We start from the raw sequence: 121071 nt of genomic DNA on the forward strand, positions 1-121071 counted from the left end.
TCTTATTGTGGCACTTAAAGGGAAACTCTCTTCTGAAGCCCAGAGACTTAACTATTGGGTCAAACCTATGAGAAAGCTCAGTCAGTGCTGCAATTTGTAGTATTTGATGGTCACATGTCAAAATAGTGCTACCTGATATATTTTTGAATTGAATTAAATGAGATGTTTAGGATTTATAAGGATGACTACATTTGCTGATGGTGCAGATTTGATAGCTTCCAATACAAATGTTATTGTTTCAGTTGTCACATTTGTCAATGTCAATACTCTTGCACATTTAAACGTCTCTCCTTTGAGTACATTTTGAAACTAAGAATCGTATTTGTTATATCTTATTATCTAATCATTAATATAATTGACTGTTCTAAATCATTTTACATGTATCATTTCTCCTGTGTTTGTTCGAGGTTCCATGTTGTTTGCTCCCTTTGAATCGTTATTTGCTATTTCTTGTCGTCTGAAGTTATAAAAGTCATGGAAATCGTCGTGCTTGTTTTATATCTTTTAAGGCAGAACAAACAACTACCAAGAAACTAGAAATAACTACAAAGATTAACCAAACAAATGAAGTTCATATATTCCAACAGCCTCTATAGCGGTCAAACCAGTTAGGCCTCATTGATAGACCATGTTAGCTACCAATTTGTTGCATTTTGCATTAATAGATCATTACAAACAGTACACGTCTTCTTAAATAGACCTAAAATCAACTTTAGACAGAAAGATGTTAAGAATCTCCAGTACTAAGAATCTAAAACAGTAAAAATTAACTCTGAGATGTTTTTGAAATCCGACCTTCAAAATCATACTGTCATGCCATGTGTAAGGTAGGGCAGTCGGTGGATGAACAGAATGTGTGTCCATTCATCGTTGAGGAAGATATCAGGAAGTCCTACTGACAAACATTGTTGTGCATTTTAAAGAACAAAGTATTTTCATGTGAGAGAACAAGCATTTCAATGAAAACTAGGGCTGCGCAAAATGATCAAAATGTCATATCCTCTTGTAGAAGTCATTTCATATCCAGTTAATCATATGTATTGTAATTGGTCATCCGTCTCCGTGATTCTTTAGGTTTTGTTTGAGCTCTGAGTTAAATTACTCTCATCCATAGACACCTATGAAGGTATTTTCTGCTGCAAAACACTTGTGCAATGGAATTTGTGGTTGTAGAAAATCGTCTTATCTTAAATATTCTCCATACAGTGTGACATGAACCTCTTGGTAAAATAAATTTAAACTATTTAAGTCTGAATTTTGTTTGGAAATATCCTGGGTTGTATAATGTTCACATGTTCGTTTGTGATGAAATACTGCGGCTAAGAGTTACACGACGAAATTAACAATGTATTTTGTTTCATTTATTACATGCATATGTTAATGTATATAAACATATATGTAAATATATATTATATATATATATAATATGTATATATATATATATATATAAATACTAAGACAAGAAGGTGATAAGACAGGAGCCATTAAAAAAATTAAAGATCAGATGCTGCAAGAATGACGCAATTAAAAGTCCACCAAAATGAAACGTCCTGTTTTTATTTACAGAAATAAATTATCGCAAAACGTCCTCATCAGTAGGTGGTTATATCACCATAGCAACCAGATGCTAAGATTTGAAATAGATGATTATTTTGATTGACAGGGACACTCTCTCAATACCTCCTTTGATGCTTTGATGAACAGCATCAAAGTTGGTATTTTGATAGGAGACCTCTGATTGGCTGTTGATTGCTTTAAATACTGTTAAATTTTAAGACAGCTGCTATTGCACTCTGACCTTGACTGAGGTAAGTCATGTCTCACCCTCTCTCTGTATTTACCCAGCATGCTAACCAATACAATTCAGGCTCATTATTCAAGTTTGAAATTAAACCACTGTATAATATGAAGCTTCTGCTGTTACATGTTGATAATGTGTGGTTTTCTGTTGCTTTTATGACAAATGTGAAAATATTGTTGCTGGCTTCTTTTGTGTTTTCTGCTGCTTATCTTAATGAGTGATATGTGTTAACGTGATGCTAAGTAGCGTTAGGTCACCGAGGCCAGGCAGAGCGAGGCATTGTGGACAAAACACCTGTAGCACCAGGAAATGTTCCCATTTCACATCTTATTCTACCAAACGATGTGTTTTGTAACATTGGGAAGATTAACCTTGGTGTTTAACTTTAGTATTTAAGATAAAGTAAAAAAACAACAGCTTCCATCACTGCCAATCAAATTCAGATTCAAATTCAAATCAAAGGGGCTTGGTGCCATGGTGATTGATGAGGGAAGTTTTATTTCCCCAAAAAATTTACTGGTGATTTTTTGGTTAATGTGTAGTTTGAATGTGTTGAAGGACAAGTTGACGGAAGCTTAAGTTACTGCTAGGAGCACATTACATGAGGTGTGTAGCTGCTTTAAGGAAAAAAACAATCCCTCTCTATTGGGTCTAATGTTATTTCAGAGAAAACTTTTCTGGAAGGTGCATCAACTTGCATAACTTGCTCACACGGTCCCATTTTTTTACTCTCACAAATTTCAAATATATCTGTGTGTCCGGCAAAGTCTTGGAATTCTCCTGATGTCTTTATTTCACAGATAGGACTTATAGTTTCTGAATTATAGTTGTTTGAGTGGTGCACTCAGAGTTTAGATTTCTCTCTTCCCAGTGAGGAGAGAGCAGTTGCATTCAGTTGAGTTTCCATGGCAACCAGATACACACGTAGCAGGAGGGGAGTCTCTCTCTCTCTCACTCTCTCTCTCTCTCTCTCTCTCTCTCTCTCTCTCTCTCTCTCTCTCACTCTCTCTCTCTCTCTCTCTCTCTCTCAATCTCAATCTCTCGCTTAAACCAGCCAGTCTGTCTCTCTCTCTATCATTCTCTCTGCGTGTGTCTCTCTATCTGTGTCAATTGTTTTATATTGAATGTTTGATTGATCAAATTCACCTAAATCTTACACACTATTTCATCCTGTCACCTGCAGACATAAAGCCTTTTGACTTCAAGTTCCAGACAAGAGCAGAAACTTCTTCGGAAAACAGTGCATCAACTCATCCAACAGCTTCTTCAAAAGATACATCTACTCTCTGTGGTGAACCATGGAGAAACCAGATATTCTGAAGATCCTCAATGACGAACTCCTCACAGCCTACAGGAGGATTAATGCTCTTAAGGAGGAGGTGTGGCAGCTGCAAGACCAGCTTCAAGACAGAGATGAGTTCATAAAGATGGCGGTGGAGAAGGAGAAGGAGAAGGAGAAAGAGAAGGAGAAAGAGAAGGAGAAAGAGAAGGAGAAAGAGAAGGAGAAGAGGAAGGAGATTGAGACCGAGACCGAGAAGGAGAATGAGATCCAGGCCCTGACGGAGAAGGTGGAGCAGCTGGAAAACCAGCTGAAAGAGAAAGATGTTGTCATAGCGAAGGAGGTGAAGAAACGGCGCGCTCGCCTCAGGGCCTATCTGGACTGCCTTGCTGAGCTAACTGACTGTCAGGCCAAGGTTAAGCTGATGGAAGCAAGGCTGCACCAGGAGACACCCCAGCCTGATACAGGATGTAGCAGTGAGGTGGAGGTGGAGAAGGAGAAGGAGAAGGAGAAGGAGAAGGAGAAAGAGAAGGAGAAGGAGAAAGAGAAGGAGAAGGAGAAGGAGAAGGAGAAGGAGAAAGAGAAGGAGAAGGAGAAAGAGAAGGAGAAAGAGAAAGAGAAGGAGAAAGAGAAGGAGAAGTACAAGGACAAGGAGAAGGACAAGGAGAAGGAGAAACTTGTGACGATCTACAATGTCGAAATCCTCCGAGCCAACAGGAACATTTTGATTCTCAGCTACATGATGGCGCCACGAACGGCTGCCACGGTGTGTTGGTGCGCACTTCTGTGTTTGTTTTTAGTATTTAATTCTGTTAATTGCGACCCAACTCGGATTACTTTCACGATGGACGAGCTTCTTAACATCAGGGACACAACACCATCTGATTTATGTCCCAACTTTCTCGCATCTTCCGTGGATTTAGTTGATTTACTGGTCAAAGGTGCGGTGCTCCTCGGCCACGCAGCGAGACTGAGGCGGAGACGGAGAGGAAAGCGCGCTGGGGCTCTGGTGCGCTTCAGGGAGAGAGGATTTCGCTCATCACTCCCGTGCATTCTCCTCTCTAATGTCCGCTCGCTGTGCAATAAGATGGACGAACTGCGCCTTCTCATCCGGACAAATAGAGACTTCTCCCTCTCTTCTGTATTCTGTTTTACTGAATCGTGGCTGACCGAAGCCACACCGGACTCCGCCGCACAGCTGACCGGCTTTCAGCTGTTACGCGCGGACCGCGACCCGATCCTCTCACGCAAGGCAAAAGGCGGAGGGATTTGTTTTTATATAAACCAGGGCTGGTGCAGCGACGTGAAAGTCATTTTACAGTCCTGTTCTCCGGACCTGGAAACTTTTTTCATCACCTGCAGACCGTTCTACTCTCCCCGGGAATTCACCTCTTTCATCCTGGCTGGAGTCTACATCCCCCCGCAAGCTGACGTGCGCGAGGCTCAACGACAACTCGCTGAGCAGATACTGGGAGTGGAGAGAAGGAGAGAGAACACATATTCCCCCGTTATTGTCCTTGGGGACTTTAATAAGGGGAACTTATCTCAGGAGCTCCCAAAATATAAACAGTTAATTAAATGCCCGACCAGGGGGGAGAACACCCTGGATCACTGCTACAGCACCATCAGCAAGGCTTATCATGCAGTCTCCCGCGCTGCCCTGGGTCTGTCCGACCACGCTCTCATTCACCTGATCCCGGCTTACAGACAGAAACTCAAGATTTCTAAACCTGCTGTGCTGAGATCAAAGAACTGGAGCAGCAGAGAAGCTGTGGAGGAGCTGCGTGACTGCCTTGGAAACACAGACTGGGACATTTTTAGAACTGCCACTTACAGCCTGGACGAATATACAGATGCTGTGACGTCCTACATCAGCTTCTGTGAAGACCGATGTATTCCAACACGCACCAGGGTGTGTTATAACAACGACAAGCCCTGGTTCACAGCAAAACTCAAACAGCTTCGTTTGGAGAAAGAGGTGGCCTTCAAGAGTGGGGACATGGATAGGTTCAGACTAATTAAATACTCGTTTGGCAAGGAGATTAAGGAGGCCAAACGACTGTATTCAAAGAAGCTGGAACAACAGTTTGCAGCCAACGACTCCTCGTCAGTCTGGAAAGGCCTTCGGGTGATCACCGGCTGCAAGACCAAATCCCCCCACTCTGTGGAAGACTTGAGACTTGCCAACGATCTGAATGACTTTTATTGTAGATTCGATAGACCCTCTCAAACCCCCCCCGCATCTATCACACCTCTTCTCCCCAGCCTGGACAAAGACACTAGCCCCCCCCACAAAATGGCCCCAGACTGCCCCATCACCTCCATCCCCCCCTTCACACCTCTCTCAATTCAGGAGAGAGATGTAAATAAGCTCCTGAAGAAACTGAACCCCCGCAAGGCAGCTGGACCAGACGCTGTCTCCCCCTCTACACTGAGGCACTGTGCGGATCAGCTTTCTCCATTGTTCACGGACATTTTCAACACCTCACTGGCTGAATGTGTTGTACCCGCCTGCCTGAAAACATCCACCATCATCCCCGTTCCCAAGAAGCAGAGGATCACAGGCCTTAATGACTACAGACCAGTCGCCCTGACCTCTGTAGTAATGAAGACCTTCGAGCGACTCGTGCTGACCCACCTCAAAACTATAACCAACCACCTCCTCGACCCGCTGCAGTTTGCCTACAGAGCCAACAGGTCCGTAGACGATGCAGTCAACATGGGACTCCACTTCATCCTCCAGCACCTCGACTCCCCCAGCACCTACGCCAGGATCTTGTTTGTGGACTTCAGCTCCGCATTCAACACCATCTCTCCAGCTCTTCTCCGGGACAAGCTGACCCAGCTGAGCGTGCCTGACCCCACCTGCAGGTGGATCACCAACTTCCTGACCGACAGGAAGCAGCGCGTGAGGCTGGGGAAGCTTGTCTCTGACACCCGGACCATCAGCACTGGAGCCCCTCAAGGTTGTGTGCTCTCTCCTCTCCTCTTCTCCCTCTACACCAACAACTGCACCTCCAGCCATCCCTCTGTCAAACTCCTGAAGTTTGCCGACGACACCACCCTTATTGGATTAATTTCCAATGGGGACGAGGCCGCCTACAGAGAGGAAGTTAACAGCCTGGCTTCCTGGTGCAGCCAGAACCACCTGGAGCTGAACGCTTCAAAAACTGTAGAGATGGTGGCAGACTTCAGGAGGAGCCCAGCCCAAACCGCCCCCCTCACCATGTGCGACTCCCCAGTTAAAACAGTGGAGTCATTCAGATTCCTGGGGACGATCATAGCACAGGACCTGAGGTGGACGGAGAACATCACCTCCATCACCAAGAAGGCCCAGCAGAGGATGTTCTTCCTGCGGCAACTGAGGAAATTCAGCATGCCGCGGAAAGTGATGGTTGAGTTCTACACAGCCATCATTGAGTCCATCCTCACCTCATCCATCACCGTTTGGTTCGCTGCCTCCACTGCCAAGGACAAGGGCAGACTGCAGCGGATCATTCGGTCAGCTGAGAAGGTCATCGGCTGTGACCTGCCGGCTCTCCTAGACCTGTTCCACTCCAGGACCAGAAAGAGAGCAGGCAAGATCATCGCTGATCCTTCCCATCCCGGTCACCACCTGTTCCAGAGACTTCCATCTGGGAAAAGGTTCCGGGCCGTCAGGACTAAAACCTCGCGTCACCTGAACAGCTTTTTCCCCATGGCAGTGGGGCTCACAAACAAGCCCCCCCCATCACACTGACTCTGCTGACCCCCCCCCCCCCCACCCTCGCACATAATTTATAACACTACATTATTGGCACTACCACCAATCTTTGCACCTTAAAACCGCACAAAACACATTTACTGTATATATTATTTTTTCGTTATTGTTGTTTTTTATATTGATGTTTATATTGCTCTATATTGTTGTTTTTATATTGTTGTTTGTAAAGTGCACCAACCACACCAAGGCAATTTCCTGTATGTGAAAATATACAAGGCAATAAAAAGAATTCTGATTCTGAATTCTGATTCTGATTCTGATTAAGGAGGAGGTGTGGCGGCTGGAAAACCATCTTAAAGACAGAGATGATATCATAAAGATGGCGGTGGAGAAGGAGACGGAGAAGGAGAAGGAGAAGGAGAGGGAGATTAAGATTGAGACTGAGACCGAGAGGGAGATGGAGACGGAGAAGGAGAATGAGATCCAGGCCCTGACGGAGAAGGTGGAGCAGCTGGAAAACCAGCTGAAAGACAAAGATGTTGTCATAACGAAGGAGGTAGAGAAAGGGCATGCTCGCCTCAGGGCCTATGTTGACTGCTTGGCCGAGCTCACTGACTGTCAGGCCAAGGCTAAAATTCTGGAAGCAAGTCTGCACAAGTGAGCAGTGAGGTGGAGGTCAACATGGAGAAGGAGAACGAGAAGGTGCTTGCTTCAGGGCCGAAAGGAAACGAAACTGCAGCAGGAGAAAACTCCAACTATGGGACTGAGCTACAGAAAGGAGGAGGCCGAGATGAGCTGGAGGAGAGAGAAGAGGTGGAGAAGCCCCCGCCCTCACCCTTTTTCTACTCCTCAAAACAAACCCCTCCCCTGTCCCCCTTTGTACATATTTGAAATGATCTAATGATGTGTTGTAAATATGTTAAACTTTTTGAATAAAAATAACTAGTATAGTAACATCTACCTCTGTCTTATATATACACACAGGATTCATTGATCAATTAACACAGTGTTGGAGTGAAACAAATCAGTGTGATTCATTTAGTTTGCTACTATTCATATGAACACAGCAGAGCATAGACAAACAATGTTTCTTAACTTTTTTACATTTGGTCAAATCTATATATTAATTATGACAACAATACAATAATAATACTATCATCTCATCTGAGGGCCCACCCATCACACTGACCACGCCCATCTGACACGCACACACACTCACGCACACACACACATGCACACACACACACACATACACGTACACACACACGCATACACACACACACACGCACGCACACACACACACACACAAGTCATTATCATAATATATTTACTGTATATATACACATTTTTTTCAATTTATTCATGTTTGAGGTCAATATCAGATCAGAAGACATGTTCATGGCCCTGAAGTCAATTTAAAATGACATGTAGCATGTTAGAGTTATAAATAACTTGTCCATGTGTAAAACAATAGTTTAATTAAAAAAAAAAAAATCACAATAATTATTTTGGGGGGCTGAAGCACATTTTAGGGGGGCTTCAGCCCCCCTAAAACAGGCCTAACGACGCCCCTGGGTGGGGCTAATGACACTCAGCCTCACAGGGAGCCCCGCTGTCATTAATCCTGTGCCCCCTCACAACTGCTCATTATGGGATGCGTCCAGGGGTGGACTGGCCATCTGGCATACCGGGCATCATCCCGGTGGAACGTTGACCCAATGTGGGCCGGTCTGGTCCGCTCTGGTTTTTTTTGTTTTGTTTTTTTTCTCTTCTTCCTCTCTAAATTCCCTCCAATTGGGCCGGCCAATTGGCTACAGAGGGCTAGCAGTGTGTTGCCAGCATCGACACATATGATTGGCCTATTGTTTGTCATTGTCAATCAATCATGGGCTGACAGGCTCAGAGAGCCCTGACAGTGCTGTCAATCACAACACAAACCAGGGTGGGGCGGGACCTCATGGCATTGGCGGGGGGAGTCGCGGGACGGGCTGCTGCTGAGACAGAAACTTAAAATGGATAATAAGAGTAAAAAACGCCCGGGTGGCGCTGAGAAGCATCGGGAAAAAAAGCCTAAGTCTCTGGAGGTGGAGGCTGCTAAATGTGCCAAACTGACGGACCTGTTTGGTGCCGGGTTCACCAGCCCAGCAGCAGCAGGTGCGCCGGGAGACGAGCGAGGAGGACTCGACAATGATGAGCGAGTGGAGGCAGACATGGTAAGTAACGTTGGCCTGGGGCTGGCTAGGCTACATTTTTTAGACATGTCCAAAACAAAGTAGAAAACGTTTTTGATTTTGTTTTAATTTGCCGAATTGTGATATTATGGGTTATTATTGTTCAGATGATTTAGCTAAGCTAGCTAAGAGCTGCTAACGTCGTTTACTGTTGCCATAGCTGAGCTGTAAATAGAGATGCAGAATCAAGCTGTATTGAAAACAGAATACAAGTAAACCTATAGGGAATAGTTAGTTTAATTTGAAATATTTGCCATTGAATTTATTGTAATCTTTCAATTCATTTATTGTTTACTGAGGTGATAACTATTTAAAAGGTATAATTTGTGTGTAAATGTTCCACTGATAAGGTGAGAAATATTTAATATTATTGTTATTATCACACAAGTTTTATTGTGCTTATGTGTTGATCCTTAATGATGTGATCATGTACACTAAATGATCAATTATTCTCCATTACAGGTTGTTGTGATATATTTGAGGAGTCGTTCTCCCTCTGTTTTATATGTGGACATTTGGGACCACTGTTAGAATTTGGTAAGTTTATCATGTATTTTTTAATGTATAAATTCATACTTCATAATTATAATAATTTTCAAAAGGTTTTAAAAGAAACACACATCCAAAAGTTCTCAACTCTAGGTGCAGGACAGAGGAAAACATTTTCTTTATTTTTCAGACATTATAATGTATCCATGTCCTTCTCAGGTTGACCACTTGACATGTGAGAGCCTGAGGAGTTGTTCCCCCTCTGTCCATGTTCGAGGACTTGCTCTCTGTCTGTCTCCACTCTCTGCCTTCACTGTACCAAAGTTTGTCTGTTGAGTCTCCTCTAGTCTGGTGAGTTTATCATTTTTTATGTTTTATGAAATCATACTTAATTTGTGATGATTAGAGACATTATAATGTATCCATGTCCTTCTCAGGTTGACCACTTGACATGTGAGAGCCTGAGGAGTTGTTTTCCAGACAAAGGTAGAGCTGGCAGGGGCGTCACCCTGGGCCGGCCCTTTTGGGCTGGGCTTCAGCTGCAGATCTAAAGGCTGCTTCCAGGGGCATGGGGCCCTCAGCCTTTGTTTTTCTTTGCTTCTGCACCTTACAACATACATCACACCTTATTTTCACACATCCAAACACTGTTAACACCACTGACGCGTAACATATTTTACACATCCCACTACGTAGTTAGAGCTATCTTGATTTGGAGTTAAATAAATTTACTTTTGGCTTGAGAGGTTTGTGTGTGGCCTCCCTTCTTGTTGCCATCTTTGAGCTAGGTGGTAACAGTAGTATGCATGAGAGAAGACGCCGCGAGATTTGTGGACTTCTATGTGGTGTCCGCTGATAATGTAGTGGGCTGGTCTGGACAGACAATGCCAGGGCTGAATTTTTGTCCCAGTCCACCCCTGCTGCTGACACTGTGTTAGGACCCAAGAACAGACACAGGACAGACAATGGTTTATAACTGTCAAACTTTTAAAACGTTTGCCTGAACTTCTGTTGTTTTATTTGTGAAGACTCCTCATATAGTCAAGACATTGAAAGAGGGGGCTAGGTTTTGGCCTTAGGCTGAAAACGTACCTGGTCTTGCTCTCGTTCTTGCTGCAGCATAATCCTTACTGAGGAGAAAAGGCATGTGAGGAAGGAGACGTCAATTAACAGTGTTAATGCCAAATTTAAGAGTTCAGTGTTTTGCCGGCATGAAGAAGGGAAAACACAGGGATTGAACCCGCAACATTCTTGTTGGTGGACGTGCACTCTACCGACAAGGACACACCGCCTGCTGACTCCTGTGAGGAACTAAGCACTGTAAGAAGATGGTCAAATTATTGTGTGTCTGTGTCATTCTATGCTTATTTTGATACACACTTCAGAGAAAATATTTTGTACTTTACTACATATATCAGGTGCACAATTCAGAAAGCACCGCAAAGTAGAGGAGGAGAAGAAAGAACAATATAGAGGTAAGAATCACCCCGATTGTGGACGTCATGAATGTTTATTTTCGTCGACATGACATGATATGCTATCAGTACAGCTGATTTAATACTCTTTTATATTTTTTATTATATTTTCCTAATGTTTTTTTATAGCTTACAATTTTGTCTGCCTGTGTGTGCATCTGTATACAGTCCAGAAGTTATTGGGGATGCATGACAGTTTGCGTGTGTATGTTGGGGGGCGCCAATTTGAAATCTCGCCTAGGGCGCCAACCTTGCCAGGGCCGGCCCTGCGATCACCCGTTTAAAAGTATTTTTAATCTAGTGATTCTTCGTGTTTCGTGTGGAGAGGTGGTAGACTAGTGGCAGAAACTTGGACTATGGGCAGAAAAGGTCTCTGGTTCGACTCCACGGTGAAACAACAAAAAGACGAACCTGGATTGATCTGTCCAAAAATCCAAGAGGATTCTCCCTACCCTGTCTAGTGCCCCTGAGCAAGGCACCTTACTCCCCCAACATCTGCTCCCCGGGCGCCGTACATGGTTGCTCACTGCTCTGTGTGTCCTGCACCAGATGGGTCAAAAGCAGAAGTTAAATTTCCCTACCTGCAAGAGTGTGTCCATGTGTTTGGGTCAAATAAATGTATCTTAATCTTAATCTTCTTTTAAAGAAAGTCAGCAAAATTACCACAAAAGGAGCATAAGCAAACAAAAGTATCATTCAGACATCCTGACACACTCACAACAAGCACAAAGATTCCAGAAGTATCATTTAGACATCTAAAAAGAGACAAAACAAATACAGTGTGAGTCAAAACAACCACACATACATTTCAAACAACTACAAAGTGACAAAAACAACCACAAATAAATGTCTTAGAACTACAAAGGGACAAAAACAACCACAAATACATTTTAAACCACTATATTGTGACTGAAAACTACCACAAATACATTTTAAACAATTACAGAGTGACAAAAAAACACCACAGGTACATTTAGCTAAGAGACTAAAAATAACCACAAAGAGCAATTTGACGATATAAATACATATGAGAGCAATAAATAATAAATATACAATTTCAGATTTTGTCTGATTACACACTGACAATAAACACTTTTTGACGACAGAGGAACAAACATCCGAAACAAGTGTCGCAGTCGGACCTATTTTTGGAACGTACCCAGCGGACATGCGCAGTTGACCCATCAACGAGAAGCTGTTTATAAACCAGAGCGTGTATTTGTGCCAGAGCCTGTAGGTTCGTGCGTGTTTTAATACTTTTTATGAAGCGTCCATCTCAACATGTATCCAGTTCCACAGCTGAGCTTTCTAATCACCTCCGCTGTTTTCTGCCATTGTAGCCGCTAGCTTCCTCCGCGCAGCAGCGGGACCATGTTTACCTCCCAGACTTCGTCCTTCCAGGAGTCCATCGATGTGGAGGAGAGAGATGACTTCGACAGCGAGGACATCTCTGGGTACAGCCAGAAAACTCAGCTCAACTGCTACTACACCATCTACCTGTATCAAGGCACGAGGTGAGAGGGGTGGAGGGGGGGGGGGGGGGGGGGGGGTGTTCCCTGGTGTTCCCTGGTGTTCCCTGGTGTTTGTGTTTACCAGATAACAGCTGTTCCACAAGCGAGTGTTCCAGATGTTGTTTGGACCGTTGCTGTCACAGTGTTATTGGATTATTTCATGTTTTTCACAGTGGCTGCAGGATTCAGAATCGTAAGACCATTATAATTTTGTTTACAACAACCAGGAGAATATCTCCGGTGTGCATTGAGTGTTATGCTGATTCTTTCCTTTAAGCTCTCTTAAGTTGTTATAGTGACCTTTTCCTGAACCTGCAGACAGCGACGCTTTCACGGGTGAATCCAGATTTGTCCATTAAACCAAGCAGCAGGTTGATGAGTAAACTGTCGATTGTCTTAGATCTGAGGCTTCTGGTGAAAATGTGGCTTGGAACCAGAGACGAGCAGACTCCACAACCAGTCAGGAGGACTTTAGGTAACGCAGGATCCGTCCGCCGGCCTTCTCCTTCCTCTCAGTGGTCGTTTCTCTTTGGCTTTCACTGTTGTGCATTGGTGCATCCATGGGCTGCTACTGGAAATCTGTTCAACATGGAACCAACTCTGTTCTCATTTGTGCTTTCATTCTGATTGGTCATTGCTGTGCTGCTGAGTGACATTGCCTTTGGGTCTCTTCCTAATCTCAATCAAATGAAAAACCTCTGAACGTGTGGTAGAAAAAACAGTTTGCACAGCCATGTGACTCAGTTGTGTGTTGTGGTGGATGTGGCTTATGATCATCGGCTTTCTTCATCTCCTCTCCATTGACTTGAGTGGCCTCCAGATTTCTCATGGCCTCCACTGGCGGCTTGTATCCACACTGACTCTCTGCCTTGCCCACAGCCTGACGCTGATCGACAGCAGCCTGCCATCGGAGGCGGAGCCCGAGCTGCGGACCTACATCTCAAGGAGGCTGAGTAAAGGAGCACTGCTCGGAGGCATGGGAAACATCGCCACTGTGGAACTCAGGCAATCATTTGACATATTCCCATAAAAAGCATTGCATCAGTAGCAAAAACATACATTTTCTTTCCAGTCAGTAAGGTGTTTAACACAAATGTGTTGATAATTTACTTTTTCCAGTCTCCCAGAGGAGTCGGTCGGCTGCTACTGCTGCCTCCTCGAGCAGGAACATTCTCCTGAGCAGCCTGATGCGGATGGTAATGGATATGTTATCTGTTTCATGGGTGGTTCTGAAAAAGGACTGAACCTATATCCTTTACGTTGGGATGTCAACCCAAGTTAAAAGCATATTCCAAGCTCTGCAGGCATTAATTATAAACATGATCCTTGCTCTTACAAAAAGGCCCTTCCTGATTGTTACAGTCCGTCAACAAATGTTTTCTTTGTAAAGCCAGAACATGTTTCAGTTCCTTGACCCAACATACATTTAGATTAGAGCTTGATAAATATGTCCAAGGCCTTCACAGCAGCCTGCAAGCACCAGAGGTATGAGAATATATTAAAACTCTGATAAGTTGTATATTTGTCAGTACATCCATGATTCAAGATTTCATCTGCTCTGCTGTTGGTGTTTCAGCTGCAAAACTTGGAGACGGAGGTGCGTCCCTATCTGAGCCGGTGGTACGAGGAGTCTGTTATGCACATTTACAGAGTGGTGCAGCTGGTCCAGAGCAACATCAGCTTCCTGTTGCACGCTGTGAGTCATTTTTCGCCACTGGACTCTCCAAAAAACGAAAATATCGAGACAGCTTGTTAGAAATACTGTTTTTAATGCAAATATAGATTTTCTGTAGAACACTAATTAGAAACCCTACATTTTCTGTAAACAGGCTCTGAGTCACACACATGTGGAGGTTGTCAATTCGGACGAGAGGACGAAGGGTGACGTTTCCAGGTGAGACAGTCCCTGAAACAACATCACAATGTCTTTAACATCCAGACCTGCAGTACCTGCACCTGTCTGTACCTGTCTGTAGTGTATTTCTATGTTGCCCTTTGTGATATATATCCAATCTGTTGTATTCTGCACTAGGTTCATCAAAGCAGCCAGTTTACAGGGTCTGTCCCAACAAGACACCACAGCAGCTTCTCTGTGTAAGGCGATCTCAGAGGAGCCACAGTGTGACCTGGTCATAGACTGCTCTGCCAGCCCACCCACACTCTTAAACACTGGTAGGTCAGGCTCATGTTACAGAAGCATATTGAATTCACTTGGGGAAAATAATCTGTTCTGAAAATTTTGAAAAAAAGACCCTCTTGTTTCTCAGAATAAACGAAAATCCTTTTACGTTACAGTTCCCAGGTCCTGAGGTGCCTTTGCAAAGCCAACACACATAAATGTCGTCTATATTACTAAAGACACAAGTATCTCCCAATGTTGCAAAGCAAAATAAAACGGGATCAAACTACACAGGTTGGAAATGTTTGCTTCAGTGCTCACAAAGAATCTCGTAAATTCAGAAAACCAAGAGTGGATGTTTTTTTCTCTCAAGTGAATACAATACAGATCCGTACAATAGGAGCCACTTGATTAAGACAATATACTTTGTTTGTCTTAAGAGTCCAATAACAATGTTTTGTCTCCCTTTAGTCAGTAATCGTTTCTGTGATGACTGGAATCAGGCCTTTCTGAACGCTGCAGAGCGTTGTAATCCCTTCTTGCTCAGACAGATTCTGGAGAACTTCAAGCTTAAGGTGGGAAAATACACACACATACAGAATAAAGCAGTGGTTTAAAAAAAAATTAAGGACTGAAATCATCAGCTACTTTCATAGAAGAAGAATCTGCTGATTATTTGTTGTATTTTTGATAAAATGGGATAAAATGCTATGGTTATATATTAGAATTTGATTGAACTAACATTTTTTACTCATCTGTCTCTGTCTTTTCTTTCTCTCTATCAACCACCACTCCGTCTCCACAGGCCATCCAGGATATGAACAGCCTGAAGCGCTTGGTGCGACAGGCAGAGATGAGTCACTACGCCCTGTTCCGCTGCTGCCAGTTCCTGCAGGGCTGCGGGAATGGGGATGTGCTGCTGCAGAACGCCAGGGTGGAGCACAGCGACATGCCCGAGGCCTGCAGCATCATCGCCGTCCTGGAGGAGTTTCTCAGGGAACAGTCCCAAGCCCAGGCCTGATTCCAATATGACTCTTAACTCCAAGGACTTTTCCAGTTGGTGGTAAAGCAGATGGCTCTAACAGCCACAAAGTAGATAACTAATTTTCATTCTGAACACTAAATCCAATTTTGATTGCCAGATTGCCAGATAACATTTGGAAAAGTTTTATTCGCAGAACAAACTTAAATATTAGAAATAAAACATCAGTTTCGTCTTCTTGCAGTACGGCTGCTTTTCAAATGGAACAGTGGAGGTCAGATCTGCAATATCTACTGTTAAACACTGACAGCCTTCACTCAGTTGTTGTTGTTATTGTTTATTGACTCAGTAACATCACATGCAATCAAGGTACATTCATAGTTGAACTCAAACGCAAAGTCCTCAGTGAAGGTGAATTTAAATTTAAGACTAAAGTGGCACTCAGTAGGGCACATACTTAGTTGTTATGGTAGAAATCAGAAAGAAACAAATAAATTTACTAATAACCTGAATTTATTCCCTGAGAAATTAACAAAAAAATAAATAAATGTTCAGTGTTGCCATGTTAAAGAAACTAAAGAAAAAAAACAATCCTGGATCGGCCACTGGATTCATATCAGCACGAACCAGGTCCCATCCCTCACAGAGGTTGAGTTTTTTGTGTAATCCTGCCGGCAAAGTAACCAACACACAAACACACTAGCAGACATGGGTGAACACAGAACCACATTGCCTGACATTTATAATAAGATCAACTTTTAGATCACAATCTATTTATTGTTAAGTGTTTGTGTGACAGAATCATGAACCAAATATCATTACTAGTGTTTTTCGCTAACTGACAATGTTCACACTAAGGAATTGATCCAAACTAAAGCTTCTGCTCATGGGGGCAGATTTATCTGTTATTCCATGTGCAAACATTCTTTATATTTTATTTTATTGTATTGATTCTCTTTTGTGAAGAAACAGATTAAGGAAGCACAAATCACTTTTATGCATTGCTTTTTCCATAGGCCTTGTTTTGGCTTGTTTCCTTTCAACCCAGTACTTGCACTACTGTTTTATTTCTGTCTAATGGATACTGCTACTATATGTATATTAGACATCTGTGTAATTCCTCTCTGGAAATGAAGTGTTGTAGATTTCGTGTAATCTTTGAACAGAACTTGTAAATTAGAATAAATTATTTCCTTCACCAACTCATGAGTTTGTGAGAAGACATCAGGAAGTTTATTATTACTCTCAGAAAAAAATTATACGAATTACGATAAATTAAATGGGATGAATAAATGTCCTCACGATAATATCTGCATGCCTAGACTTTATTCTCCTTATTGTGAACCTGCAACATGAAATGCTATATATGTTTATCCCATTTAAACCATGAAGGGTTAAACTCAACCCATTCCCAAAGTGAGAAGAACAGCAATATTAATGTCGGTGGTGTTAACTTTAAACTGTGAAGCAAGTGACATGTACATTTTCCTGTTATGAACGATGGTGCTGCTGACCCTCAGTGAGTATATGTAGACGTTTCTGTACAGTGTGTTCTCTGTAGTTATAAATGACATGTACTTCTCTGCTTCTATAGTTAGAGATGAAATAAAAACCACAGTGCAACCTCTCTGTTGTGTTGTGCACGTTGTCTCATCTGGAAAAAGGTGACAAACAGTATCTATACCTGTGAGAGTTGTATAAACTGTTCAGCTTGAACCTGAAACTCAAACGATTAAGATATTAACAGTCTCCTGTGCAAAGAATTGCTCCGAAACTGGTCGTCTGGAAACCGCACATCATATCCTCCAGTAGACTCCCTCCTCCTGCTCGCTCTCTGCAACCAGAGAGAAACCGATGAGGAAATGTGTGCAGAAGTTGCACATGTGGTCTCACAAGCCTTTCGAGTCACAACCACCAGTATAATAATAATATAATACAAAAAATCTATCAGATATCAGAAGGGTTGCTTTGGCAAAGTCAAGAATGTTCTAAAAACAATTGGTTAAACAGTAAAGAATGGCAAGTAGCCTGGTAGATATATGAGAACAGGTTGTGTGCAAAACCCATCTTAGAAAAGCACAGTGGGTTAAGAATGATAAATAAATGTCACAGCAATGATCCTCAGGGTGTAGGCCTGTGTTTACGGTCGAGTGAGGACTTCACTGCAAGATGGAAACGTTTGGTAAAGCTCGAGGAGAGAAGGGCTGCAGTCTGGAGAAAAGCGAGGAAAAGAGAAACAACAAGCAGGAAGAGATCGAGATCGAAGCCGACAACATGACGGTTGTGTTATGATTTGAATGTAGAGACACACACAGGAGCTCTCTGTGCGCTCACAAACACCAAAACCCATGGGACAAAAGTTTAATAAATCAACAGGACAATGATCTTTAACATGATGCACAATGTTGATTATCTGTGTGTTACTTTGAGCCTGAAGGGATTGTTTTGTCAAACCATGAGTTTAAAATCCTACTGTGACTGAGAAAAGTGTCAAATCAGCACCTTTGGGTGCAGCAAACATTTTGAATTGTTGCTTTAAAAGTAGAATGAAATGTTTCTAGAATATCTAAATAGTTGGTTGACTTCTACTTCATGCACCGACCAGGTGAGGCCTCACCACTGCACGAATCTACAACAACAACAAATCCCTGGATCATCATATAATATTTCAAACTTTAGCCATAACTGAAGTCATTGTACTTTATTAGTAGAGTATTGATTCCTAGGACGATGTGTATGTGTTCTCCGAGTGTTACTCTAGTTACCTGTTGCTTGATCAGGCCTCACCCGCAGTACAGAGCTGGGTACGTCGTAGATGCTCTCTGCTGGGTCTGAAATAGATTGACAAGATCATTATGTTGGTGTAACTCAGTCTGGTTAGAGTTCTTTGCATAAGTGTTAAAATAATCTCACCTTGGTATCCAGCAGGTCTATAAGACAGAGGCGTGTCATACACGACCTCGCTCATCTGTGTTGAAAAGCCGATCTCACATTTCTCTGAGGAGACATTATATATATGATGGTGTCAGTTTAACCACAGTTCTGCTGCATGTTGTGTTATTTAGATGCTGATGAACTATTTATAAGATCATACTGATTCTTAGTGGTAAAACATCATAGTCTCCCTCTGGTCTCTCCTGTACACTGCTCAACCCGCTGGACCTCTGAGGGACGTTGAGACCGCCACCTGGAAACAAATGAGTTCAGGACAGGATCCACTCGGCTCTAGACTGGTGACGCTGTAAAATCAATTGAAAGTTTACCAGTAAGTTGCTGGTATTTGCTGACTGACGGCAGGTTCTCGTACACGGCCTCCTCACTGTTCGGCTCCTGAGGCAGGCGGACGGCGAGGGCCACACTCCTGGTTTCACGGGGGCTTTGGGTGGAAGGAGTCGGGGCTGAGAGGGGCCGAACAGGCTGGGACCTCATCGTGCTGCTCAGTCCGTCTCGCTGCTCACGCCCTTCAAAGCTGAGGAGGAGAGAGAGTGCAAAGGTCACAGCCTGTCAGACTGTCGTGTGTGCAGCTGTGCTGACAGTTTTCTGTTACTATCAAAATTCAGGAAAATAGTTAAAGTCCAGTGGAAACATGTAAACATGTTATTTCAGGTGAACATATGTGTTCGCAAGTCTTCCTCCTACTTACTGTCTGGGTGAGACATCTGAGATCCGACAGCCGGAGAGATGCATGGACTGCCACAGCTGTTCTACCCACTGCTGTCTGAGTTCTGCCGTCTCTGCTGCCTTCACACACACACAGAAAGACACAGAAAGACCCACACACACAGACAGACACAAAAAGACACACGCACACAGAGAAAGACACAGACACAAACATCCACACAGACAGACAAACACACACACAGAAAAACAGACAGACACAAAAAGACACACACACACACAGAGACACAGACACAAACAATCACACACACAGACACACACACACAAGGGTATGAAGGCAGTCAGACACACACACACATGGACGGACAGGGACACAAACAGACACACACAGTGGTATGGGGGCAAAGTTGGACAGAACGTGAGTAGAGCAGGGACCCTGGAATCAGACCTGCCACACGGTTTACATGAAGTGAGGAAACATGACCTCAGTGGAGACTCACCAACATTTTCTTTTTTCCATTTTTCATGATGATCTCGAACATGAAGCGGCTGCTGTCCGCTCTCTGCACCTCTCGCACCGACTGCACCTGCACCGAGAGGCAGACAGATCCGGTGGATACTCCGGTAGAAATACTCTTACAAGTATTAACATCAAAATATACTGAGAGTACTAATCATATACATATATTGATGAATTATACATATCGATGTGTAAACCGCGCTTTAATTTTGCATATGCTAAAATAGGTATTAAATGCAACAACTCTATATGCTGTTGGGCAAAGCTGTACATAATAATACATCAATTAAGGAAGTCAAGGTAAATGATAAATTAATTAATGATACATTTGCCTATAAATATAACATGAAACGGTGACATGGAATTACTCAAGTTATCTGCATTTACCTCTCACATACATTGTGGTAATTGCACTTGAGTATTTCTATGTATATCCATTTCATGTCACGTACTGCACCATATATAAATACCGAATGCAGTAACAGAGTAAAATATTAAAAATACTTTCGCTACAAAGTATTTCCAATGACCTGTATATAATGGAGGACTTACTGTGTAAATGTAGTAATAGCTTCGCAAGTGTGACTGAAAGAATAGAAATGACATTTTCATCGTTTAGATCTTAAAAAGAACAATAAGCAATTATTTAGATCACATTGAGCATCATGTAATGGGTTTGTGAGGAGAGTGCAGTTCTTCAACATCAACATTATATCACAGTATGTTTGTCAACTTACAGCACTGCCATTCTTCTTGGTGTAGAAGAACAAGGTTGTATTTTGAAGCCTGAACCAGTACGTGGCCCATCGTAATTTCTAAGGAAACGTTTCAAAATATTCTTCAAATTGAGGTTTCATATAAGCACATCAAATACCATAAAATGCAACAACTTACGATAGAGTCCTTTCTTTTCTGCAGGAAGCCTTCGAACAGTAACCTGGTCCCATCTAGAGACATGATAGCGCTCACTCGACAATAATTTCACACGGCAGCTACCGCCTGTATTATTTCCATCTACCTGTTTGTGGTGCGACTTCCTCCTCAGGTTCTCTGAAAACTGAATCGTTCACAACCTCCTCACTTACCCACTTCTTCATTCTGCTTCTGTAAAGTCCCAGTTCATGGAGGTAATCCATACACATCTACTTTTGAAACCACTGATTCCACCACTGCTCTTCAAGGACACACGAACACATCAGAGGGTGTAAATGTCATTTATTACAGATATTTAAAACCACTTTATTTTGTTGTTAAATTAGCAGTCGATTCATCCAGAACCCGCGTACGGCTGTACCAGATACAATTCTCCATTTTAAATGTTCGGAGAAGAGATTGACGAGAAACACTTCCTTGGTTTTAAGGTGGAGGAGGTGAGCTGAATGGCTGTTAATAGCATAACCCCTGCTCTATGGTGCCTCTAGATTCATAAAAATATAATATGAGGGACAAAGCTCTATTTGAAAACCAGAAAAAAAAAACAGAAGTGGAAAGTCATAAATGATAAACCACGAGGACAGCTTTGATAATACTAAATACAAAAATACATAGAAAATGTAAGTCCCTCCATCTCATGCACTTAACCGACGAGAAAACAAAGAAACAGGTTAATAAATTAACACGCGAAATAAACAAGTGCATGACATTTTCCAGTGTTAGATGTAGCACTGTTCGTACTAACACCGTGTTGCTTCTGGCTTGTGATGCCGACTACGGGGCTGCTCCTAAAATTGTTTAAGGAATACATACATGATATACTGCATATACACAACTAAAAACAGATTCACGTCCCTTTGTGGTGTTTCTCTGTATGGCTGCTTCTCTTTGCTCTCCAACCATCTAACTCATAATACTGACCTGAGGGGGAAACACTATCTGAATCAGCCGAAAAACATCCAGGAGCTGGTAAAGGATCTGATCCGAACTCGTCCAACAGATCACAGACTGTCAGCATTAACAGAGTGATTCACAACTGATATTTCAAATGAGGCTGTCCACCTTTTCCCCAACATTAAACACAAAAAAAATAACCCGAACTCATTATTTTTTAAATTGCATATAAAATGTACCGAGGATTTTTGATCTTGTTCGGGGATGACGGGGAGGATGTTGAGGCGATGAGCCTGGTCGTTTGGTTAGTCGAGTCTTTGAGTCTTTCAGGTAGAAGGGGATGAGCAAAGTCAACAGAGGGACCCGGGGGGGACGTAGTTGTGTCATGCTGTCTGATCACCGCTGTTTGAGCAGAGCTCTGTACATGGCGAAGCCCAGCACGGCAAACACGGTGGCACCGACGCTCGCTCTCAGCCAGAAGGTGGAGTTCTTCAGATCTGCCTGAGCCATGTGTCTGTGAGGAGGAGGAACGAAACAGGAAGCAGGTGAGGAGACAGCATAAAACACAATAGTTACAGTATTTCATCCATTTGTACAAACCACAGTGGGACTACAAAGACAAAACAAAGTCATGTGCCCTCTCCTGTTAAAACTTCCTCAATCGGGAGGATAAATGACCATTATCAGTGCCCTGTGACACCAGCTTGAAAGAGGAACACATTTCTCTTGACTTTTGTTTTGGTTTTGTTTTGGGGAACAAAACTATATCATGAAGCAGTAGGGGGGGAATAATTGAGAAGCAGCTGCGGGGCAGGGAAAAAATAAAAAATAGTACAGAGCCCCGGAGGTGTCATCGACCAAAGAGGAAGGACACAAGAGTGAATAAATAAATATTGTGCGATTGATTAAATATTAGATATTTGGCAGAGGTAGGAAAACACAAAGCAATATTCAATTCAGTCAGTGCAGAGTTTGAAGACGACGGCAACGAGAAGACAATTATCAAGTTTTTTCAAATAGTGATTAGTCAATATTGAAGGAATCTAACAAATAAGTACTTGCATTTTCACACATCTGAGTTCAAGATTAGAGGAAACCAATATTGAATCAGAGAGATGGATGGTGAGATATAAAGTGAAGGGCTGAAACCATAACAGCGTGAATTAAAGTCAAAATCAAGAGCGCAAGTGATTGAATTCATGACTTTTAATCATTTAAGTTAACTTTGACATTTTAATTTAAAATTAAAACCTCCTTGATGACACACAACTCCAGCTGCTCGGGAAGGAACCACAAACAGTGGAGAACTACAGAGACTAATCAAGGTGAGTTAAGGCCCAAAGCAAAGGAGGAATCAGCAAAGCACAAACAGAGAAATCTAAACTTTGGCGCATGGCTTCAGCTGGGACCTCAGCCTGCAAAATAAAACCTTGCAGCAGCTGGTCAGGACCCAGCACTGACTGGTCAACGGTTAAACCTACAACACACACATAGACACACATGTGCAGGTCATTTGTGTTCCCTTGAGTAGCCTTTAACCAATAAGACTCCAGTAACTATCTCTTCTGCAACCATTCAGAACAGACATATCAACATTGATCAAAGCTGTTAAAATGACAAACATTATCAGACCTGTAATGTCGTGTATCTGTCAAAAATGTGTTTTGATCAGATAACAATGGGACATTAAAGTGCAGATGGACAGAATGTTATCGGACCAGTAAAACCACCTCGAGCCGGTCTTCAGATCTCAATGGGGACACATTAATATACACGGTTTAAATCATATCTAGATACAATCTGAATTCGAGGTTTATTTTGCCATTAGGTGTTAATATAGTCATCCTTCTCTGTGGACGTGGGTTCTGCCTTTACCTGTCTGAGGGAACTAGCTGCACAGCAGAGCCCTCCATAAAGACGGACCCCTCCACGCTGGAGACAGCTGCAACCTGCTGTGTCAGGCTGAAATCCTCCTCTGACAGCAGGCAGCCCCCCCCCCCCCCCCCCCACACACACACAAACAAACACAACCTCAATGTCATCAGATCACCAGCTCTAACCAGCACGAAAAGTGGGAACGTCCTTCAGCCTCAAACCCTTAAAAGCACAAGTGCAACCATACCTCGTCAAATGTCACTGCACACTTCAACCAATGAAAGCTTCACCCACACACACACATCACATCACATATCCAAACTGTACACACCACAGGGCAGCCAGACTAGAAAAGCTATAGATCTTTTTGTTGCTGGGTCAAATTTTGCTCCCTCGAGTACAAGTTTCTTTGAAAATAAAATACATCTCTGACTCTAATCAGGTCCCACTTTTTCCCCCCTACATTATCCTTTGCATATTTTACAGAAACTGGCAGCTCTGGCTAATTGATTATTAATCCACAAATCATAGACTGTAAAGATGGACGACCTGACGACTCCAAAGCATTTCAATCACGTCCTGGTGACTGGCTGCTTTATCGATCACATGGAGGAGGATGGGACATGGCTCAAGTTTAAGTTCTTATCACATTGATGAATGTTCAAGTGCTGAGATTTCCCCTAAATTTGGTTTCAATTACTCACATTGAACAGGGCGTAAACTTGTGGTTGACTTTGAGAGACTTGCACTTCTTGCTTGGTTAATTTCTCATCTTTTTTTTTAAAACACACTGGCTTGGGATTATTGGTACTATTGCTCCATGTTTGTTTTGCCCACAAAGCAAAATGACTTGGATTACAATGTCAACTGAATTCATTTTTAAATCAAATTTTAAGTCGTTTTAAATCAAATGAAACACCCTGTTTTCAGAGAACACATAGGGAATTCACTGGGGTGTGTGGGCCCCTTGCACTGCCTAGTCTGGCCTGTTTGGTGTCATGCTATTAATAGCACCAGAGATTAGGAAAGGCATGAGCACGGAGATCACGTGCTGGCAAACGTTCAGGCAATTTTGGATAAAATCATTAAACATATGACACCTGACTGCGCAATCCAACAGTTAACACAGCCACTCAAACCCTGCGCTCACGGCCAACAAAGCTCCCGTCTTATTCACAACACCAAGCTCTCTTTACCGTGGAAATGGACTAAAGAAAATCCCATGTGCCAAGAGGTGGCATTATTTTTACTGAAGAAATGCCATTGGTTGCGGAGAGAAAGGTGGGGAACAGAGGAGCCATGCAACATAAACAACAGGCAGACTAGCAGCGGGTGACCACATGCAGGAGGAAGAGAAAGAAGGGCAGCCAGAGACATGCGTGTGAACACCTACAGGGTGAAAGGAAAACAAATATGAAAACAGAATGAAATGACATGACAATCAATTTAAAACAGGAAACATTGTAAATTTTATGAGATCTTAACCCACAGGAGAACAGGTGAACAAGAGATATGATTTTGGTGCTGATACAAGTTAAGTAAGACAAATAACAAAATGTGGAGTCTCCTGTAGGTGAAGACTTCAGTGTTAGGAAAGGAAATGAAGACTGAAAACATCATAGACAAATCAATCCAGCACTTTTTCATCACTGAAGAAAGTTGGTGTAATAGAGAAATGGACAAGAAAAATCTAAAAATAAAATCACAGGACAAACATGCAGACATCTATGATGTTTTCTGTCTGAACGAAACACAAACGCTAGAAATTGGTTGTATTTCTCTCATTTTCTATGCAAATACAATGCTCGTTAGTCAAGATTTACTGTTTGCATATCCACTGCAGGACAGGGGAGGGGGAAGTCAGAAATAAAAGGTTCATGTCCATTTGTAACATGCAGTAGTCAACTTTCACCACTAGAATCACTGTTTCATCGGGTCAAACACATCTACTTTCTTCTAGTCCTTTGTGATCGGACCTAATAATTGGTCAAAATGACTAAATTTTTGATAGTAGATCAATATGAAGATGGAATATTATAGTAATGGTAACATTATAAAATTCTATAAAACAAGAAATGAAGAATTAAATATACTCTGACCTCTCCCGGACATTCGTCTCAAGGAGACAAACATTTTTCAAATTCTCTTTTTCTTGATCTAAGTGGACATTTTGAGTCAGTATTATTAGTATTGTGTTTTAACAAGCAAGTAACGTCATGCATATTTTAACATGGCCTCTGACACACTGTTACCTCCCTGGCAAGCAGCCTGTGTGTTAGCCGGCACAGCATGGACACACTTTTCTGTGAGAGACTGTGCAGCGAGCAGGTGGGTTCGCTGGAGCTGGAGCAGAGACCAAGACACTCAGCATGACTGATGAGTGGAAGTGAATTATATTTCAGCTCACTATTAGCTGCAGCATTTGACTGTTAGGAAGTCTTCTGGTCTGCCTCTAACCTCTCAGACTAAGGAACTAGATTTATCAGCAAAATTACTCAGTCTAAAACACTCAAGACTCACACCCTCTATTTTTAAGAGTTTCTCCTAATTTAGCTGTTTAAGAACAAGTTAAAACCTTTTTAACGAATATTTCACCTAGTTAAAAAAAAAAGAGACAGAGTCCAGATTTGTGGTTAAACAGGTGAAACAGTGACGTCTGAGACAGGTTGTTGAGGTTTTGATGAGACCAAAGCAACCAATGATTATTATTTCTCAACAAGCATCCAACTTGTTGAGGTGCAGCTGATGTGGGAACGCAACAGAAAGCAAAAGGAGAATTTCCCCCCAAAACAAGGAAGATTCAACATCATACTTTGGCACAAGAGATCACTGCGCAACATTAAGTATTTTCCCTGCAGTGGATATGTTGTGTAAATCTGAGCACTGACGAGCAGAGAAGGAAAGAGCGCAGAGGAGCTGTCTCCGTCACCACTGTTAGAGAGCCTGGGTGAAGGAAGGAGCCCCTCTGTGACCCGCCCCGGAGGTCCAACTCGAGGGGGGGGACAGAGAGGAGGAACGACACTATGTTAAAACACTAAAGCTAATTCTATGTATGAACCTGTTGAAAACGACCCTGCGGAGTTGAGCCTTTATATTGCGCAGCAGCTCCAACTTGAGGAGTTTCTGACACAGGCAATAGGTGCACCTGTTGCAGGGACACATGCAGCGGTGACAGGCGTGACTGTGGAAAAAACACACAAAAATGCGTGTATTCACCACCATACAAAAAACATTACGAACCACATAACAGACAGAGAGGAGGAAGAGGAAGAGGGGTAGGAAGAGGAGGAGGCCAGAGCCAGGTGAATAAAAACATCAACCTTGTTTAACCACAAGGTCCAAAGGAGGACCTTACTCTGAGCTGAAACCTTAACTGCTGCTATTTACCTGCATCTTAACCAAAGTATAGACAAGAAAACATCTATGTATATATAAATTGAGTAGCTGAGTGCAATGGGTAGATGATTCCAAAAAAATATGACAGGGCAAAATATCACTCCCTGGTACTTCCAAGAGATAGGAAAATGGTTCCGATACCATTTTCCCCTTTCCGATATTAATACATGGACTTTACCGTTTACCGATCAGAAATGTAAGTCTTGCATTCAGTCCCGGTTTTACTTGTGGGACTTTCCAGCACGAAAAAAGTCGCTCTAAGAACAATACCTGGCTGCAGCAGAACAGCGAAACAGTTTTGTGATATCAAATTGGTGCAAAGATTCACATACTCGCAGATGCCCGACCGACATTATTCTGCAATACCGGAGGCATTTCCGATGCAGGAATTGGTATGGGAACATCTCTAGGTAAAAGTAGGAAAAGGCACGTGTATACAGATGCAGGAGTCTCCGAGGTGTGAAAACAAGAACAGGGTCTAATACTCACGGATACATGGCCATGGTGGTGAGTCTGGTGTAGATGTCTTTGTTGGGTGCGTCGGTCGTGTTGCACGTGAACGGCTGGGGGGGGTGAAGCTTGTGCTTACGGCAGAACTCGTGCGGTGAAAGGCTGTAGTGCTGCCGTATTTCATGTAGATCTGACTTGGCCGCGATCAGCACACATGGCGTCTTGCTGTCAATGAAGTATTGCTGCCAAACACAAGCAATCAATGTTACAAGTTTATAAACATCAATAAACATTCAGGTGTCTAATGAAACAAATGACATCTACACACCTTGTACACTTTGGCACAGTATTCAAAAGAGTCTGGACTGTTGATGTCATACACCAGGCAGACCACGTCACAGGCTAAGTCCTCCTCTGACAGGAAGTCAAAATCTGGCATCACCTCATGGAGCTTTTAGTGCGGAGACAAGAGAGCGAGCAGAAAGAGAGGGAGCGTACAGATGGACAGATTAACATTTTGCAGAGGACTAATGCTGATTTGCAGTAAAGTGAATTAGACAAAGATTATGTAACAATAGTCCAAAGAGAAGACGACCACATGATTAACTGAGTGAACGGTGCTTACCAGCAGGTACTTCTCCTGGCCATACACATAGGTTGTGCTGATGGCATAGAGGGACTTGTGGTCTTCTCTAATCCGCCTCTGATGCTGCAGATGAAAATAAACCATCACAGCTTTTTATATGTTTGTGAGCTAGTCTACTTCAACAGTGGTTTGATTCATCTTTGTCAACTTTGAAGCTTTTGAGAGTGGAAAAAGCCCGGAAACAAACATCTCAAAATATCACAACTAAATCTACACGCAATTAAAAAACTGATTTAGCTAAATCATTGCTGACCTGCAGATTTTTGCCAAGGAAAGCTTGGAGGAAGCCGCTCTTCCCACTACCCCGCGCCCCCAGAATGTTGCAGCGGAAGACGCTGCGCTGGGTCTGTTTCTTCTGGAGATCAATCCGCTTGTTGCGCGTCACTGAAAGAACGGGGAAGGGAAGGAAATACAATGAACAATGGAAAAATGCAGTATTCATGTTTTCATTTCTAACTTAGCAAAATAAAAGACAAGATAAAAACTTTTAAAACCGGTACTCATCAGTGGACTTTAATAATTTGGTACTTTATTTTTCAAAAAATCAACACAAAAGTATGTAAATTTCTCACCTGTCATAGCAGCGGCTTGGGACTCCTGTTCATAGATGATGGAGTAGCCCAGGTAACCTAAGTACTCTAAACTACGCTGTACATCTAGATATGTTGTTAACCTGCCACAGAAAACACAGAAGACACGATGACACCAGGAGCATTGGTTTCAGATTTACATGTGTTAGACGATCAGCATATACACGAATGATGCATGTCCTATAGTCATTGACACAAACAGGAGCACGTGTTTATTAATAGACATGTTCCACACTCACGTCCACTGCGAGAGGTATCCTTGGTACGTGATCCATCCCTGGTCGTTAGTGCAAACAGTGTTGTTGACATCTGGACCCCATGGCATGTAGGGAAACACTTTGAACAAGTCCTTCACCTCCTCTGGCGACAGCGCGCAATCTCTATCCTGGAAAATTCAAAGTGCACATAAATCAACAGACATTTGAACAACTGACCCAAGTCTGGATGCAAAAAAACAAGGTCGACAAGTGACACAAAACATCAAAGTGGTTATCCCTGAGGATGTTTTATTGTACTATAAAAAAGAATAGTACAGACATTTTCAAAGAAACACTATTTCTACCTTAATAAAATGAAAAGGCTGCAGATGTATGTTCAAGAACAGGCAAGCTTTAGAAATCTGGCCACTCACTTTGTCGTGCTTGTCAAACACACTCTGGAGGAAGAGGTAAGCGTTGTGATTAAGCTCCGTGGTGCAGTCTGGAGGGATCTTTATCCTGGAAAACATGATCAGACACAAACGTTAATTTGTCAGAGAGCTCTGAGGAGCCGACTGAGATTTCTGATGTGGCTGCTCTGACAGAGGAAGAAACAATACGCTTCAACCACTTCAGATGGTAAAGATAACCGGGCTTGTATAATGACAGCATTAAGTTTAGCTATGCTGCGTTTTCCTCAGTGTAGAAATCAAAGCATTATTGTACTTTAGCAGTTTTATGATGAGAAGACTAAGAACTTTAATTTCATTAACATGATCATCAACCAGGAAATTAAACAACATTAAAAGCTCCATTTTCCTGCATCTACTCTTTGCCGTCTCTACTCGACCTAAATCAGAAATGACCTTCAAACGTGGACTCACATGGGGTACAGGTATTCCTGCGTGAGTTCCAGGTCATCGTCATAACCAAACCTTCTCAACACGGTCCAGGTGGTCTCGTGTCGACCTCGCTGTATGAAGAGCGTGTGCAGGAACAGGAAGCCTGCGACAGCGAGCCAGTAAGAGAGGGTCAGCATTTAAAGGTCGATGAATATGTGAAAGAACAAGATGGGACTGAAAAGATGAGATGAAAGGGAACAGTGGACGGGACATGCAGAGAGATAAGTAGTGAAGAGAAAGAGAAAGAGAGGAGAAGGAATAAGAAAACCTTTGAATCTGACCTTTGAGAGTGAGTCCATTGTCCTTGACTCCGTCTCCCATGTTCCTCCTGACCACGTTCTTTACATCCTCTAAGGCTTGTGGTGCCAGCGGCATATTAAAACACGTTTTCTATATAAAAACAGAAATAAAAAGAAATGTCAAGCATCGTTTCAATTCGAAAGCTCATTCATTTGATCTATGTCTAAATCTGCAACCCCAAACCAGTCGAGCCATTTCTCCTCTTTATTGTAATAATTATTATATCATATTGCACAACTTAATGAAAACTTCTATTAAAGTGGAAAACATTACCTGGAAGAAGTTGAGCTCATTGTCATTGAGGATTCCGTCGTTGTCAAGGTCAGACACTTTAAAGATTCTAGTTAAAGACTTAATGCAAGAGGTCTTCAGCTGTAACACACAAAGAATGCATTCATTTAGGTGGTTACATGTATTTCTGTAATACACACAGATTTAAATTATGGCACCTAACTTTAAAAGATACTATACTATTCGATACCTCTAATTTTGCATACTGATCTGATACCAAAATAAATGCTGTATACATCACTCACTGGAACATGCATAACATGAGACTTTCTTCAGTTTACAACTTTTTTGCCTGGTGATAATTGTTAACAAAGAAACCCAATTGCAGGCGCTTCAGATCTGTATGATCTAGTTATCTTAAAGTTTGATGATTTCATACAACTGGTGCATTTCTGGATGCTGAGCTGTTGGAAAAATCGAAATTAAGTTATTTCTTCAACATAAAACTTTGACATCACAGTGGGGAAATGAATGATGGCTGAATTTAGCCTCTTCAGTGTCTGGGTCCTGGTTTAGAACGTCCACCAAAAACTTTACATGCAGGCTAACCGTCCTGACTTATTGGAACACTTGACAAGAACTGAGCTATTGTTACTGTCATTCGTAACAAATGGACTTTTCCTCCTATGTCAAGTTTAAGGGCTGTATCTGCCTCTACTGTATGGACCTCACCTCCTTCTCCTCTGGGCAGTACAGGGGTCCTGTCGGGTGGAGAACGGCCTTCTGGGCATAATAAAACAGCTCAGAGATGTTTTTCAAGTTTTTGGCAGAGCACTGAGGAAACAAAGCACAAGGGTGTAAATAACACGACTGAGAGCAGCCTTCAATGATCAACAGGGTTTTTTACAATTTTTATTTCAATTACACTTGAATTCAACAATGGTGTAACTGGGTGTTTTCATACGAATCCCACTCTCACGAGCTGTGTGACTGTCTCAAACTGTGTCCACTGCGTATGTGCCTTCCCTCACATCCTCCTCCGACCTTCTTTTAACTCTGGAACTAATCCAGCCCTGGAGGGCATAACTGAGGCATATCATGAAAAGCGACAATGGGCCAGCGTCTTCCACGACAGCCACGTCTCTCAACAAACTCACAGTCTATCGGTCACAGGCCTCGGAGCAGGGGGTGCGGAATCATAAACCTTTTAACGACTCAGTCAGAGAGTGAATTGAGTCAGGAGCTGCACTGCAGTCTGAGAGCAGCTGGGGGCTAATCTGTCCTGCACACAGCCAGGCTCAAAATGACAGCGTCTGCTAGTATTGAATTTTCCATCAGTTTTTCATATTTCATTTGCCACTTCATTGCTCTCGAGTGCCTCATCACTTTGACAGCTCCAAACCAGTGGATCCGACATATATTAATGCATTTGTGTGTTTGTGTGTGTGTCGAATCTGTTTGGGATTGATCTCCTACCTCTACACAGGTCTCGATATCCTGGTATTGATTCATGATTGGCAGGATGGTCTCCATGCTGCTGTGTTCCACCAGGTCCGACTTGTTGCCCACGAGGATTAATGGTACCCTGTCATTTAGTAAAACCAGTTATTATTACATTAACTGTTAACCCTAACGATTAGTTCAACTAATCTGCAACTAGGATTACAGGATTTACTGGATTTCTCTGTTTTATTGAATCTGACCAGATTTATAAAAAATGTTGGATGTTGATCGGACAAAGAAACATAGGATGCCGTCAACAAAGACTCTGGGATAATGTGAAGATGATGACAACCACGTCAATGCAGCCGTACTACATTATATTTGCATTAAATCTTCCAAGATGATTCGTAAACACACTTCATCGGCATGGAGCATATCAAATTAACTTCCATCCATTCGTGTGATTTACAATGATTATCAGAGGCTACAGAGGACTCATGAGTCTACATTTACATCAGCTAGTATGCCACAGACAAAACAAAAGTAAGAAGGACACACTTTAATAAGCTAAACTAACCAAATAAACAATCAAAGCCCATTCATAACATGGTTGCTATGAAGTTAGCGTAATATAGGACAGACTTCCAACAACAAGTAAAAGTTAGTTCAGCAGCTGCACATTCTACAATTTAAAAATGGTAAAATTGCAGTTGCAAAACCAACACATGCATGTGATATGCAGGGAATACAGACAGACAGACAGGACTGACATGAACACACCTGCTATCTTTATCCGTTCGGTCATTTATGAGGGGGATCCAGTGGCTTGTCACCTGGAGGATGGAAACACAACATCAAACACTGTAGAGGACACTCATTATCAACACCAGTTGATTTTCACAGATTAAGATGACCGTCACATGAGGCGTCATGTTTCATGAATGGACATACTGCAGTTAAGTACTTAATTAACTGCGATGAAGGCACAGCTAGAAACCTTGCTCACCTTCTCAATGGACTTCTTGTTGTTGACGGAGTAAACTATGCAAATAACATTTGCCTATAAAGACAAAGAGCAAAGTCAGTGGGATGCACATAAGACCTGTTTGGGATTGAGACATTAGGAGAACGAATGAGCGGAAGAATTAAATCAAACCAACCTTGGATATTTCTTGATACAGCTGCTCGTCTGACTGTTCTGCTTCTAAATTATTTCAAAAATAAACATTTGTATAGAATATTACATAGCTGCTACTTGATTAATTATTCATATTTAGGTTTGTTCTGTAATTAATAAATTGGGAGATTTTTTTGCCAGTGCTTATAAGGACAAAAATGCCATCATCTGTCGTGAGATGAGTTGCACTCTGTTTTTTTACTAATGGATGGACAGAGTTTGCGTATCCTGATTTACCTGAGTAGTCCACAATGTGTGTGGGCACCCTCTCTGGGGTGACGTCAGCTGGGATGGTGATCTCTTCAGCTCGGCGGGGAACCTGGAAGACAAAGGACAAGTATCCCAAATGAATATTACATGCATCTGTATATATTCCGATGGTGTGTATACACTTCATGGCTATAATGACCATTTCTATCAGTGTGTTGATGATCTGATGACACTTACCTCATCAGGAAACTCTTCACTGACCAGAGACATAATCAGTGATGTCTTCCCCACTTTGGCTGTACACAGGGGAAGGATACAGGAAAAATCATTTTATAGAAATCTGGTAACACACTCATCTTTTAAAGACCATGTGTCATTAACATGTGACATGCCTTTTTTTAAAGCAGCGTTCTGGGTAATGTGTTAAGTGACAGGGAGCAGAAAGCAGTGAAGAGGGTAAAGGGCAGTAGACAAGTGTCTCCACTTCATGCAAATGTAGGAATTTACAGATTTTCCTTGTTGGATATATTTGCAAATTGAATATCGTTGTATTTTTAACTATTGATAAAATAAAACCAGTTCACTCTCTGTGAATTTTTCCTTTATTTCTAACGGATCACTCTTAACAGGAGAGCTATGCCACCTACTCTAACTTCACACCAATGAAGTGGGCCTGAAGCATTGTGGCTGCTCAGTGCCAACTCACCTAAAGAGGCAATGAAGGCCGCACTGCATAGACATGGCTGAAATATATATAGTCTTGACCACACATGCAGTTGGAAGAGAACAAACACCCAAGGTGAAACAGTTTAAAGAGAATGGGATCTTTTGCATTCTTTTGATTTAACTCTGCTCTCACTGCAGCATTCAAAGGCTGAGATACAAACCATTATTCTGCTCAACATTCATTTCATCTCAATGCCAACAGGGGATTTAATAGATCAACGGGAAGTTTATCAGGAAACTATTTACAATAATCTTTTAGGGTAATTTTCAATAAAAGATGCAAAACTTTCTCTTGTCACAGGTTCTCAAGCAGGAGGCTTTGCTGCAGTCCTTTATCTTACAGGATATTGCAAGATATGTTTGGGTTTATCAATGCTATTCAAATTAAATAAGTAATATGGAGACATCACCTTGGGCTAGGGCTGGGCAATATTTTTCATCAAAATCAATACAACAAAAGGTTAAATAAATATGGATATAATATTTCTACATTGTGCAAGCAGAGTGAGGATAAGACATAAGCTTTCTACCTCGGATTTGCAGAATTTGGTTTGTGTAACGTTTTAAACCACAACCTTCGCTCAGGTACAATTATCGGTTTAAACTTTTAAGAAATAACCAAGTGACATTATCACGATAAGTACCGATATCCACTGACATGAAATATTTTTATTTTTATATTGATATCATTTTTGGACAAATCGTCCTTCCTTGGACTTTGGAAATAGTTGAATAGAAAGTAAACAACAGACTAATTAATGATGACAACTATTTTCTGTGTACCTGATCAACATTACAGTTACATATAATACAATTAAGCCTGGTTTCTAAAAGTATTTTGTAATCTGATCTGTTTTATTCCCACGTGTTTGATTATACGATGTGTTTTAGGTGCATCAACATATTCAGCTTTACAGATTGTGAACCAACGACCCCCTGGGGTGGATGTGGAGCTATGGCAGCCCCCCGTCCTCAGACTTTGTGGAGGTCTGAGTGCTAACACATGGAAACACCGATGACATTCAGCCATCATCCACCGAAGGACACCAGACACAGACAGAAGCCCGTCCCGGTGTTGAGCAAATCACAGCCTCTGCATGATTGTCAGCCACATGCAACTACAATCCCCTGGTAGCAGTAGCATTAGCTCCCTCACTAGCATGCTAGCTAACACTGCGTCCCAGCGCCTCGGGGTTACGGACACCTGCCACTTACGTTCCCCTACGAGCAGAATCCTCACGTCCTTCCTCATGGTGGAGCTTCTCTTCCTCTCGGGTAACAAACACACGCGTTTTTTATCGTCTCATGTAGTGTCCCCCGTTGACCCGTCGGGCCTGCGCACTCGCGTCCCCGCCGCTGTCAAACTCCCGGCGCCTTTGTAGGACAAACCGGACGCACAGGGTTCGGCGGCGTCTCGGTTCTTTCCACGGGCTTCTGCTTTCACCGCTGGCGGCTCATCGGCCCAGCGGAGGCAAGGGTTCAAAAGTCGTGCGCGTCGCTTCACGTTAAACTCGCTGCTTTTGGCGCTTTCGTAGCTTTTCGCAGTGGAAGTTACATACGCGATCCTGACCTCCAGTACCCGGCAAGTACAGCAAGCCGCGCAGGACAAACCTCAGCCGACGTTTAGCAACGCGTTACGCTGCTCCCTGGCGCCCAGAGGTGGAACTGCAACTAAAATATTTGACAGACGGACAGACATTTGATTGATCCTGAGGGAAATTTCGGATTATAAAGCATTCAGAATATAAAGATTCATACATGTGACTTTAGATCGTATAATGTGGGTCGATGACAAATACACATTCTTTTTTCTACAGACTGTTTTCCAATTCAATTAAATTTTTATAGCGCCAACCGATATCTGTTGTCTCAAGACACTTTCCATAGTAAGGTCGAGACCTTTTAGATTATAGAGAAATCCAAGAGTTCTCACAATGAGGTGGCACTCCCTCATTAACTGGAAGGAACCTGTAGAACCAGTCTCAATGTGGGCGGCAATCATCCTCAACCGGTCTGGGTGAGCAGAGAGATTATTTTGATTAAATGTTCAAATGCTGGTTGTGCGCATTTGGAAAACATCAACAAAACAACAACATGTTACAAATGAGAAAACTCCGGATACAGAAAACTGGAGACCAAATTCCATCAAACAGGCTCTTAACATACATGAAGTCTATGAATCAAACCAGACGCATTATTTTATTTTAAAAAATGCCTTTTATTTTGTCTGGGAATAATAACGTCATGACACAGGTTCACCATCAACAATATATGCTTTATTCCTCAGGAAATTTGAAGTATAAAAACAAAACAAGAATAATCATATGAAATAGCATAATATCATGCAGGGATGGTAACATATATTCTGTTACTATAATCTAGTGACAGTTGAGGAAGAGCATTTTCTCCCACATGCTTGGCCCTGACATTCTTTCAAAGATAGGAGTGTATATTTGGTCTTGAGTGGATTTTACATATCGATACAGTGCTTTCTGAAGTCCGTCAGTCCATTACCATCTGGTCCAGTGTCAGTTGAAGTGAGTAAATGGAGGTTAATCCAGACTGTGGCACAGTCGGCCATGGTTCATGATGTTTTACTCTAAGACAGAGATGAGAGTCCGTGCTGCAGTGGCTCAGTCCCTGCAGTCGTCTCGCTGTCGTCCTGTGGACACGGGTCTCTTCAGATCATTGTTTATATTGGAGGTTGGCTTCAACTGGAACGAGACAGCAGAGCATTGGATTGAGGACACACATACGGTGCAGTGGTTGTGTGGTTGAGCATGATGACTTTATTAAGGGCAAGGAAATGCTGTATATGTGCTTGTGTATGTAGCCTCTCTTACTGGCATAGTCCTGCGGCGCCATGGGCCTGGACAGGACCTGTCTGAGAGCATCCAGCCACTCTCTCTGCTCCCTCTCCTGCTCGCACATGAAGACAAACTTTCGCTCGGGGGTCTCCAGCATCATGCCACACTGCCACTTGTTTCCCCGAGCATTCTTCGGGATGCACGCCCTCACAGAGTAACCGTTGCTCTCGGTGCCGACGAAAATGACCCCCAACTCCTCTGCGTCCTGCATTGACAGCGATGAGAACATGAACGTCAGTCCCGGTGCTAGAGAGCCATCGTTACAGTTGGATTGAGAAGAGGGTTTGTCCTCACCAGCGGGCCTTTGAAGTAGAACAATTTCCTGTTTTGAGAGTCCAAAATAAACCACCTCTTTTTGAACAGCTCCTTCTGCTGTTGAAGAAAAGCATGAATTGTGAAAACCTGATATCAATAAATGATAATACTTAAACATTTTCCAACTAAGCTGCAATTCTCAACTCGAGACAAATGTGATTGTGTGTGTCTGTCTTAACTTGTCTTTCTAAAGTTGTGAAGTTATTTTAGGGTTAAGACTTGATGTTGGATCTAGCATTAGAGTAAAGTTTACGTTATGGACAGGATTAGGCGTTTTGTTGTAATGGTTAAAGTTAGGGTACGTAAGGGACGTGAATAGGAGTGTGTGTGTATATGTGTGTAGGAGGAATAAGAACACACATTCAAATGCACGACTTAGACACACTGTCATAAACAAGAAACCTACTAGTGGCCCCGTCTTTTCCATGTATCCCTCTTTGAGGTAGTTTCTTGTTATCTTTGGTATCAGCTGTGAAAGAGATGTAAAGAAAAAACACTTATGTAAGGCTTCAAAACATAAAAGCAAAAACAGGCAGGTTTCTATTCTAACTGCTGTTGACTAGTAAAAACAAAAAAATGAATACAATCGCTATGAATTAATTATTTTCAAGTATTTAAAGAGCATGCACTTCCAGAATCGGCTGAAACACAACTGATTCTTACTTCTTCATCGCTCCCAGTCGGATATGCTGTTTTCAGATATGCATAGCGAGCAGCGCGAATGGCGTTGTACCATGTGACTATTTCCTAAAAGAAATAAAGAACAGAGTGTTTATCCAGAGCCCTATTGCCACAGTGTGACGTATGCTATAAAACCTATGCAATAACAAAATCATGCAGTCCCACCTCAGGTCTCTCGTGGTAGACATAGAGGTTCCTGGTGTGATCGGCGTCTTGGTAGGTGAGCTGCAGCCCGTGAGGATGACCAATCTTCTCCGGCTGAAAAGTGGCGTTCAGGTCCTTGATGGAGATCACAGCTTTGGGGCCTTTGGACTCCTGGATCACAAATATACAGACATCAGTTTGTTAGTGGCATGTATCCAACTGTTGGATCGCCTTTAAATTAGGTGAGTTTTTTCAATTTTGGTCTAAGTGGAGCATAAAAAAATTCAACAGTGATTAACTAGCAGTGTAATTTGTGTATTTTTAAAAGAACTAGAATAATGACCCTGAGGTTGAATGCCTCCGCCAACCAATAATATGAGGTGACTGTGACCTTTGACCAGTGAAATCTGATCAGTTAAAAGTGAAAGTGAAAACTCTTTTGTGAGGTCTACATAACTTGACCCTCTACCTTCAACCACACAAATCGAATCAGTTTATCTGTGACTCTAAGTGAGCATTTGCAAAAATGATTTGAAAGGATTCTCTTGAAGTGGTCTTGAGATATTGTGTTCACAGGGTCAAGGACACATTGACCTTGACCATCAACATCGAATCTTTTATCCTTGAGTTTAACCTAATGTTTGTACCAAATGGGATGAAATTCCCACAAGGCCTTCTTGAGATATTGTGTTCATGAGACATTGGACAAACAGATAACATAATCCCTCCGTCCACTGGCTGTCGTTGGTTTGGAGAAGCAATGAAGTTAAAACATCGGAGGGAAGCGCTTTAAGTTACAGAGGAAACTGATCAAATCAGATCAACTTGACATCACATCTGAAGAATATCACTATCACTAGAAATCTTAACGTAATAACAGTTTAAATCGTGTCAAAAAGAGAACTACTGTTGGTTGTGTCACATGGTGCAGGTCAACTGTGCCCGAGCTGCAGGGAACTCACATTTTCCTTGTTGTAGTAAGTCAGTGTGAATTGACTCTCTGACAGCACGAACTTCCTCTTCAAAAACTGTGTGTTCTCTTTTCCTTTCTTCCACAGCCACCCTTCATAGAAACCTGGGATCAGTCCAGCACAACTGAGTCACAGGGGTTTCAGTGCAAACATATCTCACTCCAAAATTCATATATTCAGACATTTGGCAAAGCATGATAACCCCTCACACTTCATTATGCAAAGAACAGGCTTTCCCTCCACAGTTGTGCATATGAGGAACCACATCGTTCTTATTTTTTTTAACCAAACCGCCTGATAGAGATTAACGATCCGCAGTTAACACGTGTCAAAAAATAGAACGTATGAACACATCACCTGTTGTGTATGGAATTGGTGGATACTTCATTTCCCCTTTGAATTCCAATCTCTCGTATTTGGCCAGGATCCACTGCTCTCTCAGGACCCTGCGGTTTCAAGAGCAAACATGAAACTATTCCAAGATGAGGAACTAACACATTGAGATTTGATGTTGAAATTCAGGCATATTCTAATTTTAAAGTCAGAAGTCAGGTCTACTTCTTTGTGGGATTGCCCCGTCAGCAGACTGTGGCTGGTCATGAACGTCACACAACCAAACAAATAATCACGGAGACATTACACAATCACAAAGCCAGTTTTCTGAGGAATTGGAACTTCCTGGAAAATGACTTACACAGAGTCCTTCTCCTTGGGCCGATAGTAGTACGGTGGAACAGCTTTCTCATACAGGGCCTGGGCGCTGGCATTGCCCTTGGATTTCATGAACTTCCCAGGTCCCGAGAAGACACACTCATACACATTACACATCTCCAGTTGATCCTCTCACCTGAAGCATTGCTGTGTTGTCATAGCAGTAATAACAGGGAGGAAAAAGCAGCCGGTATACCTCCACCAGCTCATCATCCCAGAAGTCCAGCCTGATGGATTTCACGTGGCTGGACAGGCTGCGGTGGACGCCAGAGCAGTTCAGACACACAAACACACCCAGCTTGTAGGGCGCCCAGTCTGGATCTGAGGTGTGCCGAAGACAAGGGATCTAAATTCAACCATCACGTATATACTGCACTATAGTAATTACGTGCAGTTTTGATGTCCATTGTACTTTACTTAATACTTACTACAGTACTTTGTTTGTTAGAGTCCAACACTTTTGGGTTTGGGATTCCGTACATAAATGCAGAGTGTGGGTTTGGCCTCATAAAACTTGTTATACACAGAAATTTGTTTTTATAGTTTACCAACTTTAATTAGTCAAACAGCTTGTTTATTTTTTCAAATTCAAGTTTTAGTTTCATAAAAAATATTGATTGTGGGCCTAAGAAGAAAATCTATGAACAAGATGAATATAATAAACCAGTGTTTGTGGAGCCATTAAGACTCAACAGCTCTGAACGAAGGAGCTCAGACAGTTTAACAGCCACAAGAATATGAGTAACAAGCCAGTGGGGAAAGGTTTGAAGTAGAAATCAGAGCCTCTTTAACATTCTAATGCCACTAGTTCTTCATACACATCTTTTTAGCCTGATTGTTGACATGTATGATCTAAAAGGGAAATCAGGAATTAGAAAATGAAGAATGAACCGTCACTGTGCATTCACAAAGCATGAGCAAATAATTCAGTGACTAGATGAAGCACAAATGTAAACCATAAAGCAATATATATAACATTTTACTATTTTTTATTCCATTTTATTGTTGCCCTTCTTTTACCTTCACTTCTTGAGTCTGATATATACACAATTTAACTTCAGGTCCATTATTATTCACAGAAGAGAAATTTAATCAGAAAGATAATCACTGAAGGAACCAGAGATAAAATAAAATGTGTGATCACATTGACATAATGGAATCTTTCTTCGCCACATGAATGAGCAGCACACTGTTAGATGACAGATCTCTTACCTGATGCGCCGCAGTCTGCACACAGGCTGTTGTCCGGCAGCTTCACGAGCTCCAGTAAGATCTTTTTGTTTCGCTCTCTGTTTGCCATGTTGCTACAAAGCCAGGGTTTCTTCTCTCACAGTGATAAATCCCTCTCTCTAAACTGAGCATGGTGGTCACATAGCTTCACACAAAAGGGAAAAAAGTAGTCGCGACCAAAAGTGGAACTTGCCACAGAGACGTTCAGTTTGTTACAACACAGGGCAACCCTACCTTCTCCTTCCTCCTTTGGAGCGAGTCCAGCCGCACTGACAGAAACAGATTGTTGAGCTTTATTCACCGAGGTTTTCCTTGTTTTCTTAAATCAACCGGTTCATGCGCTGAATGCTCTTTGAACTTCATCCATAAGATGACACAAAAGGAACCTGTAAAACCGGTCCTGCCACTGCGCACATTTCAGAAGTGATAACTACACATGATGCAAACCAGGCACGCAAATTCATTCACCACCACCGGGAGAGGATAGACACGAGTCAAGGGAAATGAATAATGAGGCCTGTCATTTTCTGTTGTGATAATCCTTTATTTGATCACAACTAAAACCCATTGTGTTTGTGTACAGAGTTAAAACTGAAAAAATAAGAAATAATGGACTGTGATGTGTGAAAGTGTGAAATAAGGCAGAATCTTGTGTAAAAAAAGCTGCTTTTTATGAATGTGAATAAAAACAAAATCCTAAGTGCATCAACAGTACTTTGTGTGGAGACTATTTATACACAGCCTTTACAAAACCAGAGGAAATGTCTATTTTACATGTTAATCTGTTAGAAATATTAACACTTGCTCCCCAAAAGCAATTTCTACTTGATAAAAAACACTTTGCAAAGTGCAAAGCAAATTCATAAATGAGGCTACAAATTACTACTGTACATAAAACCATCACACACAATCCAGCACCCCTTAATATTACAAAAGATTTCTTCAAAATCACCATAAGAATCAGTCAACACTTTAGCTGTGCACTTGACTTCAGTGATTCAGTCATTTCCATCTTAGAGGAAACTGTGTGGAAACGCCACCAGACAGTGTTTAGTGTACACACATGTCTGACCACCTCATTTCTCTGAAGTAGGGAGCATGAAACAAAAGGCAACACGGATTAAAGTTGCCCAAGTGTCCGTCCCTGTGCTCCTGATGCCACCACACTTTCTGTAAACACATTCTGTGTTAGAGTCTGAGAGCAACATCCTGTGGACCATAAAAGAGAGTGTCTATGATCTCAAGGGCTTCTCTGTGGTTCAGGGGAAGTCTTCGGCGAGGTGCTGTAGTGTGGTTTTGTCAAGACCAAGGTGGATTGCATCAAGGTAGTGCAGAAACCTGGAGGGAAGAAAAAGGAAAAACACAGCTCAGAGCTTTGGGTCTGTGGATGCATACCCATGTACTTGCAGCCTGTCGGTTATTCGCTTGGGATCCAAAGAAAACCCACATCTAAATCGTATTCGTCTGTTTAAGGAGGTTGTAGCCGACGGGACCGAACCAAATATCATTTCAAAAGTTTTATCCGAACCCAGCCAGACCGAGCTCAGGTCGGGTATCCACACTCGTAGCCTGATACTTTTCTCGCTCACTTTTGTGAATAGGATATCAATTTTGGAGACACAAATGATCCATCGAGCTATTCATTTAATATTCATATTCTGTGGACTGTTTCACCAATTCTCACCTCCGTTTAACTTTGCCCTTCTCCTTCAGCCTCTCCGATCTGCAGATGGTGCGTAAAACTGGCAAATAGTCCAGAGCAGCCGCTGGTCTGTTTCCCAGAGCACCAGCAACTCCTTTCAGCGTCAGACCCTCCATTACTTCTCTCCTCACCTGGACCAGCCTGGAACACATCCATACATGTTGACTTTCTTTGAACTGGCTTAGGATTCACATCAATTCTGTTAATGTTTACATTTTATTGAAGTTTAAATGAGGCTTAACATGAAAGAGATTGTAGTAAGACTCACTGTGGTTTGCAGGGACCCTCCTGAGAGAAGCTGTAACCTTCACGATGCGAGGCCACAGGGAGAGTGAGTTCTCCTGCAGCCTGATGTCCAAGCTCTCCTTCCAGCTGTTGGGCTTTGTACCAGGCCTCTGCAGCTGAACACCGACACCTGTGGAAGCTAAGCGCCTCCACGGCAGACTGGATCTCCAAGACGCGCTCTCCCGTCTCCCAGCTCCCTCTGTCAGTCTCGACCCTCGACTCATCCGTCATCCCGTCTTTAACCACTGCACAGACTGGTGTCATTCTACTGTGATTGTCTCCTCCTTCTGGATGCACATGCAAGGAGGAGTCCAAGTAGGACATGTTGTCTAAAAAGTCTGCTATTGATGCTAGACACTGTGAGACTGGGAGACTTTTCATGCGCTCTTCAGGAGTCAGCTGCTTCCTTCTAACCTTTTCTGAAACTAACCTCTCTTTAACTTCCTCCTTCGCCTGAGGATCCCCCTGCGGCTTGGACAATGACAGAAAACTTTCTTCTGAGTCCGAGTCCGAGTTCAGTCCATCTTGGCCAGGCAAACAGTGCCTCCTCTTGTTCTTCTTCATTCTGTTGGAAACTTTAATTGGACTGCCATCATCCGAGCAATTACCGGACTCTGCCACGTGCAGTAACCCGGCATGAGAAAGCAGCGTGTCGGACGGCAGGCAGGTGGATGACAGCTGCTTTTTGGGATCAACAGAAGGGTGGTCTTGTGATTCAGAAACTGATTTCTCTGGCTTGCGGATTGGTGCAGTCAACTGTGTGAGTGGTAGAGGTAAGAGTTTCTCCATATTGGAATAAAGCAGATCAACTCCTCGTCGCCTGCAGTCTATCAGCAGCTCCCAGCAGACCGGCTCCTCCAGACTCTGGCTCTGTTGAAAGCAGATACTCGATCAATATCTTACATCAAGTACAAAATGAATCAACATGAATTTAAACTATATTAAAGAAACCTAGAAGAAGTCATTGCCCTTGCTATGTGCTGTGAAGAGCTCACCTTGAGCAGCTCCCAGATGTCTATCTCAGGTTCAATATTCAGGAGTCCCAGTCTGCTCTCAGTGCAGCCAGTGTCACAGGGAGGGAGAGCGGCCGGGACAGACGTCTCTGTTGCCTCTCCGTCCGTCTCCGGCTTCAGTCCAGCTTTGAAAGTGAGCGAGGGAGAAATAAAAAATCCCATGAAATTAAATAGTTAGTGCTGCACTTTGTTTTAAAATACAACCGGAGCTATGGAAAGTTATAATTAATTATACAGTATAACAGCTAACATATTCCATCAAAGTAAATGCAATGTCACCCCACTTATTATAAGTCTCGACTTAAGAGCTACTCCAATGTTTATAAAAGTAAAAGCTCAGAGATAAAGCTTGGAGCTTGAACCTAACGCCTCTTGTGAAGGATGAATAACATTTTTAACTGCACGTGAATCATTGCATTTTCTAGCACTATGAAATAAAGTCATTAATAACTGCCTCCAGTTATCAACATTTAGATATATATTTGAAGTAGTATTTACAAAGCAGCACCAGGATAAAGGGTATATTATCATCAACATTTTTCCAGATCATCTGCTCACCTTTGTTGTCAGTGTGTGTCTGTGGGCTGGTTATGTGGCGACCCCCTGCACTGCGAGTCCAGAACTGCAGCTGTAGTAAACTCTGCCGGATGTCACAGCCGTTGAGCCTGAGCAGGGAGCTGATGTCTGACAGGTCTGTTCTCATGTCTTCAGCCAGGCACAGCAGCTGCAGGTAGCTGCTCACATTTAACTGGACCAGAGGGAGAGGGGGAAGTTTTTACCATCACAAATTCAAGCGACACCATAGAACCGCACGGTGAAACTAAGAGTGGAACTAAAATTTAATTTACTCACCACTGACGGCGTTTTAAAGTGGATCTCTTCAAAGTAGCCATCGAACATGGCGCTGAAAGCAGGATCTAGGGAAAATATAAAACTTGATTAAAACTCAAAAAACGGACAACACAAGGTAAATCATTGTGTTTGTCCGTGCTCCTACTCCTCACCACTGGTAGTGAGGATGACAGGTCTCTTGGTGGTGGTCATGAATGTCTTGATGGCAGCTAGAAACCCAGAGTCTTCATCGAAAATAACATCCACCTCTTCAAACAGGATGAGCGAGGTGGCCGTCTTCTTGCTCTGTTCTTCACTGTTGTCTTTAGGGGTCGTAGCTGCTGGGGACTTCACTGTGAGGTCTTTATGCTTATTGGCAACCTCATTACTTATTTTCCCAACTTTCTTGGAAGCAGCTACATGAAAAATGGGGTAAATAGACAAACAATGGTAAATTACTTACTATTATAGTGCTTACATTTCCACGAAAGGCATCATCATGATAAAACAAAACATTTGAGACAATGAGAGTGCATGTACCCGTTTGTTCATTCTTCTTAATGTTTAGTTGCTCCTTGTCGGTGGGTCGACCCTTTTTGAAGAAGTTGGCCAAAGAGGTGGGAGCCAGAGCACCTTTTTTGGCACCTCTTGGCGACTGGGGAGGTTTCCTGGGAGAGGAAACCACCCTGCGAGGAGAGTTAGTCTTTCCTGAAGGATGAAGAAGGAAAAACAAGTTTTGAACAGTTCAGCTTGTGCAATTCCAACAACTAAAGTCTGCATTAACAGTATCAGAATTGTTAATGGCAACAGTGCTACTTCTGTCAGCTGTGTATTTACTAGGAGAGGATCCAGGCCTGACAGCGCTGCTGCTTGTGCCGTAGCTGTTGAAGTAGGTGGGTTTGTGGGCGTTGACCCCCTGGCTGTCAACCTGGTGTGACTGAGTGGCTTCCCTCAGCTGGGACAGAATAAGTCGGCCGCTCCGCTGAGACGAAGCGTTCACCTCAAATACCTTGAGAAACCAGAGTAAAGTTATTAGTTTAGTGACGATCCACAAAACAAATGGGTTGCTCAAAACACTTTTGAGGTGTTTGTACCTTGAAGCCCAGCTCCTGGGCACATGCATAGACGGCAGCAGTCTTTCCTATTCCGGTGGGTCCTGTGATCAGCATTGAATTACACATGTCCTCTGCATCCTGCGAGTCCTCCTCTCCACAGTCCCAGTCTGAGTCTGCACACAAAAGTCCATGATGCAGTCAAAATAAATGTACACCAAGCTCAAAGTTATCAAGAGAAAATAAGATTTTCCTTTTTTAAATCTCGTACCCTTGCTTCCTTCCTCTTGTTTCTTGTCTTTCTGCTTTTTTCTCTCATCTCGGTCTGCACGGAGTTTCCATTCCTTCAGCCAACTGTACAAATGAAAAAAGGAAACATGAAGCATTAGTTTACATATTCCTCAGGCAAGCAAATGTATCGGTGGGACCTTGCTATCACGATTTCTACTGAGAAAACTTTGGCTCCAAATGCTAAATATGGCACCCTATGAGTCCAGAAAATTGTAACTTCATTTCTGAATAGTAGGAGTAAGTAGAGACGTGCTGTCTATCTTTATATCTCATTTAAGGTTTAGTCAGTTTAAAAATAATACAGCAGCCATTGTTTTTATGCAGTTAAAGCAACTTATAGTTCCTCACCTGTGCAGCCTCCTCACTGAGGCCGTGTTGCCTATGATGTCACTGGAGTGCTGGGGCTGATATTTTTCTGTCCACAACACTTCCTCCTTCACCACATCTGTAAAACAAACTACACTGAGTTTCGGAGATTCCAACATCGAACATGACAAAACAGCCAGTGGAGTTTTCAGAAGCCAGTTGAATGAATATAACGAACAAACACCTTAACAATGAAGTTGCAAATAACCTCCCGTAAGAAAGTCATTGCATCAGTTTAGTAAATCTAACTACACTATCATTAAGTTCAGTAATAACACATTTGTAACAAATTGAAACTGGAGAAACATTAAAAAACATCATGGTCCACTGGTGTCGGTCTGGGAATTTAAATAGTTTCACTCTTGGATGTAAACTTGCTCTGTCGTGAGATATTTGTTGGACATATCCAGGAGCTTTCTGACACCTGGCTGCCATTTAACGCTCTTCTCATTCCCTGATTGATTAGATATCTTCTCGGTTACTTTACTGTCATTATGTCAGTTTCTTAACTGAATCAGGAACTGTCTTTTTGCTGCCTCACCGTTTTCCACAGTGTCGCCGTCGAGCAAAATCACAGAGTCGTCCTCGGACAAGATGGGAGCAGCTGTGTTAGAGAGCCTGGCTTTCTCTTTTGCCTCCTTCTCCTGCTTGGACCTCTGCACCCGTCTCGAGCGGCCTCCTCTTTTGGTGGGCTCTGGCTCAGACGTGGAAACGCTCTCTTCTGAATGGCCCCGCTGCTTCTTAGCAACCTTCACTCTGCTCTCCCCTTCGTCATCCATCCTCTTCCTCTTGCTTCCTACTGTTGGTGCCGTTTCTAGTAGGTAAAAAACACTGGTCACCTAACTTAATTTAAATGCAGCTCCAATAATAATGCTTTGAGGAAAGTTTGAATATTATTTAACTTCCTTGTAGCTAAAAATGAGAATGTTCATGCAACTGCAGCTTGGGTTAACTGCAACATATCTGCGTTCAGATGATCTAGTGGTCATTCCACTGACCTGAGGCAGAGCTAAGCTGCTGGTGGTCAGTGCGTCTCTTCAGGAAGCGACTGATGAACATCTGAATAGGGAAGGCAGGGTTACAGGTCCTGACTTCCTCGATGAGAAGCCGGCGAACACTTTCAGAGATCTCAGGTCTCCAGCCCGAACCCTGAAGAGTTAAAAAAAATATGTATTTGATACATCTGCTTTAAAATATCAACTGCTGCTCTGCTAGAAATATTTTCTAACAGCATCTGTTTGTCAACATTGGGGAAATGATTAATATACGAGCAATGCAAATCCACAAAATTCACAGAAATGACATAACCTACTGGAGGGAAAGGAGCATTAATTGTGTTTGCAAGTAGAATCTGACCTTGTAAATGCTCCATAGCAGACAGGCCGCTGCCATTAACTGTATGATTTGTTCTAAAGCATTAACCCTGCTAAAAAGGTGAGTAAATCCCCCACAGACCACGATCACAGTCATGTCAACATACCCTTTCACACAAGTCTCTACGAGCTGGTTCAGTCGTCAAATTCAAGGAGCCACTAACAGATGGAAAGGAGGACGTTGGGCTCCGAAGCGGTTTCAGTTGAGACAGTAACGGAGATTCAGGCCACGGTAGATTCCAAAGAGGGCAATCTGTAAATACAAAACTAAAAGTTTAACCTTGATATGTTGTGTCACCTGCCCCTAACAGACACTCAGAGCTAAGAAACACACTTAAATAAACATAAACATGAAGATGAGTGTTGTTCACACTTGTGTTTACTCGAGTAACAAGTAATAAAAAGGAACCACCTACCCTTTGGTGGTTGCGTCATGTGTATGACTGGCTGGAAGGAGGCGCAGGAGACAGAGTATGCCTCTTTTGTGGCAGCGGTCTTGGCTATCTGCTTCCTGAAGGTCTCTGGGAGACCACTCTTCAAAAAGTCTCTTCGAGCCTTGAATTGCTCATCGTCCTGGGAGTTGTCAGAGCCCTCTCGGCTGCCCTCATCAAAGATTGAAATCACTCCTGACACCTTCCTAGAACTCTTCTCTTGGCCCAGTGAGGCCCCTTTACAGGCTATGAGAGGAAATACAGCACCATTAAATGATATGGTACAGATTACAGAATATGAAACAATAGCTTGTTTGGGGTGGGAGATCTACCTGGGACAGCCTTGGTCTCTTTGCCAGCTGGTGAGGGTTTGCCAAGAACATCATTTAGACTTCGCAAACGTTTCCGGGCTTTACTCTTTTCTAGTGCCACCCGAGTGGCAGTCTTGTCCTCCTCCAGGCAGATGATAGAATCCTGACAAAACAAATCACAATCCTTTCAGAAAACCAATCAGTGGATTCAAAAAGTATTAACACCTAATGTTATCGAGACAAGTGAGGAAAGGGTAGTGCTCGTCAGGAAGATGACAGGGCCAGAAAAGTCTCCTGTGCTTATTAACAAAAGGAGTCAGACCCTAGCACTGCCTGCTTGAGCAGATATTCACACCACTAACACAAAGTAATTTCAAAACTATATCACTAAAAACTGATAATGAAATTTCCATTATTTTACTATACCTCATTTTCAGAGTAGCTCTTCTTAGAGGACGCCTCATTTCGTGACGAACGCCTGGCAGCACTTTTCTTACTCTGCTGTATCACTTTGGCTTTCTCCACCAACTTCTTTGCTTGCTTCCTTTTTTTTGATGTCTGAAAAAGATACAAAATTATGAAAATTATTATAAATATATTTTTACCTTCCTAAGTGCATTACATTGAGAATTTGTCTAATTCATAAGACAACCATTATACTCACTTTAGTGGCTACAGACGTGTTAATGCCACTTCCACTTTCAGCCTTTGACCCAGAAACATTTCTAAGGATCCTAGTAAATTTAATCCTTGTGAAAAAAGAAACATTTATTCAACAAAAAAATCATAACCAACATTAAAATATATATTTCCATTTGCCAGATAATTAGGTACACATAGCCATGGCCACAGCAGTCTTATAATGAATAAACCCACTTTCCTGTTCTAGGCTTTGGTTTATGTGCGGCTGTTGAATTATGCTGTGTAACACTGCACATTCCCTGATTTTACTAAATACTAGTTTTTTATAATTTCAATGGGTGGTCATGCTTCAATATTTGTCACACATTTAATGTTTATTTTCTTTTATGGCTGTGATTTTATCGTAATTTATTTCTATGTTTTTGTTTGCAAATCACTTTGTAACTTTGTTTTGAGAGGTTCTATATGAATAAATATTTTTGTTTATACTGAAGACGTTAGGTTAAATAAAACAATCAGCTCTTTGTTCAACACAGAGCAATTCAATCCCACCACAAACTGCAGCCTCCAATTGATCATACTGTTGAATTAACAAACACTCAAACAGTTTTCTTGCAATCTAAACATTATAACCTTCCTAACTGCCATAATGATTTCAAAAGCTTGCACTGTTCAAATCACAACTATGAGCATGTGTTACCTGATTGGACTTTCTTTTGTGTCAGGCTCAAACACCATCTCTGCTACAAAGACTCCGTGCTTGGACTTCCGTGTCTTTGGGTTGGACATCTGCACAGGGCAGTCGGGGGAAGCAGCAGAACCAGCAGCATCCTTTGACTTGGAATGTTTTCTGGTTTTTCTTACAGGAGTGGATTTGGTTTCTTGCTTGACTAAAGTCTCTCTTCTGGACCTCCTCACAGGTGGGATGGCGGGCTCCTCTTCTTTATCATCATTGATCATGACTACCGGTTCTTCCACTGGAGGAGGAGGAGCATTGGCCACAGTAAGGGAGGTGGTGACAGCATCATTTTCGTCCTTAGCCTTCTTCCTGCCTTTTCTTGCTGGTTTCTTTTTAGGTACACTGTTTTCCTGAGAGTCAGCCGGGACTTGCTCAACAGTGAGAGGGATGACGCTGTCTTCCTCAGCATCTTTCTCTGCTGCAGCATCTGAATCCTTCTCTCCAGGTTGCTTTTGCTTGCCCTGACACTTCACTGGTTTGGTTTTGGACCCGTCCAGGCTGGGCTGTTTGAAGGCAGCCATGAACTGCTTCCTCTCCACCACGGTGCACTTCGGCGTGGATTCACTCTCAAGCACAGCCAGCTCTAGGTCCTCCTCTTGAAGAACCACATTGGATTTCCTTTTGACACTCGACATGGTAGATGGAAGTTGGTGTTCAGCTTCTGTCGGAGGAGATGATGATACTGCTTCTCCAGGGCTCACTGGCCCCTTTCTCTTGCTAAAGATAGAAGCTAACTTTCCAACAGACTTGACTGCTTCCTGTTTGGGTGAGACTGCATGCACCTGAGCCTGGATGGTTACAGTTCGGGGTGAGATTTGGATTAATGTCTCCTCAGGCCCTACAGTTTTCAACTGATCGTTTTTCATTTCCTCTGCATATGATGTGATTTCACTTTCCTTGTCTTTGCCCTCTCCATCTTTGTCCCGACTCTGACTTCGCACAAAATCCTCATAGGATACTGTGACCGTGCTGTGTCTTGACTGTAAGGCCTGATCTTCATTAATCTCCATGTTAACCTCACACAGAGAGGTCTCTGCCTCGTTATCCTCTGGTTCTGGTTGCTTTGCCTCCTGTTGATGCTTCTTCTTGGAATTCCGTGCACCAGTTTTAGCCTGTTTTGCCTTATCTCTCGCAGGTACAGGTGGAGATGAGGGCATGCTCTTCAGCTCTGGTTTAAGTTTGTTACCACACTGGAAACCATTGTCATGATCATTTTTTTCAGTCTGTTCAACAGTGACACTCCTCTCTGATGTCCCAGCACTGTCAGAAGTCTCGGCACTAAGCTGGGCCAACAGAGCTGCTGTATCACTACCAAGCATCCCACAGCTACTGGTCACCTCCGCTGCTGAGTCTTTGCACTGCTCTGGTTCATCTGTAATCACGCAGTCCGACTCCCCTGTCGAGCTAACACTTTCAGCCTCCACAAGTCTTCTAGCAGCCTTGATGGCCTTTCTACCCCGTTTCTGAGATGGCGGTTTCACTGCTGCCTCTGAGCCGGTGTGTTTCTCGGTAGACTGAGATGTATGACAGTTCTCTTTAGACTGTTCCGACGGGCTGTTCTTTTCTTTGGAGGACGGAGGTCTCCTGCTAAAGTAGTCCATGATGTTGTTTGACCGAGGAGGAGAGAAGGGTTTCTCCGCAGGCTTGGCCACAGGAGAGAAATAGTTTGTGATTGTCTTAACAACCGGACTGCCACCATCTTTGCGGGATTTCTTGCAAGGCTGTAATACAGGTGACGGAGTGAATCAAACATGAGCATACAAGTGAATGAAGAGAAATGATATGCAACACAACAGCTTTACAATAATCATCATAAAGATACCTGCGTGTCAAAATCCTCAATGACAGATGCCATAGCCACAACACCAGCCATAATTTGAAGAGATCTAAAGCAGAAGAAACATTGTTATGCACATAGCACATAGCAGCAGGTCACAGCATAGCCATCATTCTCCTCTCTGCCACCACCTCCTCTGGGTCAAGGGGGACTCCTAAGCTGGCCTTCCTAATCAGTCTGTCCAGTCTCTACCTGTCAGTAATCAGTCTGTCACGTCCCTTACTTCCCTGTTTGTTATAATCAACACAGGCTAAAAAGTGCCATGAAACGAGGCATGATGTGATAACGAAGGCAATACCCTTACAAGTGCTAGTTAGCAGCAAAACAACCTAAACATAACAGAAGACTTTACAAAATCCTGTAAGAAATTCTTGTGCCAGCTTGCTCCAAGATTACAGCAGCACGACGTACAATAAAATAGAAAACATTGATAACTATAGAATACTAACTCTAAAAGCGTATTGTAAATGCAGAGTAATGCCGAACCAGTGCTTAATAGAAATTATATTAAAATAAGCAAGTTACACGAGACAGATAAACTGATACTACACAAAAATGGAAATAAGTATTTATGATAAATAGGTGTAATATGGAATATTGCACATATTGAGATAGAACGATGTAATTAAAAACTTAAGTATTGCACATGAATAGTATTTTTGCTAACGATTGGTACTGTAGCACATAAAAGAAAAGAATAATATCGCACTTCTGGTGTATATAGTGTTTTCGAAGTGTTTCTTTTATAGGAACCCTTTACTCATCAGTCACTGTATCTGACACTGTAAACATGATCCAGAATCAGCTTTACTTGCCCTGTGTGTGTGTTCCCACACTAGGAATCTGACTCCGGTGTTAACTACACTTTAGACAAATAGACATACAGTAACACAAAAACACACTACAGAGTAACTACTACGTACAAACAAGGAGAGGACAACGGTGCAGAGCAGACACGTATATTGATGTGCTTACAGTCCTGTGAGGTAAACCGTGTATTATGAACAGGCTCACAGGCAGCATATCTAAAAAGTGTGGTATCACTCGGGGGCAGCGGGACACATTGTCCCGACACTCACAGACAGGGACAGGAAAACACTCACCGACGATCCAGAGAAGCGTGTCTCCTAGTCTCAGCCCCTCACGGAGGACACGTTCATTGTGAGGCTCCACGCAAACTTCAGAACAAACAACAACAACGAGCTAGCTACAGTCCGCCGGACGCTCCTTTCACCGCAGCTCCCGACCCTGACCCGCACATGTCGGGTGCCGGCGGTGCGTGGACGCTGACGTTGGAAGGTCGTTTTACCCGAGACGGTTCCGAGTGAGAGTCCACAAGACGTGTTTCTGGACGGGCGCTTTCAAAATCGCGCCAGAACCCGCCGTGGACGAAGAGCGCCAAAATACGCGTGAACTTTGGCATCGGCCGATTCCGCCAATCACGGAGGAGCGGCGCGCCCGTCATCCGCTGACGTAGTTCCGCCCTCAACAAAGATGGCGACCGGAGTCGTGGTTCGAGGGGGGAGGATAAAGTGACAGCGACCTCTACTCGAGTCTCCAGCTCGTCTCCGTCCATTTCTCGACTTTCCCTCCCGCTCCTTCGTAGCTCTGGTCCCGTGTCTCTTTTTACATTCACTCCCTGGCCTGTTCGACATGTCGGAGTACAGCACGGTCCCGCCGCCCGGCTCCGGGGCTCCTCTCGGCGGACAGGCGGCTCTCGGGAACGGATCTGCGGCCATCCAGAAAGATGCGTTCGCGGACGCGGTGCAGCGGGCCCGGCAGGTGAGGGGTGAGATGGGCTGTGTGGACGGAGGGTTAGCTAACCTGTTAGCTTCAGGGCTAACCCAGCTTCATGTTTTCACACATAGGTTCACTGTGTAACAACAGCACAACAACGCCAGTGTCACTGCTCGATCTCCCTCAGCTATAAACACGGTGGCGGGTGTCCACCTGCTGTGTTAAGTGGGCTGCACATACGAAAATCAAAATAAGATCGTTGTTAATTAAGTTTATTAGCTTTCTCTAAACTAATGAATAAACGTTAGCACGAGTATAAACTACCTGCAATGTGGTTATCTGTAAATGATCTGGTTCGCCTCCATAAGGTCAGACAACACAACAAAAAGCAAGATTTATTGGAGGCTCCATCATGACCTCCATGTTTTTGTATGTTTACTTCCTGTTATTGTGATATTGCAATAATTGCTGATATCGTTTTATTGCCCTGCTCTAAGAGGCTGATAAAATATAGTAGAGTAATTGAATATTTTTACTTCTCCAACTACAATGTCCTGAGTGAAAACGGAACAAATTGCAGTAATATACTGTGGTGTACATTAGTGCTAGATAAAGGCTGTATAGTGTGATTTAATCTGCTTTCCTGTCTAGAGTTACCTTACAGCATTATATGAGTGTTGACTCACACATCAGAGTAGTTTAGTGACCAAGGGGAACCAGTGTTAGAGCTGGTTCAGAGTTTAAGAACCAGTTTGCCTTTACCAGAGAGCCACGTAATTCCATCACTTTATGCGTCGCTATGTCCATTTCTCTTGAACACAGGCTTTGTCTGTGAGGCTCCATCTTCAGCTGATGAACACACAACAAGGAGACTCTTTCCTCCATGGACAACTACTGCCTCTCTTTGGCATCCATAGTTAACAATTTATTATGGGCATGATTATCCCTGTTCCAAGCGAAGTGTAGTTGCCACGGTCGAACCAGATTTTCTGTCCAAGATCCAGCTCTTTTGCCCCGAACAGGCCCTTGAACTTCCTTGGTGGAAAAGGTATATCAGTGTCTCTGGTGATAATGGTGACTTTTCAACCTGTGCTTCAGATTGCAGCTAAGATTGGGGGAGATGCCGGTCCTCCCGTGAACATCAACGCTGCATCAGATGGCTTTGCATTCACTGCACCGAAACGACAGCTGGAGGATGCAGGTAGCAGTGACCACACTGCCACATCACCTCTTTGTTTCTTGGTTGATGATGTCTTTAGATGCATACGATGTCTTTAAAGCAAATATGTTTTCTCTTCTCTCACTTGACAGATGAACCAGAGAGTAAGAAACTGGCTGCACAAAGTGACTTGGATTCAGCAAACGCACTATGTGAGTTCATCCCAGGAAGGGGTGCTAAGTTTACTGACTCACAGTTGACAATATTTAATATAGACTTCAACTGTCCTTGTCTGTACACATTCGTAACACATAACATCTCTATTTTTCTCTCTGTTACCATCATCTCTCAGCTATTGGTGCACAGCTTGCGGCTCTTGCGCAACAAAGGTAAGAGCTAATAGCTTTAAGTAGATTGGGAAATATTGAGCGGCTTTTGTCATGAATGGGGGGGAAATAAAATTGTGGCAAATAAAATAATAAAAGTCATATCTTTCCTTTTTCCCCCTCTTGTTCTCTCTTTGTCGCTGTGCTCGCTGATGAAGGCCTGCTTCCAGCACAGAGGAGTACAATGTCCCAGACAGCATGGTGGGACTCGGTGAGTGCGGTTTAACTCTTGTCTTTACCCATATTGATGCCACACTGTCCCTATGATGTAAGACACAGCTCGATGCCACTGTTTCGAGAGTGTGACCCGCCCGTCTTCTCTTCCTCCACAGTTATTGGCCGTGGAGGTGAACAGATCAATAAAATACAACAGGAGTCAGGTTGCAAGGTTCAGATAGCTCCAGGTAGTTGCTGCACTTTTGTGGAGTCCAAACAGTTATCCATTGTTTTACAATTTAAAATGTAGTTTTCCTATTGGTTTCACTTATGTCCTGTTTCTGTGTGTGTCCAGACAGTGGAGGCCTTCCAGTGAGGAGTGTCTCTCTCACTGGTTCCCAGGACTCGATACAGTAAGTTTTACATTTTTTGCAAATAGGCTCAATACCAATAAATTTGGTACCATCAGAAAGGGTCACTAATAATGAGGCTGGCCCCGTTAACCTGTGTATGCAAATCACTAAATTAGTCCAACTTGGAGACAGGATACAAACATGCGGTACTGTCTGGCCGATGGTACCGCAGCATCCGGGCCCGCACCACCAGGCTCAGAGACAGTTTCATCCCCCAGGCCATAAGACTTTTAAACTCCTCTCCGTGACATATTTGCATATTTGCACTATTGTTGTTTTATTTTCTCCTCAGCTGTTTAAATATATATTTAGATACATATACTTTATTTTCTATTTTAAATTTTGATATTCTATTTTATTCTATTTTACACTATTTCTATTTTATTTTATAGGTTGTAATTACTTGAGCATTGCTAGAAGAGAGCCTGAGACTCAAGCATTTCACTGCCAGCGACTGCTTAATGTTATTGTTGTGCATTTGACAATAAAAAAATCTTGAATCTTAAATATCTTGAATATCATATTATTAGTTTTGTTGAAGCTCTGAAGCCCCATTCTACCCTGCCATTATTAACTGGTTTATCTATTGACAGCTTTATGACATTTGTTGTACAAATGGATGTCGAGTAACCGCTCAACTCTTCTCTGGCCAGGAAAGCCAGGATGCTGCTGGATGAGATATTGTCACGAGGGAGGGGCGAACCCCCTGCTTCTTATCACGAGTCCACCAATGGGCAGAATGGCAGCGTTCATGAAATGATGATCCCAGCTGGCAAGGCCGGCCTTGTCATTGGCAAGGGAGGAGAGACCATCAAACAGCTACAGGTACGTTGCATGGCTCTTGCCTTAGCATGTTTGGAAACTGTGAGTATCTCAGGATATATGTTCCCACTTTTGCAGTGTAGCTGTATCAGTACAGGCCTTTAAAAACCACGTTGGTCTGTGTGATACTCTAGGAGCGTGCAGGAGTAAAGATGATCCTGATCCAGGATGCCTCTCAGGGACCTAATGTTGACAAACCCCTGCGTATTATTGGAGATCCATACAAAGTCCAGGTGAAACAATTAAAGAATCTTCAAAAGTTTAAATTAAATGGAATTAATCATGGAGTTTAATTATCATATTTATCCCTTTCAGCAAGCCCAGGAAATGGTGGAGGAGATTCTGAGGGAGAGAGACCACGCCGGCTTCAGTGAACGAAATGACTTCAGCTCCCGAATGGGAGGTGGCATGGATGTGAGTGTGAGTGTGTGTGTGTGTGTGGAAATGGGATCAGTTGCTTTTTAACTAAATCTAAGCTTGTACTGTTAATATTTATGTTTTAAACTCAGGTCCCGGTGCCGCGACACTCCGTCGGTGTTGTCATTGGACGCAATGGAGAGATGATCAAGAAAATCCAGAATGATGCTGGAGTTCGGATACAGTTCAAACAAGGTTGGACCCTGTCGTGATAATGGATGATATATGTTTTGTTTTTTTTAAATACACATTTTAGTGATCAATTTTTAAAGAGATTTCAAGAGCATCTGAATAAATTGTTTAATTTTGTGAGTTCAGCACAACAGACTCTCACATTAATATTTTTAAATTAATGTAAAAAATAAAGCTAATGCAGACTGAAATCTTCCTCTCAGATGATGGGACTGGTCCAGAGAAGATGGCACACATCAGTGGGCCTCCTGACTGCTGCGAACATGCCGCCCAGATCATCAACGAGCTGCTGCAGAGCATCCGGGTCAGGGAGGAGGGACAGGGGGTATGGATCAAATTCTCTCACACATGCACAAACTGTCTCATTCTAAAAGAGCTGTAGTCATGAGGCTCTCTCCTCCATCTACAGGGTCCTCCAGGCATGCCTACAGGCAACAGGGGCAGAGGAGGCGGACAAGGCGACTGGGGTCCCCCAGGAGGGGAAATGACCTTCTCTATTCCTGCCCACAAGTGTGGGCTTGTGATTGGCCGGGGAGGTGAGAATGTCAAGTCTATCAACCAGCAGACAGGGGCATTTGTGGAAATCTCACGACAGCCGCCACCCAACGGAGACCCCAACTTCAAGCTGTTTATCATCAGGGGCTCACCGCAGCAGATCGACCACGCCAAGCAGCTCATTGAGGAAAAGATTGAAGTAAATATGTTATCCTTTTGTTTGTACTTTTGAAATGAGATGCCATTATTTTCATAGACTTGTATCTTCACATGATGTGTGACTTTGATGTGTCCCCCAGGGTCCTTTGTGTCCTGTGGGCCCAGGGCCAGGTGGACCAGGTCCTGCTGGTCAACTGGGTCCCTACAACCCCAACCCCTACAACCCTGGACCGCCTGGGGCCCCTGGACCACCACAGTAAGTGTCGTTCAACTTATGTGTAACATGGGTTAGACATAAGTCAGAGCAGCAGATCCTTTAGAGCATCTTTGATAATAATAAAACCTTTCTCCTCAGTGGTGGTCCTCCAGGTCCTCACCAGTACAATCATCAGGGCTGGAGCAACACCTACCAGCAGTGGCAGCCCCAGGCACCCCAAGACCCCAGTGAGTCTCCTTTGAATTCACCGCTTCTCCTGAGTTTCCTGAGATTAACATTTATTTTTACCCATCTTAGCAACTTATCAACCTCACCACAGTATTTTCATCCCAGGTCATTTTCTGACCCCTCCTAGTCCTTTCTGATGAGTAATCTTTTTGCGAAATCTGAGAAAGGTACACAAGAGCACTGATGTGTTGAGATGCAGTTTCTGCACTTAAAGCAGTTCTGGCTAACCATGTCTCTGTTTTCCCCCTGGTATCCAAGCCCGGTCTCCAGGCCAGTAGCAGGGGCTCACCCTCACCCTATGAGGACCTCACCCCCTCCACCCTGCGTCTTTTCTAGGCAAGGCAGCAGCTAATGACCCTAACGCAGCCTGGGCGGCATACTACGCTCAGTACTACCAGCAGCCGTCGGGGGCTGTGCCGACCCAGTACCCTGCAAACCCAACTGGAGGAGACCCCACATCAGGCGACCAGACCCAGCCCGCACAGACGCCGGGGGGGCAGCCAGACTACACCAAGGCCTGGGAAGAGTACTACAAGAAGTTGGGTGAGACAGAGAAGATCGTCTGTAACTTTCTCTGCTGTTAAAAAGCTAATTAAATTAGTTTTTTACCTTTTTAATTTATAGCATTTTAATGAGCACTTAAATATCATCATGTTCATCAAGTGAATGAACTAAATCAAACTTGAATTGATGTGTAATCAATTCCTCCTTTGTGTGTCACCTCCAGCCCAGACAGGAGGCTCTGTCCCTGGCTCTGCGGCCACAGCTCCTGGAGCAGCGGGGGCAGCGGCATCCACAACGGGAGGTCAGCCGGACTACAGCGCAGCCTGGGCCGAGTACTACAGGCAGCAGTCTGCGTACTATGGACCGACAGGACAGGCTCCTGGGCAGCCAGCCCCTCCCCAGCAAGGATAGGTTGGTACTGAGGCTGTCGCAAGGTGTTCATCCTCTTTCTTTAGAGTCATCTGAGATAAAAAATTTAATTCATACAATTTGCAACATGTAGTAAGAAGCTGACCTGTCCATGGTCTCAACCATTTGTATTTTAGACGCAGTGAGAGTTCACAGCAGAAAGTCTCAACCAAGAAGACAGGACAAAGAAGACAACCCCGAACTTTGAGCCAGGATCTACGCTGTTAAGTTTTAGTTTTGTTTTAATTTTTCATTTGTTCCAAGTGAAAGTCCAATTCCTCCCCAGCACCAAACACCCCTTGCTTTTTAATAAAAATGTGAGCCGAGCAGACGTTGTAGTGTTTTGCTCCCAAGGGAAGGGATAAGACTGATGATCCCCTCATGTCAGGTACACACAGCTTTTTAAAACCTCTACATACATTTACATTTAACATTATAAACAACGGAAGCCTTGAAATGCCAGATCTTCATTCTCATATATCTTTTATTATCTTCTTATGAAAACTAAGTCATTATTAAACCCTAACCTACATATCTGAGTCATATATTTACTAAAATGCTGAACTCCAATCACCTTGTGTATTTGGTAAGGTAGAAATCCACGGAATTCCTTTTTAAAGCTCATTTGTTTGCTCATTGTTGTGATTTTTGTTTTTCCGTTTCCTCTAGTGAGGCTTGCTTGCCACAAAAACACTTTGTACGAGCGAAACAGGTTTACTGAGATTCTATCATTTTGATTTGTGCATGTGGGATGACTAATAATGATAAAAAAAACACCAGAGATAGATGATAAATGAGCAGGAACACCCTTCACCTGCAGGGGAGCTTCAGTCTGCCCTCTACTGGTGACATGCAAGACCTTAACTGTGTGCTGATGTGGAAGTATGTTCCAAGATGTAAAGCCATGAGTTGTTTGATGGATGAAGAGTAGAAATCAGGATTTAAGAGTAGTTTTTTTTATCTCTTGTAGGTTGAAGGAATGAACAGCCTTACTACAGGTTATGCATCTTTGTTTTGCCTCAGATGAAAGTATGTTAGGATCATTTAAACTATTTTTGCTTGCCTCTGTTCATTTTGTAGTTTTAATCACCTTTATGTTCATCTTCAAATACCCATTTAGGGTTAGACACAAACAAACGCCGGCTTACTGTGGATGGAGGGCCAAGATGATGAGGAAAAATATGATTTAAAGTTTGATCAGCTTTGTGTTTTATATTACTGCTCGAGATTGTCAGGCCTTTTAAAGCCAACATATACATCTGGTGGGTTTTCACCTTGAAGCAACTGCAAATGTGTATTTTCCATGCAGTGCCCTGTAATGTTTTCACGTGGAGGTTTTGTCGCCCCCTGTAGGTCTACAACAGGAATATTTTGCATATGGCGACATTCAAACCGTCCACTCAGCTGTTTCACCTCAAGGCTGCACGTTTTGCTTTTTACTGTTTGAAGAATGCCAACGAGAACCTGATGATCGTTTCGCACACAGCTGTCGTTTGTGTGCAAAATAATTCAATCTAGTCTTCCAGTGTGTCCCATTTCAAGATATATTACACATGTACACATATTCAGCAATATTAAAAAAAAGCTGTTGGACGTGACTACTGATTTATCAGGTATGATTCTTGTATTTTCAGCGCCATCCTGTGGCAACAGTGTTGATATTGTTAATAAATGACCACCAGCAGCAATACTAATTAAAAAGGGGCATATGTCAATTACTTAAATGTGTGAACGTTTGTTGTCGCGTTGCTTGCACATGTCTGCAGATTCTATAAAACTAATGCAAAGATGATGAAAGCCCATTTATTCACAAACAAAGAAGATACCGTTATAAAGATCATCCATCTTTTTAAAAAGGGTAACTGAACTACTCAATAGAATTTTAAAAAATGTGGATACTTTAAAGGTAATATTGTGTATTTTTTACTTTATTATATCAACTTTGATCTGAGTTTCCCATATTAAGTATTTCACAACAGAGCAAGATTGTGGCGGCTGCGAGTAAGAAACCATCCTGTTCTCATCCTTCACCATAACACTGATGTAGGATGTAGTTCACTACTCTCATGAACTAGTTAAAAGTTCCGTTCATACAAGTAAACATGAATAGTTCACGTTCATAGTTCACCATTTAAATTCTGAACTAGTTCATATTTCAGTTCATTTCATAGTTTTAAGGTGGACAGTGAGAATGAAAGACTTAACTTGTTAAAGAAAACCTTATCCATCACTACCCCTTGCCTTTACTGTCGGAATGTTTATCAGACAGTGTGTAAAAATCCCTCAGATAATAATAAGGTGCATCGGATCTCGGATGTAGTTGCTGAATCTGCGTCTCTGCTTTCTCTTGCCATCTGTATATGAGACCGAGAGCTGTTGTGTTGCAGGTATGGCCTGCCCCTTTAAGGAAAGTTTGTAGTGTGTGACGTAGTGCACCAGGGTATTGTGGGAAAATATGCTAAAACTGTGTTTATAAGGAGAAGTGACGGAGCACCTAGAGGTGATGCGAGTGTTGCTCCTGCTGTATATCCGAGAAATAAAGTGGCCGCATTCCAAGTAAAGAAACATCTCCTCCTCCTTCTTCACGGAGCGGTCCGGACGGCTGGTTACCGGCCAGACAGCGAGCCAAGATAACCAGTGACAGGGGCGGCTCCTGGTACAGGCGACATAGGAGACTGATTTATCATGACGTGACACATGCAATGTAAAACGATGCATTAACGTCACACCATCATCCTCTAACCCCGGGGACGCACCGGAGGTAGAAGCGCTGTGAAAAGCGCTCCGCCTCCTTTCCTCGCCCAAGTTAAATACTTTGGCTGTTCCACCGGAGAACCAGGAAGTGCCGCAGCCACACACACAAAAGCACATAATCTCCTGTGGGGGGGCGGCTACAGGCTTGCGTAGGTTAGTCACCTGTGAAGACCAGCATCATTTACCCCTCAGCCAGCGCGGAGAAATGATGATGAAATGTAATACAAAAAAAAAAAAAAATACTGCTTGCAGATCCTGCGCAGAAGCCCACTGCGCACATTCTGCGCAGAAGCCCATTGCGCACATCCTGCGCAGAAGCCCACTGCGCACATTCTGCGCAGAAGCCCACTGCGCACATCCTGCGCAGAAGCCCACTGCGCACATCCTGCGCAGAAGCCCATTGCGCACATTCTGCGCAGAAGCCACTTGCGCACATTCTGCGCAGAAGGCCACTGCGCACATCCTGCGCAGAAGCCCAATGCGCAGGAATTGCGCGCGCAGCTTTTTAAAATTTTTTTTTAATTAAATTAAATTTTTTACTGTTTTTATATTTTATTAATTTAAATTAACATAGTGTAAGATATTTTGCAATTAATAAGAGAAGTCCTGCCAATTTTAAGTGTAACATATTGCCAGCTTGAAAATGGGAAAGAGTGGGATTCGAGCCCGGGTCCCTCTTGTTAGAGGCCAAACGCTTTAACGACTAGGCCACTTCAGCTGATGGTTTCCACCCAGAACTAAGCACATTAAGACGATTACATTAAGACACATTACTATTACATTTTTGGCTTTTAGATACTGGATGAAACCTATTGTTAGAGAATAACCCAGTGGGGGGGGGGAAATATTTTTTGAGAGAAGATTCCAGATTCACTATACGGCTAAACAGAGCCGTATAGTGGACTTTAATAAAGTTACACATAAAGAGAGAAGTTTCCTGTCGTCTATACGCGAGGACGCTACAATATGAACGTGTTCACCGTTCAAATTCATTATGTGTCATTGAGTTGCGTTCAGTTCATCATTCTCATAAAAGTGAACGTGTTCATTGAACACGTTCTTTTGCGTTAGTTCATGCACAACACTGGTGGAGATACACAACAGTGAGATAAATTAAATCGACACCAGGGGCCCGCGAGTGCAATTAAAAAATTCTTTAATTTATATCTTTAAAATTAAAAACATCTGAATTGCATTCTACCACCTCCAAAGGCACAGTCATACTTAGAGCAGACCAAATTCATAAAACACTGCCACTGAACATTTTTTTTTCCTCAAGTTTGTTTTTTACATTAGAAACAATAAACTATAAAAAGAAATGACTAAACATTTGTCCTACCGGGTAAACAATGGCCATTCTATATGCTTTGGGACATTAAAAGACTGGAGTGATATGTACTGTCCTGCTGTGGTAGCATCAGACTCCATGTGAGGATGATGTGCTGGTTTGAGGCTGGTGTTGCCCGTCAAAGATGTGCACTGCAGCAATTTCAAGACATATGCGTTTTAAATCAGGAAGAAGGAAATGTTTACAACAACTAATCTTGATGAACAGCCAAAAGAAAGCCATTGGCAGAAGGGCGGAATCGCAGAGAGAGACGAGGGAGATGAGCCTCAGTGGACTGTGCAGGGAGAGCAGACAGAGATTTCCCCTCTCTCAAAATTCTCTGAACCACACTGAGCAGAGCACTGTACACTGTAAAAACACACAAACACCTAAGACGTAAAGGATTATTGAAAATAAGATGGACTCTCTCGGAGCTTTAAAGACAACAATTGAAAGTGTGCAAAGAGGCAGGGTTTGTGGAAAAGTCAAAATAAGGTCTGAGATAGGACTGATAACTGAACGTACAAACACAAATCAAGAAAGCACACAGGCTGATTACAATGTGTGACAACACAGCACCATACACGGCACGAGAGGTTCACTTAGTGACAACAAAATTCAAAATAGTGGATAAATATACAGCAGAATATAAGTATATCACCGTTCTTACTCAGGCACAGTCCTCCTTAAAACATAGAGAGAAAATTCATAAATGACATGATCTGGGATCAAAGTAAAAGTTTGGCACACACAAGTGGAAAAATGCATCAAAATAAGGCAAGAAAATGATATTTCAAAGAACAATGAGGCCACAGAGGAGCTTAGTAGATGAGCAGGAATGAAACTCTTTAAATATATGACACATACAGTACCTCTCTCGTGGAACTAGCGGTTCGATAAAAAGAGAAAGGTTTTTTTTGCAGCAACTAATGAAAGCCCCTATTCTACAGCCGTAGTTTTATCTTTACAAGTGTGTGCAGCAGCCGCGACAGGCACTCCAAGAACACCACTATGTTTTCTTTACAGGCAAATCAAATCAAACAGAGAATCTACACGTCTCCCAAATCAACAACATTTGGAAAGCCTTGGGAAATATCTACAGAGGAAACCAGTCAACACGTGCATGACTCACAATCACACAACCAGACAGACAGACACACACACACACACAAAAACAATGTTGTCATCCTCCAGAAAACACATTAGAGCGGTGTGACCCCTCACACTCACAAACACATACGAACACACACACACACACACACACACACACACACACACACACACACACACACACACACACACACACACACACACACACACACACACACACACACACACACACACACACACACACACACACACACACACACACACACACACACACAATCCCAACCACCTGTCTTTTACAAATGTGTTTTTCCTTTGAATGAATTAGTAACTAAATTCAGCAACCTCTGACTGTCAAAGGTCCTGACCCACAACCTCTAGAATTTACTTTTACACACACACACACACACACACACACACATCACCGTATTTTCAAGATCACTTTGATACGGCAGTGGCGGTTTCAGGAGGATCCAGGGTGAGCAGGTGTTTCTCGTCAAGGCTACAGGTTGTAATACAATGAGGAACGAAAATGACATGCCTGGATTTCAGTTCATATTTTCAGAAGATCGTATGACTCAGGGTGAAAACGCCTTGTGTTTTTCTTTGCGTTGAGAGACTGGTTTTTGAAACCGCATCCTGTTGCAGAAACAATGATTTTGTATTGCATCAATGGTGCCAACAGGTAGTCGTGCCATTCAGGCAGCAGCGGATACTGAATGAGCGTGGTTTGATTGTGCGTGTGTGTGTGTACGTGTTTGTGTGTGTAAACAGGTGGGACAGTTACAGTATGCAGCGAGGGGTGTGCACACACATTTACAAGATCTATATACATGTGTCAAGTGTATAAATTAGTGTTCTTTGTACATTTAAGTGTCTGTATGATTAATATAATCAGCCCACATCTAGCAGTGTGACTGTGGTTAGTCGTCAGCTGATCCGGTGGTGAAGAGGACTCTCTGGTCAGTTCTGGCCAGCTTAGCAGGCGGCTCCAGAGACTCATCTCCAAGTACGACCCCATCTGGGGGAAGACAAAGCTCCTGACCATCATCGTCACTCTCCTCCTCCTCCTCCTCTTCCTCTTCTGGCATAGACAAGGGTAAAGCAGCTGGTCAGAGACAAGACTTTGAACGTGATCATAATCGGAGATATTGTGAAGAGTGTAAGTACCTTTGTCAGGATCCAGCTGGTTTAGACCTCGGCCTAAACTGGCAAACTAATAGCAAGAGGGGAATTTGTTAGAATGGCTTACATTGTTTATTTCAGTTATGTGTGTCTTTGTGTGTGAGTGTGTGTGTGTGTGTGTGATGGTACCTCTCCCATGACAGCGATTGGGGTTTCTCCTTTAGCCTGGGCCACTCTGTGCTCAATCAGGTAGTACATGTACTCATCGTAGAGCAGGCGGATCAAGTGAAAGGAACCGAAACTGGCTGCACTCCGCAGGGTTAAGTCCCTGATCACCATGGAACTGGAGAGCAGGGACGGTGGGAATGAAGGAACTGTTACAATTACATTCAGTACCTATATCACATCTTCTCTAACCAGAAACAGGAACTACTCAGTGTTTCACAATGACAAAGTTCAGAAGGTAAAGAATGAGTCATCTCCGCCGAATTCAATGTTCCTTGTTCCTTGTTACTTAATTACTCAAATTCCTTATTTTAGATTAACATGTGAAGATAAACTGATGCAAAAGATAATCTTGGCTACTTTATTAGCAGGGCTGCAACTTACAACTGTTCCCAATATCTATTAAGCGGCCGTTCTGTTTCTTTGAGAAACTGGGACCAGAGACAGTTTAGCAATCAATCTTTCAGTAAATTAATCGGTTAAATACCTAACCGCTCACAGAAAGAAAGACAAACCCCTCATAAAATTCTTGGCCCCCAAAGTTTCAATTCCAAAATCAACTTTTTTCATCGCACCTGTAAAAGGACCACTTGAGCAGGAAGAGCTTAGCGGCCTTCGGGAAGGTAGAGCTGTGCTGGTAGGGCTTTAGGACCTGGGAAACTACGCCATCCAGCCACGCAGCCCACTGCTCCAGTGAGTTCTGCTGCTGAAGGGTCAGCTTGAAATCCTGCTCCAGCCGCTGCACAACGCGGTCCTCACACCGGCACACCCACGAAGCCTGCTCCTGCAAAGGGCAGACAGGACAGGTCAGCATGTCAGTAAGAGGCTGTCACATCTGGCCTTAGTTGCATCAGTTAAGGTTGCAGGGTCTGCTGGATGAATTCAAGTTTACACAGTCTACACTTAAACAGAAGAGGGAGGGCAGCTATAAAGAGTTCTCTGCTACCAGCTGAGGCTCATGAAGGAAGGAGATAGAGCGTTTCTGAGAAATGACACAGAGCTTGTTTCACATTTCCTTGAGCGGGAAGTTGCACAAAAGACAGAATGTCTGTCACAGAAACCTCAATAAGACTACAGGCTACAGCAGAAGATCCCTCAACCACGAATACTGAAATTCATATGAGGTGACATGCATGCTGCCAGCACTCAGAGACTAAACCGACCTGGACGTTTGCAAAATCAACGCGGTTGAGGTCCGAGAGCATCTGGTTGATCTGAGCTGTGTTCTGGAGGACAGCACGGGCCGCCTGGGCGAGGTGGTTCAGACTGGTGTAGCGACGCAGTGTCTGAGCAAACGCATTGGCTGAAGTTACCTGAGGAAGCATGTCATGCAAATAATGAAAGATGGGTCAGATATCAAAACATTTACACGCTTCATTTCAATAACCTGGAAACATACAATTAAGTCTGCGAACAACCATATGTACCAGCTTTGGGGTTATTTCAGTACTTAGGTCTTCATGAGCAGTTCCATGTTATTGATTAAGTGTTACAAGCCTTTATTCAAACAACTTTTTCAGGATCAATCATCCTGGTGAAGAAGTAAATTTTAGCATTTAAACTGTGAGACTTGTTATGAAAAGGCTAAAGTTGCTACACACAGAGATTTTTATGCTCAGAGATATTCTCAAAGAGAAATTGGTTGCACTTATGTCACATATGTATTCTTTTGTAGCGCTCGACAAGTACCTTGATTCGGACCATCTCCTCTGGGATGTTCATCATGGCATTGGTCAGCCAGCTCTCCAGGCTCTTGGCAAAATTACGGATGGCTTGAGTTAAGGCACCTGGGAGAAGGAGGAAGAATAGAAAAAAAAGTTTAATCATGTTCACTTCAGATTGCCTGAGAATGGGCCTGGGTCAATGATTATCAAACACAAGGTTCACATGGAGTGAGAATTTGCAGGATCAACAGATTTCCTGGTCATGTACTGTATCATATAAAATATATTTAATGTAGTTGAATTTCTATGAAATTATGAGATGAGTTGGGGCATGACCCGAGGAAGAACCCATTCAAATGTCCAGTGGACCGGGACAAACAAGCACATCCAGGAATGTTTTCCTTACTTTAACATGGCAACATCAGACGCTAGCCTTGTCTTTGGTATGTGTTCTCTCCATGTGCCATTAATAGATTGTACATGTGAAACGTTGACCTCTGTTCTCTCATTACCTCCGCCAAGGCGGTTGTGCTTGATCTAAATCATACGAATTTAAAAGTGGTTTCAGAATGGGACAGTTGGGCCTTTGGATGTATGCAGTGACATTTTAGTTCTTAATAGTTCCAGTAGTTGACACCTGGGCTTAAGAAGCCCCGTTACCTGGGTAGTTCTATTGGCATGTGCTGTGGGTATGAAGAGATATAGTATGCTTTCATGCTAACCGGAAGCCAAGTTGAATTTTTTTATTATTTATTATTTATTAGCTGATATTTCTTTGTGGTCACCTTCACAGCAGGAAAGTCAAGGTGAATTTTGCAAATTCATACTAATTGTAGGGCCTTACTGGGGATGGGCCTGAGGACATCAGGGATGAGGATCTCTACCAGGCTCTGGTACAGGCTGTTGTCACAGTCACGGCTCCAGCGCAGCACTGGGTCATACTTGCACAGAATAACCAGGCAGGACTTAGGGAGACGCTTCTCTGACTCATCATGACTGCAAGACACGCACACAGTTTGTATGAAAATAGCACTGCTACTGCCACAAGGACAGAAACTGAATTCTGAATGTTTGGCTTAAATATTTAACCACTCACACAGCCAACGTGGGATCTCCATCCTGGCTCTGGCTGAATCTCCAGAAGGTCTTCCACAGTGTCTCCACCAGGGTAAACTGCAGGTTGACCATCACATCCAGTATGGCCTGAAATAACAAACACAAATATCTCATACATCAATGACTGATAATGAATGACCGAGCACACAATGTCAGGACTATGCTTAACTGCTGAACTTCATGTTTGATGTTGGCTGAGAACTTTGACTCTCTACGACTGACTCGATGGCCACTGGATAGAAAAGTCACTCATTAATACTCACTAACCAGTGTCCTTTCAGCTGCTTACCTCACAGTGCTCTCTGTACAGCAGCTGAAAGCTCTTGATGTGCTCCAGTTCGATACCCTCCGGCAGAGACTTCCCCTGAAGGTCGATATCTGCGAACTCTGGTAGAGATCTAGACGCATCTGAAACACAGGAAACGAGTAAACTGGATGTGAGAAATCATATCACGTGCACAGAGCAATTAGCATTATCTGTTTATAACATGCTATTTACATGTTCAATCACATTCATTAAGCCATTACTGTCATAGCTTCAGATATTTGTTCACTGAACACACCTAAGAACTGCTGGTACTGTTGAACCTGGGTGCTGATGTCCACGTGCCCTGACCCCTGTTGCTGCTGCTGCTGCTGCTGGCCTGCTCCTGACGCAGTGCCGTTTGTCATTCCTTCCACTTTGTGCACAGGCTTCAACCTGGTGGGGACAAGGAGTTATCTACATGAGACAGACTAGATACATATTCAGCAAAAAAGAGAGATAAGTATTAAAGTGAAAAGAAGTAACAATTCTGTTTTATCATATTAACAATAAAAGTTGCTTGGAACTCCAACAGGATTTTTAAAAGAACATAAAACAGTGTGAGAGACGGGCAGAAAACATGAGTCAACGCTGTGGCCATATAAAGGAAATGGAAAGAGAGGAAGAAAACAACAACTGAGAAATGGAACCAGGAGTGGAAACTTTGTGTGTACCTCTGTTTCTGTGAGAAGGGCTGCTGCCTCATGGCCAGATGTTGCTGGTCTTCCATCAGACGGAGAAGAGAGGAACCTGCCTTGATCCTCAGGCCATAGTAGTGGTATTTTGAATTACCCCTGTCAGGAACAGAAAAAAACATGTTTTCACTTGACATTGAACATATTACGACACATTAGGCCTACAGAGACAAAAGCAAAAGGATGTGAGAGGAGCAAGTTTATGTTGTCGAAATAAAGTGACAGTAACTCGATTCAAAGCCACATTAGTAGTGACTAATATATACATGCATATCTTTAATTTCATAAAATACAATAACCAACCAGACCATGTGATTTAATTTGACAGATATATATATATATAACCAAACGTTTCTAAAACGTCAGTCTTTCTCACTCTCTTCGTCTTTATCAACTCACTCACCCACATTTCTTCCTACACTAGTTCTACACAAACACCTCTGCAGATATTCCTGGAAAAAACTCCATTGCTCTCAAGCAGGAAAAAACGTTTCGTGCATGCACTTTTTGAGATCAATATGGATTACTTGTGTGTGTGAAATAAATTGTAAGCCGCGTAGCTCTTCTCTACTAATGTGCTTCGCTTTTCTGTCACTTTTCTGTCTGTTTTCTTCCCTGCTCTCTCTGTGATGTCACAGTTACATTTAAAACTTCAATAATATAAAAAAGATTCAGCAGAAACCAACATAATGGAAAAATACATTTAAATTATTCACATTAGTAAGATGTCAATAAAACCCTTCAGTGTCAACTGGGGAACTTGTGTATTAAAGGGAAATAAGTGGGCGTGTGCATATGGTCTATTATGTCTTCTATAGCGGTGTCTGATAACCCATCTTACCGAGTGCCCAGGCGTCGTGTGCGTAGCCCCATGAAAACAGATCTAATGAGTTTCCCAAAAGAGGCAGCATTAACAGGCTCTAGTTTCTGCTCCTGACAGTGCAGCAGATAGTGGCAGTAGAGGGTGGACCGGGGCAGACTCACTCCTTCAGCTGTCTCATAGTTGTCCAGCAACCACTGTACCTGGCCAACAGGCAGAGAAAAAGAAAAAAAAATAGCTGGTGCAGTTAGCAAAGAAAATAGATGCAAATGGAAATGTGCACACATAAACATACATGCAAAGTTGCAACTGCATTACACTGAGTTTTCAGCTATATATATACTGTACATGCGTACACAGTTTCCAAATCGATAAATTATACAAACACGGAAGACTTCATTCACATTTTCAGTTTGTTGATCATTCGGGGAGGAAAAACACGAATACATTTCTTTGCGTGCCGTGGCATTCAACTTTGGTATGCAATGGATAAATGAACTGTAATACTGATGGGATGTTTGCTAGACATAAGTTGTTTACCATTATCAAATGGGAGTTCTGTATGATGAATTTGACATGAACAATATAATGTTGGGGCATTTCAGGCAAATCAATAATGCCCCTCTTCACATGCAAGCTAATGATATGAAAAGGATGAAGTCATGGTTTTGTTTTCTATGAGGAAATCACAGTTAAAAATTCTGTATGCTACAACAAGTGTTATTGTGATCAACAATAGTATATTATCATATCACCCAGGTGCTCACATTTTCTGGTTCTAAAATGAATGTCGGTATTTTTAATTGTGCTTTCCACTTGACCAAACTCTACTGTGATGCGATTTCAGTGTGTGCCACTAGAAGGTTGTGAAGATGAGAACAAAACGAGAGGGAATTCCTGCGCTTGGCGCCTCTGCATACCTTCTTGTCTGCCGACGGCACGCTACTCTCCTCGCCTTCTGTAATACTCACAGTGGCTGGGGAGGCGCGGGCGGTGTGTGAGTAGTTCTGACTGTTGCCAGCTGCCCCTCCGCTGCTGCTGCCCAGCATGTAGCCCCCCTGGATCACATAGCTGCCTGCTGTGCCACCATTGGTGCCTGCCCCATCCCCTGCCCCATTGGTGGTGCCACCTGTGGTCACCAATGTGGCTCCTCCCCCTGCCGCAATAGTGGGCTGTGCCACAAACATGGACACGCCCCCTGTTGTGCCAGCCGTCACAGAGACGGTAAGAGGAGTTCCAGGGGTGGAGGCCTGAGAGCCTGAAGTTGGCTGAGCTTCATAATACTGTGCAGCTGTGGTCTGGGTGTACAGGGGTGTGTCAGTGTAAGGGAAGGTGCTGGAGCGACTAGATAAAGACAGATAAAGATGTGTTAGAAAATACAAAAAATGATATCTGGACATTTGTTTGAAAATGACTGATGCAGTTTGGTTCTGACATTGTGCTGGTGGTGTAGGTGGTGTCTCCTCCTTCCACATACTGCACTTGATTGGTGTAAACATGTTGAACTGGCACTGGTGTGAGCTGCTGGACCTAAGGAGAAGGCAGACGCGGACACACACAAACAAACACAAGCGCACGCATCAAATAAATCTCTCCTTGGATACTCAGCCCATATTTCCTGTATCGCCACAGGGGGATCCTACCAGGTTTTACATACTTTGCCCTTTATGTTTTTAACTTGTCTAACTTTCCAAACAGACTATTGATACCCTCAACTCAATAGCAGGAGTCCCTTGTGTCCCTTACCTACTTTGAAAATTGTTGCAATGTCTTGCATTACCGGTGACTGGTAATACTGAAGGAGATCCAAGGGGAGGTAGAGGAGCTTTTCACTGATTTCCAAGTCCAGGCACTCTGGATGATCTTTCTACCTGACTTAAGCTGTTACTGCTCTGGTAGGGAGGAGCTGGAAGCCGACAAAGGCAGGTTTGACCACGAATGTGATTAGTTGACTAATAGTAAGCCAAATGTGCAGATTCTATACAGGTCACATGTGATGCTGTTTTGTAGTATAAGCGGTGATAACCAGGGTGTAAGATAATGATGGTCTTGCAAATGATGGTCAGACATCATATTAGACCACCACTCTTGAACTGTGTTGGAGGGTTAAAGCTTACCTCCTGGCTGATATGAACAGGCTGTAGACTGGTGACACTGAGCTGGGTCCCGGGCTCAGTCTTGGTTATCTGGGAGGTGGCCTGCACCACAGACGTCTGCTGAGATAAGGACACAATCTAGTTTTAAGAGTCATGGAAACATTTCCTGGTGTGCTTGTCTGGGTGTGTGCGAGTGTATTTCACCTGTTGAGCCGTCTGCACCTGTTGAACAACCTGTGTGGGAACACCTGTCTGCACCACAGCTGGAGGAGGACTAGAGTCCGACAAGCTGTCACTTGAGTGAAGGGAGCCCTCTGAAGGACATAGAGCAAATGTAAGGACCCGACAAGCAGAACACATGATTCGTTTTTGCTTCCATCAATGGATGACAGCAAATAGAAAAATGATATAACTTTTTCAGGCATGATAAAGGTTTACCTGTGACTGTTACAACGATGTACTGAGGAGTGCTTTGAGCATTTCCAGTCTCTGAAGGGGAGCCCTGAATTTCTGCCGTCACATACTGAGTCTGAACTGACTGGGCCTGTGCTGTGGGCTGAGCTTGACCACCAGCTGCAGGCTTCTGAATGATGATGGAAGTGGCTTGCTCAGTGGGAGCAGTTTGGCCCGTGGGTGTGACAACAGTGGGAGTAGCCACAGCAGTCTGAATCTCAGCCAGAAACTGCGGGGCAGTTGCAGGGGTGGAGCTGGCATCGGGCTGCCCAGGTGTGACGGTGACACCAGTCCCCTGGGATTGGGCTGCCGACTGGATCTCGCCTACGTAGCCTGCGGTGGCCATTACAAGAGCTGGGAATCACCCTAGGACAAAGAAACATGTGACAACTTTATACAAATATCAGAGATGCTTATTATACAACAGTTTGTTCCTGGTCACCTATGCAAAGGAGGTCATGTTTTCATTATTGTTTGTTAGCAGGATTACACAAAAACTACTCGACAGTTCATCATGACACTTAATGGAAGGATGGAGGATAGGTCTGGGAAGAGGCCTTTCAATTTTGGTCCAATCTAAATTAGGGGGCAGAACCAGAAAAAAAACTTCCAATGCGAATTTTCACATATTTAGGGGGTTGGTATCGATAAGTGTGTACATTTACATTTACAGTGGTGCCGATCCAAATTAAATTGTAGAACTTTTGGATTGATAGGAGGTTTCATATGGGGATTGTAGATCTGGTCAGAGGTATGCTCTTTACTGAGTGACAGACTAGTTATTCTTGGCTAGGACAGCTAAATATGTCTTGATCTTACAAACTGCTGTAAAATCATTCTGACAGAAACAGACTATGCATAAAATATTCGATTTTAGACAATTTCTATCTCATCACAGCTCGAACTAAATTTGACTTTAAGGAAAGGAGTAACTACTAGTACAGAGTTATTCGATAATATTTTGAAGTAAGGAGTCGAAAGTTATAAAATTGCATGAATAAAAAAAGGACATGAGGCGAGTGATGCATGTCATCTTAAAGTTTAAGTGGGAAAAAATAAGTAAACATCAGATGCAACATTGTGTGTTCAACAGTTCATCCCTGTGAGACTTGGTGGTTTGTTGCCTTGATGCTGATCAATAAGGTTAGAGGAGAGTTTTTTCTGAAAGCAACGCTGACCTGTAGGCGGTGCACCTAACCTGCGCGCGGGGGGTGGCACTGAGGGGAACACGCATTTCAGTGTCTCCTTACTTGAAATGTGATCACACAAAACCTGTGGCCTCTCACACATACACACACAGCAGGAAATAACACAATCCAAATGAGGGGAAAAAAACTCACCCCACTGCATTAACTCTGCAGTGTTTTACACAGTTGTGCTTCCTGTCAGACACACAATAATGTGAGATAACACATGCTTATAACGTATTGCACAAATGCACAATCCCTCCCCTGCTGTTTTCCATTCTTATTTATATTTCTTACATTTGTACTTGCACAAATTCAACCACAGAAATAAAACTCCTTGTATACCTGCGTGACAATAAAAATCAAATTCACATTGATTTTCACATTTTGTGCACGGACTGATTGAAATGGTTTCTTTTGACCCACACGAGGGATTCTACGAGAGTGAACCCTGTTGTACGGAAATGAAGTTGCTTCACACGACAAAGCTGTGACAAGCTGAATGAAAAGCACCTGCAGAACCCCCCCCCCCCCATCAGTCCCCCGCAGCCCCCTCGGTGCTCGTGTCCGCCCCTGGCCCCACACAGCCGTCTCCACTTCCCCCATTATCACAGATTGCTCCATTTCTCTCCTTTAACCCTGACCTGTCTGAGCAGTGACTCTCTGAACTGGACGGACCCACACTGGCCTCCCTCCCAGTGCGGTCGACGCTGGGCACCGACTGGTTTGATGCTGAATTAACCACTGGCGGGTGGGGGGGGGTAAAGAGAAACATGTTTTGAACCGACATCGACTCCACGTTAAAGACACGAGCGTCCGCTATCAACCATCATATTTGCACGCGCGTGTGTCTGTCGTGACATCACGGGGCGCGCGCTAGCTAGCTAGCTATCCGGCGAAGCTAGCTGGTCTCTACAACAACCCGCCATTTTGTACCTTTTTGCATTTGACATCGCCATAACAACGGCCTGCTCGAGTGTGCGTCTGCGGCCGCGTCGTCATGACACACAGACACACAATCCGCTGTCACACCCGAACGAGGAGCGAGCACACAAACGACCTCGTTCACAGGGGAAAAACGGACACACCGCCGAATGGTGTTCGATACCCACGCCTAGCTCGCAAGGCTAACCCCGGCTAGCCCTGTGGAGACAGATGCCTGTTATGGCCACTGGAACAAGAGGGGGGGGGGGGGGATTCAGCTGAATCATTAAACCGATATGAAAAAATGAAAAATCATCCCTGCGTGTTAAAGAGCGTCACCTCCGGTTCCACGTGTGTGTTTCCCGCCACCGGTGAAATGTCTTCTTTTATTGTTTTAGGCGATTCGGTTGTTGTTGTTGTTGATTCTCGTTGCTGGGTTCTCGTCGCCAGGGCTACCGTGGCTATGGCGCTTCTCGTCCTCACCAGGGCAACTGTTGCTACCCACCCGCTCCCTCCCCCCCTCCCCGGTCCCCCGTCCCGCGCGCTGATTGGCTGGAAGGCTGGGACAAATTGTCTTAAAGCCACAATGACAGAATTTAATTTTCTTTTTTTCCCCATTACAAAACACCCCACGCCCATTTGGAGAAAATTTCCCGACTGTCCTGTAAACAAGATGTTTACAATTCATTGACCCAACTTAACAATTTAAAGGTTCAGCGTGTGTAGAATCTAGTGACATCTAGTGGTGAGGTTGCAGGTTGCAGCTGAACACAGTACACCTCTCTTGACCCTCCCCTTCCAATCATGACAGAGAACCCGTGGAAGCTTAAGTTGTCGCGAAAAAGTCAAAAGGTGTTTAGTTTGTCCAGTCTGGGATACTATAAAAATACTTGGCAGTCTCCCCGGAAAGTATCCTCTCTCGATGTAAACATACATATTTGCACAATTTTTTTCTTTAGGTGCATATATATATATATATTGCGTTTGTAATATTTTGAGCATTGCTAGAGAGGCTGTGACTCAAATATTTCATTGTCAGCGACTGCTAAATTTAAATTCCAGACTGTCCTGGAAACAAGATGTCAACAAATTCATCGACCAATCTAAACGATTTAAAGGTTCAGCATGTAGAATTTAGTGACATCTAGTGGTGAGGTTGCAGGTTGCAGCTGAACACAGTACACCTCTCTTGACCCTCCCCTTACAATCATGACAGAGAACCCGTGGAAGCTTTAGTTGATCGTGAAAAAGTCAAAGGTGTTTAGTTTGTCCAGTCTTGGCTACTGTAAATATACATGGCAGTCTCCCCGGAAAGTATCCTCTCTCGATGTAAACATACATATTTGCACAATTTTTGTGCAAATACATTTGTTTTCTTTAGGTGTGTATATATATATATATATATATATATTTTGCTTGTGTAATATTTTGAGCATTGCTAGAAGAGAGGCTGTGACCCAAATATTTCATTGCCAGCGACTACTACATGTTATTGTTTGTGCACATGACAAAAAACTCTTAAATCTTGAATCTATCGTATTTAAATATTAAGGGCCCATTCCAGGGTAAAGACAACAACAATTCGCGCAATTTAGATGAAACACACGCTACTTGTGGCACAGGATCAACAATCGGCAAACTGTAAGTCATTTCTTAGCCATTACTTAACAGAATGGGTATAGAGATGCTTCATCTTAACTGTCCTTTTATTTATTTATTATTTTTCACCAATCAGTCTGTCATGTATGATCTGTGATGTTGTCAAGGAATGTTTGTGTTTCTCTTCAATAAAAACAAAGTTTAAAAAAAAAAGAGATGCTTCATTTCTGAAAGCTATTATTTGAAGTTATTATTACTATTAGTAGTAGTTATCATTTCTTAATTTACCACAGAGAATATAATTAAATTTTTTTGCCGTTTTGTGGTCATTGTACATAATAAGATAGTCCCTAGCATTTTGATATTGCGCTTATGACCGCCACAGGTCACTCCTTTGACACTGTGTTAATGAGTGTCAGGGTGAAACACCTTCCTCAAATGCCATTTTGTTTGCATGTCATCATCACATTAATTACAAATTCATCATCCCCATTGTAATCTTCCAAATGGGCGACCTTTGGCTATGGCGATACTCAGATAAAAATGTGTTTTATTTCAGTCTGACTCATAATAATACTTCTATGTTATCTGACTTTGAAAATGTCACTGGTCCTGTCTCAGTTCACCTTTGGGAAAAGCAATTTTCAAGAGAAAATGAAAATTATATATCCGGAAGTTATACCTGGTCATGTGTAGCATAAAATGGCTAAGCTGATATAAATAATTATGATATCATTCACCATGCCTTGAATATATCCCCGTAGTGCTGTCTATGAGTGTTAAATCTTATCAAGGGAATTCATGGAAACATGCGTAATTAGGCCGAAAAGGATTATTCCATGTATTCAGATAATGTCAGTTCACTATTATTATTTTTATCATTTTTGTTTTTGAAATAAATTCAAATTTGTAACACTCTTCCTTTAGGACTCTGTTTTTTGATGATACCTTATCTATTTATTGTGCCAGTATTCATTCACAATAAATTGCATGGCGGCTAAAGACCATGAAAGATGGTTTTCATAGTGCCTACACATAGCACTACATTATAGCATTTATATATATGTAAATGTGTAAAATATACAGAGACAGAGAATTGTAATTGGTCAGTGTGCCATATGTTTCATGCATATCACAACATGACCCAACGTTTTACATATTAAATGTAAGTTTGATCTGATGACGTCATTATATTGTTATGGGAAACCAAAGTGCTTCACATGCTGAAACACTATAAGATCATAGGGGCCTCTGATATATTTGTTAATTATGCCACCTTTGGTCTGCTTTTTGTCTCCATAAAGGTCACTGACTGTATCTGTTTTTCGAATCTGTTCTCCTCACGTAGAAGGCCTGCAAGTGCGTACGTAGTATGTATATCTCCCTTTCACGGCTCCAAACCCCTTTATAAACCACGCCTGGGTCACCTAGAAAGGCACAGCTCTTGCAAACCAGGAGGCAGAAAGCCAAGTACTGCTCAAAGCAAATAATCGACCGTCATTTTAACCACATCTCGCCATCTTGAATTTCCTTTTGACGCTATGTGGAAAGCTGTGGTACTCGCTGTGTGTCTGATGGTGGCTGGGGTTCAGCCCAAGGAGGACCAAGCATACGGGGTGAAGCTCTGTGGCCGTGAGTTCATCCGGGCGGTCATCTTCACTTGTGGGGGCTCACGATGGAAACGATCACTCAGGAGCGCAGGTGAGACCCGGAGGTGCCACATCTTCACCACCTTGATATGTCTTTTATTTGTAGCTGATTGTTCTAGATGCTGATTTTATAAATGCTAATATTTAAAACATATTTTACATTCATTATTTTTATTTTACTTGTATTACATGCACTATGATGTTATACGTTTTACTGTCCTTTTGTTGTACCATAACACCTGTAAAGCACTTTGGTAAATCAAGTTGATTTAAATGTGCTATATAAATATAAATGACATTGACCTTGACTTTACTATGTTGATGGAAACATTTGAATTGATTATGTGAGATTCACCATGCTCTCAATTTCCAATAACATGATAATTTATGACAATTTTAGATCGGTATGAATTAATTGCATGTCCACAATGAAGTAGTAATTGTGTGAAATTGGCAGAAAGACATCTGCCGATGATAACTTCAATAGAGGGTGAAGGAAATTTTAAACTGAGAAGGACAGAGAATATTTGATATTAAATTATGAAAAAAATGTAGACTATGCTGAAATCAGAGAGCTATATTTGTCATCTGCAAGGTTAAGAGATGTGACTTGTGACCTGTGTACTGGTAAAACACGCTCTAAATATTATTTTAACCTCTGTTAAAAGATGACTCAGAGGACCCGTTTAGCTCCCGTCAGGATGAGGACTTCGAAGGCTTGAGTCCCAACTCGCTGGAGAGTCTTCTCCAAAGGACCAGAGATCTTAGAGTCCCACCTAGAGACAGCCAGGACGGAGTGTTCAGCAGGCCGACACGCTCTTTCATCACTGAGGAGATCCTGGAGGCCCTGCGCAAGGCTGACCGCAAGGGCCGCGATGTGGTGGTGGGTCTGTCCAATGCCTGCTGCAAGTGGGGCTGCAGCAAGAGTGAGATCAGCTCCCTTTGCTGAGAGTTGAACCCCCCCCCCCCCCCCCCCCCCCGTCTGAGTGAAATCCCGGCACATTGCATAAATTAATATACAAACAGATACACAAATACACACACTCAACCTTTATTCAATGCATGTAAATCCTATAGCAGTTAAACCATTATATGAGCTGTAAGAAATGTTGAAATGTTTGTGTCTGAACGGAAAGGGCTGTCATGTGTTAAAAATGCATTCCAGGCTGTGTGATAAGCAGCCCAATTTATTTATTCTTAAATCAATTCAACTGAATTATCGATTTTGTATTTTTGCATTACTTTTCAATTGTGCACCTTAGAACTCAAGGGAATGAAACTCTTTGTTTGAATCAACAGCTAAATAGATTGTCACTAATGTCTAAAAATGTCTTGTTTGTAATTATAAGCCGAATGTTAGTATCTTGCCTTTATTTTTTGAGCGACCCATAATAAAAAAAAATGAATGTTATTAAAATGTCGTCATTCCTACATTACCATAGCGTAAGGCTCACTTTGCCTAAAATGTCCTGTGCTTTCATATTTTACATTTGATAGAGCACAGAGCGAGATTTTCTGTGGCAGAGGTTATTAGATCCGAAGTTAAAGTTTCTAAATAAAAATCCAACTTGAAATTACAATAAAAGAACAGAAGTATTTTCAACAAAATTTACTTAAAATACCCACAGTATAGGTTCTTTATGTGCATATAAAACAACATGTTATAACTACAACATATATACTTTATATTAAAATAAACAATGTTAAATATGATTGCATCAATGTGTAAGCAACACTTTCCAGTTAGAGCTTGTTTTATCTACTTAATATACAGATAGGCTTTGTCAGTGCCAGCCCCATCGCCAATATATGTATTGTAGGAAAACAAAACAAAACAAAAAAAGTTTTCACTCCTTCATTTAGGATTGATAAATGCTTGTGTGTGTGTGTGTGTGTGTGTGTGTGTGTGTGGCGTCAGGCATTTAGTTAAGATTACGGTGAGGGGGCCCTGGGCCCATGAGTGTCCTGACTGAGACACAGGTACAAGATTGAGTGTGTGTGTTTTGTGTCTTCTTGTCCCATTGCCTAAATGTCCACTGTTATCCTCCTGCCTGGAGCCACGTTCACGGACATTAAGGCTTAAAACAAAGTGTAAACATGACACCATTTCCAGTTGAATTTGAATGTCGTACACTTGGATGACACCACAGGAGGAGTATTGAGTCTTTTATGTGTTTCTTTGCTGTAGTTTTTTTAAGAATCTGTTCCCACAGTTCCTTCAGTTGATTTGGATTTGGCTGAATGTCCAAACGTGTTTTGTGGACTCAAACACCACATAGGCATAGTAGACAGTAGATAATGATTAGTGGTTGAACTATCTCCTTTAGCTTTAAAAGGATAGTTCGCTTTTTAACACCTTAAAATTTGTGTGTGTGTGTGAGTGTGTGTGTGTGTTGACATTAACATTGACATTTAATAATTTGACTAAAACATGTGAATTGATTGTGTGAGATTCACCGTGCTCTCAATTTCCAATATCATGATAATTTATGATTACCATAGATCGGTATGAATTAACTGTTTGTCCACAATGAAGTAATAATTGTGTGAAATTGTCCAGAAAGACATCTGCCAATGACAATTTCAATAGAGGGTGAAGGAAATTTTTTATTTATTTTTTGGTTGAACTATCCACTTTAGCTTTAAAGTGATAGTTCACTTTTTGACAACTTAAAGTTTAAGGTGTAAGGGGGTTAGACACAGTCTACGTCACAGTCTACATACAGTCTATATATACACTGCACATATATATAAATTTAGTCTAAGAATGGCTGCGCAAACTTGTGTGTGTGTGTGTGTGTGTGTGTGAGTGTGTGTGTGCGCGCGTGGATTTTTGCCGTCACTGGTACTTCCAGAAATGGGCGGGCCTTCCCGGCTCACGGACCGAGCAATTAGACCTCACTTCAAAACAAACTTCACGGATTCCATCGTCCTGAGTGGGATTCCGACAGAATGAACCAGCGGCAGCTCACTGCGTCTCATAACGAGGTAAACGATCCACAGCAGCTCCTCGTCGTCTGAGAAGGAACAATAACCAGGAACCGACGGTGGAAGCTTCCGCTGTCACACAGACCGTGTGGACTGTTACCGTAGATATGCCGCATCACAATTAAAGTTGTAGTTATGCCGTCAGTGTTTAAACGTCACTCAGCCTGTGTGTGTATAACAAACCGAAGCTGTGTATAATATCCACAAACGCAGCTGCTACAGTCCAAAGCGTCTGTGTTGGCAAATACATCAACTGCATGCATGCGTGTGTGTTCGGTGTGTTTCCACAGACACCACAGGCCTGGATCCAGATGTGATGGCCACACTCAGGGAGAGGTGGATTCTGTCAGTCTTGCTGGTCCATTTACAGACTGGTTTAGCAGCAACAGGTAGACTTTACCGAGGCTTCACACATGAACATGAACGTGTGTTTGTGTGTGTGTGTGTGTGTGTGTGTGTGTGTGTGCGCGTGTGCCGAGAGAAATATTGCCATTTATACTGTATTTCCTCTCAAATGTATCATACTTCTTACTTTTGTTTATCTTCAGTTTGTCTTTCTTTTAAAGTCTATTTAAAGCAGATATACGAGTTATGAGAAAAGTCCATTATATATAATATAATGCTTATGCATAGTGTAAACATCTTGAGGAGGTATGACCCTCAGATCGTTGATCTACCTCAGATGTGTCACATGTTTTGCTCTTCAACAAGTGGTTGTTATTCTCTGCCTTCAAAGTAGAGTTTCAAACTGCAGCCTTAACTTAAAAGCGACAACATACTTATACAACCTAAAGGAGAACGAAAACGACATCCATAAGATATATAGAAAAGATCAAATCTATGGTATACATGCACTTCCAAATGACTTCCCAGTAAAATATACTGTAGATGCTCTATGCCGTTCTATGTTTACATGATGGTTGTGTTTCAAAGCATTGTGGTGAGTGTTTAATGCGCAGGACGTGTGCTGCCTACGCTGAGGCCATTACACCAAGCATAATGTATTTTGATAAAGGTTGCCACTACATGCAGGTCAAACTCACGTTATGTTATCTCATTTGTAGTTATCGCTATATGATTTTAAACCACATTGTTCGACACTGAAGAGGAAGTGGTGACAAAAAAGGGGTACAGTTAGTGTTTATTTCCTGTTCATGCCACAGGCCACGTGCCTTCCTGCAACGTGTTGCATGCATGCATTGAGCTCCGCTAAAAGTCTACAGGCTTATGAGAAATGAGTCAAGGTGAGGATCCTGGACTAATGAGAAAACAATGTTGGTATGTGGGCTTCAAGGGATGTGGTGACTTGTAGCTGTTCCTTTTAGCTTTTTTATTTCCCTTTTTTAGTGACTGTCTTTGCCATCTTATAAATTCATCTCACAAAAAATGTACATAAAAATTGTTCTCAAAATTGGCCCAAAAGGTTTATATATTTTTTTAGGTGTACAGGGATTTGACATGTTCCTATATTTTAGGGCCATTTAGTTTCACCAGTTCTTCATCTTAGACTTTTCATTAAATATGTTGTATGGCTCTTGTATGTCAGTATCTTTGCTTGCTGTGACAAATGTTAATTTTAGATTTGAACATTTCAGAATGCCACTGGCCAAACGGTCACTGCTTTTTGTCCAACTATGTGAACCAGTGGATCTGAGTGTGTGGTTTTATACCATAGACAACTAAAACCTCTCTTTAATAAAGAGAGAAATAGTAGTTATACCCACCTAAAACTAACACTTATCGTGCTCAGTCTTTGATGAAACAGCTTTTCTTACAAGTTCCTCTCTCCATTTAGGCCCTCCTGCTCCTCCCTCTGATCCTGTTTGCTATATGCCATGTGATGAGAAAGGCTGCAGTTCAAATATCCACTGTACTTGTGATCCAGGACCGGACCCTCAGATAACCACCAACTACAGCCTGCACTGGGGCACAACAAACAGCGAGTAAACAGACTAATAAATATTCATTATAGGTTTGATGACAGTAATGTGAATTTCAGTATTGTGTCTTTTTTTTGGATGACTCTATTTGTCCTGTTTTGTTGTCCAGACAGGGGCATGTGACCTGTCCGACCAGCTCAATAAGCGTTATCCATCGTCAACACTTCAGCCGTGGAGAACTTCATGTATGGCTGGAGGCTAAGAACAAGCATGGTTCTGCCAAATCTAGGGAGAATGTCTTCAACACAAGAGATATCAGTGAGTCTGTCTTTTGCTTCTTCTAATACTTTTAGGATCATTATTATTCATGAATACAGACAACACATCCAAAGTTGATGCCTCTCTGATGAGCAGGAAAAATAATTAAACTTACTTACAATTTAGTTTCAAAATGTGATTCATAATTCTGATAACATTGTTTTTACATATGTTTTTCTGTCTCAAGTCAAGCCACCCTCTCCTAATATCACCCTGGGACATCAGGAGCCATTAGAGATTAAGTGGCGCTCCTACTGTGGTGAGCTGCTTCTCTCCATGGGATCCTGTGAAATCCGAAATCGGGCTTTGGGAAACCTAGTTTGGCCTGAGGTGTCTTTTCTTAAAATTTTGATTTGCATCTAATTTTCTTCTCTTACTTTGATTAATGTCATCACAATTAAAAGCATGCTCAATATATTTTCCCCTTTCACACAGCATGAGACTGGATACCATGACTCCTATACACTTGAAAGCCCCCTGCCTGACACACTCTATGAATTTCAAGTTCGTTGTGACTGTAGCGAAGGGTTAATGAGTGACTGGAGTACAAGCCACAGGATAAGGAGTGCGGAGAAAGGTGAGTCCTTGTGTGCCTCCGGGTTGACAAAATGTGTGTATGTGCTGAATAATTCCACATTTTGAGAAATGGGTTCATTCGTTTTCTTGTTAAATGCCAGATGAGAAGATTGTTACAAGCTTCATATCTGTTCAATAACTAGAGGGTGTTTACCTCTGAGTGCATTCCTCTGCCAAGGTGGACTAATTCTGGATCCAACACTCTATTTGGATCTGCTGCAAATGCTTTCTTCACATATCTCTGTGGCTATGAGATATAAGTTGAAAGTACCTTAATTAATCCTAATTAACTTAGCTACACAATGGTAGCTGTTGCTAGTTCCTACAGCTCTATTTGTTACCATACAGTAACTGAATTATAAACACCCTAAAATACATATTTTTGTTCACAGAATCTGGATCATTATCTGGATCCGCATTAAAGTCTATATGTTTTAGCTCGTCTCTCTTAGAAAGTATTTCTTGAAAAGCATTTTATCTTGCAATGTTAAAAAGTTAAAAGATTAATAAAAAATCTGATGGTAATTCATGGTAACTTTTTTTTCTCAAACAAAATGTCTTACCTCATTCAGCCCCTGTTGGCAAGCTTGATATATGGATGGACTGTGGGCTGTTGCCTGCAAGCAAAGACTGTTCTCTAACCTGGAAGGTAGGTAAACAAATGATCCACAATCACTTTTCACTGACTAGAGTAATTGACTGGAATCTCACTTTGTGCACACTCACCAATTGCTATCTTGTCCTTGTCTTTATCCCATCCAGACGCTTCCTTTATCTCAGGCATGCGGTGCTATTGTGGGATATGAAGTTAAATTGCTTTACAATAATTCCACATGGAAACTGCTGAATTTGTCCCCAGCTGAGACAAGAGGCCCGCTGTTGTGCAATGAGACGCAGTGCCGCCTTACCTCCTCTCTAAAGGACGTATCATCAGTCAGTGCATCAGCCCTCAACTCTCGTGGTGCTACTGCTCCCTCTCATCTAGCTATGCCAAATCCAGGTATCAGCTGCCCAGATTTAATGATGTCATCAAAGTATGGACAATTTTGAATCAGGGGCTGTATTCACATCCCTTTTCGTCTGAACGTCTCTTCCATCTGGCTCACTAATATAAATATTGGGCATTTCAAACATAACAATCGTACTTCTACAATTGTTGGTCTAATTCATTTAGTGTTTTAGATCCAAAAGCACCTGGGATCTCTGAGACAGTTCAGAAGACGTTTATGTCATTAACACCCGGTCCCAGTCAGTCAGATCCTGCAGGAAATGAGCTTCATAATGTCGGCTGTTTGGACAAATAGGACAGTAATTCACTTTTTAGAGCATTTTGATGGGGAGTGGGTTGATAAGAATCAAACAAATATTTAATAATCAGAAAAAAAATCTTTAAAAAACCAGACATACAGTATTATTACATATACATTAAATAATTACTAAATTCAATAAATAAACCTATTGAATATGTCTAGAATTTCAGTATAAAGATTTTCATTTAATTTGTTAATATAATCTGAATATCTGTACATATAGTGTTGAATTATTCTTTAATTGAATTTATTTAGTACTAGTATTTAATTATAATTAATAATAATACAATCTAATTTGTCTCTTGCTTAGGTAAAGATGGAGATGTAAGAACTATAAACCTCAAGATGAATGAAGAGAACCTCACTGTGGCCTGGGATCTGCCCTCGAAGCCCCTCTCCAAACTGAAGGAATATGTAGTGCAATGCAAACAAGTGGAGTCACGTCTAGGCCAAGGATTTGATTGGGTCAAAGTGACCAATAACCAGACAACAGTGTTTTTTAAAGGTGTGTTTGAGTTGACTATTTTCATATTGATAAGAGCCAGAATTGGCAACAAAAAACTAAACGTTTAGCTTGTTAGACTTTGTGGTTTTACATGAAGATTAAACCCTTGTTTGCTAATCTTAAAGTGAATGTTTTACTCTGTTGTGTGTCTCCACCTACAGGTCACTTTATAAAGCACACTCCCTTCCAGGTGTCACTGTTCAAAATATCCCACAACATGACAGTCCGCTACCTTTCATCAGTCATCGGATATTCTCTTGAAGGAAGTGCGTATTTGGGCATTTTTCTTGGGCTGTCTTTCCTCTTGCTAAATCTGAACGCTCACCTCTCCTCATTAAGTGGAAGATAATCTTGTGGTCTTTGTGTCCCTTTCTCAATCACTTTTCAGTTCCCTCCAGCGTGCCCTCGTTTCAAGCATTTTCTATTGGTTCCACTTGGGTGACCCTGTTTTGGACGGCTGTTCCCTTATCCAAGCAGAATGGGGTGATCCAATACTACCTAATAGGATTAGGTCAAGAAAACGGTACGGACTGTAACAGTATACAGAATATTATAATAATTGAAATGCTATTATGTAATATTTTCTTTAATAATTTGTTTGAACCTTTTATCATAAAGGAATTGTAGGGAACTGTTAGATATTTTGAAGATATATTTGTTTGATTATTCTAGCCACATTAGTGGGTCTATGGATGGCAATGTTGGACTTTCAGTAAATCCACCATTCAGGTGATGGCTAATAGATGGAGCTAAATTTGATTCTCAGAGATTTTATATTAAGATGCGCAACATGACAAGTTTCCCAAAAGTTAACCAAAAGCGTCTCGATCGCCACTTTGTGGTTGGCTACAATATAGGTCATAAATCCCGCCTCCTCCATGTCAGTGGATGGAATGTGGACCAAAATTTTAAGTCAAAATACATATATGTATTATGTAAAATAAATATTTCCCAAATATAGTTCCTGTCATTTTAGGTAGAAAATACAACACTGATAAATGTCAATGTAAGATTGTTTTTAATTAGTTGCTGGCTGCTATAAAAACCGGGTGAAATGACATGATTGACAACAGAGCCTGACTCACGATTGCTCGAGTGTGTGTCTAGGCGGAACCTCTCTATTGCAGCCCCATCCCCTGAACACTGTAGCGCAGACCCTGGCATTTGCAAGATATCAAAGTTCATATCTGTGATATTTAAATAAACACATATGTTATTGCATGAAAGAGAAAAAAATTGAGTAATTTGCAAAGTGAAGAAATAGCATTGTATGTTTTTTTTGTGTCTCAGCCAGCTCTTCTCTAAATAATTGACCTTGCTCCAATCTCTTTGTCTCTCCTAGTGTCCAATGTGACTGCACACCCACAGAGTCCAGATGGGACTTATACGCTGAACCTTCTGAATCCAGGTCAGGAGTATGAGGTGTGGATAAGAGCTGTGACTAAGGCCGGGCCTGGAGCAAAAGCCACCACAACGTTCAAAACTAAACAGAGTGAAAATCATGGTACAGCATCACATAGTTTTACTCACGTTGACACATGCATTGGTTAATTTATCTCATCCAATTTCTCTCTCTCATTTCAGATCTTTTAAAACTAGTCCTGCTTCCACTATTGTTTATCAGTTTAATATGTGCTGCGTTTGTCTGGTGAGTATTTCTTTGTTAGTAGATATATTTTGAGTATCACAAAATCCTCTACTGCTAGTCATTGACAAATCTATAGTTACAGTGGAGATATTTAACCAACCATATAACTTTAGTGTTGCTATAACTAATCATGTTTATGAAATATTGATGTGAAGAAGTTGGGATTGTGAAGAGCCTTTGTCTTATGCCTCTTTCTTTTTTTTTTTACTTTTTTGTCTTAGCTTTTGCTTGGTAGCAGAAAACAAAATGTGTCCCCAGGTGAATTTATTGTTCAATGGGAAAGTGCCAGATCCCCGCAACAGCAACATCTTCAGAGGGATGAAGCACCAGGTGAGAAACTGATTTCAATTATAGGATTTCTTCTGAGCCTGGTTTAATCTCATAACAGGGTTTGCACTGAATGTCGAGCCTACATAATGCCATTATTTTTGTTTTCTACTGGTTACTGCTTAACCTGCTTACAATGACATGCTCTCGGATGTGAGGAAGTCCTTTTTCCTACTATGTAATTGCAAGAAGATTCTCTGTTTCCCACAGAAATAGTGGCAGAATCTTATTGTATAGAATATATAACAGGGTTTCTGCAGGGTCTTAAAAAGTTTTTTAAAAAGTTAAAATATTACACACTATGTCTTAAATACATTGAGGTAGGTCTTAATGTCTCTGCTTAGGACGCTGTATTAAAACAAATTAGACCAAATAGGAACTCATAACTGATACAAACACCTTGGTCAGAGTTTATCGCAGCAGACTCAGCTTGGCTGTAGGAAAGACTATGAATCCTTCCTGTCTCTACCTGTGTTTCCCGCGATATTGTTTTGAAGGTAAACCTCTTCTAAGCTTCTTCATATCTGCCGTGCTTGACATAGATCTTCCGTTTTATTTATTTTGTTTTTAAAAAGTCCTGCATTTAATTGGGTAAAACCCGGAGAAACCTTGTGCTAAACTATGTTTCATTATATGTAAATAGATTAATGTGGGAAACATTGTAAGTGCAAGAGTAGTTTTGGTCCATTTTGAAACTTGCAGGCTGCCACAGTCTAGGTAATTAATTGGAAACACTGGTGTGTGTGATCTTCCTATAGATGATTGACCCATTTAGCTCGATCTGCATACCCATCCCCGAGCCGCATCCAGATATCTCTGTTTTGGAGGTTGTTAAAATCCAGCCTGATGCTTTCACGTCCAAGCCGAAGGAAACCTCAGACCAAGAAGAGCCGAGGGAGAATGCTGTCACAGAGGAGTGTGGCAGGATGGACGGCAGTCATGGACGAGAGGAGTACAGCAAGATGGTTGACTCTGATGAGGAGAGGGACAGAGAGGAGGACAAGGAGGATTGTTGGAGCTCATCAGAGGAAGACCAGTTTACAACAGGTTATGAAAAGCACTTCATGCCCACTGCCTTGGAAATACTGGACGTTTGAAGATGCCTCCATATTGCTCAGTGGACATTTACCTCAGATGTGTGTTCAATGTTTTTTTATAATGTGCAAAATGTAGATTTTTAGATGATGACCTCTGTGCAGGTTTCTGTAGCCTTCCTCTGCAGGACCCTGGAGGCTGGACTCTTTTATATGTTTATTGTTTTATATTTTTGTTTCGCCATTTGGTCATCATGTTGGTTTTTCCTATTTCAGTTACAACTTTTGTCGTTCCCCATTTTGTCTTTGTATTGAGCCTGACTGTGAGAATACAAAGCCATTGTGTTTTTTAAGAGACAGAAATATGACACATTTTTCTATAAACTGACAATGAAATCTAGGTATTAATTCTGGCTGGAACCCTAATATACTTGACATCAAGATCACCCACCCGCCAACCTGAAGTGGCCTCATAGAGGCACACTGACTGAAGATCCTGCCCAGTATTAAATGATCATCTGAACATCTCATCTCTGCAGATTCATCTATAAAATGTTAAAATAAAATTCCTGGAATGGCGCTCAGTCGATCGCATTGCACTGCCAAGGCCCAAACAAGCCTCTGTCTGTTCAGGAAAAACTAAGTGGGGTGATCATGTGTATCGATATGTACAAACGCACAGACCTCAAAACCAATTGAACGATCCATCAGGAGGATTGTCTTATTTTATTTTATCTTTTAAGTTAGTTACTGATCAATTTCATGGATATTTCTTTGGCCCATTCAACATCATAAAGAAAAAAAAAACACTTAAACTCCTCATTCGAGGTCACAACATGTTTAAAAAAAAAACATTTAAGTTTTATTTTTAATCTTGCGAAATTATCATAAAACTTCCAGATTATAATATAAAATAAATAATGACTGAGGAAATATATATATATACAACTGTAACTTAGCGTAGTTGATCGTTTACGGCTCAGCATCAAAGGATTCATGGTCCATGTATGTCCAAGATAGAGAACACCGTTTTCTAATGGCGAGTGATCAAACTTTGACGCCACCATTGAGCCATTTTGCGACGCCCATTGAAAATTCCTCCAAAATACATACATTTTCACCACTTTCTAACTATCTGCAAATTTTTGTTAAGGATTTGAGCATGTTAACGCAAATTCATTTGCCTGAATAACAGGGGCGTCGTTAGGCCTGTTTTAGGGGGGCTGAAGCCCCCCTAAAATGTGCTTCAGCCCCTCAAAAATAATTATTGATATTTTTTTTTTTTTTTTAATTAAACTATTGTTTTACACATGGACAAGTTATTGATAACTCTAACATGCTACATGTCATTTTAAATTGACTTCAGTGCCATGAACATGTTTTCTGATCTGATATTGACCTCAACCATGAATAAATTGAAATAAATGTGTATATATACAGTAAATATATAAATGATAATGACTTGTGTGTGTGTTTGTGTGCGTGCGTGTGTGTGTATGCGTGTGTGTGTGTACGTGTGTACGTGTGTGTGTGTGTGTGCATGTGTGTGTGTGCGTGAGTGTGTGTGCGTGTCAGATTGGCGTGGTCAGTGTGATGGGTGGGCCCTCAGATGAGATGATAGTATTATTATTGTATTGTTGTCATAATTAATATATAGATTTGACCAAATGTAAAAAAGTTAAGAAACATTGTTTGTCTATGCTCTGCTGTGTTCGTATGAATAGTAGCAAACTAAATGAATCACACTGATTTGTTTCACTCCAACACTGTGTTAATTGATCAATGAATCCTGTATGTATATTCAGAAAGACAGAGGTAGATGTTACTGTACTAGTTATTTTTATTCAAAAAGTTTAACATATTTACAACACATCATTAGATCATTTCAAATATGTACAAAGGGGGACAGGGGAGGGGTTTGTTTTGAGGAGTAGAAAAAGGGTGAGGGCGGGGGCTTCTCCACCTCTTCTCTCTCCTCCAGCTCATCTCGGCCTCCTCCTTTCTGTAGCTCAGTCCCATAGTTGGAGTTTTCTCCTGCTGCAGTTTCGTCTCCTTTCGGCCCTGAAGCAAGCACCTTCTCGTTCTCCTTCTCCATGTTGACCTCCACCTCACTGCTCACTTGTGCAGACTTGCTTCCAGAATTTTAGCCTTGGCCTGACAGTCAGTGAGCTCCGCCAAGCAGTCAACATAGGCCCTGAGGCGAGCATGCCCTTTCTTCACCTCCTTCGTTATGACAACATCTTTGTCTTTCACCTGGTTTTCCAGCTGCTCCACCTTCTCCGTCAGGGCCTGGATCTCATTCTCCTTCTCCGTCTCCATCTCCCTCTCGGTCTCAGTCTCAATCTTAATCTCCTTCTCCTTCTCCGTCTCCTTCTCCTCCTCCTTCTCCGTCTCCACCGCCATCTTTATGATATCATCTCTGTCTTTAAGATGGTTTTCCAGCCGCCACACCTCCTCCTTAAGAATCAAAATGTTCCTGTTGGCTCGGAGGATTTCTACATTGTAGATCGTCACAAGTTTCTCCTTCTCCTTGTCCTTCTCCTTCTCCTTGTCCTTGTACTTCTCCTTCTCTTTCTCTTTCTCCTTCTCTTTCTCTTTCTCCTTCTCCTTCTCCTTCTCCTTCTCTTTCTCTTTCTCCTTCTCTTTCTCCTTCTCCTTCTCCACCTCCACCTCACTGCTACATCCTGTATCAGGCTGAGGTGGCTCCTGGTGCAGCCTTGCTTCCATCAGCTTAACCTTGGCCTGACAGTCAGTTAGCTCAGCAAGGCAGTCGAGATAGGCCCTGAGGCGAGCGCGCCGTTTCTTCACATCCTTCGCTATGACAACATCTTTCTCTTTCAGCTGGTTTTCCAGCTGCTCCACCTTCTTCGTCAGGGCCTGGATCTCATTCTCCTTCTCGGTCTCGGTCTCAATCTCCTTCCTCTTCTCCTTCTCCTTCTCCTTCTCTTTCTCTTTCTCCGTCTCCTTCTCCTTCTCCTTCTCCTTCTCCACCGCCATCTTTATGAACTCATCTCTGTCATGAAGCTGGTCTTGCAGCTGCCACACCTCATCCTTAAGAGCATTGATCTTCCTGTAGGCTGTGAGGAGTTCGTCATTGAGGATCTTCAGAATATCTGGTTTCTCCATGGTTCACCACAGAGAGTAGATCTATCTTTTGAAGAAGCTGTTGGATGAGTTGATGCACTATTTTCCGAAGAAGTTTCTGCTCTTGTCTGGAACTTGAAGTCAAAAGGCTTTATGTCTGCAGGTGACAAGATGAAATAGTGTGTAAGATTTAGGTGAATTTGATCAATCAAACATTCAATATAAAACAATTGACACAGATAGAGAGACACCCGCAGAGAGAAGGAGAGAGAGGGAGAGAGACAGACTGGCTGGTTTAAGCGAGAGATTGAGAGAGAGAGAGCGAGAGAGATTGAGAGAGAGAGAGAGAGAGAGAGATAGAGAGAGAGAGAGAGAGAGAGAGAGAGAGAGAGAGAGAGAGAGAGAGAGAGAGAGAGAGAGAGACTCCCCTCCTGCTACGTGTGTATCTGGTTGCCATGGAAACTCAACTGAATGCAACTGCTCTCTCCTCACTGGGAAGAGAGAAATCTAAACTCTGAGTGCACCACTCAAACAACTATAATTCAGAAACTATAAGTCCTATCTGTGAAATAAAGACATCGGGAGAATTCCAAGACTTTGCCGGACACACAGATATATTTGAAATTTGTGAGAGTAAAAAAATGGGGCCGTGTGAGCAAGTTATGCAAGTTGATGCTCCTTCCAGAAAAGTTTTCTCTGAAATAACATTAGACCCAATAGAGAGGGATTGTTTTTTTCCTTAAAGCAGCTACACACCTCATGTAATGTGCTCCTAGCATTAACTTAAGCTTCCGTCAACTTGTCCTTCAACACATTCAAACTACACATTAACCAAAAAATCACCAGTAAATTGTTTGGGGAAATAAAACTTCCCTCATCAATCACCATGGCACCAAGCCCCTTTGATTTGAATTTGAATCTGAATTTGATTGGCAGTGATGGAAGCTGTTGTTTTTTTAACTTGTCTTAAATACTAAAGTTAAACACCAAGGTTAATCTTCCCAATGTTACAAAACACATTGTTTGGTAGAATAAGCTGTGAAATGGGAACATTTCCTGGTGCTACAGGTGTTTTGTCCACAATGCCTCGCTCTGCCTGGCCTCGGCGACTTAAAGCTACTTAGCATCACGTTAACACATATCACTCATTAAGATAAGCAGCAGAAAACACAAAAGAAGCCAGCAACAACATTTTCACATTTGTCATAAAAGCAACAGAAAACCGCACATTATCAACATGTAACAGCAGAAGCTTCATATTATACAGTGGTTTAATTTCCAACTTGAATAATGAGCCTGAATTGTATCGGTTAGCATGCTGGGTAAATACAGAGAGAGGGTGAGACATGACTTACCTCAGTCAAGGTCAGAGTGCAATAGCAACTGTCTTAAACTTTAACAGTATTTAAAGCAATCAACAGCCAATCAGAGGTCTCCTATCAAAATACCAACTATGATGCTGTTCATCAAAGCATCAAAGGAGGTATTGAGAGAGTGTCCCTGTCAATCAAAATAATCTTCTATTTCAAATCTTAGCATCTGGTTGCTATGGTGATAGAACCACCTACTGATGAGGAAGTTTTGCAATCATTTATTTCAGTAAATAAAAACAGGACGTTTCATTTTGGTGGACTTTTAATTGCGTCATTCTTGCAGCATCTGATCTTTAATTTTGTAATGGCTCCTGTCTTATCACCTTCTTCTCTTAGTATTAATATATATATATTATATATATATATACAATATATACTTACATATATGTTTATATACATATACATATGCATGTATACATACATACACATACACATTGTGTGATGGTAGAAAATGTATTTTGTTTCATTTAATTCTCTATTGTTCATTTTGTCGTGTAACTCTTAGCCGCAGTATTTCATCACAAACGAACATGTGAACATTATACAACCCAGGATATTTCCAAACAAAATTCAGACTTAAATAGTTTAAATTTATTTTACCAAGAGGTTCATGTCACACTGTAAGGAGAACATTTAAGAAAATACGATTTTCTACAACCACAAATTCCATTGCACAGAAAATACCTTCATAGGTGTCTATGGAAGAGAGTAATACAGCTCAGAACTCAAACAAAACCTAAAGAATCACGGAGACGGATGACCAATTACAATACATATGACTAACTGGATATGAAATGACTTCTACAAGAGGATATGACATTTTGATCATTTTGCGCATCCCTAGTTTTCATTGAAATGCTTGTTCTCTCACATGAAAATACTTTGTTCTTTAAAATGCCCAACAATGTTTGTCAGTAGGACTTCCTGATATCTTCCTCAACAATCAATGGACACACATTCTGTTCATCCACCGACTGCCCTACCTTACACATGGCATGAGAGTATGATTTTGAAGGTCAGATTTCAAAAACATCTCAGAGTTCATTTTTACTGTTTTAGATTCTTAGTACTGGAGATCCTTAACATCGTTCTGTCTAAAGTCGATTTTAGGTCTATTTAAGAAGACGTGTACTGTTTGTAGTGATCTATTAATGCAAATGCAACAAATTGGCAGCTAACATGGTCTATCAATGAGGCCTAACTGGTTTGACCGCTATAGAGGCTTTTGGAATATATGAACTTTATATGAACGGCATATCAACGACAATAAAGAACCAATGTCTGCTGCAGATGTTCTTTAGAAATTTGTATTATTGTACAAAGATGACAAGAACTGTAGGAGTAACCTTTTGTACTTCATTTCTTTGTCAACATAACACACCATTCATTATATAAGAGAAGTTTTTTATGAGATCAAATTCTGACCTGATGTTTTGACACATTCTTCTTCAGCGTGTCTTACAGTGCAGGGCTGTAATATTAATGCTGCTATCTGTCCTGCACCTCACGTCACCTCTCTGTTCCTCTGGTAACTCAGACCAAATGCTTTCCTGAAAATCCATGTCATATTTATACTGTATTTTGGCAAACTGTGTGCACACAGCAGCACTGGATGATCTTGAGTCTTTACTTTGTTGCTCAAACTGTGAGTTATATCAGTCATTATAAGAGTGAAGTCCTCGCAAAGAGATGTAATCCCTGACACAGCCAATATTTTCAACATTATTAGAAATAGCTCCGTTTTTTTAAACCCCTGCTTATCAAACAAAGTGGAAAAAACTATTCTTCTCAGGTTCCTTCTCAGGCATGCACATGTATTTATTCTTACAGTAATGTGCTTCTTTTAAATGATAAGCAGTGTAGTATATGAGGAATAATGCAGTGTGGCATGCATCTTAATTATCTCGACAGACACATAATGGTTTCGGGTCTTTCTAAAACAAATGTAGCATTTAAATCCAGAGCCTAAATTAGTCAATTGTGAAATTTAAAAAATCTATTTTACTCAATCAGCTGAATGGAAATATATTATCAGGTGCATGTAGAATATATATGTAGAGTATTTCTTTCTTTCTCTCTCTTTCTACATTTCTTGTCTGTTTGTAGTACTTTTGTGTGTCTCTCTGTAGCCATTTTGTGCCACTTCAGACTTGTGTTGTGTCTCTTAGTCTTTTTTTGGTCTGTTTGCAGTGGATTTGTGTCAAATTATATTTGTTTGGTTAATCTTTATAGTTATTTTTAGTTTCTTGGTAGTTGTTTGTTCTGCCTTAAAATATATAAAACAAGCAAGACGATTTATATAGTATTGACATTGACAAATGTGACAACTGAAACAATAACATTTGTATTGGAATCTGCACCATCAGCAAATGTAGTCATCCTTATAAATCCTAAACATCTCATTTAATTCAATTCAAAAATATATCAGGCAGCACTATTTTGACATGTGACCATCAGATACTACAAATTGCAGCACTGACTGAGCTTTCTCATAGGTTTGACCCAATAGTTAATACTTTCTCTGGGCTTCAGAAGAGAGTTTCCCTTTAAGTGCCACAATAAGAATCCTTTTCCAACAGGTTGGACATCTCCATCCAGGACAGGTCCTACTGCACCTCAGTCACATCCAACTTGGTGGCAGGAAGCACCCCTGCTGGAACTTCCTGTTTGGAAACTGGCCAGCAGCTCCAATTGCAGAACTTCTGGTACCTTCAGGAAAATACAACAGGCAGTGAATAATTTACTTCACCACCTGTTGGGCTTGTCGTTCATGCAGTAGAAAGTAGGAAGTCAAGACGGATGAAGATTTTATAAATACTAACCTGTAGTGACAAACGAGCCAAACAGTCAAAGGAATGATGATCAGAAGTAGAACCCCACATGAAGCAAAGATCCATTTCCAGGAACCTGATCAAGACGACATAATACTTGTTTAAATAAATAAAACTGTTATAATAACAACAACAATTGGATTTCCAATCATCTTGGCGGGCAGATGTAGTAAGTGTCAGGAAAGGGCCCACTGTATTTTGGTATTAAGCTGATCCAGTCACTTTTGATCTCTTTCTTTAACATTGTGCTTTAAAACGTTTTCCCAGGGAATAATTCTTGGACCTTAATGAAAAAAATCTGCCGTATGTAGAGGACTGATATCTATGAGTGTGTGAAATTTGGTGCGGCTTGATTGTATTTAAGGGGACTGCTGGGCCTTGGTGAATATGCGCTCTACTGAGTCCCATTCTAGTTTCTTTCATCTCATTAGATCCTGAGGGATCTTCCTGATGAAATTTGACCTTGATGAAAAGACAGAGCAGGAGGAGAACCAGACAACCAAAAGGCTTCACTCAATAATGGAAAATGTGTTGATTAATATTGAGTTTTTCCTCCAAAACAAGTAGACGTATATAAATAAGAAAAATACCAGTGGAGGCTGGAGTCTCCTCTGATGTGAAGTTTCCTAAAATAAACAACAGTTGATATGTGACACTGATCCACTTCTATAGAACACACAGCAGAGTGATGATGTTCAGCTGACCTCTGTCCGGTCTCACTGATAACCAGCTCTCTGGAATCTGCAGCTGTCTGACGCACACCTGTAGAAGCCTTCATCTTCCCGTGTCACATTCTTAAGAGTCATCTTTACGACTTGGTCTGAACCGGACGAACTGTTAGAGTCAATCAATGCTCCGTTTTTAAAGAAGCTGGTTTGTTTGTGTTTGCCGCTCTGATGCTGATAACACAAGGTGACATCGTCATCCGTAAACAGAGGGGAGGCTTGGGTCTTCAGAATTATGTCGCCATCTGTGGAAGAAAAATACTTCTTTTAGCTCCTAAGGATGCTGAATGTTTGCTCGCGCAAACATTCAGCATCCTTAGGGGCTAAGCCCCCCCTTTCTTTCAACCCTAGAAACGCCCCTGCTGAATAATAATAATCCTTAAAATGTCAATAGGGCCTCACGTCTGTCAGTGCCTGTCAGTGGTCGGCCCTAATAAACAATAATAATATTAAACCACCCTGTAAAGATTCGACTTTTAAAAGAAAACATTTCCTGGCATGTAATATATTCCTAACATTGTTATTTGTGGTTTGTTTGTGGGTTATAAACTCATTTATGTTAGTATGTAAATGTGTAGGCAAAAAAAAAAAAAAAAGCGAACACGTTCTGAGATCTCGCGTAGTTAGCGAAAAGTCGGTCCCACGGAAGCCGCCATAGGTCAGTTGCAATCGGCGTGCTCATTTGAACCGGAGGAACCGCTACGAAGAAGAGGGGAAGAACAGCGGCCCAGTCCTGAAAATCCACCTTTCAAGTCGACATTGTAGGTACATTACATCCGTGTGTCGCGCTTACCGGCAGATCGCGTCGATTCCACCGCCCGATCGGCCTCGTTGTTCCGATAAAGCGAGTTTAAGTAACCGATATGTAGCATTAGCCTGGCTGTTAGCATTAGCTTCGTCGTCAGACACTGGCAGGACGAATTAGCGGCTAACACCAGCTTGCAAAACGTGTTCACCGGGTTTGTGCCTTCTCTCTGGCTGCCAGAGTTGTTTTAACCACGATGTCGCACACGAGTACTCGGATGTTATCTTTCTTTAACAGGATACCCCGGTCCGTGGCTTCATTTCGGGCAGCAAACGGTGCATTTGTGTCGGTTTCCAGTGCCGGGCGCCCTGGAAACACCCAGGCTCGAAAGTGCAGTGCAGAGCAGGCCCGAGTTAGAAGAAGGGCAACTTTGCTCGCACAGGCTCCGCTGGTTGTAAACATCGCAAATCGGGTCATAATCGACCGATAAATGATGAGATATAACGAAGGGGAGGTGATAATAACAGTCAAAGTGGAGTTAAAGGGGAAACTATCTGAGCTGTTAGCTTGGAGCAGGGTTTGTGTCGAGGCTGTTTCTGCTCAAACTTCACTCGAGGACATTTATCCCCCAACCACCGAGGAGGGGGGCGCCTCGACGGGGGGAACCTAAACTCAGCTTCTCGGCTAAACTTTTCCCACATTCCGTCCAACCACGGGCGGACACGACCTCCCTCTCCGCACACCACGCCAGGGCCGTGTTCAGTCGTGACGGGGTCGGCCACATGTGCTCCGCAGCTCCGGGTTTGAACGCGAGACGTCGAGGCTCGAACGCATTTCCTGAAAGTCGCCCCAGCGGGCCGGGTGGCGTGGGGGGTGGGGGCCGGATTAACTCTGGAGCGGTTAAGCCGGTTCACGGAGATTTCAGCCGGTCGTCTTAACTAATGCCCTCGTTTTTGTACTGCAAGCCGATTCACCCCCCCCCCCAAAAAAAAACAAAACTCTGGAGGAACCTTTGTGCCCCCTCGTCTGCACACATGCCCCCGCTGGCCTGGTCCCTTTGCCCCATGGCCATTCGGCACATGGGTTGGGAAAAAAACCCACCTTATCTAACTTTGAAAAAAAGCCATTGTAGCTGACTGGGAAAGGCCTCCCAGTTATTAGCAAAGATATTTCAGACTTAATAACCTCTCATAAAAGAAAGTGAAGTGCAAAGTTCATTACAAAGTAAAAAAGGTATGACAAGAATACTGGTAATATTACATAATCGGCTGGAATATTAACGAATCTCAAGGTACAAGCGCATCAGATCTTCTTCCTCTTTATATTATATATTCTGTAATTTATTTTAATTGTCCGTTTAGATTTCCTAACCTTACACGTGGCCTCTGGAGATGATGCATTCAAAAAAACATCTGATTACCCCTGATGGTGTTTGTATTCATACTGTCTGATCCGGAGACCACTTGTTTATTAATGTATTCAAATTAATAAACGGGCCCAATTTAGTGTGTGGATTAATTTATGTGCGTGTTCTTGTCTTTCAGGATGGATTGGCAGCCAGATGAGCAGGGACTTCAACAGGTCCTCCAACTGCTCAAAGACTCGCAGTCGCCTAACACAGTCACGCAGAGAGCTGTCCAACAAGTATCCTACTACAGCGTGGCCGGGCGGTCTGAAGAGATGTTTTACTAGTTTGTGACGTGTTTATGCCGATGCAATGTTGACCTGTGCTTGCAGAGTACTGTCCACAGGTTGAGAATTTTTCTGTGGGTGACCATGAGTTATATATTCCACTGGCCACTGTGTTGCGTTTACATGAATTGAAGTCGTATTTCAGGATCCTCACCTTTGTCTGCACCAGATTTGACCTGTTCATACATATTACACTCAATGTAAGCCTAATTAGTTTCATTGTGATCTCTGCATTATTTCTGTAGGAAGTCACAAAAGTAAAAATAACCCGTCCTGGCGGAAGTAATAAATATTCCATAAAAGTCTTGAGGTCACTGAAAATCTATTTAGGCAAATAGAAAAATATATGTGAGAAGCTGCAGATTATATGTAAAGACAAACATGGTTCATCCTTTCCCCAGTGTGAAACTGAATAACAAGAGTTAGCCTTTGAGAACAAAAGTTGGATTGTTGAAGTTGGAAGCTCTAAAGGTAAAGAGTCCTTAACTTTCATGACAGAAACTTGAACAACTCAACCAGTTCCCCGACTTCAACAACTATCTCATCTTTGTCCTCACACGCCTCAAAACTGAAGGTGAGTAGCCAAACCTGTTTCGCCCCTCCAATGTGTCTGATATAGGTCGCCATTGACAGAGGGATGATGCCGGGGGTGAATGGTGACAATCACAGATTGTTGAATAGTATAATTTACATAAATTTGGTTAAGAGCTGATCCAACCTCTCAAACCCTTTTTCCATTCATAAGATGTCAGTATGTGTCCTTTATAACCTTTTCAGTCAATCAGAATAAACTATTAATGGTCTAGAACAAGATAATAAACATTCACACGAGCAAAAATAAATGTTGGTGATTGGAAGAAATGTGTAGTTGCATGGTTACATTGCCTGCTATTCCACACAATGAATCGTACATATTTTAAAACAGGAAAGGGGAACGTGACAGTTGTTAACAGTAATGTTTAGGTCATTACCCTGAACTGTTGGAAATGGTATAGAAGAAAATCTAATATCGGGACATCCTTTCAAGGTACTCACTGATTGGGATATTTTCTCTTTATTTTGTACCCTCTGTTCAGATGAACCAACTCGCTCTCTGAGTGGACTGATTCTGAAGAACAATGTTAAAGCCCACTACCAGAATTTCCCCCCGACTGTTGCTGAATTCATCAAGCAGGAATGTCTCAACAACATCGGCGACCCATCGCCGCTCATTCGTGCCACCATTGGTGAGTTTGTGTTTTGTGTCGTCTGTGTGTAGTGAATGTTACACTCCATCACGGGTTCTTTTTGTGGGGGACTTTCAATCCACACACCAAGTGCTCCTTTTCTGTTTACACCTGGAGATGATTACAATTAAATCACCTGAGTATCTGTGAAGGTATTTGTATTCATACTGTCTGATCCAGAGCTGCTGCAAAGACAACTGCTCGTCATCCTTTTAATTATGATTCTATCTGAAGTCGGATTTCTTCTGCCCAACCTTTTCACCTCTAGGCATCCTCATCACTACTATTGCCTCCAAGGGAGAGCTACAGACGTGGCCTGAACTACTGCCACAGCTCTGCAACTTGCTCAACTCGGAAGACTACAACACCTGCGAGGTTTGCACTTAGCTTAATATGTGATTATTCTTTCAGTGAAAACAAGCACTGACACTTACGTCAAAACCTTGCGCATCCATAGAGGTGAACTCACTTATTCTGGAAGATAAGATCTTAGCCCAGGTTGAACGTGTGGGTCTAGTCATGCAGAGAATTACATGAGGTTCCCAGACTCAATGGAATGTACACGTAACTAATGAAGAGAATGGTCAGACATTAGTGATAGAAGAGCACATCTCACTGTTAAAAAGACATGACTCAGTTTAACTGATTGTGCTACAATCACATAAATCCTCTCAATTTTTTTAATGAAATATTAAAATTATTAGTGGAAGCTCTGAACGACCAAACCTAAGTGTGAGAATACTCTTGATTGTGTAGAGACATCTTTAGCCTTTGTAACTACAACAATTTCTTTAAAAACTATGATGTAATTGATGCCTGTGCAGTGAATTCAGTGCTCCTGCTCCCGTTTGATTTTCTGATGCAGTCTCATTCTCTCCTCTGTGTCCCTGTATGTTTGCGTTTGATTTGACAGCCTCTCTATGTATGTCCGTGTCTCAGGGCTCGTTTGGAGCACTGCAGAAGATCTGCGAGGACTCGTCTGAGCTGCTGGACAGCGACGCTCTGAACAGACCCCTCAACATCATGATACCTAAGTTCCTTCAGTTCTTCAAGCACTGCAGCCCCAAAATCAGGTACAGGACAGAAAACGGGAGTCATTTCTCAGTGTAGTCTGCTGTTAGAATCTGGAAGTGATGCAAACCAACATCTGACTTACAGTGAAGGTGTTTGTATTCATACTGTCTGATCCAGATATTTCATGTTTACCCCTTACACTGAAAGAATATTCATATTTAATAAAGCTTGTATTGGTTCCTAGCAGGATTTAGTCGGTGGTGCACTGTATGTGATATTTCATCCATTTTCAGAATAAAGCATTAATTGAGCCTCACTGATGCTGGTTCGTCATTGTGGCCACATTCAAATAGATTTTAGTTTCTAACAAGCTTTTAAATACATTTTCCGCAGAGTAATATATCCCTACATCTTTTCACCCACAGTGTTCTTCCTCGTTTCATTTATTTTAATGAAATATTAACTACAATGTGTTAAATTAAATTTTCGAACTTTCCATGTTAATATAGTAAATATTTGTAATGACAAATACTTTGTTTAAAGAACGGTTGTCGTTATATTATTTCTGTTCGACTCAACCCACAACACACGTTCCACTGGATTGATCAAATTCTGTCATCTCTGCAGGTCCCATGCCATCGCCTGCGTGAACCAGTTCATCATTGGAAGAGCTCAGGCCCTAATGGACAACGTAGATACTTTCATAGAGGTGAGTTGAGTTGGAACAAGGACATCAATCAGGTTGTCTTTGAATAATATAGTAGAACTTTTTTTAGATGTGCATTGTCAATATAATCAAACACAAATCTCTCACACTAAATATCTTTCTGCTCTTATTCCTTCTCTCCCCTCTAGAGCCTTTTTGCACTGGCAACAGACGAGGACTCAGAGGTTCGAAAGAATGTGTGCCGAGCCCTGGTCATGCTACTGGAGGTCCGCATCGACCGCCTCATCCCCCACATGCACAGCATCATCCAGGTGAGCTCAGCTGCGCACTCTTTGTACGTCCACTTAATTAGTCTTTTGGCATCTGGACATGATGACAATCCCAGCTCATTGAATTACAATGATACCTTAAGTTCCTAAAATATCCGATCCAGATTTACCAGTTGTTTCTGCAAACTGTCACCGGTATTTTTCTCTTTCCCCACTGTTATCAATGAGTCTGAAACATGTGGTTTTCCTCATCTCTTGCAGTACATGCTGCAGCGGACCCAGGACCCCGATGAGAATGTGTCCCTTGAGGCCTGCGAATTTTGGTTGACTCTAGCTGAGCAGCCCATCTGTAAGGAGATGCTGTCTGGACACCTGGTGCAGTAAGTAGAACTTCTGTCCATGACTAAGATGATTTCATGTGATAAATAACCAACACACAAACTGTTTTCTACAATTTTTTCCAAAACTAATCTTTATTCTTCCCTCCCTTTTAAATATAGACTGATACCAATCTTGGTGAATGGGATGAAATACTCGGAGATCGACATTATACTGTTAAAGGTGAGCTCTCTTTTTGTTCTTGCCACGCTATACAACACCTGCTGAAATATGCCATTCCCTCTTTGACTGAAAACCAGTCTCATAGCCGTAAATAATTTGTGATGGAAAATCCGAAACAAAGACATCGTTCATGAGGAAGATGATGATTTAGAACCGACCCTAGTGCAGTTTTAAATCAGTGTCTACATATGACGAAGGTGCAGTGCAGCTGAAGTAGAAATTGTGTGTGTCTGTCCAGGGTGATGTGGAGGAGGAGGACGAAGCAGTACCAGACAGCGATCAGGACATCAAGCCCCGGTTCCACAAGTCACGCACTGTCACGTTGCAGCACGAAGGGGGGGAGGGAGAGGAGGGTGAGGACATTGAAGACGATGATGATGACGATGACGACACACTGTCCGACTGGAACCTGCGTAAGTTGAGGACCAATACAGCTACAGCGATGCTCTTTAAACTTTTTTTTTAAAGGTTTTTCATTTATCTTTCTCTAGGTTTTACACACATTTTTATTAAAGTAGAAACTTCCCGATGTTTCGTAGTTTTAACCCTCGGATGTTGCCTTGAGAGCAGTTTTAGGAAAACTTCCGCTCAAAGGTCATGTTTTAAAACAGTGTTGTTATAAAGGTTTTTCTCTTGGGTGTAGGAAAGTGTTCTGCTGCAGCCCTCGATGTGCTGGCCAATGTGTTCCGTGACGACCTGCTGCCACACCTCCTTCCCCTCCTGAAGGGCCTGCTTTTCCACCCGGACTGGGTCATCAAGGAGTCGGGCATCCTGGTGCTCGGGGCCATTGCTGAGGGTAAGGCTCCACACATTTTCATCCAAACATGCATGCTATGCTATCTTTAAGGTTGCTAGTATACAAATGGCTTTTCTAAGGAAAATCAAACTATTCAGAAAAACAAAATTAGGTAGAATCACGCAACTAATATGTCTGCGATAAAACGCATAACAATAAAGTAACAATAATCTCCTCTTGCCATGGCTCAGGCTGCATGCAGGGCATGGTGCCCTACCTGCCGGAGTTGATCCCTCACCTCATCCAGTGTCTTTGTGAAAAGAAGGCCCTGGTGCGCTCCATTGCCTGTTGGACCCTGAGTCGTTATGCACATTGGGTGGTCTCCCAGCCCCCAGATTCCTTCCTCAAACCCCTGATGACTGAGCTTCTGAAACGCATCCTGGACAGCAACAAGAGGGTGCAAGAAGCTGCCTGCAGGTGAGCTGCTACACACTGGTCCTCTTCGTATGTGGATTTGATGAAAATCCTGTTTCATTGACAAACAATGATACACGTTGTTCCCATATTGTTCTCTGATCAACATCCTGCATGTATTGCTCCTGGACCAGTAAATTAGATTACAGGATTCAATGCTAATGTCCTCCGTCTTGGTTTTCTCTTAGTGCGTTTGCCACCCTAGAGGAGGAGGCATGTACGGAGCTGGTTCCCTACCTGAGCTTCATCCTGGACACGCTGGTCTTTGCCTTCGGGAAGTACCAGCACAAGAATCTCCTCATCCTCTACGATGCCATAGGAACTCTGGCAGACTCAGTGGGTCACCACCTCAATCAGCCTGTAAGTGCCTGTGCAAAACATTCTGGGAAAGGTCTTTTTATCGAGTTTAGATTTGGGACATCACTTTGGGAAATGTACTTATTTGGCCAATAGTTGGATGATAAGATTGATACCACTGATACTTGTTTTACACTTTGGTTTTCTGTAAATTACACAGACAGATTAACCTTATCCTAGTTCTCTCTCTACTGCTGGCTCACCACACTCCGTGATGATCACTCATCAGACATTCGAAATCTGAATATATGTTGCGGATGATTTTTGATTCTGAGATGTGTGGCTAGTGTTTTGCGGTTATAGGGAGGAAGAACATATGTTTCTACACAGAATTTTCCCACTCAAGACAGTGTAGGTGCTAATTTGGCGGCACTCTTGCAAGTTGATCACTCAATAACTGACCTATCATTGAGTTACAGTTCTGACAGAATGATATTTCCAATGACACAGGGCAGGTTTTATGGAGATTATACAATAATAATGTTATGAAGTGAATCAAAGGTGGTTGTTGGTTTCCAGTCTCGCTTAACTCTTTTCCACAGTTTTTCCCTTTCTTACCATTACATTAAGAAGTAAATAAGAATGGCAGAGAGATCTAATCGGTTCCTATCATTTTTCAGGAGTATATTCAGAAGTTGATGCCCCCCCTTATCGGCAAGTGGAATGAGCTGAAGGATGAGGACAAGGATCTTTTCCCACTACTAGAGGTGAGCATTCATTTTTTTAAGTCACAGTCCGATTACACAACTAACAGAGGATCATGCTAAAGGGTAAATAATATGATTGCATGAAGAGTGTCACCTGACCAAAAGTATGTTTTTATCCCATTGGGTATTTGACTGCCTTCATGAAATGTAATGTAATTTTTCATCTTTCTGTTTCTTCCAGTGTTTATCATCCGTTGCCACTGCTCTGCAGAGCGGCTTTTTGCCTTACTGTGAGCCTGTCTACCAGCGCTGTGTCACTCTAGTCCAGAAGACACTAGCTCAGGCTATGGTGAGATCATGCGCATAGTAAATAGGTTGTGCGTTTTTTTTTCTCGAGACTTGAAGAAGAGACATTGAACCTTTTTTCTCGTGTCTGCACAGATGTACAACCAGCATCCAGACCAGTACGAGGCTCCTGACAAGGATTTTATGATCGTTGCCCTGGATCTGCTGAGCGGCCTGGCCGAGGGATTGGGGGGGAATGTGGAACAGCTGGTTTCCCGGTCCAACATTATGACGCTCCTTTTCCAGTGCATGCAGGTATAACGGTGTTTTCCTTATTTGTTTCCATGATTTTCTAACACACATAAAAAATGCATGCAAAGATGCATCAGGTTATACACAGTATAAAACTTGGCCTCTTTTGGAGCAGTAGTGAGAAATGAGTTTAGAATTGGGACATCGTTTTGGGAAATTTACCTAGTTGGCCAATAGTTTGATGAGAAGATTGATACCACTGATACTTGTCTTACACTTTGGTTTTCTGTAATTTACACAAACAAAATCTAACAGTATTTAGTGTGTGACATGTTTTATAACGATTAACCTTATCTTAGTTCTAGATGTCTACGGCTGGCTCGCCACACTCCGTGATGATCACTATCAGACATTCGAAATCTGAATACATGTTGCGGATGACTTTTGATTCTGAGAAGTGTGGCTAGTGGTTTCCAGTCTCGCTAAACTCTTTCCTACAGTTTTTCTTTCTGACCATTTCATGAAGAAGTAAATAAGAATGGCAGAGAGGTCTAATCGGTTCCTATCATTTCTAAGGAGTATATTCAGAAGTTGATGCTCAGGTAACACAAAGTATAAAACATGATGTTATCTTTTTGCAGGACACAATGCCTGAAGTGAGGCAAAGCTCGTTTGCTCTGTTGGGTGATCTAACTAAGGCCTGCTTCGTCCATGTGAAGCCTTGTATTGGTGAGTGTGCTTCACTTCTGCGTTGAGCAATTTATTTAATCACCTTTCCTTTACTGTCTGGCTATGGGGGAGCACTCGGTACTGATGCATTGTTACACCTGTCAATCGTAAGCCGTAGATGGTGCAGTGGCTTCACAGATGAGAGGTTGTAAAATAGTTGAATTGGGTATAAGTGAATGTGTTCTAAGCAGTGTGTCTGTGTTCTCCCTCCAGCTGAGTTCATGCCGATCTTGGGGCTCAACCTGAACCCAGAATTTATCTCTGTGTGTAACAACGCCACCTGGGCCATCGGGGAGATCTCCATGCAAATGGGTGAGAAAGCAGGTCACATGTTTTTTTTTTTTTTGTTTTTTTGTTTTTTTTAACAAATGGTTGCCTTCACCGAATACAAGTGCGAATTATCTGGAAATGACGACACACCCAGCTCATTGACACACAATGATACATTATGTTCCTATATCTTCTGATCCAGATGATGCACTTGTCATATGGCTCGTACTTAACGGCTCAGTGTTTGCTATATTTATCTTTTAAACAGATTTGCTTGTGTGTGACCTAACAAATGCAACTTGGTCAGCAGGTCTGTGCACACAGCACTGCCTCCCTCCGTAACTCATTAACGTTTTTTTTCTTTGGCAACTGGTAGATCTTTGTTTCAGACAATTAAAGGCATTTTTAGTAAAGGTTTCCTGATAGTGAACGTGGGTTTGATGGCAACACTAGATCCAGCCTTCTTATGCTTGTGCATTGTGAGCGTGGGTTTGCGCGCATGCTTTTCCGGCGTCATTGTGCGTGATCCAGTCATCCCAGTGACACTCTGTGTGGTATCCTTACAGGCACAGGTGTCAAGCAGCAAACAGGGGATTGTCCAGGTGAGCGTAGGGACACCTGCGAACCAGTCGTCTGTTTTGACCGAAGAGTGCAAAAATCTAAAGAGTTTTCCTGTCAGATGTGTTGAAATTCGCTGCAAAATGATTGGCTGTAGTTCAAACAATTCAGGTCAGTTCACTTTAATGAAATGCTCTGTCTCTGTTGTATGTCTCTAGGTGCGGAGATGCAGCCTTATGTGGGCATGGTTCTGCCAAACTTAGTAGAGATCATCAACAGACCAAACACACCCAAGACTCTGTTGGAAAACACAGGTACAGACACACAATCAAATCAGGGGGTCTTAAAGGTCTAATATGTAATTATCTGTATTTAAGGCCTTCAGGTCTCTATTACTTTAAAATATTTGACATCTAGGTCTGTACGTTAAATTAACACTGCTTCGTTTACACTTAAAATGTTGTTTTTTTTAAGAGTTATGTTAATGTTTTGGTCTTAATCTTTACCTTAAATCTGCTAAAAAACTGAGATGCTGAGTATCAGCTGGATGTTGTCTAATGGTCACACTCAGTTGATGTGTATTGTTTTTCTTTTCTCCCTCTGTGCAGCAATTACAATTGGCAGACTGGGTTATGTTTGTCCGCAGGAAGTGGCACCACAGTTGCAGCATTTCATAAGACCATGGTGAGTCCTATCTGAATATCATATTATGAGTAAACAAACGGTGAAATATAAATCACTTTCGCTGATAAATGCATAAGTAGTAATTTAGCTAATATCCCTACATTTAGTGACTGAATCAATGGGGAAAGAAGGAATCATTTTTAATAGATATATTTGCCTTCAGTAAAAACGAGTGCCCACTCTGGATATGATGACACACCCAGCTCATTGAAACACAATGATACATTATGTTCCTATATCTTCTGATCCAGATGATGCACTCCTCAAATGGGCTCATACTCTTGCAGGTTACACAGTTCAGAATTGCCATATTCATTGTAAACAGGTTAACAATTGTGCAGGGATAAATTATAAATGTGTCAGATCAATACTCAATTGCGTTTTATTTTACCCACTCTCAGGTGCACGTCGCTAAGGAATATCAGAGATAACGAGGAGAAGGACTCTGCTTTTCGGGGAATCTGTGTTATGATCGGCGTCAACCCTGCAGGAGTGGTGCAGGTGAGGGGATGTGGTTTGAAGCTGTTGGGACTGCGGGGGTTAGAGAGCAGAGCGCTGCATCAGTGAGTGTTGAAGTAACGAGTCTTTTCTATCCAGGACTTCATTTTCTTCTGCGACGCTGTGGCTTCGTGGGTCAACCCCAAGGACGACCTGAGAGACATGTTTTATAAGGTGAGGATGATTAACTTTAACATTCTTTTATTAACTTATCATTTAATCAGCAGTTCTATCTAGTTATTTGGGGGATTTGGGGACGTTTATTCTCGAATCCCATGCTAGCCGAGATATACAGTGAAGGAAGTTAAAACTTAAATGAACTATAACTTAACTTCAATAAATTCAGAAGTAAAAATGTAACTACATTTAGTAAGTGAATCAATGGGGAAGGTAGGAATCATTTTAAATGGATATATTTGCTTTTAGTAAAAACGACACGGACAAGTGCCCAGTATCTGGATATGATGACACACCCAGCTCATTGAAACACAATGATACATTATGTTCCTATATCTTCTGATCCAGATGATGCACTCCTCATATGGGCTCGTACTTAAAGGCTCCGTGTTTGAGATGGAGGTTTTGTTACTTCTTGGCAACAGATTCAATTCAATCTTAAATAATTTATTTTATTTTTTTTTATTCTCAAAGATCCTTCATGGCTTCAAAGACCAGGTCGGAGAAGAGAACTGGCAGCAGTTCTCCGAGCAGTTCCCCCCTCTGTTGAAGGAGCGTCTGTCTGCCTGCTACGGCGTCTAACCCGAATTCCCCCTGGTCCACACAGGAAACACACCTGTTAGGTATGTCCAGCAAACATCTCCAACATGTTAACCAATCCCCTGCCTTCTGGAAATGATGACACACCCAGCTCATTGACACACAATGATACATTATGTTCCTATATCTTCTGATCCAGATTCCCCCACCACTTTTGACCCCCTAACTTGTTTCAGTTACGTTGCTGTGTAACGAGATTTTAAACCTGTTTTTATTTTCCATTCCTCTCTATTTCAGGTTAATGTAGGGGAGGGTAACTGGGGAACTCATTGCACTGCCCAGATCATGGGGGAAAAACGAGCTGGAGGGATGTGGCTGACCTTGACCCTTGATTCAGCGGACGGCACCTTTCCCCCGCACCCTGTGTCTCTGAGGGAGGGTGGGAGGAGGGTGGTGGGTGTGGGAGGGTAATCTGGGGATATGCATATACCTCTAGGACTAAACGCCTCACGAAATCCAAACACGCTCAAAATTGAATTTCGCCAACCGCACCGCAGGGATCCTAGGTAGTTGAGGACAAAATAGGGGCTGGCTTTGACCTCCCCCTCCTCAATTTGATTATTCTGTTAAGATAGATGACGGCTGGGAGGGGAGGGGGGTGGCAGATGGGTACATAATAAGGATTTATCTGAACCAGCATAGGGTGCCACAGTCCCAAATACCACAATGCACGTAGTCGGTAGAAACTCACAGTTGTAGATGCGTTTGAACAGGCTCGTGCAAGAGGCTCAACAAAAACAAACATGCTTTTACTATGTAACGATGCAGGAGATGTGCACAATTATCTTTTCGCCTTTACGGCAAAATTGCATAAACCATATTTTGTGCATATACATGGGTCTTATTCTCTTTTCACATGTACATTTAGCTGAATTTAATTTCCCTCCTCTTCCCTTGGTTGCTGACTTCCTGTTGACTCACATGTTCCTTTTTTCCCCTCATTTGAGTGGGGAAAAGTTGCAGTAGGTCTGTCCTCTAAGGTTTTACCACCAACCAAATTGTTGCATGACAAATGATCACCTCTGAAGTGACGCATGTTTGAGTCAATGACTGTTGTGCTCTTGGATTTATTGCGTTGTCAGTGTAGGGACACTGCCAAAATTTGAAGTTGTCAGGTGCTTGGTTCTTTTTATCCTCGCATTCATACCCATCCCCTGAACAATGTCCACGATAGTTACATGGAGACTGCGTGTGTGTGTGTGTGATGGCCAGCTATAGGTAGATCAATACAGGCATCAGCTCACGTCTGATGGTTTGAAGAATCACCCTTCAAGTACTGTAGACAAAGTCAAGAATCCTTTTTGCTGCTGCTTCGTTTTTAGAGAATATACAAAATCGACTTAATGAGAGCGATAAGACATCACCACCAAGAATGAATTACTGATATAAATGCACTTTTTCTTTTGTAAGAAATGTTGAATTTCACCTTTAAGGCATACAGTAATGAATACTGATCTTGAGGTATAGTTTTTTTGATAAGTAATTTTAAAAACTGTTAATGGCTTGCTTAAGTAAGCATAATGTTAAGCAATGATAACAATGACTAGGTTAGACATGAGGCCTCTTAACATAGTTTTATAATGTAGCCCCTTCTAAGATGGATGGAATAGGATTTAAGAGGGAGACATCTTGATTATAGTATTTTGAATCCACGTCCTAGTGCACCTGTCAATTAATACTTTATAGGATGTCCCCGACATTTTCATCACAGCTTCCTTTCTTAAACTGCAGCTGTTTGAGTCGTCAAAGCTTCTCCGTGTCATGAACATTGCATGCTTCTCGATGAGTCTTGCTCCTTTTTTAGCCATTTTGTAACATGTCCCTTTGGAGGGATCGACTGTATAAGAGCTTTGTCAATGGCAACACAATTCACAGCTGGACTAATAAGGTACTTCTCCAGCTTATGATCTAACAAGTGATTGTTGTTGTTGCCATACCTTTCACCCGTTGATACTGTGTAGGATATGTCTGGGAATACACTGACCGAGTCCTAATAGTTCTCCCCTGACACTGGTAAGCTTATGTGAAAGAGTGGTGGTCTTTATCCAGCTTTATCTTTTGTCATTGTCCATAGTGGACGGTTGTAATGTGTGTATGGCTGCTTGCCTGTTGGTGTTTTACTAGAACGGTGTGTAAGCGAGTAACTGCTTAGATGTAATTTGCACCAGCCCTACTCTGAAGTGAAGCACAGGGCGTGGTTTGAGTCATGCCTGGGTTCGATGTGGCCAGTGGGAGAATCATTTGCCTGCCAATTCACACGGTTGGTCAGGGCGCTCGAAAGTCTAAGAGGAAGACTTATGGGAAATACTGAAATGGATTCCTGCCTGATTTATATTTAAGAAAAAAAGAATTCCCTAAAAATGACTGGTTGTGTATTTTAATAAATCAGCATTGACGTTGGACTTTTCCTCAACAAATGAAATGGATCTTTGATTTTTTTTTTTTGTTGAAGCGCACATGTTGCAGAAGATGATGCAGCAGCGTTTCCATTCGTGACCACTTTTCTAAGCCGTAATGCCCCTGTAGGCTGAATACTGACTGGTGACTCTAGGTTTAACTGGTAGGCGAGTGTTTTGACGTGAGGTGGCCACTCATTCTTCAGGGGCAGGACGGATGCTCCTGTGCCACGAAGAATTGGAGTCAAAGGCTTTACCTCTCCTCACTATGTTGTGATACACTACGCTACAGAATAAAATTTAAATGCAAGTTTGTCCACAAGTTATTTTTAGTTTCTTTTTCTTTCTTTTTTTACTTTTTCTTTTATTTTGACGTGTATGTGACCGTTAAGTTTTATTTATTTATTTTTTTTTATTTTTGTGCTCCAGTGCACAAATTGTTTTGGACTTTAAAAGTTTTTTTTTTTGTTCTTTTTATTTAAAGAATAATTTGTTTTCGTTGTTTTATAGCGGACCATTTGTTTATATCAAATTTGATGTTGTGGTCGGACTGAAGGCGAGTCGGTGCTTGGTGCATACTTTAGGGAAGAATGTGGAAAACTTAATTCATAACTTGTTTCAATCTCATATAAAGGCTGGCAATTGAATTTGATGTAGTACCATTTTTTGCTGAACTGTGGTGCAGGTGGGATATATCCCTTTTTATTTAATTTTTGTGAATAGGGGAAAATAAAAGTTTTTTTTCTATTAAACCTCGAGTGATTGAGTCATTTGTTTGGATTCGGTTTGTTAATCGATGTATTCAGAGAAATATTCTTTGGCTTTCAAAATTGTTAAATGTCAGCTGATGTCTTTGCGACAAGACCTCATGACGGAGCTTCTGAAACTCATCCTGGACGGCTGCAAGAGGCTGCCTGCAGGTGAGCTGCTTCTCACTCACCCTTTTTGTATGTGGATATATATATATATATATGACGTAAAACAATGTTATAGAGGTTTTTCTCTTGGGTCTAGGGAAGTGTTATGCTGCATCCTTGGATGTGCTGGCCAATGTGTTCCTTGACGACCTGCTGCCACACATCCTTCCCCTCCTGAAGGACCCGGACTGGGTCATCAAGGAGTCTGGCATCCTGCTGCTCGGGGCCACTGCTGAGGGTAAGGCTCAGTGGATAATAGCTCTCACAGAAGAGACTAGATGTTGTTACTGCTCAGTTGTTATGGAGTGATCATTGCATATATTCGCTATTCATCAGTGGGTTAAATCCCAGCTCATTGACAAACAATGATACACTTTGTTCCCATATTGTTCTGTGATCCACATGCTGCAATTTTTTTGCTCCTCGACCTGTAGAACTAGCTGACAGGATTCAATACTAATGTCCTCCATCTTGGTTTTCTCTTAGCGCGCTTGCCACCCTAGAGGAGGAGGCATGTACGGAGCCGGTTCCCTACCTGAACCTCATCCTGGACACGCTGGTCTTTGCCTTCGGGAAGTACCAGCACAAGAATCTCCTCATCCTCTACGATGCCATAGGAACTCTGGCAGACTCAGTGGGTCACCACCTCAATCAGCCTGTAAGTTGGAAAGCTCTTATTTCTTAATCTATTTGTTAAAAGGGGTTGGCGGTCTAAGTTGGCCCCTATTCGAGCAGTAGTGATAAAAATGAGTTTAGAATTGGGACATCATTTTGGGAAATTTACTTAGTTGGCCAATAGTTGGATGAGAAGATTGATACCACTGATACTTGTCTTACACTTTGGTTTTCTGTAAATTACACAAACAATATCTAACAGTATTTAGTGTGAGTCACTTGACCTGAGAGACATGTTTTATAACGATTAACCTTGTCTTAGTTCTGGATGTCTGCTGCTGGCTCGCCACACTCCGTGATGATCACTATCAGACATTCGAAATCTGAATACATGTTGCGGATGACTTTTGATTCTGAGAAGTGTGGCTAGTGGTTTCCAGTCTCGCTAAACTCTTTCCTACAGTTTTTCTTTTCTTACCATTCATTAAGAAGTAAATGAGAATGGCAGAGAGATCTAATCGGTTCCTATCATTTTGAAGGAGTATATTCAGAAGTTGATGCTTAGGTAACACAAAGTATAAAACATGATGTTATCTTTTTGCAGGACACGATGCCTGAAGTGAGGCAAAGCTTGTTTGCTCTGTTGGGTGATCTAACTAAGGCCTGCTTCGTCCATGTGAAGCCTTGTATTGGTGAGTGTGCTTCACTTCTGCGTTGAGCAATGTATCCATGCAAATGGGTGAGAAAGCAGGTCACAAATGGTTGCCTTCACAGAATACAAGTGCCAATTATCTGGATATGATGACACACCCAGCTCATTGACACACAATGATACATTATGTTCCTATATCTTCTGATCCAGATGTTGCACTTGTTATATGGCTCGTACTTAAAGGCTCCGTGTTTGCTATATTTATCTTGCTTGTGTGTGACCTAACAAATGGCCTTCAGGTCTATAATACATTCGAATATTAGACCTCTAGGTCTTAACGTTAAATTAACACTACTTCGGTAACGCTTAAAATGATTTTGCTAAAAAAAATTTTATGTTAATGTTTTGGTCTTAATCTTTACTTTAAATCTGATAAAAACCTGAGAGATGCAGAGTATCAGCTGGATGTTGTCTCATGGTCACTCATAAGTTGATGTCTTGTTTTTCTTTTCTCCCTCTGTGCAGCAATTCCAATTGGCAGACTGGGTTATGTTTGTCCGCAGGAAGTGGCACCTCAGTTGCAGCATTTCATAAGACCATGGTGAGTCATATCTTAATATCATATTATGAGTAAACAAACAGTGAAATATAAATCAGTTTCTTTGATAAATGCATCATAAGTAATTTAGCTATTTTAACTTAATTTAGTGACAATCAATGGGGAAGGAAGGAATATTTTTAATAGATATATTTGCCTTCAGTAAAAACAAGTGCCCACTCTGGATATGATGACACACCCAGCTCATTGAAACACAATGATACATTATGTTCCTATATCTTCTGATCCAGATGATGCACTCCTCATATGGGCTCGTTCTTAAAGGCTCCGTGTTTGAGATGGAGGTTTTGTTACTTCTTGCCAACAAATTCAATTCAATCTTAAATAAATTATATTATTTTTGTATTCTCCAAGATCCTTCATGGCTTCAAAGACCAGGTCGGAGAAGAGAACTGGCAGCAGTTCTCCGAGCAGTTCCCCCCTCTGTTGAAGGAGCGTCTGTCTGTCTGCTACAGCGTCTAACCCAAACTCCCCCTGGTCCACACAGGAAACACACCTGTTAGGTATGTCCAGCACACATCTCCAACATGTTAACTAATCCCCTGCCTTCTGGAAATGATGACACACCCAGCTCATTGACACATGATGATACATTTTGTTCCTATATCTTCTGATCCAGATTCTCTCACTAGTTTTGACCCGTAACTTGTTACAGTTACTAGTTTCTGTGTAACGTGATTTTAAACCGGTTTTTATTTTCCATTCCTCTCTTTTTCAGGTTAATATAGGGGAGGGTAACTGGGGACCTCACCCCAACCTCCCCCTGGTCCACACAGGAAACAGTCCTGTTAGGTATGTCCATCAAACATCTCCAACATGTTAACTAATCCCCTGCCTTCTGGAAATGATGACACACCCAGCTCATTGAAACACAATGATACATTATGTTCCTATATCTTCTGATCCAGATGTTGCACTTGTCATATGTCTCGTACTTAAAGGCTCCGTGTTTGCTATATTTATCTTTTATACAGATTGCTTCTGTGTGACCTACCAAAAGGCCTTTCGGTCTATAAGACATTAGAATATTTGACATCTAGGTCTGTACGTTAAATTAAAACTGCTTCGTATACACTTAAAATGTTGGTTTTTAAGAGTTATGATAATGTTTTGGTCTTAATCTTTACTTTAAATCTGCTAAAAACCTGAGATGCAGAGTATCAGCTAGATGTTGTCTAATGGTCACTCATTAGTTGATGTCTATTTTTTTTATTTTCTCCCTCTGTGCAGCAATTCCAATTGGCAGACTGGGTTATATTTGTCCGCAGGAAGTGGCACCACAGTTGCAGCATTTCATAAGACCATGGTGAGTCCTATCTGAATATCATATTATGAGTAAACAAACAGTGAAATATAAATCAGTTTCTTTGATAAATGCATCATAAGTAATTTAGCTATTTTAACCTAATTTAGTGACAATCAATGGGGAAGGAAGGAATATTTTTAATAGATATATTTGCCTTCAGTAAAAACGAGTGCCCACTTTGGAAATGATGACACACCCAGCTCATTGAAAAACAATGATACATTTTGTTCCTATATCTTCTGATCCAGATGATGCACTCCTCAAATGGGCTCGTACTTAAAGGCTCCGTGTTTGAGATGGAGGTTTTGTTACTTCTTGCCAACAAATTCAATTCAATCTTAAATAAATTCTATTATTTTTGTATTCTCCAAGATCCTTCATGCCTTCAAAGACCAGGTCGGAGAAGAGAACTGGCAGCAGTTCTCCGAGCAGTTCCCCCCTCTGTTGAAGGAGCGTCTGTCTGCCTGCTACGGCGTCTAACCCAAACTCCCCCTGGTCCACACAGGAAACACACCTGTTAGGTATGTCCAGCACACATCTCCAACATGTTAACCAATCCCCTAACTTCTGGAAATGATGACACACCCAGCTCATTGACACATGATGATACATTTTGTTCCTATATCTTCTGATCCAGATTCTCTCACTAGTTTTGACCCATAACTTGTTACAGTTACTAGTTTCTGTGTAACGTGATTTTAAACTGTTTTTTATTTTCCATTCCTCTCTTTTTCAGGTTAATATAGGGGAGGGTAACTGGGGAGCTCAGCCCAACCTCCCCCTTGTCCACACAGGAAACACACCTGTTAGGTATGTCCATCAAACATCTCCAACATGTTAACTAATCCCCTGCCTTCTGGAAATGATGACACACCCAGCTCATTGAAACACAATGATACATTATGTTCCTATATCTTCTGATCCAGATGTTGCACTTGTCATATGTCTCGTACTTAATGGCTCCCTGTTTGCTATATTTATCTCTTATACAGATTGCTTCTGTGTGACCTACCAAAAGGCCTTTCGGTCTATAAGACATTAGAATATAAGACATCTAGGTCTGTACGTTAAATTAAAACTGCTTCGTTTACACTTAAAATGTTGGTTTTTAAGAGTTATGATAATGTTTTGGTCTTAATCTTTACTTTAAATCTGCTAAAAACCTGAGAGATGCAGAGTATCAGCTAGATGTTGTCTAATGGTCACACTCATTAGTTGATGTGTATTGTTTTTCTTTTCTCTCTCTGTGCAGGAATTACAATTGGCAGACTGGGTTATGTTTGTCCGCAGGAAGTGGCACCACAGTTGAAGCATTTTATAAAACCATGGTGAGTCATTTCTGAATATCATATTATGAGTAAACAAACAGTGAAATATAAATCCCTTTGTTTGATAAATGCATACGTACTTATTGAACTACATTTTGTGACTGAATCAATCAAGACGGAAGTAATATTTTTAAATAGATATGTTTGCCTTCAGAAGAAACGAGTGCCCAGTATCTGGATATGATGACACACCCAGCTCATTGAAACACAATGATACATTATGTTCCTATATCTTCTGATCCAGATGATGCACTCCTCATATGGGCTCGTACTTAAAGGCTCTGTGTTTGAGATGGAGGTTTTGTTTCTTCTTGCCAACGGATTCAATTCAATCTTAAATAAATTATTTTATTTTTTTTGTATTCTCAAAGATCCTTCATGGCTTCAAAGACCAGGTTGGAGAAGAGAACTGGCAGCAGTTCTCCGAGCAGTTCCCCCCTCTGTTGAAGGAGCGTCTGCCTGCTACGGCGTCTAACCCAACCTCCCCCTGGTCCACACAGGAAACACACCTGTTAGGTATGTCCAGCAAACATCTCCAACCTGTTAAGCAATCCCCTGCCTTCTGGAAATGATGACACACCCAGCTCATTGACACATGATAATACATTTTGTTCCTATATCTTCTGATCCAGATTCTCTCACTAGTTTTGACCCGTAACTTGTTACAGTTACTAGTTTCTGTGTAACGTGATTTTTTTTTTTTTAAACTTTGTTTTTATTGAAGAGAAACACAAACATTCCTTGACAACATCACAGATCATACATGACAGACTGATTGGTGAAAAATAATAAATAAATAAAAGGACAGTTAAGACATTCCATCGTACCACAGGATTCCCCTCAAGTAACGTGATTTTTAAACTGGTTTTTATTTTCCATTCCTCTCTTTCAGGTTAATATAGGGGAGGGTAACTGGGGAGCTCACCCCAATCTCTCCCTGGTCCACACAGGAAACACACCCGTTAGGTATGTCCATCAAACATCTCCAACATGATAACTAATCCCCTGCCTTCTGGAAATGATGACACACCCAGCTCATTGAAACACAATGATACATTATGTTCCTATATCTTCTGATCCAGATGTTGCACTTGTCATATGTCTCGTACTTAAAGGCTCCGTGTTTGCTATATTTATCTTTTATACAGATTGCTTCTGTGTGACCTACCAAAAGGCCTTTCAGTCTATAAGACATTAGAATATAAGACATCTAGGTCTGTACGTTAAATTAAAACTGCTTCGTTTACACTTAAAATGTTGTTTTTTAAGAGTTATGATAATGTTTTGGTCTTAATCTTTACTTTAAATCTGCTAAAAACCTGAGATGCAGAGTATCAGCTAGATGTTGTCTAATGGTCCCACTCATTAGTTGATGTGTATTGTTTTTCTTTTCTCTCTCTGTGCAGGAATTACAATTGGCAGACTGGGTTATGTTTGTCCGCAGGAAGTGGCACCACAGTTGAAGCATTTTATAAAACCATGGTGAGTCCTATCTGAATATCATTAGGTGTAAACAAACAGTGAAATATAAACTACTTTGTTTGATAAATGCATAAGTAGTTATTGAACTACTTTAACTACATTTTGTGACCTAATCAATCAAGACGGAAGTAATATTTTTAAATAGATATATTTGCCTTCAGTAGAAACGAGTGCCCAGTATCTGGATATGATGACACACCCAGCTCATTGACACACAATGATACATTATGTTCCTATATCTTCTGATCCAGATGATGCACTCCTCAAATGGGCTCGTTCTTAAAGGCTCCGTGTTTGAGATGGAGGTGTTGTTGCTTCTTGTCAACGGATTCAATTCAATCTTAAATAAATTATTTTATTTTTTTGTATTCTCCAAGATCCTTCATGGCTTCAAAGACCAGGTTGGAGAAGAGAACTGGCAGCAGTTCTCCGAGCAGTTCCCCCCTCTGTTGAAGGAGCGTCTGCCTGCCTGCTACAGCGTCTAACCCAAACTCCCCCTGGTCCACACAGGAAACACACCTGTTAGGTATGTCCAGCAAACATCTCCAACATGTTAACCAATCCCCTGCCTTCTGGAAATGATGACACACCCAGCTCATTGACACATGATGATACATTTTGTTCCTATATCTTCTGATCCAGATTCTCTCACTAGTTTTGACCCATAACTTGTTACAGTTACTAGTTTCTGTGTAACGTGATTTTTAAACCGGTTTTTATTTTCCATTCCTCTCTTTTTCAGATTAATGTATGGGAGGGTAACTGGGGAGCTCACCCCAACCTCCCCCTTGTCCACACAGGAAACACACCTGTTAGGTATGTCCATCAAACATCTCCAACATGTTAACTAATCCCCTGCCTTCTGGAAATGATGACACACCCAGCTCATTGAAACACAATGATACATTATGTTCCTATATCTTCTGATCCAGATGATGCACTCCTCATATGGGCTCGTTCTTAAAGGCTCCGTGTTTGAGATGGAGGTGTTGTTGCTTCTTGGCAACGGATTCAATTCAATCTTAAATAAATTCTTTGATTTTTTTTTTTTTTTGTATTCTCAAAGATCCTCCATGGCTTCAAAGACCAGGTTGGAGGAGAGAACTGGCAGCAGTTCCCCCCCCCCTCTGTTGAAGGAGCGTCTGTCTGCCTGCTACGGCGTCTAACCCAAACTCCCCTGGTCCAAACAGGAAACACACCTGTTAGGTATGTCCAGCAAACATCTCCAACAAGTTAACCAATCCCCTGCCTTCTGGAAATGATGACACACCCAGCTCATTGACACATGATGATACATTATGTTCCTATATCTTCTGATCCAGATTCCCCCACCACTTTTGACCCCCTAACTTGTTTCAGGTACGTTGCTGTATACCAAGATTTTTAAACTTGTTTTTATTTTCCATTCCTCTCTTTTTCAGGTTAATGTAGGGGAGGGTAACTTGGGAACTCATTGCACTGCCCAGAACGTGGGGGAAAAACGAGCTGGAGGGATGTGGCTGACCTTGACCCTCGATTCAGCGGATGGCATCTTTCCCCCGCACCCTGTGCCTCTGAAGGAGGGTGGTGGGTAATCTGGGGATATGCATATACCTCTAGGACTAAACGCCTCATGAAATCCAATTTTTTTCTGAACTGTGTTGAAAGTGGGATTTATACCTTTTTTTTCTTGAATTTGTGAATAGGGAAAATAAAATATATTTTTCTATTAAACCTCGAGTGATTGAGTCATTTGTCTGGATTCTTTTTCTTAATCGATGTTTTCAATGAGAAATATTCTTGAGCTTAAGAAATTTGAAAATGTCAGCTGTATTTAACCAATGGAAGCTCGTTCAAAATTGAGTTGAGCCCAACAGATGTAGACATTTTGGCGTCTCGGGCTGAAAGTAATGGGTATAAAAATATCTGATACCAATATAACTGCCAATTTGTTAAAGTTTGGCTTTAAGTCCTTAGCTACCATTATCTTTAGCTGAGGGCAGGTCCTTGTACTGTATAAAATACTGTTCCATTCATGGGTTTACATTTTTTTTAAACACTGCAAACATTTAGTAGAAAAAGGTGTTAGAGTTGTAAATATTGCTGTTGATTGCCCTGTTTCAAGCCTTTAAGAGATAAAATATTGAGGTGCTGTTTTCCAGTTAAACCACAAATGAAACTTTAAAAACAATCAAATACGAGATCCATAAATTCTTATGAATGGATCATGTTGTAATTGAATTGAGCTCATGCAAGATGTAGTGAAAAGCTGGTTGAACAGGAAAGACAGAGGGGAAGGAATGTGTTCATGTAAGGTGAGGAGTCACCCTCTTCTCACGCGCGATCTCAGAGCGAAACCTTTATTTAGTTCACCTCACCACCATTCCCTCAGTATTATGAATGGTCCAGGCTGATTGTAGTTGCGTAATTCGAGTCATCCCTGGGTTCGATGTGGCCAGTGGGAGAATCACTTACTTGCCAATTAACATCGGTTCTTCCGGGTATTTGAGCCTAAGATGAAGAATTATGGAAAATACCCAGACTGAATACTTTTCTAAGCCTTCCTGGTCATGTTGGACCAAAACTGAGGTATTGTTTGAACCCAGGTCAATAATGAAGCCAAGGAAGCTCACAGATGTTACGTGAAATTCACATTGTTCTGGTCTTCTGAAATCAATGTACGGGTGGAGTGGATTGTCCTTTTGGGCCATAAAGACAGAGACTCGGGCCAACAATTTACCATCAAGAGCTTTTACTTTTGCGTGGAGAGGGAATAGCTTCTTGGGTGACTAATGAATCTGACATTTTCATCTGCTCCGAAGTCCAGAGAGGGAGGAGGGGAATAGTGACGCCCTGAAAGGGTGGATTTCAATTGCAGGCAGGATTTAGAAAGTGAAAACCATCATGGG

The 121071-nt window shown here is 42.0% G+C and overlaps 11 protein-coding genes, 4 long non-coding RNA genes and 1 other non-coding gene across 38 annotated transcripts in view; 9 read left to right on the plus strand and 7 right to left on the minus strand.

Annotated features, from left to right (window-relative positions):
* The window catches only part of LOC128458857 (uncharacterized), a 1123-nt gene extending 638 nt beyond the window's left edge, over nucleotides 1-485 (plus strand). Inside the window, exon 2 of the long non-coding RNA XR_008342066.1 lies at nucleotides 1-485. This exon is cut by the window's left edge and continues 145 nt beyond it. This is a non-coding gene — a long non-coding RNA (uncharacterized LOC128458857).
* Nucleotides 486-8549: 8064 nt separating this feature from the next.
* On the plus strand, nucleotides 8550-9998 carry LOC128458935 (uncharacterized). The gene is made up of 4 exons (XR_008342073.1): nucleotides 8550-8996; nucleotides 9477-9551; nucleotides 9723-9854; nucleotides 9941-9998. It is a non-coding gene; the product is annotated as an uncharacterized LOC128458935 (long non-coding RNA).
* Nucleotides 9999-12101: 2103 nt separating this feature from the next.
* On the plus strand, nucleotides 12102-17217 carry c16h17orf75 (chromosome 16 C17orf75 homolog). The gene is made up of 11 exons (XM_053443878.1): nucleotides 12102-12215; nucleotides 12319-12492; nucleotides 12890-12964; nucleotides 13369-13494; nucleotides 13609-13737; nucleotides 13914-13974; nucleotides 14066-14185; nucleotides 14319-14383; nucleotides 14522-14661; nucleotides 15080-15183; nucleotides 15414-17217. The coding sequence occupies exons 2-11, from the start codon at nucleotides 12350-12352 to the stop codon at nucleotides 15627-15629; spliced, it is 1179 nt and encodes a 392-aa protein (XP_053299853.1). The 5' UTR covers nucleotides 12102-12215; nucleotides 12319-12349; the 3' UTR covers nucleotides 15630-17217.
* On the minus strand, nucleotides 15817-20811 carry LOC128458851 (uncharacterized). 3 transcript variants are annotated; one of them, XM_053443875.1, is made up of 10 exons: nucleotides 20623-20811; nucleotides 20466-20543; nucleotides 20281-20313; nucleotides 19709-19795; nucleotides 19234-19331; nucleotides 18854-19059; nucleotides 18685-18777; nucleotides 18504-18587; nucleotides 18356-18421; nucleotides 15817-17424 (listed from the first exon to the last, which is right to left on the minus strand). In XM_053443875.1, exons 1-10 carry the CDS (start codon nucleotides 20683-20685, stop codon nucleotides 17387-17389), a joined length of 846 nt encoding a protein of 281 aa, XP_053299850.1. In that variant the 5' UTR covers nucleotides 20686-20811; the 3' UTR covers nucleotides 15817-17386. The 3 variants fall into 3 exon arrangements, with proteins under 3 accessions (XP_053299850.1, XP_053299851.1, XP_053299852.1); XM_053443876.1 differs by lacking the exon at nucleotides 20466-20543; XM_053443877.1 differs by lacking the exons at nucleotides 20281-20313; nucleotides 20466-20543.
* Nucleotides 20812-20926: 115 nt separating this feature from the next.
* On the minus strand, nucleotides 20927-35274 carry rhot1a (ras homolog family member T1a). 3 transcript variants are annotated; one of them, XM_053442870.1, is made up of 21 exons: nucleotides 34914-35274; nucleotides 33210-33268; nucleotides 33000-33081; nucleotides 32746-32789; nucleotides 32592-32645; nucleotides 32366-32418; nucleotides 31619-31727; nucleotides 30875-30976; nucleotides 30185-30283; nucleotides 29893-30001; nucleotides 29594-29714; nucleotides 29144-29228; nucleotides 28752-28897; nucleotides 28495-28595; nucleotides 28176-28306; nucleotides 27902-27985; nucleotides 27605-27727; nucleotides 27316-27518; nucleotides 26489-26611; nucleotides 23431-23586; nucleotides 20927-22069 (listed from the first exon to the last, which is right to left on the minus strand). In XM_053442870.1, the coding sequence occupies exons 1-21, from the start codon at nucleotides 34948-34950 to the stop codon at nucleotides 21952-21954; spliced, it is 2139 nt and encodes a 712-aa protein (XP_053298845.1). In that variant the 5' UTR covers nucleotides 34951-35274; the 3' UTR covers nucleotides 20927-21951. The 3 variants fall into 3 exon arrangements, with proteins under 3 accessions (XP_053298845.1, XP_053298843.1, XP_053298844.1); XM_053442868.1 differs by lacking the exon at nucleotides 23431-23586; XM_053442869.1 differs by lacking the exons at nucleotides 23431-23586; nucleotides 26489-26611.
* Nucleotides 35275-35952: 678 nt separating this feature from the next.
* adap2 (ArfGAP with dual PH domains 2) lies at nucleotides 35953-41067 on the minus strand. Of its 4 annotated transcripts, XM_053442872.1 has the most exons (12): nucleotides 40852-41067; nucleotides 40600-40762; nucleotides 39584-39708; nucleotides 39371-39462; nucleotides 39034-39122; nucleotides 38668-38780; nucleotides 37727-37876; nucleotides 37544-37627; nucleotides 37287-37349; nucleotides 36860-36937; nucleotides 36542-36770; nucleotides 35953-36412 (listed from the first exon to the last, which is right to left on the minus strand). In XM_053442872.1, the coding sequence occupies exons 2-12, from the start codon at nucleotides 40685-40687 to the stop codon at nucleotides 36384-36386; spliced, it is 1140 nt and encodes a 379-aa protein (XP_053298847.1). In that variant the 5' UTR covers nucleotides 40688-40762; nucleotides 40852-41067; the 3' UTR covers nucleotides 35953-36383. The 4 variants fall into 4 exon arrangements, with proteins under 4 accessions (XP_053298847.1, XP_053298846.1, XP_053298848.1 ...); XM_053442871.1 differs by having other exon boundaries at nucleotides 40600-41066; XM_053442873.1 differs by lacking the exon at nucleotides 40600-40762 and having other exon boundaries at nucleotides 39371-39708.
* A 73-nt stretch (nucleotides 41068-41140) lies between these two features.
* Nucleotides 41141-52864, minus strand: atad5a (ATPase family AAA domain containing 5a). The gene is made up of 22 exons (XM_053442876.1): nucleotides 52594-52864; nucleotides 51476-51539; nucleotides 49615-51374; nucleotides 48937-49021; nucleotides 48699-48830; nucleotides 48294-48435; nucleotides 47947-48207; nucleotides 47638-47783; nucleotides 47156-47306; nucleotides 46699-46971; nucleotides 46140-46236; nucleotides 45772-45854; nucleotides 45543-45676; nucleotides 45286-45457; nucleotides 44989-45156; nucleotides 44622-44864; nucleotides 44470-44534; nucleotides 44176-44365; nucleotides 43600-43742; nucleotides 42588-43474; nucleotides 42302-42460; nucleotides 41141-41955 (listed from the first exon to the last, which is right to left on the minus strand). The coding sequence occupies exons 2-22, from the start codon at nucleotides 51524-51526 to the stop codon at nucleotides 41877-41879; spliced, it is 5421 nt and encodes a 1806-aa protein (XP_053298851.1). The 5' UTR covers nucleotides 51527-51539; nucleotides 52594-52864; the 3' UTR covers nucleotides 41141-41876.
* A 110-nt stretch (nucleotides 52865-52974) lies between these two features.
* LOC128458638 (far upstream element-binding protein 2) lies at nucleotides 52975-60501 on the plus strand. 4 transcript variants are annotated; one of them, XM_053443538.1, is made up of 18 exons: nucleotides 52975-53272; nucleotides 54326-54428; nucleotides 54539-54598; nucleotides 54739-54775; nucleotides 54931-54983; nucleotides 55105-55176; nucleotides 55284-55341; nucleotides 55995-56166; nucleotides 56298-56396; nucleotides 56479-56583; nucleotides 56673-56775; nucleotides 56976-57097; nucleotides 57182-57466; nucleotides 57567-57682; nucleotides 57782-57870; nucleotides 58208-58414; nucleotides 58599-58809; nucleotides 58921-60501. In XM_053443538.1, the coding sequence occupies exons 1-17, from the start codon at nucleotides 53144-53146 to the stop codon at nucleotides 58784-58786; spliced, it is 1998 nt and encodes a 665-aa protein (XP_053299513.1). In that variant the 5' UTR covers nucleotides 52975-53143; the 3' UTR covers nucleotides 58787-58809; nucleotides 58921-60501. The 4 variants fall into 4 exon arrangements, with proteins under 4 accessions (XP_053299513.1, XP_053299512.1, XP_053299514.1 ...); XM_053443537.1 differs by having other exon boundaries at nucleotides 58599-58786; XM_053443539.1 differs by having other exon boundaries at nucleotides 56479-56577; nucleotides 58599-58786.
* Nucleotides 60502-62676: 2175 nt separating this feature from the next.
* Nucleotides 62677-75092, minus strand: rfx1a (regulatory factor X, 1a (influences HLA class II expression)). 7 transcript variants are annotated; one of them, XM_053443923.1, is made up of 19 exons: nucleotides 74920-75092; nucleotides 74593-74827; nucleotides 72455-72835; nucleotides 72221-72330; nucleotides 72038-72136; nucleotides 71356-71450; nucleotides 70841-71264; nucleotides 69942-70123; nucleotides 69080-69199; nucleotides 68665-68801; nucleotides 68391-68509; nucleotides 68082-68188; nucleotides 67830-67981; nucleotides 67011-67108; nucleotides 66485-66634; nucleotides 65897-66105; nucleotides 65286-65439; nucleotides 65142-65187; nucleotides 62677-65055 (listed from the first exon to the last, which is right to left on the minus strand). In XM_053443923.1, exons 3-19 carry the CDS (start codon nucleotides 72813-72815, stop codon nucleotides 64895-64897), a joined length of 2724 nt encoding a protein of 907 aa, XP_053299898.1. In that variant the 5' UTR covers nucleotides 72816-72835; nucleotides 74593-74827; nucleotides 74920-75092; the 3' UTR covers nucleotides 62677-64894. The 7 variants fall into 7 exon arrangements, with proteins under 7 accessions (XP_053299898.1, XP_053299899.1, XP_053299902.1 ...); XM_053443924.1 differs by lacking the exon at nucleotides 74593-74827 and having other exon boundaries at nucleotides 72038-72133; nucleotides 74920-75091; XM_053443927.1 differs by lacking the exon at nucleotides 74593-74827 and having other exon boundaries at nucleotides 69942-70117; nucleotides 70892-71264; nucleotides 74920-75091.
* Nucleotides 72166-78777, plus strand: rln3a (relaxin 3a). Of its 2 annotated transcripts, XM_053443930.1 has the most exons (3): nucleotides 72166-72350; nucleotides 77484-77880; nucleotides 78497-78777. In XM_053443930.1, the coding sequence occupies exons 2-3, from the start codon at nucleotides 77721-77723 to the stop codon at nucleotides 78775-78777; spliced, it is 441 nt and encodes a 146-aa protein (XP_053299905.1). In that variant the 5' UTR covers nucleotides 72166-72350; nucleotides 77484-77720. The 2 variants fall into 2 exon arrangements, with proteins under 2 accessions (XP_053299905.1, XP_053299904.1); XM_053443929.1 differs by lacking the exon at nucleotides 72166-72350 and having other exon boundaries at nucleotides 76405-77880.
* Nucleotides 78778-80636: 1859 nt separating this feature from the next.
* Nucleotides 80637-89872, plus strand: il12rb2l (interleukin 12 receptor, beta 2a, like). Of its 2 annotated transcripts, none has more exons than XM_053443454.1 (15): nucleotides 80637-80816; nucleotides 81107-81205; nucleotides 82612-82759; nucleotides 82866-83014; nucleotides 83202-83344; nucleotides 83450-83591; nucleotides 84163-84239; nucleotides 84353-84590; nucleotides 85211-85405; nucleotides 85567-85671; nucleotides 85794-85928; nucleotides 86748-86909; nucleotides 86990-87053; nucleotides 87275-87383; nucleotides 88139-89872. In XM_053443454.1, the coding sequence occupies exons 2-15, from the start codon at nucleotides 81133-81135 to the stop codon at nucleotides 88475-88477; spliced, it is 2079 nt and encodes a 692-aa protein (XP_053299429.1). In that variant the 5' UTR covers nucleotides 80637-80816; nucleotides 81107-81132; the 3' UTR covers nucleotides 88478-89872. The 2 variants fall into 2 exon arrangements, with proteins under 2 accessions (XP_053299429.1, XP_053299430.1); XM_053443455.1 differs by lacking the exons at nucleotides 80637-80816; nucleotides 81107-81205 and adding exons at nucleotides 81241-81810; nucleotides 81913-81944.
* A 147-nt stretch (nucleotides 89873-90019) lies between these two features.
* LOC128458570 (putative uncharacterized protein DDB_G0271982) lies at nucleotides 90020-92970 on the minus strand. The gene is made up of 2 exons (XM_053443456.1): nucleotides 92854-92970; nucleotides 90020-91655 (listed from the first exon to the last, which is right to left on the minus strand). Exon 2 carries the CDS (start codon nucleotides 91538-91540, stop codon nucleotides 90530-90532), a length of 1011 nt encoding a protein of 336 aa, XP_053299431.1. The 5' UTR covers nucleotides 91541-91655; nucleotides 92854-92970; the 3' UTR covers nucleotides 90020-90529.
* A 2229-nt stretch (nucleotides 92971-95199) lies between these two features.
* On the minus strand, nucleotides 95200-96926 carry LOC128457945 (uncharacterized). Of its 2 annotated transcripts, XR_008341969.1 has the most exons (3): nucleotides 96407-96926; nucleotides 95694-95778; nucleotides 95200-95580 (listed from the first exon to the last, which is right to left on the minus strand). It is a non-coding gene; the product is annotated as an uncharacterized LOC128457945 (long non-coding RNA). The 2 variants fall into 2 exon arrangements; XR_008341968.1 differs by lacking the exon at nucleotides 96407-96926 and having other exon boundaries at nucleotides 95694-96387.
* A 128-nt stretch (nucleotides 96927-97054) lies between these two features.
* LOC128457946 (transportin-2) lies at nucleotides 97055-112016 on the plus strand. 4 transcript variants are annotated; one of them, XM_053442501.1, is made up of 26 exons: nucleotides 97055-97192; nucleotides 98717-98816; nucleotides 99363-99438; nucleotides 99941-100090; nucleotides 100359-100465; nucleotides 101030-101163; nucleotides 101732-101813; nucleotides 101960-102082; nucleotides 102302-102420; nucleotides 102541-102601; nucleotides 102840-103014; nucleotides 103245-103397; nucleotides 103589-103814; nucleotides 104000-104171; nucleotides 104789-104875; nucleotides 105057-105164; nucleotides 105257-105415; nucleotides 105994-106081; nucleotides 106295-106393; nucleotides 106918-106953; nucleotides 107128-107223; nucleotides 107518-107593; nucleotides 107995-108094; nucleotides 108191-108265; nucleotides 108743-108891; nucleotides 109106-112016. In XM_053442501.1, exons 2-25 carry the CDS (start codon nucleotides 98718-98720, stop codon nucleotides 108848-108850), a joined length of 2709 nt encoding a protein of 902 aa, XP_053298476.1. In that variant the 5' UTR covers nucleotides 97055-97192; nucleotide 98717; the 3' UTR covers nucleotides 108851-108891; nucleotides 109106-112016. The 4 variants fall into 4 exon arrangements, with proteins under 4 accessions (XP_053298476.1, XP_053298475.1, XP_053298477.1 ...); XM_053442500.1 differs by having other exon boundaries at nucleotides 97064-97188; XM_053442502.1 differs by lacking the exon at nucleotides 106918-106953 and having other exon boundaries at nucleotides 97064-97188.
* On the plus strand, nucleotides 101215-101281 carry LOC128459342 (small nucleolar RNA SNORD41). Its single transcript, XR_008342135.1, has one exon. It is a non-coding gene; the product is annotated as a small nucleolar RNA SNORD41 (small nucleolar RNA).
* An 841-nt stretch (nucleotides 112017-112857) lies between the features above and the next one.
* LOC128457947 (uncharacterized) lies at nucleotides 112858-119749 on the plus strand. Its single transcript, XR_008341970.1, has 15 exons — nucleotides 112858-113488; nucleotides 113974-114049; nucleotides 114422-114570; nucleotides 114786-114859; nucleotides 115298-115373; nucleotides 115746-115894; nucleotides 116110-116183; nucleotides 116626-116701; nucleotides 117073-117217; nucleotides 117594-117667; nucleotides 118108-118183; nucleotides 118561-118709; nucleotides 118926-118999; nucleotides 119250-119389; nucleotides 119605-119749. It is a non-coding gene; the product is annotated as an uncharacterized LOC128457947 (long non-coding RNA).
* Nucleotides 119750-121071: the final 1322 nt, after the last annotated feature.

The sequence above is a fragment of the Pleuronectes platessa genome, chromosome 16 (assembly GCF_947347685.1).
Source record: "Pleuronectes platessa chromosome 16, fPlePla1.1, whole genome shotgun sequence".
Classification (NCBI taxonomy): Eukaryota; Metazoa; Chordata; class Actinopteri; order Pleuronectiformes; family Pleuronectidae; genus Pleuronectes; species Pleuronectes platessa.

Bases quoted from the DNA above. Each gene is read 5' to 3' on its own strand.
- c16h17orf75 (XM_053443878.1), top strand. From the start codon at position 12,350: ATGTTTACCTCCCAGACTTCGTCCTTCCAGGAGTCCATCGATGTGGAG. The intron at 14,186-14,318 runs GTGAGTCATTTT...TTCTGTAAACAG, and splicing joins TCAGCTTCCTGTTGCACGCT to GCTCTGAGTCACACACATGT. The intron at 14,662-15,079 runs GTAGGTCAGGCT...GTCTCCCTTTAG, and splicing joins ACCCACACTCTTAAACACTG to TCAGTAATCGTTTCTGTGAT.
- LOC128458851 (XM_053443875.1), bottom strand. From the start codon at position 20,685: ATGTCTCTAGATGGGACCAGGTTACTGTTCGAAGGCTTCCTGCAGAAA. The intron at 20,314-20,465 runs GTAAGTTGACAA...CTATTCTTTCAG, and splicing joins CCAAGAAGAATGGCAGTGCT to TCACACTTGCGAAGCTATTA. The intron at 18,422-18,503 runs GTGAGATTATTT...AATCTATTTCAG, and splicing joins TAGACCTGCTGGATACCAAG to ACCCAGCAGAGAGCATCTAC.
- rhot1a (XM_053442870.1), bottom strand. From the start codon at position 34,950: ATGAGGAAGGACGTGAGGATTCTGCTCGTAGGGGAAC. The intron at 32,790-32,999 runs GTAAATCAGGAT...GAAATAATTTAG, and splicing joins ACACATTGTGGACTACTCAG to AAGCAGAACAGTCAGACGAG. The intron at 26,612-27,315 runs GTGAGTATTAGA...TTTTTTCCACAG, and splicing joins ACCACCATGGCCATGTATCC to TCACGCCTGTCACCGCTGCA.
- adap2 (XM_053442872.1), bottom strand. From the start codon at position 40,687: ATGGCAAACAGAGAGCGAAACAAAAAGATCTTACTGGAGCTCGTGAAG. The intron at 37,877-38,667 runs GTGAGTTCCCTG...TTTGTGATCCAG, and splicing joins CTTACTACAACAAGGAAAAT to GAGTCCAAAGGCCCCAAAGC. The intron at 37,628-37,726 runs GTGGGACTGCAT...TATTTCTTTTAG, and splicing joins TCTACCACGAGAGACCTGAG to GAAATAGTCACATGGTACAA.
- atad5a (XM_053442876.1), bottom strand. From the start codon at position 51,526: ATGGCTGGTGTTGTGGCTATGGCATCTGTCATTGAGGATTTTGACACG. The intron at 46,237-46,698 runs GTGAGGCAGCAA...TTTGTTTTACAG, and splicing joins CGGCGACACTGTGGAAAACG to ATGTGGTGAAGGAGGAAGTG. The intron at 43,475-43,599 runs GTGAGCTCTTCA...TGCTTTCAACAG, and splicing joins ACATCTGGGAGCTGCTCAAG to AGCCAGAGTCTGGAGGAGCC.
- LOC128458638 (XM_053443538.1), top strand. From the start codon at position 53,144: ATGTCGGAGTACAGCACGGTCCCGCCGCCCGGCTCCGGGGCTCCTCTC. The intron at 55,177-55,283 runs GTAGTTGCTGCA...GTGTGTGTCCAG, and splicing joins CAAGGTTCAGATAGCTCCAG to ACAGTGGAGGCCTTCCAGTG. The intron at 57,683-57,781 runs GTAAGTGTCGTT...CTTTCTCCTCAG, and splicing joins GGGGCCCCTGGACCACCACA to TGGTGGTCCTCCAGGTCCTC.
- rfx1a (XM_053443923.1), bottom strand. From the start codon at position 72,815: ATGGCCACCGCAGGCTACGTAGGCGAGATCCAGTCGGCAGCCCAATCC. The intron at 71,265-71,355 runs GTCAGAACCAAA...GTCTTTATCTAG, and splicing joins ACCTACACCACCAGCACAAT to TCGCTCCAGCACCTTCCCTT. The intron at 68,802-69,079 runs GTACACACAAAG...TGTCCCCACCAG, and splicing joins CCCTTCTCACAGAAACAGAG to GTTGAAGCCTGTGCACAAAG.
- rln3a (XM_053443930.1), top strand. From the start codon at position 77,721: ATGTGGAAAGCTGTGGTACTCGCTGTGTGTCTGATGGTGGCTGGGGTT. The intron at 77,881-78,496 runs GTGAGACCCGGA...CTCTGTTAAAAG, and splicing joins ACGATCACTCAGGAGCGCAG to ATGACTCAGAGGACCCGTTT.
- il12rb2l (XM_053443454.1), top strand. From the start codon at position 81,133: ATGGCCACACTCAGGGAGAGGTGGATTCTGTCAGTCTTGCTGGTCCAT. The intron at 84,591-85,210 runs GTATCAGCTGCC...TCTCTTGCTTAG, and splicing joins TCTAGCTATGCCAAATCCAG to GTAAAGATGGAGATGTAAGA. The intron at 85,406-85,566 runs GTGTGTTTGAGT...CTCCACCTACAG, and splicing joins GACAACAGTGTTTTTTAAAG to GTCACTTTATAAAGCACACT.
- LOC128458570 (XM_053443456.1), bottom strand. From the start codon at position 91,540: ATGGAGAAACCAGATATTCTGAAGATCCTCAATGACGAACTCCTCACA.
- LOC128457946 (XM_053442501.1), top strand. From the start codon at position 98,718: ATGGATTGGCAGCCAGATGAGCAGGGACTTCAACAGGTCCTCCAACTG. The intron at 103,015-103,244 runs GTAAGTTGAGGA...TCTTGGGTGTAG, and splicing joins ACTGTCCGACTGGAACCTGC to GAAAGTGTTCTGCTGCAGCC. The intron at 104,172-104,788 runs GTAAGTGCCTGT...ATCATTTTTCAG, and splicing joins GTCACCACCTCAATCAGCCT to GAGTATATTCAGAAGTTGAT.